Source organism: Equus przewalskii, chromosome 8 (genome assembly GCF_037783145.1).
Source record: "Equus przewalskii isolate Varuska chromosome 8, EquPr2, whole genome shotgun sequence".
Classification (NCBI taxonomy): Eukaryota; Metazoa; Chordata; class Mammalia; order Perissodactyla; family Equidae; genus Equus; species Equus przewalskii.
Window position 1 is genome coordinate 54,163,467 of NC_091838.1, and position 144,179 is coordinate 54,307,645.

Consider the following 144,179-nt stretch of genomic DNA (forward strand, 5'->3'; position numbering starts at 1 on the left):
GGAGGAAACACCCTGTGTTCATCAACACTTGAATGAATTATGGTATATTCAGACAATGGAATACTAGACAGCAGTGAAAGAGAATGAACTACAGCTGAATACACGAACATGAATAAATCAACATGGATCAATCCGTGTGAGAAAAGCCACAGAATACTAATTATGACTTCAACTAAATGTATGTCAAAAACACGCAAAACTAAACACAAAACTAAACATTTTTAAGGATACATATATATATAGGATAAAACCATACATTAAAGCAAAGAAATTACTAACACAAAAAAAATCATGGTACTGGTTACCTCTCAGGGGCAAAGAGAAAAATGTAATTAGTGAGGGGTCCACAAGCTCTTCAAAGTTACTGGGACCATTCTATTTCTTAAGCTAAGTAGCAGGCAGGAGATATTGGATAAATGGGTATTGGTTTTTTCTTTAAACTATATATATACATATATAGTGTATTTCATATGTATAAAAGCATAAATACATATGCTTGTGAATGCATAAACTTTTTAAAAAGATACACAACTATTTTATTTATTTAAGGTAAGCTTCATGAACTCTTGTTCTTCGATGTGTTCCCAGTGTCTGTATAATCTTCCACATAGGAAGGAGGGTCTCACTATTTATTTAATAAAAACATAGAGCACAAAAAGAAAATTAATCAGTACATAATTTGTTCTCAACATCTTACTGGGACAGTTTAGCTGTTATCAAAACTTCAGGCTGCTGGACATGCTACTGCAGATATGCCCCAAACGGGCTTACTCCCTCAGGGTAAGTTGCTCATCCTACTTCGTATTTTCTTTTCTCTGCCATTTTCCTATGCGGAACTGACTGTATAATAAGTCACGGTGAGTTCTGGTGTATGGGCTTTATCTTGTTTGGAATTTAATGAGAGGAAAAAACCCAAAAACTTAAGGTTAGATCCAGAACCAAGTAATTAGTTCTCATGCAAACTTCAAAAATGCTTTTCAATAATGAATAGATGTTGATAATGCGTAAAAATGGCCATTAGTTATAGATAGCTTTTTCCTGATACTAATAATCCACAGTGGCATCATCTTTCAAGTTCAAAGGGCAGCAATACGTAAAAAGCAAAAAGTGGTAGGAAAAGTAAACATTAATTATTCATATAATGGATGACCTTGAAGGAGCAGAACATAAATAGAAAAAATCAGAGATGTTCATCAAAGTTCCGTATGTTCCAATAAGTTTTTTTGTGGGGCCACTAGTATCCAACGATTATATTGGTTAAGAAAGAAAAATAGAATACTTTTTGCTCTCATTTGAACATAATGGTGCCAAGAAACTTGGAATAGTTTTGTGAATCAAGATTCTCATTTACAACCTACTAAACATATATCCCTTTGTAAATTTAGTCTGGAAGGAGTCATAGGCAATAACAATGTAAGGAGAGGCAGTGTGATATAACTGAAAAAGCTTGTTTTAATGTTTACTGGGTATGACCTTGAGTAACCATCAAAGTATGTTTCCTCATCAATAACATACATATTAGCACCAAAATCTCAGTGTTTTCAGGCTTAAGTGAGGCACTCAAATGTTATGATTCCTTTCCTTCTCCCTAGGGTTGTTTAGATAGAGACATGACAATGCCTGAAACCTAGCAAATGCTTAATACTAGCTTCCTACCTTTCCTCCTTGGTGTTTTTACTGATCAGCTAAGGCACATTTGTTCGACTTGCTTTACCTGCAGGCTATGTAACCACTTAGAAATCTTTGCTATTAATGTGGCCTGGTTAAGCTCCAGTCTTAAGATAAAAAGTGAATACTAATGATGCCTCTGAGAACTTTTTGCCCTTGGGTCACTGCTGAAAGAGGTACACATACGCATCTTAATCTTTTGTAGTTTTATATAGCTTTACATAAGTATAGCTCTATTTCTTATGACTCTGTACTTTTGATTCATGGAATTAGCTCCTACACATGAGGTAGGAAGGGTCTGTTTCTATCTACTTACCAATATGCTACTTTTTGGTACTTTCTCTATGAAACTTGATCATTTTGTACCACAAACGATCCTCTAAACTTGGGACTTTCACAACACTATTTATAGATGAATCAAAAATTAGCCCTCGGCTTACCCTGACCAGTAATGCTCCCTATTAGCTTAAGCACCTTTGGGCTACAGTTTAGAGAACCAACACTGCAAACCAGGGGTCTGAAATCACAGCACATGGACCAAATCTGGCCCATATTCTCTAAACTTAACTCATTGTTGAGGGTGGCCTGATCAGAGGTCATATAAAAGAATAGGCATGTATCTTTTATGTTTGTGCTATTCCTCAAGAGTCGTAACAGAAATTTCTGTTATGTGACTGGGTTTTAGTTCAACAACCAAAGTAAAAAATCAAACCACTTCTGTGTAAAGGAGACTCAACCAGGGCTTTATACACTTCTTAAGTATCTTGGGTATCCAGTAAACTGTGTTATGTGTAGAGATATATATATATATAATATTCAAGGAGGCATTTATAAAATTTAATTTAAACTCCTATTTAGTCTCTATAGCTGCCCAGTGAGTGACTAAGGAGCCACTTATAGAAATTAAGGAATGTCTAGGAGCCCCAAACTGGAAACAACCGAAATATTCTTCAATAGGTAATTGGTTAAACAATGTGGTACATCAATACCATGGAATATGACTTAGTAATAAAATGGAACAAACTACTGATCTATATGACAACTTGGATAGTTCTTAAGAGCATTATGCTGAGTAGGAAAAGCTAATCTTGAAAAGTCACATAATGTAGAATTCCATTGCTATAACATTCTCATAATGACACAATTAGAGAGATGGAGAACAGATTAGTGGTTGCCAGGAGTTAGAGCTTATGAGAGTAGTGTGTGATTTCAAAGGGGTAGCATGAGGGAGATCTTCATGATGACGATAGTTCTGTATCTTGATTGCAGTGATGGTTACACAAATCTATACATGCGATAAAACAGCACAGAGCTATTCACACAAATTGTACCAATGTCAATATTCTGGTTTTGGTATTGTATTACAGTAACATACGACGAAAAAATTGGGGGAAACTACAATTAGGCTACATGGGACTTCTCTGTACTATTTTTGCAATTTCTTGTAAATCTATTATAATTCCAAAATAAAAAGTTAAAAAAACACACATTTGTATACACAAGGAAATTTACAAGATAAAATGAAACACAGCCAATTTTATTCAAATTATCCAAAATTTATACTCAATATGTTAATTGTTTCTAAAATGTATGTCACCCTTTACATAATGGTTTTATTATTTCATCTTTTTTTATAACTTTTTCATCTTTTCTTTACAGTTCTTCAGTAGAAGCCGGAGTCCTGAGTTGCCCAGTTAGGAGCCTAAAACATACAAAGAGAAATTGAGAGGGTGAAAAGAAAGTACTTTCTGAAAAGCCAACCTAGTAAAAGGTGATACTAGCATTTCCTTTTAGCACTACTCCTGCCAAACTATTCACTAGGATTTTAACAACCTCTGAAATTACTATACGTCAGATGTCCCACTCAGAACAAAATAAATACATCAAAATACCATCTGATACAGTTTTTGACCAATTATCAAGTATAAAAATGAAAATATCACCAATATTATGACAAATCAATACAAATTGATTATATAAAAGTTATTTTTTAGGCTCAGTTATTCTAAACTCAGTTGGAATAGGCATGGACAATAATTTCCTAATTCTTCCTTCTCTTTTAAAACTGAAGAACTATTCTAAGGACACAAACCTGTTGCTGAAACTTTAATCAAATGAGCTCCCTGAATGTTCCACAACAGCTACCGAAAAACTTCATACCCTACAGTTACACATAATCTTAATGGCTACAGAGCATTAAAGGTGGTTTGAGATTCCAAAATTACAAGGCCATTCAAGTTCCTCTAATATCTGCTATGTGGGATCTCTTCCAAAAAGGGGAATATATTTTTTGACATAAACACAAATATTAGATGAAATAAAATTTTATAAGTTCAACACTGGTATAAAATTAACATTTTTACAGAAATATTTCTTTAGATTTAAAAGGGACACAAATTTCAAGCACTTGAAAGAGGTCCACACGTTTAAGTTATCATCTGCCAGTATCAAAATGATGTGTTGAAAACCCTGAAGAAATGAGTCAATGAAGTCATACATAAAGAGTAAAAAAGAAAAGAAAAATAGTTACAATCAACTAGCAACACAATTCTTTTCAGTTTCTTTAACTAATGTATATAATACAACTAAGAAACATTCTTTTCAGTTTAGTAATTTCTTAAACAAAATGTTCTTACCCCTAACAAAATCAGATACAACCCAATCCTTATTACTATGTTCTCAAATGAAGTCCATGTAACAATTCTGTTTCATTATTGCTAAATCCCAGAAAGAGTACAAAATGTGTGGTTCTTACCTCAGACCTACTGTTCTGGTTAAGTTTCTTCTCAATATTCATGGCCAACATCTGGCTTCTAAATGAAAGGCTTTTGGTCTTTTCAATCACTTGCTGATAGGGTGATACTGCATTGTTACCCATAACCACATGACCCTAAAATGAGACAGAATGAAATTGATCCTGTAATGTTAATGATCAGGTTTCCCAGGTAAATCATGAGCATGACATCACAACACTACATGACTTGCACATATTTTTATGCACTGAAGAGAGATGATAATGTTCATCCAGCAACAAAAAAATAGGAGGTTGCTGTTGCCTTCAAAGAACTGTACATTAAAACAAAACAAAACATTCTTAATAGAATAAAATGACCTCATGAAAAATTTCCAAAATAGTATAAAATAAATAGCAACTGATATCTAGTATGTAGCATAGCTAACACAATACTCACTAATTTAGAATCAATCTTGGCATCCAGTCTTGCATTTCTAATCAAATTTACAATCCACCTTTCAGCTTCTTCTGGAGTCATGTTCAGTTTGTCTGCCAACATGCTAACGAAAAAAGAAAAATGATATCAACTGAGTATAAAAACGGTTTTATGTACATAGTCTTTGACTCACACTCTGCATAGAGACTTATAGGTATTTATGGGTCACTTTCTCTTAAATACTATGACTCTTAATAACTGCATTGTTCACGTTTGTGCTATTATCTTGTATTGTGCATGACCTATCCCATTTCATCAACCAGATTATAAGATCCTTGAGAGAAGGGCACCAAATTCTGCATTTACAGAAATCCTTCCAGTTTCTAGAAAAGCATCTTAACACTTAGCAGATGCTCCACTAGTAATGATCTAAGAAAGAAAAATGTTTTATGATATATGATTATACAGATTAAACTTACTACAAGGAGCATCAGTAATAAACATAATATAATGAAAAACAAAACTAAAACTCAGGTCTGCTGTCTATGTTTGTGTTATAAACTGAGGGCACTCCCTGAAAGTGTTCACTGTATAACCTAAATGGCCACTGGATTTAAAAGAGACAGACAGACAGACACACACACACACAAACACAGAGAACACAAAAGAGAAAGAAAGAGAAAGCAGGGAGGGAGGAAGGGAGATGACAGACACCAAGACCCTGACCTAAAGTTTTTGACATCAATCTGCATTTTACTTTTCCAATTTATGATCAGGTTGAAAAAGAGGTCATTGCAGGGCTTAATTTATCAGGACTAACACAAGCACCAGCCTTGGCAGTAGGTAAATCAGTCAGTCAGCTGATGGAGGAGTATCTACATAATGCATGTATAGTATTTAAGAAAATATATATACATACACATAAATGGTTGTTTAAACACAAACATTAACTGTCTGCCTTTCACCTGCCTTCACTGAATATAGTACTGCCTTCTAATGTTATCACTGGTTTGAGGAAAGAACTAGAATACCAATAACAAAATAATTCCTTAGAATATTATGCACTAAAATTCCTGGTCTGATAGGATTTCCAATTTTAAAATATAAATATTCAAGGCACTGGCAATCAAATAATTACATAATTCCAGAGCTACCTTTATGGGAATAATATAATCTGTCCTACCACTATCTTACACGTTTATTGCCAAAGAATTTTTTATTTTGAGTAACATTCTGTTAACTAAGTTAGGATATCTTTAAAACAAAATTATTACAAACTAAACTACAAAGTAAATCTATGAAGATATAATCATTTAAAATTTGTTCTTAAAATACGCTTTTAGTTAACAACATCATGACGGTGAGCATGAACCAACCCAACCACAAAACTCCCTGGTTTATGTGTCAAAATCTTGTTCTCTGTGCTTTTACAATCACTTTTGCTATAAGCATACATTCTCAGCAAACATAAAGAACAAATAATCCATGACTATTACTTCAATCTCATGGACAGATTTCATTTTATCCTCTTTATCACTGTTCTCTAAATTTCATTTTATTTAAGCTACTAAAAATAGGGAAGTATGTCATTTTACTTAAATAAGCAGACATTTATTGACTAGGAAAAATTTCTGAAGCTGGTGTTTCTTGTGGCTTCCCACTAAACTTTTTTCTTGCTGTCATTTGACTTATTTTGGAGATGTGTAAATTTCATTCTCATCTACACTGCTAAAGTAATAAGCAAATGTCTGATACTTTTACCTGAAGCTGCTATTCTAAAGGTAAAGAAGAGACTTTCCAAAGTTTACTCATTATTTTATCCACTCCTATAGCAATTTATCTTTTGTATGCCTCCTGCATCCCCCAAAATCCAACTGTTTAGTGAGGTCAAGCCCATTTTACTCTGAAAAGCATCAACGAAACCATTTGTACTAAATATCTTAAACTCCAATCTTCAAGATCTCTGTATTGGGCTGGCCCGGTGGCGCAGCGGTTAAGTGCGCTCGTTCCGCTTCAGCAGCTTGGCGTTCGCCAGTTCGGATCCCAAGTGCGGACACGGCATCGCTTGGGAAGTCATGCTGTGGAGGCATCCCACATATAAAGTAGAGGAAGATGGGCATGGAGGTTAGCTCAGGGCCAGTCTTCCTCAGCAAAAAGAGGAGGATTGGCAGCAGTTAGCTCAGAGCTAATCTTCCTCAAAAAAAAAAAAAAAAAGATCTCTATATTCTGCTTTAAAAAGCAGAAACATTATTCCCAGTAAGCTACTATGTGCAGTAGGTATTATAAAGATTTTTTTTTAATTATAATATAAAACCTATTTATGAAGGTTCTCTAAGTAACGAAAGTTACAATGAAACATGCAGTCTTGAAGCTTAGGTTATCAGATTCTTCTTCTTCCTGCTCATACCCAATTGAGAAGTCCTATTAATAATCTCTTTAACCATTGCCTCTTATCTAAGTTCCTTACTAATCTAGTCTCATCTTGAAAGTCTCTCCTGAACCAGCCATACTAAACCTCTCTATTCCTTAAATATGTCACGTCTTTAACCACTTCAGGGCCTTTGGACTTGCCATGCCTTCTACTTAAAAGGCTCATCCAGGGGCTGGCCCCGTGGCCGAGTGGTTAAGTTCGCGCGCTCCGCTGCAGGCGGCCCAGTGTTTCGTTGGTTCGAATCCTGGGCGCGGACATGGCACTGCTCATCAAACCACGCTGAGGCAGCGTCCCACATACCACAACTAGAAGGACCCACAACAAAGAATATACAACTATGTACCGGAGGGGCTTTGGGGAGAAAAAGGAAAAAAATAAAATCTTTAAAAAAAAAAAAAAAAAGGCTCATCCAACTTTTTCTTCACTTAGCTATCCATTACATGGGTCTCAGCTAAAACAGCACCCTCATAAGCCTTTCAGGACACCCTCTCCAACTGTGACATATCTGTTTGATGTTTGCTTCATAGCCCCCTACTTTTTTTCATAGCATTCATAACAGCTGTAGTTGTTTTGTTGAATATCTGCTTTCCAGACAGACTGTATATGTAACCCAAGAGCACAAACCATAGATTTCTTATTCACTGCCATATATCCAGCAATTATCACAATGCCCAGTACAGAGGAGGCAATTAGTAAAGGTACATTCCTCCCCTAGTCACTACCCCCAGTAGGGCTCCATGACTATTTCCTAGTAGTCTAATTAATCTACCTCTCAAGTCTCTCCTTAGTCTATTTTACGTAGTTACCAGGTTAGTCCTAAAACCCAACTAACAAGTTTATTCACAAATTCCTTTCAAACCTTTAATAGAGTCCTTCTACCAAAACAATAAAATTCAAACTTCTAAGTTTCCCACTCATGGTTCTCTACAATTTAGCTACAATCTAATTTTCCAACCTCCCATTAATCTCCCTCATGAATACCATGTGCCAGCCAAACCAAACCTCTTCCTTCCTTGCCATTCATTCAACAAAACATGAACTGTGTTGCATGCTGGTGACAAAAATACAGTCTGTTCCCCAACTTTATAAAGTTTAAGCCGAGGGACTGGGGACTAGGGGAAAATCATCTAATCCCCAAAATATATAAATTATTATTAAGTGTAATGATGAAAAAATGGAAGGAGCTATGTGAGATGCAAAGAATTTACCAGTTCTAGTCTAGAGGTTTGGGAACAGTTTATCTAAGGAAATATTTAAGGTCAGATTTTAGGATAAAAGAAAGTTAGTTCTATTCTGTATAAAACTCTATCTAGAGTTCTCCAACCCTCCTTTTTCTTTATATCCACATTCTAAATCTCAAGTTCCAACATGGCTGGGGCAATCTGGCAACATGTATGAAGAACCATAAATGCCTGCATGCTGTGACCCATAATCTCACTTTGGGGATTTACTGTTTTGCGTTGTGCCTGTTGATCCTTTACTTTATTAAATCAAGTCAAAGAAAAACTTAGAATAAGGTCCAAGAAGTATTAGTAAATTATTGATGGCATCTCAAGTTATCTAGGGTACCAATCACTAGGAGAGTGAATTAAAGAATGTGGCAATAGTCCAGTTTCTTTTAAGTAACAAGAAAATAGACAGTAAAAGAAATGAAAAGATTAATAGAAATTCTCACAGTCTATAATTCTCTTACATTCTAGTGATTTTATGCAAAACACCAAAGATTTCAAAATGAAAATAGAGTATTCTATTAAATCTTAAAAAACAAAAAGGTGCCTCAAGCTATCCTACACCATCTTGTGTTATTTAGATAAATTTAGTTTATCAAAAAACAAAAAGACAACATTAAAATGCAAAATGTCTGAGAAAAAATAATTCAATCTAGGTTTTAAAAACAAAAATAATTTCCAGATTATTTAGATTACAGTAAAAATTCCAACCTCGTCTGTAGGCAGCTTAAAGTACATATTTAAATATTTTGTATAAATATGCTATACACATCTTTAAATTGACTAGCTCTCCTGTTCAAGTGACATAACAACATAATATTGAATATGCTAAATAAGAAATACATATGGAACCAAAAAGGGCCTCAAATACCCAAAGTAATCTTGAGAAAGAAGAACAAAGCAGGAGGCATCATGCTTCCTGATTTCAAATTATACTACAAAGCTAAAGTCATCAAAACAGTATGGTACTGGCATAAAAACAGACAAATAGATCAACGGAACAGAATAAAGCGCCCAGAAATAAACCCACTCATATATGGTCAATTAATTTACAACAAAGGAGCCAAAAATATACAAGGGAAAAATGACACTCTCTTCAATAAACTGTGTTGGGAAAACTAGACAGGCACATGCAAGAGAATGAAACTGAATCCCTATCTTACACCATACACAAAAATTAACTCAAAATGGATTAAAGATTTGCATGTACTACCTGAAACCATAAAGAAGAAAACACAGGCGGTAAGCTCCTTGATAGCAGTTCTTGACCAATGAACTTTTTGGATCTGATACCAAAAGCAAAGGCAGCAAAAGCTAAAATAAGTAAGTGGGACTACATCAAACTAAAAAGCTTCTGCACAGCAAAGGAAACCCTCAACAAAAAGAAAAGCCCACCAAGAAAATGAGAGAAAGTATTGAAAACCATATAGTTAAGGGGTTAAATACTCAAATATACAGTCATGCTCCACATAATGTTTTAGTCAACAAGGGACCGAATATAAAACAGTGGTCCCATAAGATTAGTACAATATAGTTTAGGTACGTAGTAGGCTATACCTAGGTTTGTGTAAGTATACTCTACAATGTTCACACAACAATAAAATTGCCTAATGACACATTTCTCAGAATGCATTCCCATCATTAAGCAATACGTGACTGTAGACATTTTTCCAAAGATATACAAATGACCAACAGGTACTTGAAAAGATGTTCAACATCAGGGAACTGCAAATCAAAACTACAATGAGATAGCCCCTCTCAACTGTTAGAACTGCTGTTACCAAAAAAGACAAGAAATAACAAATGTTGGCAAGGATATGGAGAAAAGGGAACACTTCTGCAACTGTTGTTGGAAATGCAAACTGGTGCAGCCATTATGGAAAACAGTATGGAGGTTCCTCAAACAATTAAAAATAGAATGCCCATGACTCACCAATTTCACTTCTGGGTATTTATCTGAAGGAAATGAAAACACTAACTTGAAAAGAAATATGCACACCTATGTTCATTTCAGCATTATTTACAATAGCTAAGACATGGAAGCAACCTAAGTGTCCATGAATGGATGAATGGATAAGGAAAATGCAGTATAAATATACACAGTGGAGTATTATTCAGTCACAAAAAAGAAAGAAATCTTGCTTTTCGTGACAATATGGATGAACTTTGACGGCATTATGCTAAGTGAAATAAACCAGACAGACAAAGGCAAATACCATACGATTTCACTTATATGTGCAACCCAAAACAACCCCAAAACCAAAAACAAAGCTCACAGATACAGAGAACAGATGGGTGGTTGTCAGAGGCAGATGGGGGTGGATGAAATGGGTAAAGGGGTTCAGAAGTTACAAACTTCCAGTTATAAAATAAATAAATCAAAGGAAGTAATGTATAGCATGGTGACTACAGTTAATTAACACTCTATGTATATTTGAAAGTTGCCAAGAGCGTAAATCTTAAAAGTTCTCATCACAAGAAAAAGAAGTCTCTAACTATGTGTGATAATGGATGTTAAGTAGATTTATTGTGGTGACCATTTCACAATATATACAAATAATGAATCATTTTTTTATACTCCTGAAACTAATATAATGTTGTCAATTACATCTCAAATAAAAAAGAAAATGAATAAAACAGAACTATCATTAATATCCTTAGAAAAATTAAAAACTATTGTGATACTGCATCCAAAAATAAGAATACAATGCTATAAAGAAAAAATATTCTGAGAAAAAGGAGCGAGAGAAGGTTCTTGGAAATTAAAGACATGACATCAAAGATTTATTTTACTTAATCTACAGAGCATAAAAGATGATGTTGAGAAAATCTCCCAGTGTAGAGTACAAGGAGATGGAAAATAGGAGATAACACCTTGAGGGTAATATGCTAAACAAAATAGGTCAGAGGGAGAAAGTCAAATACCATATGATTTTTACTCATAATCAGAAGATAAAAACAACAACAAAGACACACATAGATATAGGGATTAGACTGGTGGTTACCAGAGGCAAAGAGGGTAGGGGGATAGGGAGAAAGGAGTAAAAGGGCACATGTGTATGGTGACATGGTACTTAGTCTTTGGGTGGTGAACATGATGTAGTCTACACAGAAATTGAAATATAATGATGTACACCCGAAATTTATACAATGTTATAAATCTATGTTACCTCAATTTAAAAAAAAAGAAAATATGAGAGAAAAGATAAGAAAATTAGAAGTATAGGTCCAGGAAATCTAATACCCAAACAAAGAAGTTCCAAAAGAAATAAACAGTAAACATAAAAGACAGTAAATCATTAAAGAGACAATTCAAGAAAATTTTCCAGAACTGGAAAATAAGAGTTTCCAAATTAAAAGGGTCCAGTATGAAGAATTAAAATAAACCTATACTAAGGCATATCATTGTAAAATTACAGAGCAATGGGGACAAAGAAAAAAAAATCCTCCAAATTTCTAGAGAGGAAAACAAAAGACCCATATAAAAGTGATAAAAATGGCTTCTGACTTCTCCAAAGGAAGCTAGAAAGCAACAGAACAATATTTTCAAAATTCTGGAGTAAAGTAGTTTTCCACCTAGAGTACCATGCCTACCAATACCATTATTCAAGTATGAGTAAAAGACATTTTTAGACATGAAAAAAATTTACCTCCAAAGCACTCTTTCTTATGAAGTTACTGAAGGATATACTTTACCAAAATGATAGTAAACCAAGAAAAATGAAGACAAAGTCTAGGAAATTAGAGCTCTATCACAGGAGAAAGGCTAAAGGAATCCCCAGGACAAATGACAAAGGGAGACATAATATGCACCAGGCACAGAGAGCAACCAGTCCTGATTTTTTTCAGGAAGATAAAACTGATAATAAAAAATCTTGAGAAGAGACTTATAAACTGGCAAAGAGTCTGAAGTGGAATTAACGATAAAGACATTAAGAAAAACAACTAAGCAAATGGGGGAAAAGTAGCAAATATTAACTCCAAGGAAAACAAAAACTGAATACTTACACACATTACAAATCAACTTTATTTCAAACAATTTGGTGCTGGTTCAGGAATCAACAAACAATTTTAACAGATTAAAGAGTTCAGAAAAAGTCCCCTATAAAACTCAGAATTTTAAATGTGATATAGGTGGCATTTCAAATCGGTGGGGCAAAGGAGTTTTTCAATAAATCATGTTGGCTAGCCATTCAGGGAAAAAAAGGTAGATGTCTTCCTTACTCTCTACTCCCAAGTAAATTGTAGATGGGTTTAAATAGAAGAAATAAAGAAGGAGAAGAAATAAACCACAAAGGTTCTAGAGGAAAACATAGGTAAATAGCACATAAACCTACCGTGAGAAAGAACTTTCAAATGAAATACAAAATCCAGTACCATAAAGCAAAAGATTAATAACTTCACAGAAAAAATGTAAATCATTCCTTCAGGGTGAAAAAAGAGAAATAAGTAGAATCCTAAGTGGTATTTCAAAAGACATAGTAAAAATGAGTATTTCACCCTCAGTTCAATTTCATTAATTAAATGTGTTCTTGCCTCTAGCATAAAACCAGATACTTTTCTGTTTCTGGGCAGTAATTAAGACCAGTGGTCCCACTTAATAAGATACATAAATTTAAATCTAGAGAACCAATTAGGGTTTCACCAACTCTAGGGTGATTTTCTATCAGGTTTTCAATCACTAATCTTTCAGATAGTCTCCCTTTTCTGAACCTTCCCAGAGCCCCCACCCTGACATATCTTAACAAATAAGGATATGGAGTCCAGCATTTCACATGCTTATTAACTATTTCTTTAAGTAACCCAGCTTTCCAAATTTTATTTGATAAGCACAATTTATCTCAAATACTATTGACTTAAGCATTAAACTATGGGAACCTCTGGCCTGCTTTTCACTAAAGACTGTGGCCAACTATTTAGCATATCCAAAGTACTCCAGTCTTTTATAAGGGTTATGCTATGCTACGACAACTAATTAAAGAATAAGTATTAAGTGTGAACTGTTTAACTGTAGGATTAGGAGGAAACAGGAGAAAGAAAACAGGAGGAAATTGAGAAATGCTAAATGTTGTGTGTGACAGAAAATTCTCAGTGGATCTTGCAACATCTCGTTAGTCAAAAATAAGAGTATACTACGCCATAGTTAACACAAAAATGAAATGATGATGGCTTTTGAAACTATTTTATTTCCATCTAGAAACACACCTTTCTACTTCTAATGTCAGGGAGCATAATTATCAATATAAATTGTTATGTGGTAATAACAACTTTCAGAAAAATATTAAGATCTAAAATGTTACTTAATAAAATAAGCAAAATAGAATGACTTCATAACTTAAAGAAACGCAAAAATAGTCGGCAAATACCTTCTTTCGTGAAAAGCCAAAATGAACCCCCATAGGAAAATTATATTAATGTATGCTCCAACATGTTTATCACACAAATTCAAAATATTACTTCCATACTTTGTTTTTATCTGCAATTGAAAACTGGTCCAAGAATTATTCTAGAACAGCTTTTAAATTTCAGACACACACCATATCTGATAAACTATTCAGCTACACTAAATTAAATCCCACCACAGTAATCTTTTTTGACAGATGTTGCATACTTTATGGTAAACAGATTTGTAACTTATCCTACAAATCTATAGGGTTGTATATAGACTGATAAAAACATTCTTAATATGCATTTTTATAAAGATATGACTACCACATGTGCTTACAGCCATTTAGTCAAGAAACCTATCAACAGAGAATGTTCCAAATCACAAATGGAAAGAGTCATTTAATAAACAACCATGGCTTTTATAATACTATTCTATTCAGCATTTGAAATGTGCCCCTTTGGAGAAAGAAAGGAAGCCAAAGACAAATCCTTCCTCTTCTCCCCCCCAAACAGATCAAATATCAAAAGACTGGATTAATTAGAGCCAGAGATAGGCCAGCACAAATTAGTAAATAGAATAATCTGTCATAAGTAGTATACAGTGGAAGAGTCCACTTTGGAGGTTAAAGATATTCCACTTAGAGAGTTATCAAGGTTCACTGAACCTTCAATATAAATTACTTCTCTGATTTTCCAATATTCAAATTAGGTCCATGTCATTCTATTTACTCTGTATTTTCTTCAAAACATCTATAATATTTGCAATTTTGTCTTTATTTAATATCTGTTTCTTCCTCTGGATTCTAAGCTATAAGGGTGTGCTCCCTACTTTCTACCCAGTGCCTGACCATAACTCATTCACATTTGTAATATTCTTTTCTTTAACAACTGTACTAGTCATACTGCTATTAACTAATTATATCATAATCATGACACAGTGCATTTATCCTCTTTAGAAAGTTGAACCCTATTTTTTGTTTAAAGTTTTTGCACATTCTTGAAATGACAAACCTACAAAACTGGAGAATAGACCATTGGCTGTCAGGGGTTAAGAAGAGGTGGGAGGGGCGGGCCCCGAGGCCGAGTGGTTAAGTTCCCTGCTCCGCTTCCGGGGCCCAGGGTTTCACCACTTCAGATCCTGGGCGCAGACATGGCACCACTCATTAGGCCACCTTGAGGTGGCGTCCCACATACACAATTAGAAGGACCCACAACTAAAAGAAAAATCTACAACTACGTACTTGGGGGATTTGGGGACAAAAGAAAAAGAAGAGGTGGGAGCAAAGTGGGTATGGCTACGAAAGAGCAACTGGAGTGATCTTCATGGTGACAGAAATGTTCTGTATCTGAATGTATCAATGTCAATATGCTGGTTGTGATATTTTATTAGGGTATGCAAGATGTTACCATTGGGGGAAACTAGGTAGAGGACACAAGGGATCTCATCATTAATTTTTACAACTGCATGTAAATATATAATCACCTCAAAATAAAAAGTTTAATTTAAAAGAAGAGGTTTCAACATCAGAATTACTTAGAGGAGCTTTAAAAAAATACAGACGCCAATATCTCCCCTCAGAGAATATTTTAGGTTTTTAGCGGTTGGGCTCAGTTATCCACTATTTTTATTTCTTTTTAAAGTTTCCCACTTGATTCTAATGCAGTTAAGACTATAAATCACTAACTTAGAGCAATGATTCTCTAAGGCTGACTGCAAAACAATCACCTGGGAAGCTTTCAACCCATATTCTCAAGCTCTGATCTGGGAGATTCTGATTCAGAAGGTCTAGAGTGAGGTCAGAAAATCTATTCTTTTTAAGTTGTTGCTTTTTTTAAAGTTCTCCACACGATTCTGATGTACAGCTAGGTTTAAAAACTCTGGACTAGAGAACAATGATTTTTTTCTACGTATTGTTTACAGGTAAACATTAGCTCTATTGGTCATTATCATGGATTCCAAGTCCTTGGAGTCCGAATTATGAGGTTTGCCTTATTTATAAAAACCCAACTTAAATGCTTAACATTATTTTCAGCCATATTCCTAACCCATTAAAGCGCTTTTAAAAATACGAAGAACTTGGACTGAGTCCTACTGGATGCACCGACCACCACCACCCTTGAACCTTACAACCTAAGATCTCACTGTTGTTCTAAGAAGAATATTTTTTTCATGAAGCTACACTTTCTACTCTGCCCTTATCTTCTTAATTCATTATATTCTAAAGCTATTAAACCACTGATTTTTCACTTCATTCTCTAGCAGGCTGTAATTACACGCCTAAAAAACTGGTGACCTGATGCAGTGGTTGTCAATCCTGGATGTGCTTTGGAATAACCAACCTTAAGGCACAGCATAGTAGACCTATTACACATCACAGCAGAGCATACTCTGAAAATCTGATCCAGAAAGTTTGGGGTGGCTTCAAGGAATCTGTATTTGTAAAATAAAACAAAACGAAACTCTACAGAGATTCTGAGACATAGAGCTAATCACTGACTTACGGTTTTCCACCTTTATCCTCTGGTTCAAGTGAAACATTAATGACAAATTAATCTAAATCTGGTATTTCTAAAAATATCAACTGTTCACAATGAAAAAGAAAGAATTTATAGTGAGGTACAATACAATGAATGTCAAAGGCCTATTAGCCCAGACTCTGTCATTATATAAGACCTAAGCAGCTTAATATTAGTCTCTGAGCCTTAAGTTTCTCAGCTACAAACAAGAAGGTAAAAACCACTCCGAAACAAAGGAGTTGTACTGAATCAGTGTTTTGTAACACTGTGCTGCCAAAAGTCTTACAGTTTCATTGAGGTGCCTTAGCAGTCAGGAGGGAAGTTGAACAGACATATAGACTAAACAGGGTGAAGGGGGTCTGATTTGATCTGCTTATATATACACATAAATACCCAGACTCATATATATAATACCACATTTGAAAACAAGTCCTCCACACAAACGACTTACAAACCCTGGTTCTAGAACTTAAAACTTGAGCCACAAAGTGCTCAAAAGCCACATATGGCTATTGGCTACCACACTGAACAATGCAGATATAAAACATTTTTATCACTGCAGGAAGTTCTACTGAAAAGTTCTAGAGTCGATGATTCAATAACTGTGTGCTGCTGGATTAGAAGCTCCCCAAGGTTTCCCTCAGCTCTAAATTTATTCCCTAATATTTGAAGAAAATGCATTAATTTATGAATCTGAAATCATCTAAGTTAGAAAAACATTCCACAGGTGGCCAAAAACATTTAAACAACCTAAGTAAAAAGTAAATACTATCATTGGAAAAGAAAAAAGATTTCTAGACTTTAGAAAGCCACTAGAACGTAAATCTGAAAACGCTTTAAGACTTTGTCTAAAACTATCAAAAATGACAGGAATCAAAGAACTACAGCAATCAAAGAAAAAAATCAAAAACTACATTCGTGTAAGTTTTAAAAAAATTCTTGGATAATGACAATATCAAATAAAAGTTCACAGAAGCAGTCCCACCATATTACCTTCTTTGAGCTGCACATGTCTCTTGAGTAGACAGGACAAATACTTGATTTTACTGTTAAGGACAGTAAATTGAATCCCAAGAAGCAAAATAATGAATACAAGGTCCCAGAGTTAATAAAGAGGAAGACCTAAACCTAGCACAAAGCTTCTCGCTCATGGACCTCATAAACAAACACCAAAGCGAAAAAGCATGCTCACGGACAAAAACACAAATTCACTAATACAAAGGAAAGAAATTGATTCTTTTAACAGATATTTATTCAGCATGGATACTGTAAACTTAGTACACTACGTGCTAAAGATATAAAAAGTAGAGCCTGCTTTCAAAGGGCTCCCAACAGGGATAGTTAAGTAAGTTCTGGACAAAAAAATCCAAGTGACCAGATTCTAAGGAGAAATGGTGGAAAGTCTGCAAGGGAAACCAAAATATTAGCATCCCTCATTCACAAGTCCAAATTATAAATCTTGGTGGGGAGGAGGAAAAGGCAATATAAAAATTCAGTTATCTACTGTCCACCAGAGTCCCACATAGATATACCTATCTCTTTATTTTACAATCAACAACTTCTAAGGAATTTGCATATATTCTTTAAGAGAATCAGATTTTTAAAATTACATTTCTGCTAGCTATAGTAAAGTACTAATAAAACTGAAGTCAAGGCTTCAATTCTCATAGGAAAAGCCCCATGATCACACTATACTTGTAACTCTGAAGAACCACTTCAATGACAACCCACTAAAATTAGGCAAGCAAGTATGGATGCCTAAGCAAAAACAAATGGCACAAAAGAAAAACTTTGGTCTACACACAATTCCTAAGAGGCAAACATTAAAGTAGTTAAGTTTTTAAACATTTATGGAGCATTTACTGTTTGACTTCATCTGTGGCCATAGGGCACTGGTTATTTTTCAAATTCTAATATGTAAAATAAGTTTCTAATAGGTTATATAAGTTTCACAATTTTCCCCCCAATAATTTTCTCAAACATCAGAGAAAATTTCAACTGAAATTCATCATAATTTTTCCATGTTTCAACATTTTAGGATGTCACAGGGGTTTTCTATATGAGATGTCAAATATATAATTAAATAAAACAAATTTAATTAACTGAAATGATTACCAAATGTGGTCTTTTAACAGTATTTCCGATTTACTAAGGGCTAACTCCTTATTTGAACTCCTGTTAAAAATCATTCTAACACTGGTTACTTCTCTTCTCTCCCTACATAATAGTATACTAGTATTCTTTAAAAAGATAGCTGACAATCACAATACTGCCTTTAAGTCACCATTTTCAAAAATCATGCTGTACCATACACATGGAAGCTAAAGAAGCTATTTCTGAGTATGCAGCATCCTAGAACTCACAAAAGTTAGGATTTTTAATAAATCATTATCAGATTGTTTCCTTTTCCTTCTAAAAGAGAGGGAAATGAAATAAAATTTCAATTAACTGGAATCCTATTAAGTGTTAACTTTAAATGGAAAATACAAATCAAATCAGGTTCTTACTTAATGCTAATACACTGGTGGATGCGACAGAAAGTCTCAAATATGAAGAGACGGGCGTTTTCAATGAAATCCTCAAGACAAGCCACCAAGAAGAAGTCATTCACAAGCACCTATGTGTATAAAATATAAAAAAAATAATTAATGGCACTGACAGGCAATTTTTAAAAGTTTGACTCAAACCCTTTCTGTATGCTTTACTCACTATTCCATTCACTACAATTCTCTCATCTAACATCATGAGTTCTACGCCACAGCACTTTCTAGAACACTACATTCTTAACACTCTTAACAATTTAAACAAGTAAACAAACGCTTAAGAAAAAGACCAAAGAACTTCAATGTTTCCTTGTTCTGTTGACAACGTGAGCAACCTTGTAGCTTTGTCCTCTCCATTATCCTACATAAAAGCTAGGTAGATACCATATCTTTTCCAGCTATTTAAAATAGTTATGAATGGACTACAGATATGCATATTTCTGTGATAGTAAGTAGACTCGGAAATCTACAAAGGAAAAAACATCAAGGGGTGGACCCTATTCCACAGAGAATATCATAATTAAAAGAGAATATTTTAACTTCAAAAATAGCAACTAAGTACACCTCTGCCTCAGGAGGGTCTAGATACTTGATATAACAAATATATACTCATATTTAATGTCACATACGACTACATGAAGACAAATTATCATATTGGATTCTGATTTTATATTTTGTCCAACGCTGGAAAATCACTTCTGAAGATATATTTACATTTTTTTTTTTCCTTAGAGAAATAAGATCTTAGTCCTTCAAGAAACTCTGCCCATTTTTGTGCCAACATTTGGGATCAAAAATGAAGCTGACAGCTAATAATCTGTGGATTTGATAAACGCACTTAGCAGGTAAGTTCTTGGTTTAATTTCTTAAAACTTGCAAACTAACTTACTAAAAAAACAAACATAAATCTAACTCTTTCCGTTGCTCTGAAGGTACTTTAGTTTCTACCAACCAACAGAAGACACTGTAGTTATAAAATTCACTCTTAGCTTGACTGATTTATAGCAAATGTTAAATATAATCATATGAAAAATTCTAAACATAGCCCCACTTGAGAATTGAAATTGAGAATCACAGTTATGAAGTGCAATTCCATACAACCTTGTCCATTTATATGAAATATTTCACAATACTTACTCATTCAGGATAAGACATGCAATTATGGGTGTATATGTGAATTTATAATGTCCCAATGTTTCAACAAACTGTCCTAACAAAAGGGATATACACATGGCAATAATATTAAAAATGTCTTCACCCCAGCACATTTCTAAATAATCTGCTATTTTAAGATTAATAAACATTTCTGATATAATTATTTTAATAAAACACTGAAAAGTTAACTCTCACAATATGCAAAAATTTTAAATATTATTAATTTATAAGTAAAAATTCATACTTACTGATTCACATTCCCTCAGCTTTTTCTGAGCCCCATCAAAGTCAAAGTTAACGTATAAGCATTCAACAAACTCTGTAATTGGGTCTTTATATGTGTAAGACTCCTGTAAAATTAAGTCAAAGGTCAAGTTGGATCTGATTCAACATTCTTTAGTAGACTGCCCCAAGAATATCCCAGTCTTCCTATTTTCTCCTCCCTTACCATTAATTTCTAACAAATTACCTCATATCATCTTCTCAAAGTAATTACTTGTATCCTGATTCCAGGCCACACCTTAAGCTTATAATGCCTTCCAGACCAAGTTCTCTAAATTCTTACCCTAGAACCATTCCAAAAACTCAAATTCCTCTAATGCCAGAAGTCTCCATTAGTCAATAAACAGTGATGAACCTCCCCAAGTATAAGGGTATTCATACTCTACTGAAGGAAATTGTCTTTTTGTATTTAATTTACAGTATTCTTAGAGCAAATAAATATCTGTTATTTTTCTAAACCATAGATATTACTGAGAAACTCACTAAAAATCAGCCAGTAGGACTGCAGCTTTTACGTAACTCAGGGGCTATTAATATTATTCTATGTAAAGGTTACTACTCAGGAATTAGGTAGATAGTGACCTCCCAACAAACAGTTTCAAGCTCCAGATCTCCTTCACTATTTTGCAGTAAGAGCAACACAAATATGCAATGGATATTAAATATCCACCTAGCAGAAAGCAGTGTTCATTCATACCACATATAACATTAAGGATATCTTCGATTTAAAAGATAGTACAATGCCCAATCTGTGGCTCTTGAGTTCTTCTTTCTTCATGTATACTTTGCTATTTTTAAAACACTTTTACCTTAAGAGCTAAGAGTCCTACTTTAGAAAAAAATGTTAGACCTAAAGTTTAGGCATGTTTTAAAAATCAATAAAAATTTTCGTTTTTACCTGTTGAATGACTTTGACCAGATCTTTGAGTACCTGCCGGCGTTTTCGAACATCTTTGTTTGTTATGACTGCTGTAGTCAAATAGCGGAGAATATGTGGACACATTGTCTGAATTGCGTTAAGATACCTAAAGTAAAAATATAAAAGTTATTTAATATTATTAACTTACCTAGTTTTTCTAGATCTATAATCACATGATTTAAAGAAAACACTTAAAACAGCCCATTAGATTGCACACTTTCAGTAAGATTGCAAACTCTTAAGAATGAATATTATAAGGGCCATCTCCTCAAAGGAAAAAAAGAAACAGTAGTCTAAATCACAGGAACACCAGCTGGTATTCCCCAATTTGGAGTGAGACGAGAGACACACTTAAGAGGTAAATAATCCTATTATCCTTGCTGAGTAAAAGGATTTTGGAAGGTCCTTATACATGCTGTCAGTCTGTTCCAAAAGACTGCTAAGCTATGACTTTTAGTCATTCACCTATTATGGCAAATGTGTGAAAACCTTCTATGGGCAAATCGCTCACCATAATTAGAAAATCAGGCATTCACACAAATTGAATTCAGGGATGAAAGACTGGAAACTATAGAGAGAAGGAAACATTATTACAATATTACTGGGCTTCAGTTAAATTGGTAGCACTGGAACAAGACAAGGGTGCCCACTATCACAACTCTTATTCAACACAGTACTGGAGGTTTTGGTCAGAGCAATTAGGCAAGAGAAAAGAATAAAAGTAATCCAAATAGGAAATGAAGAGCTGAAACTCTCGCTGTTTGCAGACAACATGATCTTTCACATAGAAAACCTTAAAGAATCCATTGGAAAACTATTAGAAATAATCAACAACTACAGTAAAGTAGCAGGGTACAAAATCAACTTATAAAAATCAGTTGCATTTCTATACTCTAATAATGAACCTACAGAAAGAGAACTCAAGAATACAATCCTATTTACAATCACAACAAAAAGAATAAAATATCTAGGAATAAATTTAACCAAGGAGGTGATAGACTTATACAATTAAAACTCTAAGACGTTACTGAAAGAAATAGATGATGACATAAAGAAATGGAAAGAGATTCCATGCACATGGATTGGAAGAATAAACAGTTAAAATGTCCATACTACCCAAAGCAATCTACAGATTCAATGCAATCCCAATCAGAATCCCAATGACATTCTTCAAGGAAACAGAACAAAGAATCCTAAAATTCATTGGAGGCAACCAAAGACCCCAAATAGCTAAAGCAATCCTGAGGAAAAAAAAAAAAGCTGGAGGCATCATAATCCCTGACTTCAAAATGTACACGTCATAGTAATCAAAACAGCATGGTACTGGTACAAAAACAGGCACACAGATCAACGGAACAGAACAGAAAGCCCAGAAATAAATCCACACATCTACAGACAGCTAATTTTCAACAAAGGTGCCAAGAACATACAGTGGAGAAAAGACAGTCTCTTCAATAAATGGTGTGGGAAAATCTGGACAACCACTTGCAAAAGAATGAAAGTAGACCATTATCTCACGTCCTACACAAAAATAAACTCAAAATGGATCAAAGACCTGAGGATAAGACCTGAAATCATAAAACTGCTGGAAGGTAGTACACTCTTTGACATCAAACTTAAAAGGATCTTTTTGAATACCATGTCTTCTCAGACAAGGGAAATAAAAGAAAAAATAAACAAGTGGGACTTCATGAGACTAAAGAGCTTCTGCAAGGGAAAGGAAACAGGATCAAAACAAAAAGACAACCCACCAACTCGAACAAAATATTTGCAAAACATATATCTGACAAGGGGTTAATCTCCATAATATAAAGAACTCACACAACTGAACAACCAAAAAAACAAACTGCACAATCAAAAAATGGAAAGAGGATATGAGTAGACATTTTTCCAAAGATATACAGATGGCTAAATAAGCACATGAAAAGATGTTCAACATAACTAATCATCAGGGAAATGGAAATCAAAACTACACTAAGATACCACCTATACCTGTTAAAATGGCTACAATCACTAAGACTAAAAATAACAAATGTTGGAGAGGGTGTGGAGAAAAGGTAGCCCTCATACACTGCTGGTGGGAATGCAAACTGGTGCAGCCACAATGGAAAACAGAATGGAGATTCCTCAAAACACTAAAAATAGAATCACCATATGACCCAGCTGTTCCACTACTGGGTATCTATCCAAACATCTTGAAATCAATAATCCAAAGCGACTAATATACCCCTATGTTCACTGCAGCACCATTCACAATAGCCAAGGCATGGAAGCAACCCAAGTGCCCATGGACCAATGACTGGATAAAGAAGATGTGGGGTGGTATATAGATATACACACACACACACACACGCACTGGAATACTACTCAGACATAAAAATACAAAATCATACCATTTGCAACAACATGGATGGGACTGGAGGGTATTAAGTTAAACGAAATAAGCCTGACTGAGAAACACAAACACCATGTGATTTCACTCATATGTGGAGGATAAACAAATACACGGACAAAGAGAACAGTTCAATGGTTACCAGGGGAAGGCGGCCGGGGGTGGGCACAGGGGGTGAAGGGGAGCACTTATATGGTGATGGACAAGAAATAATGTACAAGTGAAATTCACAATGACGTAAACTATTATGAATTCAATCAAAAAAAGGGAAAAAATTGGTAGCACTGGGAATTAGAAAAGGACTAGATGTCAAATAAATGTTAACAGGTCCTTGGCTAATATTTAGCAAATTCTGCTACTCTGATGATCAGCAGCTGGCCACCCTGTCACTCAGTGCTTAACATGTATTTCTTCTCAATTTCCTTAAAGAGCTCCCTAATTTTTATCCAATGAGCACCTCTGAGTACCAGTCACTACGCCAATCTTGGAAAGATTTGTCAAAAACGTCCACTTCTCTCAACTGAATATGAAAACCCCAAAGTAGCCATGCAGCTCCTTCTTCCACCATACCACCATTGACTACTTCCTGCTTTCCCTACTTCTTAAAGCTCACTCCACATAGATTATTCTCCGAAAGACATCCATCTGAAAGTCTAAATTCTAGCCATCCTTCAAGGTCCAGCTCTAACATCAAGTTCTCCCAGACTGTGATACTAATAAATCTTTCTATTTTATCATATTGTAGATTCCCCATAAAATGTTGTTTGAACACTTTAAGGGACCTAGAATCTGATAATAACCTAATAATAATATCTAGTCCCACTTAGCCCCTCTTAAATCCCCTCTAAGCAAAGCAAGGTATAAAAAAAAAGATCAACACTCAGTCCAGAATAAAACAATTTCTAGGAAAAGATAATTACACTAATCAGCTAAAAGTTTCATCATCTTAAAAATGAAGCCTGAGCTTCAGGCAGAAATTTTTAAATTGCAGTATTTGTTCAGAACAATTGTTTGCCTCAATACTCTCTTGCCAAAGATCTCACGTACAAGCACAGATGAGTGTGATCATTTTTCTTACCATCGGTTTTGAAGTAGGTAATTTTAGTAGGCATTCATGGAACTCATTCATAAATTTATCCATATAAGATAAAAACTGTAAGTTTATTGTATATGATGTTAAAATTTATTTTTACTTATCTAACTTTCTATCACTGCGCCACATATACCTTTATTGTTTTAACTGGAGGATGATTTCCCTGAGAAATCATCTTTCTCCTTCTGTGCATATACACCAGGGATTAGGAAAATTTTTGTAAAGGGCCAGATAACAATTACTTTAGGTTTTGCCAACCAAGATGCAAAACTGAGAATATTATGCAGGTACTTATATAAAAAGGAAAAAAAATTCCAAAATATTTTATTGACAAAACTCAAAATAGAGTAGTTTAGTACAATTTTTTGTTAATAGAGGTTTAAAGAATTCCTTTATTAGTGATAATTTTGCCTAACTGGGCTCAAAGTTAGAGATCCCTATCATTAAAATTTATTGCAAATGTTTGTTAATGCTGATCTATAATGAGATTTTACATGTTTAATTTTTGAAAATGTTTTCTCATGCACATAGGTATTACCAAATACTGATATCAATTGACAAGCATATAACTTTAATTTAGCACATTTATCACTTGGAAGGCATTTATAGAATTCTGCTAAATTCTTCTTTTGATAGCGCCTTTTAGCATATCATTACATTGCAGATGAATCACTTCAAATTCAACTGCGCATCTGAATAAATTTTGAAATAGGGAAATCTCCTTTGTACTTACAATGAGGTATAAACTTTCTGGAATAGCAATTTGAGCTCAAAAAGTTTATCTGCTGCAAATTTGTTTGGAAATGAAGGTCTCATTTCTTATTTTAACATGTGAAAGAACAAAAAATGTATAAAACAGCAAACATCACTTGTGATTCATATTATGTTAGTTGTCATTAAAATGATTACTGCAGTTTAAGTATTGCTTGTAAGTACTGTTTTGTTTTATAATACCAAAAGTTAATTTCCAGAGCCACTCAGGGCTTAATAATAGCAGTTGAGGGCAATTTTTCTCATTAAGAAAAATTTCAATCTCGCCCCAAGTTCAAAAAAGTCACAATAAAACTTTGCAACTGATAGGCCATCCAACTACTGTGTAGCAGGGAATGAGATATTCTATTTCTGACAAAAATTCAGGTACTGACAACAGTTAAGTCCAAAAGAGCAAATGCAGTTCGCTGTTGACAGTGCTCAACAGTTCAAAAACATCCCACAGAGCCAAGTATTTCCCACAAAGTACCTGGGGATGAATAATGCAATGAGTAACACCTCATAGTTTCACAAGCTTTGTAAATTTCTCCAACTAAGCCTTTTTCTCCTTCACACATATTTACCAGCAAAAGTTTTAGCACATCTTACTAGATTCCACTTCAGGTTGTAATAAATTAGTGTTTTCTCAATTTTGAAAATATTTTCACCTGTAGTTGTTCCAAACAGATGGAGGCATATTCTTCAGTCATTTCAAGTCCAGCACTGATTCCTCAAATCAATAACAACTAAGCCATATGGGTAACATCTATGGACCCATCAAGAGCCAAGGAAAAACATTAAAAATCATGCGCCCTGTTTATTAACTGACTATGCTGATGTTGCTCCCAGTATCTTCAACTCTGAGTGACTGTTCTCACCAAAAGGCTAACAGTTTTAAACAAGTTGATTTTTTCTGAACATATTTCTTTGGCTCTGCAATTCAACAGACCTTTAATCACTATTGCTAAATGTTTTTCCTTATTTGGCTAACAAAAGAGCCACTCAGAAACTTACTTTGGTTGAAGCCTCATTTTCATTAATTTTTGTAAGGAAATTCTGCTGTAATGAGACACCTTGTTTCACATTTCCTAATTTTTCTGACAGTTGCCTTGCTGTCAGTTGAGAATATTGTAATGAGTGCTTACAGCCTGGTAATGTGGATGTACACGCATTCTTCTAGTATACCTATAGCCCCAGTTCAAAGCTTTGCTTTCTAATTCGATACAAAATAATCCCCTCATTCCATTGTGCCTTAAAAGCAAATCTGAAGTCCACTTTTCTCTTCTTGCTTTGAAATGATGAGTATGCACTGGTAATAAAAGAAGTAAATGTTGTGGTATGGTGATACACACAGCACTGAAACACTGTCCAGGTATAAGTGCAGCATCACTGGGATTCACAGTGCACTAAGTAGCAGTGTGAGGCAACTAGAGTGAAACAATGCATGGTCTCTGTCAGTCACAACAATTCAACTCTGCCATTACAGTTCAAAAGCAGCCAAAGATAATATACAGACCAATGAGTGTGGCTGTGTTCCAATAAAAATTCACAGACACTGAAACTGTAATTTCATATAATTTTCACATCACAATACATTCTTTTTTTTTTCAGTTTAAAATGTAAAAGCCAGTCTATATTGCAGATCTCAAGGAAAGAAGCATGGGCCAGATTTAACCCATGGTCTATAGTTTGCCGACCCCTGATATACAGCATTATCATAACTCCTAACTTCTAAGCACAGCAGGGACTCCCTACCTTCTAGGGCAGATGCAATCCTTCTTATGTACGTATGTATCTATATAGATCTATATATAAAGGAGGGGAGTGGAGATTAAGGGTGATTCTTGTTAAGTTATCTTACTTCACATTCTTGAAGATCAGTAATTATATATTTAGTTCAAAAACAAGCAAAACTACAGATGTGGTTAACAGCCTACACATAACTGTTAAGCTCGTTTGTTTTCTTTCTTTTTTTTTTGAGGAAGATTAGCCCTGAGCTAACTACTGCCACTCCTCCTCTTTTTGCTCAGGAAGACTGGCCCTGAGCTAACATCCATGCCCATCTTCCTCTACTTTATATGTGGGACGCCTACCACAGCATGGCTTTTGCCAAGCGGTGCCATGTCTGCACCAGGGATCCGAACTGGTGAACCCCAGGCCATCGAGACGCAGAACGTGCGAACTTAACTGCTGCGCCACCAGGCCAGCTCTTTTTTTCTTTTTGAGGAAGATTAGCCCTGAACTAACATCTGCTGCCAATCCTCCTCTTTTTGCTGAGGAAAACTGGCCCTGAGCAAACATCCGTGCCCATCTTCCTCTACTTTACATGTGGGACACCTACCACAGCATGGTTTGCCAAGCAGTGCCATGTCTGCACCCGTGCTCTGAACCGGTGAACCCTGGGCCGCCGAATCGGAACGTGTGCACTTAACTGCCGCACCACAAGGCCAGCCCCCTATCTCTCTTTCTTATCATCTCCTTTCTTCTTTGTCAATTAAAACTTAAGGGTCAGATCGATTTTCATCTCCACTAGACTCTTCTAACTTCTCCAGGTCTCATTTGTTACACCTACAGCGTGTTTAACATTCACAATACATCTGTACTTAGTTAAATGTGCTCTTAAGCTACCTCTTGTGTTATTTGTTTAGAGTATAAACTACTTAAGAACAGCAGCTTTATCTTCTCTATTTTGGAAATCTATTTATTAATTATTTTTTATTTTAAATAAGAGCCTCAGTATCTATTGTGTTCTGAAATGTAACTCCCTAACAGGTAAGTAAAGATGCTTTAGTTTATTTGTTCCTCAAGCACAACCCTGCTCCAATTGCACAATTTTACGGAAGTTTTTTCCAGTGTTTTCTAATTGCAAATCAGAACATTCAGTAATCAAAGGATAAGACAAGATATGCCCCCCAAATAAAAAATACCTAAGAACCTATTATGTACAGGATGCTAAAAAAATACAAAGAATATGGGGCAGGCTGGAAGGCATAGTGGTTACGTTCGCATGCTCTGCTTCAGCAGCCCAGGATTCATGGGTTTGAATCCCAGGTGCAGACCTACACATCACTCCTCAAGCCATGCTATGGTAGCACACCACATATAAAATATAGAAAGAATAGAAATTTTGCCCTCAAATACACTTAGAATCTAGTTGGGGAGATAATGCAATCATATGTTTTTTATTTATTTTAAAGGCATTAGTCAAATACCAAATATAAGGTAGACACGGTATACAGGACTTCATGAAGGAAGTAAACCTAAGCTGGAGCTTAAAAAATAGGCAGGCTTTGGATAGGTACAAAAAAAGAAGACAAGGGCATTTCCAGAAAGACAGGCTAAGAAATAAAAAAGAAGGCAAGAGACTTAGTAGAACTTCAGAGGATGGAATTTTAGATGGGGATCTTAGCGGTCATCTTCAGCTACGGCAGGTAAAATACTTGCATGAAAGAAAGTTTTCTTATCAGGAACAATTAGGAAATACAGGAAAAATAAAGGCAGAAAGGTCAATCAGGACAAATTCTGGACACCATCTAGTTGACTGTTATTAGTAAAACTTAAAAATTTCTTAGGAAATTTGTTATTTTTATTTAGAAAACACATTAAACTCTCTTGCTAACTGAACTTTGATTCTTTCTTTTTACAACTGGAGAGTAACTAGGGCATTGTATTACAAATGCTTTCTTTTCCCTAATAGCATCTACATTTGGTGGCAAAGCTTCATCTCGAATAGCCTATGGACACTGCTCTATCTTACACTTGATACTTTATCTTCTATATTATGCTACATTTAAAAGTTCAACATTTTTTAAATGTGTAAATCATCTCCAATTTAGATTCAGAATAAATTATTGCAGAAATGGTAACATATTATGACATTAAGAAAGTTTAACCTGCACTGGCATCTAAACTTTCACTTCAAGGACAAAAGTATAAATTATCTCCAATGTACCTTTATATTTTAAAAAAAGCCTGAAACCACAATCTATATAAACTATCAATTTAACATACACTCAATGAACATTATATTGTATTACTGTGCTATTAGAAATTAAAAACAGGAAGAATATACTTTCTCCATTAATTTCCAGTATCAGAGACAATGGAAAAACATACTGATTGCAGACATACAAATACAAATTACACACTACTTACTAGTTGCTATTCTACTTAAAGAATACGAAATCCAGGAAAATGGCTGAAACAATCATCTGTCAAACCAACTGGGTGTATTCTCATATGAAAAAGTTAGAATTAAGCAAAAATCAAAATAAGCCATGAAGACATTACTAATTAGGAAGAAAATTATGATGGTAACCTGACCCTATAGCAGTAAAGGCAGAGAGCACAGTATTTTGGTGAAAACTGAAAGTTGTAATACCACTGAGCAGCTTTCTTATCCACATTTTGCTAACAGGCTGTTTCTGTTAAAAAATGGTTCCAAAGGCGTGAAGTTCTTATTGGGCAGATGAAAATACTCAAAAACTGATCTGTGGTGATGGTTGCACCCCTTGGTAAAGTTACTAAAAATCACTGAATTTTAAACAAACAAACAAATGAAATCTTCTGTTACCTTAGCACATGAATAAAGGTAGTGGCACCATACTATACTATCAGTCACTGTTATTTGTCACCACCACACTCTTGCAGTTTGAAAAAAGAAAAATGCTGGTTTCAACCAGGTCCCTGATTAGGTAGTAGAAATTAATTTTTTTAAATTTCAGCCCTTGTGGACTAATCTTTTTAGTATTCTATATGACTAACTAGGAAGAGTGTACAAAGCTCTTCTGCTGTACACTTCAGTGTCATGTTTGCCTAAAAAAGAGCACTTACATGATTGATTTGCAAGCTGAATTAGCTGCTTTTCTCACAGAACGCCATATATAAAGAATGACACAAATCAAGGCTTTCAGACTTGGGTGTTTGGCAGACATTTTCTAGAAAATGAAGTAAGCCTATCCTCCAATGTCACTATTGTCACTATTCTCCCTAAATTTTTGTTTTTAAAAATTATTTTTCATAAAAATAGATGTCAACTATAATCAATCTACTATTTGCCAATTAATAAATTTTTAATTTTCCAGTTTGAATTTCTAATACAGAAAATATCAATGGATTTTGCCAACAAAAACAAAACTTCACTCCACAATTCTCAATAGTGGAAAAGGGTTCTAAGAACAGAAAGTTTAAGAACCATTCACTCGTAACAATAATATTCCCAAAGATAATTCTGATGTCAATATTTTTCTTCTGAACTTCCAATGGCTCCTCAGTGTGTATATCTAATTTGGATCTTGCAGGGGGTGAGAGGCTCTTATTCGAAGTTCCATTAGGGTCCTATTTGCCTCACAAAGTTAGAATGAAGAATATCTCCCCATGTACACATACTTTTTAAAAAGCTCCAAAATAACCAATAAATCCATCAAAACTCAGACTCCTTTTAGTGGAATCATTAAAAAACAAAACAAAATAAAACAAAAATATCTCACAATACCTTCCTCAGTTAGCTGATCTAATAAGTAACAAGGTTTTATTTGTGTCACCTGGGGCATTTCAGGTTTTGGGAATATCATGTGAGCATATACAGTACTTCCTTACGATTTTTAATTTCTATTATATCACTCATCATATAAAGCCATTTGCATTTCTAATTCTTTTTCCATTTTGAAATTAAATTATCAACTTTAAGATTAGTAATTTCAATGATTTCTAATACACGGCTGATTTTATTTTCATTTCCTTTGTTGTGTTTTTCTTTTAAAGCAAGGTTTTAAAAGTTGAATAAGTACTTGAAGCTATGAATTAATTTTTGAGTGATGCTTTGGCAGATATTTCATCATTATTAACATTTAATCTCTTCTTTGTTATTTATGACTTTTAATAATTTCTACTTTTAATGTATTCTGTCCAAAAACTACAATCTATAAAATTTCTATTCTTTTAAATTAACTGGGAGATTTTTAAATGGTATAAGGTATTGTCTTTTATGTATATGAACCATGGAAATACAAATGAAGGCCTTAAACCTATTAGTAGAATATAGCTTGATAATTTAATAAGTCTTAATTTAATTGTTAATTATATTTCTATGACCATGTACCTTTATCTTACTTTAAAATATAAAAGCCTACTTTGTTGCACTGTTTTCCCTATAAGTTTCATTTTTTATCTTAACAAAACTTTCTGTATTTCAACTGAACTACTCCTCTATTTCTAATATCTGTAATAAACAGTTCAACTATGAATTAAATATATTCTGTTTTAATTTCATATCAGCCATAAGGTTGTCAGAAACTAATCCAAACTGTTTCCCTCTTATTTGTATTACAGAATTTTCACAGTGGGTTTGAATATTTTTATTGTTCTTGTTTGCATGTTTCCCTTCCTTATGTGAAAACATTGAAAAAGTCAGTTGAATCTAATGTTCTTCTCTGGATACATACATAACTACAAAATCACAGGAGCGTGGGTCTACTAGCAAGCAGTAGCATGGAAAGCCAACTGCTAGTGATTCTCATGGCTGAGTTCAGGAAGAGCTGTCCTTATGCTGAACCCATCCACTAAGTGTCAAGATTAGAGTCAGCTATTATAGGCTTCAATGTTTGGGTCAAATCTGCTCATTCAGGGTTGGCTCATTCTCTCATCTGATTTTGGGGATATCAATCAACTCTTAATCGACTCTTATTATCCAAGACGGAGGCAAAATATGACGTTATTGTTATTTTTAATCTCTTTTCATTTGAATGCATGTTTGATTAATCCTCCATAATTATTGAGAAATATATCCTTAATTCTTGAGCTTGAAATTCTCACAAAACATCTTTCTTTATAAGATGCATGGATATTTTAACATTAAAGACAGATATGTAGCTATTTTACTCACTCACTGACATTCTCAAATTTCTTGCAATGATTTTCCAATCATTTTTCTGGATACTCCAGATTCACCCAATATTGATAGGTCTGCATGAGATTGTAACTGTCAGTACCACAAATAAAAAAGCCTCTTCTAAAATATAATGGTTGCACAAAGTGTACACGAAAAAGGTACTTCTCAAGAATCAAGAGTAGAAAGGGAAATAAGATTGTCCTCAGAGGATTAAATAAACAATGCACCAGAGCAGAAAGAGATGAATCAGTTTAGTGAAAGAAAGCTACCAGATCAGGAAGACTTGAGAAGAACCTGATAAAAGATATTAACATATTTAAATCACTATGGGGCAAAAAGCAAGACAGATGGACAGTGAGAGGTACTGATCTGAAATGGAATCATGAAAAGTAAAAAGCAAATCTTGGAAATGCCCATCCAAATGTTTAGGGCGACATAAGTGCCAAAAAATGTTCATAATCTGGTCCTAGCAGCAAGAATACTCCAATTATGAAAACGGCTATGTTAGGCCAGCTTAACCTGATGGAGCCATTAAACATTCCAGTCATGAATTAATTTCCTATTCTGATTTAAAGTACTCATAAGGAAACCTTCTGTTTATTATATGGTTTCCTATGTATCAAACCTACAGGGTCAGAACAATCTGGCCCAATGTTTTCATGTACTTAGTCCTCTTAGCACTGACACTTCTCATTTTATCAGTCCTTTCTGAGGTTGGTTCAGCTTTGCTCTTCACAATCCCAGCTCTAATATACCGCCAAATAAAGCTGTAAGCTTATTATGCCAAAGGCAGAAAAGAGTAATACCACCTTTGTAGGATCTTATTTTAGCGGACAGTGGCTTTTTTGTAACATTTTTTACTTAATTCAACATATGGACTATGATTTATATAACTTTCCAGATTACAAACAACCCATCATAGCATCCAGCAAATAGTAAAGTGTATATATAATTTTAAAAACTGTACATACACAATTTTAATAGTTAATTTCCCAGAAACAGAATTTCTTTAAGGAGGAAAAACAGCTCAGACAGAATGAGGCTGTTATGTACACATTAGTGAATAATGTGACTCTGGAAGGCATACTCCAATGCCATAAAATATCTCCAATAAAAAAAAGAATAACTATAATGCTATGTAAATTATGAAATTTTCTCTCTCATTATTTACATTTAAATATAAGGCTGGAATGCAGGCAAAGATCATACATTGTCTTCTATCTCACTCAATGCCATGAAGTTTTCGGTTTTTCTATTTTCAAGGAAAGAAAAACATAATTTCCTGACACAAAAATTCCTCTGCCCAAGTTCAGTTTTAATGAACTGAACCAGCATGTTATGCAAATACTGACTAAACACATTAATACTGAACTTAAGCTGCGACGTTAATACAAAAAATAAACGAGGCATATTTCTGTTAAAAGTGCTTTTATATACCAGAGTCAGGGAAACATTCAGCATTTAATGCAGAGAACATGATATACACCATTTAAAAATGACTCCCCATTTCTACATGAAAAAAATTACTGGCACTTCTTGGTTGGCTAAAAATCTTCCATCTGTATTACCAATAACTTAATTTCTCTTACATTCAAAGTCCTGTTGGTTATGTTAACAACTTAACTGTAGAGGTCAAATATTTTAGAGTCTTAAAAATCTTACTAAAATGAGCATTTAAAGAACATGTTTATTAACCTGACTCAATCCAGATAGTTTTATCTCAGCAATTCATGCAAAAATATCGCTATAGAGTATTATCTTATTTCCAAGACTGAAAATTACAAAACAATTTAAAAACAGGTTGTTCAATCTTCACTGATGTTTTATATTAGAAGGGCATTACACCATCTATTCATAAGCTATACTTTTATAAATTAAAATACACATTTTAGAAAAAATGTTAATTTGACAGACAAGAATAAGCAGAAATCAAGTGAAATGTAACAGAATTGTATCTTCATTTGAGTTAACAAATAACAAAAACATGGCTCAAAGTGTTTATGTGAAATTTAGCCAACAATACAGTCAATACAAACAATAACATGAAGCAACTGCTCAACTATGTTATTGCAATCTTAGGCAGTAATATAAGCATATGTACTGGTCATAGGAGCTAATATTACCACTGTAATCTACAAGGCTTAGATAACAATCCTAGAATAAAATTTCAATTTTAAAGATCCATATTTGAAGGCCGCTACAGTTAAACTGGTGATTAAGGACAGAAACTAAAATACTAAAGAATCTGAAAAACTACATTACTTGATAAAACCAGAGATATTTAACCTGAAGGAAGGAGAGAGCAGGAAAAATTATCTACAAAAATCTGAAGTGTTTTCATAAAGCAGTCTTGTTTCCTGTTGTTCTAAACAAACAAATAAAAAATAATGTGAAGAGTCAGAAGCATTGATCTCAATTGGAGGAATACATTTTTAAAAATGATTTCTAACTAACAATAGAACTATCTAGTTCGTAAAGCAGTAAATTTCTTATCACCAAAAGCTGGATGATCAAGCAATGATGACATAAAAGGAATTCTCCTGGGATGTATATATTCTTTCCAAATAATACGGCCTAGAGCCTTAATTCTAAAGCTTTAATGTATACAAGAATTACCTGGGATCCTGTTAAAATGCAGTCTGATTTACTTACTCTAGGATAAGGCCTGAGAGTCTACATGATACCTACGCTAGTGGACCAGGGACCATGCTTAAATAGCGCTATGAAGGGCTTAAGAGTACACTTTTATCAAATAATTTACTTAAGAATTACATATAAGCTTTTTCAATTAACAAGCAAATATACCACACGTAGAGGGGAAAAAAATGTGTTACAACAAACTGAAATGTTAGAGAGAAGCACATTTTTAAGTTTAAGAAAATCTATATAATTTCATATAATTAAAGCCAAAATTATACAGTGAAATAACTTACTGTGGCTGGTAAAGGAAGAGATCAATAATGTTATCACGCCCTTTGGGGTGGTTGAAGAAAACAAATAGAGACCAGTGAATGAGCCATGTTCGCTGCTGAAGAGACTGGAGCGGAGAACTCACAGACTGAAGGATTAAAAAATGTATACACAGGAAATATTAATATACAAAACAGAGGCAAGAGAATAATTTTTGTTAAAATTATTTTTTAAATTCAGAAATTTTTAAAAAATTCTTTTAATGAAAAGAATTTTTGTTAAAAACAAGAACCTTCTAAGGCACAGGCTAGAGTCTTTATGTTCGAGGTCCAATCTCCTATACCCTCTACTCTCTGCACGACCTTTGACTAAAATTTCCCTGTTCTCAGAGACAGATTCAATAACGTCCACTAAGCCATTTTTACAGAAGCTGTAAATTATACTCATTTCAGAAAATATTTTAAAAGCAAGGGCTGAACTAAACACTCCACAATAAGTGGTTTTATTGAACATTAAATATAAATGAAAACTGTCATCTTCTGCCCAGGTCTTTCAATAATACGTTGCACTAATAGAACTGTGTCATTTTTCACTGGTACAGGTAAAAAAGGCACAGTAGCTGTTCACAGAAACAAAAACTGAGTTCTCTTCTCTAACAGCCTAAAGAAGTTGACAGGTTCCTTCAAAGAGATTCAGTAAAACCAGTCAACCCACTAACCCTCTATGACTTTTATATCAGGTCTACAAAATCTAACATGAACATTTTAGTTTAGCTTTTTTTTTCTTCCTTCTCTTTCTAAAAAGTGCACAGTGTTTTCCTTAACAGAAAGCATGAGGGATACACAGAAATTTCAGAGAATCATCTTGAAAAAGTGGAACTCACATTATTATCTATGGTCTCTTTTAACCGTGTAAGGTCTTCCATGGCAGCATCCCAATTCTGCATTAAGATTTCAGAGGCCAGTTTTCCCCAGAGTGAACTCAAAGCATTTCTATCCGTTGCTGGAACCTGTTTAAGCCATAGTAATCAATTATATTCTGAATACTCCAGATGAAAAAAAGATAGTATTTTATACTCTCCATATCCATCTAAACTACTGAAAGACCTGAAGCTCTCCTCCCAAAACTCCAGTTATCTAAGTCCTTATTGGCTCATACTGGTTAAACCGATTCAAATAGCTTTCATTCAACTTAATTTATTAAAAATATTCAGATCTTTGATATTCACTCTAGATCCGAAAAGAAAACTAGGAAATAGCACAAGTGTTTTAGGGTAATCCATTTCAGATAATTTATACACAACTAATCAAATTTTAGGCACCTAAAACTTTGAAAATTAAGTTAGATTCAGAGGCAATTTGTTGCTAAAATCACTGCAGTGAAGATGTGGGAAATCAAGACTTATGGATCTCATCTATGATTTACAGAAATTATTGCCAGAACAAAAGAATTTTCCAAATTATGACACAAATGGAAGGGGTTATAGAGAGAAAAGGAAAAAAGCAGGTCTACTGGTTAATAACAATTAATAATTATCAAAGGAGTATGTACTGAGTAATAAAAGTTCATTTTCTCATATAATCCTAATAAAAACCCCATAAGGTAAATAATTTTTTTATCTCCATTTTAAAGAGGGGGAACTGATGCATGGAGAATGTAATTTGCCCAAAATTACACTTCTAATCATGAAAGCTCTAAATTTTCTGCCACCCTCTTAACCTACCAAAAAAGGAGAACTAAGGGCCACTCTACCTCTTCTAGCCACTGGTAGAAGAGGGTCACAAATCTAAAACACCTAAAACACTAAACTAGACTAATAACAAAAATGAGTAAAGGAGGATTCTCAAAACAAGGTAATGGAAGTAAACAGAATGACTCCAAACTGATCAGATGCATTCAAGCAACAGAAGTGAGGGTACTGGAGGGAGAATACATTGCTGCACCCCAAGCTGAAATTCTGAGTTTAATTTTTCACTGAAGCACTAACATAGCAGTATAACTGTAAAGTATTATTAGTATATATTATGAGTAAGATAGAATTGTATGGGCAGGATTGGAAATACAACCACCAATAATTCTGGCTCTACCACTTACTACAAATAGCTGAACCATTTGTGCTGTAGCTTCCTTATCTACAAAATGGGGATAGTAATAGAACCCACTTCAGCTGTATGATTTAAATGACATAATACATATAAAAAGACTACATCATCATCTGATACACACTAAGAACTCAGGAAATGTGAATCAACATCAAAATGATAATGATAATGATGATATCAAAATAATGAGAAATGATGATATCAGAGGGCTATAGGTATCTAAACAACGGGGACTACAACCATTCCTAATTCAGACTCTGCCTATACTGAGATTCTTCTTTTCATGGCAGTAATTAACTCAAATGTACTGAATAATATTTAGCAAACTCTAAGAACAGGCAAAGAGCAGAGACTTAATTTGTAAATTAAACTTTTAAACATATCCATGAAACCACTGGTTCTCCCTATTTTTAAAATATTGTTGTTCCATGCCATCAAGTCGGCAAAAAAAAAAACTTACACACGAAATTTATGACAACTTTATTTGTAATAGACAAAAACTGGAAGTAATCCAAATGTTCATCAATAGATGAATAAACAGACTTTAGTATATATTCATAGAATAGAATACTACTCAGCAATAAAAAGAATCAAACTTCTCATACACACAGTAACACAAATGAATCCCAAAAACTTGCTGGTCAAAATAAGCCAGGCACATATATCATTCCATTTATACAAAATTCTAGAACAGACAAAACTGATCTACAGGAATATAAAGCAGATCAATGGAGGAACCAGGGGTAACATATAACTGAAAAGGGGAACAAGGGGTCTTTCTGTGTCTTGATTTGGTGGTAGTTGTATGGTATATGCATTTATCAAAACTCATTGAAATTAAAAAACTTATTTATAAAAATCCATAAAATTACAGTTCAAATTATAAAGGATAAAATGTTTGATCCTTACAAAGAAACCTGAGTATTAATACTTCAACGAATCTAAGATGCCATCAATTTTAAAATACATTTATGTTCCCAAAACCACAACCAATTCAAGATACATTCCAATTTCAGACGTCAAAAAGTGATGAACTATGTACCTGAGAATCAACATGAAATAGACATCTTTTACACTGACATCATCAAACAAAGTACATCAGATCCAAAACTTTGATCAAGATCGTAAAGCTACCAAAAGTCATCATTACTCAAGCTTTTTCGAGTCAAGGAGAAGCATCTTTAAATCAAATGGCATGTACTTACAGTAGATAAACTTTAAATTCTGAGTGGAAAAATAAGCCTCACACCAAAAAAATATGATCACCAACAATCCTAGCATCTTAAAATCACTTTTACTTCAAATAGCTGCCAGATGAGGGGAGGGGTTATAGTTTGAAGCCAGAACAAATGCCACAATGAGGGCAGATTTTAACAAAATAATTAAAATACATGTTAATAACTTCAAAATAAAATGTTAAAAAATTCCTACCAAATTTGCTCCACCATTTCATTTCAAATTAATGCATTTCTTAGAGCACAAATCAAACAAGTTTCATAACCAAATAAGGTGCATCTAAACACTCCTTGATGTATTCTAAAAGCCACCAAGTCTTTTTAAAATAAAAGTAGATTCTAGGGTCACACAGCTTTAATTTATACAACACTGACCTACAATAGGTCACTTGGAGAGTCAAATTCTAATCTCAGATCATAGTTACAATGGTTCTTTCATAGCTTATGTTTCCCCAAACATAGATTTAAAGGAATAACCAACTACCAGAAAAGAAATTTAGAAGTGAAAAAGAGTTATTGCAAAAAAATAAAATTAAATAACTAGTAAGTAAAACATTGACATTATTCATCTTAAATCCAAGACAGGATTTTTATCTTTGCTACTAATAAGATTTCAAACAAATACAGAGATTTTATAGTAGAGTCTATCTAAATCAAAAGAAAAAGAGAAGTGAAATAATCTGTTCTTTTAAACTTAGCTTGGTTAGCTTCTATCAATATGCCAACAGGAAGTAACCAACTCCCACCTACCTCAAATGTTTTGTGGCACAAGATGGGACAAAAATATAAAAATAAATTGCACATAATTTGCAAGACTACCGCATCACTATATTTTGACTGCTCTTAATTTTATGTGCAGATCATGGTATTCAATCACTTAACCAAATGCCTTTTCAGTTCCAGCACAAGATTTGTGAGGCAATGCAAAAGCTGAAAACTAACCAGGAAGTTTTTTTAAGATAGGGAACTAATTGGATCTTCATATTTTAAAAAAGTAAACACAAAAACTCCACAAACCTTTAAGTGTATATCATTTGTAGAAATTTTCAGACTAATTATAAAACTATACTATATAAACATAATGATACTATTAAAACTAGAATATGTTATATGTTCGGATAAAAGCTTTTTGTAGCAATATAGCAAGTTTTTTAATCCCCAAAAGGTTCATGCGTACTGCTCTGGCTCAAGTCCATGTCACTACAGTTGGCTCTTCATACCAACCTGCTTTCAAGGGTGGATATGTTAGAAGAGTTTCAATATCTGGATTTCCAGCAGTTACCTTAAGTTTCCATGTCTTAGCAAAATGGCACATTCACTCACTGACCAGCAACAATAAATTTACTGTGCTAGAACTCTAACATGACACTAAATCTTCATTCTCAAAATTCACTCCCAGCATTAACAAATGATATGAATAACCAACCCTTTTCATGTACCTGTAATCATATCAGGCTTCTGATTTTACAATCCTGGTTTAAGCTGTTTACATTTCCAAAGTAATCAACTTTTGTTCTCCTAAATCCTTCATAATATTCAAAGTAAAACTGATGGAATTTTCTGATAAGCCACTACAAGTTTAGCATCACTGATTACCTTCAATGCACTTGCAAGCTAACCACAGCTAATCTGTAAGTTTAAGAATTCATTTACAAATGGGAGCAAGGGAAAAATAAATTTTTTTCAAATCAAACTTGGAAATAAACTAAAAATATTTATTTCTTTTAAGGAAGGATGGTAGTTTTAAAATAGGAAGTTGTCTAAGTACTTTTCTAAAGTAGGAATTACCTAAATTAGTAACACCAAACTCCTCCTCTACCCCAAAAAAGGAAAATTTAATTTCCTAGAAAACAACTAAAGAAAGCAGCCACTAGTCTTTTCTTTGTGGCATGCGGGGCTAAAAGAAAAAAGGCACCAGAAAACAGAGACAGAAGAAATGGACTCTTCAAAGGTTGAAGGACAAAAAGTCCCTGTCTCAAGAGGTTATTTTCCAACTTCTAGGATTAATTAGAGAAATCAGAGACTTAGGTAACTAGCTTACCAACCCAAAGTGAGTAACAAATAATTTCTCAAATGAGAGGCTAGTAAAACAAGGGCATTTTGATAATTCTAGAAGGCATTTATTAATACAATTAACTAAACAGAAGGCAGAGTGAGAAAGAAATCTGTCAATTTGAAGCCCTAATTTTTCCTTTGGCTTCACACAACTCTTTCTTCCCTAACAAAAGCACTGAAATCTAGGATCTTGTCAGACAAATGAAGATAACAAAGGGGATACTTTGTAATTAGCAATTTCCTCTAATAGCACCATTTAAACTTATCTACCCTCTACATAAAGAAAAAAACCTGAGCTTTGTATTCTAATAACTAAGGGCAGAAATAAATGGAAAAAGCTACTATTAAGGCATGGAATCTTTTCAAATATCATTGGAATTCCACAGTTGTTTAGAACAAGTTCAAAGAATATATATACAGCACAAAATACTGAATTAAAATTAGGAATAATGGATTTATTCAATAAATACTTATTATTAAGTACCCACAATATGCCACTCACTGTGCTGTACAGAAATATTATAACAAATTCATTACATAACAGCAGTGTAGTAATGCTGAAATCACACAATTATACATAAAACAACAAATTAGTGGTTCCTACTTTTGGATTTCAAGGACAAGTTAAATCTCCCTCCAAATTTTGATGCCGTGATACAAGGTTTCCTGTTTCTATTTCTTTTTTTGGGGGGAAAGTTGCTTTATTTTTTTCTCCTTTTGCCAACAAATGCTGAAAACTCAACGGAAAGATCCAAATCTAAACATACGTTATAAGGAACCAAGGGAATCCCACAAGAGAAAAACTTTACTTACCAACACTCTAAAGAAGTAAAGATATTCTGCTGCTCCAGAGTAATTCCCACATTCATACTGGAATTTTGCATACCTGTAGAGTGTATCTAAATATTCCTGCCGAAACTAAAAACAAGTGAACAAAAGTTTAAGTTCTATTTTTAAATTTAGACTTTTAAAACTCAAACCATTTACTCCTTTAAATGTCCCCAGAAGTCAATTCTTTCAAAGTCTCCCAAAAGTTGCCACCAAAAAAAATACCATGATCAGAAAACCATGACCCTTAAAATATACATTAGGAATTACTGGATTTAACATTCAGTCCTGGCCTCAAAGGGTTATGCATTCTAATGAAACCGACTTTGCTGCAATACAAGCTGGAATTGCAGCTGAAGGACTGATGAGTGAGTCCCTCAGCTGGCGACTGAGCTTAGACAACTATAAAGCATATGCATCCAGTAAGGTTGTGTGATTCTGTACAAATAATGCATAGGATAAACTTGAGTTCTCCGTGAAAACTGGCCCCCAAATTACATTAACTTTTAGAATTAATGAAGCAAGCAATGAAGAGACACAGTGGTCAGCATGTCCCTTGTTACAGTAATTGTCAAATGAGGATAAAACTCAAATGCAAGTTACAGAATTCATTATATACAATGCCTCAGACTTTGAGTTAACACAAGGAAAGAGAGGTTGGGAGATGACAAGCAAAGCCTATAATAACATTTCTTTATTTGGGGATTTATGAAGCCCTTAATAGTATCAAGGGCTACTGTATTCCACAAGGCAGCCAAAGTATTACTTAGTTCTATTGCTGAAGGCTTTTCTAATTCAAATTTAGTTCCGTCTTTACTTACTTGTTAATCCATCAAAAATATAAAATGTTAACTATTATATGATTATTCTGGGGAAAAAAAACAAAACTTTTGAGAATTTCTGTTATCTAAAGGTAAACTTAAGCATATTACTTCCCTATTAGCACCAATTTTTAAAAACTAAAGTTTCAAAAACATGCTAGGTATTATATTTAAGAAGTTAATCTGGAAATTATATCCTTGTCAAGCCACGAACCTATGTAAACAGCATTAATCTTTATTTAGCCTTATTACAACATGACAATTAAAACACTTTTTAAAATATCACTTACACCATGCTTGTCTGCCAGGTAGTCAAATAGCATCCGACCATCCCTTATAATAAAAAACAAAAATTACTTTATTTTTACAATACAATTGTATTATTATTGTATAGTATTATTGCATATTATTGTATTCTATAGTATCATTATACTATCTTATTACCCACACAAAGCTATTTCAATATCTTAATACTTAAACACTAGAAATAAAATAAGACTTCCAGAATAAAATAAATAGAACATTACATGTTTTGAACATAAGGAACAGGAACTCAAGGAGAATTGCAAACTTTACAATTTCACTTTCAGATTTCTTTAGCCCTGACTGAAAATCATGTGTTCTGTTTCACCATATCATCTATGGCAAGGTCCTTAGAAGTTTTTTAGGTAATAAGACCAGAACATTCTGACTATTTTTATAGTGAGGTCAGTAGTCTACTTAGGTGGTAACCTACTGAGAATGGTGTTTGCAGACTTGAGGTAACATTTTTAATAGAGATTGAAACAAATGTACTATACAAATAAGCAGGAATAAATCCTATATATAAATTTTGTCCCCCTCTACAATATTAATATATTTCACAAGGACAGTGATTAGACAAATTTACAAGATTAATAAACCATGCCAACATAAGATATCTAGCTACACACACTATATAATTACTATCCATACCAGTGTCAAATAACCCAATTTAACTTATCTTAAATTAACTTTGCATAAGTTGAGAAGTTGCCAGGCTGGTAAAAGACAAACTGATGACAAAGACAAGGAACAAGTGATAGATGGGCAGAGCTGCCCATCTTTTGGGCATTTTGAAAAATGAATACATTTTCTTATGCTTATTGCAAGAAGCAATGTAGTGGCATATCTTTCGAGAGCATAATTTTACTTGAAGATTTAATGGGGAGGGGATAATTTTATCACTAAAATTAACATGGGGATAATACTGAATATGAAACATGCATGAAATCTTAACATCAAGAGACTTCAAAACAAAACTTAATGCTTGCTGTGGATCACAGTGAATAACTTTGTGTTACACTCCTTACACCGTCCTCTGGCTCTCTGGATATTTCTGGGAAAGTATGAGAAGTACAATACTATATGCTCAATGAAATTTTAAAATGGAAATTGGTGGGGAGAGGTTACTACTTTGAAAATAAGTAGTTTAATTGATTACAAGTTTTTAACACACAATTCCATCCTTTATCTCCAATTTAGGCCTATTAAGCCACAAGGAGTCCTCTCTTTCTAATATCTGGTGAACAAATCTACATACATCTTATTCATACCCTAATCTCATTATCCCTAGTGTTTAAGAGACTAGACTAAATTTAGAATTTAAATCCTAAATTTTCTGTTGTACCCTAACACCTGGATTATTTCAGCTGTCCCTTTGTGTGCATGTAACTTGAAAGTCTGAAATTACTCATTATATTCTAAGTGTATACAAATTAGTTTAGTAAAATATACATATATATATATACACACACAGACAGCTATATATAAGATATATATACACACCATAACTTTGAAAGATATAGGTATCTCAGCGTATGTGTGTCTATATACATCCATGTATACATATGCAGTATAGTATGATACATTATAGTATGGTATAATAATAATGTAGTATATGCTGCTTTTCTAAAAAATATCTAGTAACACTTCCCTAAATCACAAATGAAAACTTACAGCTAATTTCTTAAAAATTTGGTTTAATCACATACATAAAAACTAAAGGTACAACATGGCAAAATCTTCAGGAATTCCTCTAGTAAATATATTCGTAGCTAAGATTTACCAAAATGACAATATTCAATTTTAGAGGAAGACTCTAATTTTAAACATTTCTAATAACCCAAAGGGCTTCAATTAGTGATATATATTAAGTCAGAGTGAGGCAACATGCTTTCTTTGGAAACCAAACAATATGTCTATTTCTAGCTAAGGGGAAGTTAGTAATAAAATAACCTTATCGGCTCTACACCACCCTCCTTGGGCTGGGCACTGAGTTTGGAAGGATATAAGAGAATGTAGCAAAGGGATAAAGTGAGCTCAAGTTTCCCTTACAGCAAGGAACCCACGTGATCCAGGTATTGCCCAGGTAAGGTACAGGGTTTCTCAACCTCAGTACTTCTGACATTTTGGGTTAGATAATTCTTTGTTGGGGGTAGGGTCCTGTCTGATGCATTGTAGGATGTTTAGCAGTATTCCTGGCCTCTCCTCTCGAGATACCAGTAGCACCTCTCCAGCTGTGACAACCAAAAATGTCTCCAGACATGGCCAAATGTCCCCTGGGAAGGGGAAAAGGATGAAGTGCTGCTTCATAATTACATTTGGGTAACTGGTAAAGAAGTTGGAAAAAAAATTTAGTATTCACTTTGATCATTAAGGAATTCCTGGTTCCCACACAATAAGGATAAGTGAAAATAAACACAGAAATTCATCATTTAAACCACAAACTTCTATAATGGGATACTAGATAAACTTTGAATTAACATTTGTACTAATCCAGAAAAGAGAATTTTTAGAATTCAAATTAAAGAGAAGTTACCTGGTTGACTGCATTTGCCTTGTAGTTTCTGGATCTTCAAACATCTTCACAATTGGTTCCGTTTCTGCCTGAAGTTGTTTCAGTTGTGCGACAACTGTAGTTCTTTTTTCTCTCAAAGCTAATTAAAAATGCAAAGGAGTATTATAATAATAAACCATACTGCTCACTGTGAAGATATGTCCAGAAAATTTTCAATTTATTTAAACTGTGCAAATATTTATTTACCCCCAATTTCTCACATGCCAGAAACCACCAATTTGGTAACTCCCCCAGATCCAATTTTTTCTTCCTAGCACTGCAAAGGCACGGAAAGGAAGAGGGAATCCACTTCTTGCTCTTACGGGAAACGGAAATATATGGTGGCAGGGGGGGACCTGCAGGCTGTCGAGGAAACAATTATCTAACTCTACATTTCAGAGACTTCATTCCCAGTGTTTTCACTTTGTTCTCATTGAATTTTCTCAGGTGAATATTATCCCAGAGTTTCTGAACAGAGGCTCAGAGGGGTTTACATATTATTATTAGAAATTTTCAATGAGGTTCAACAGAATTTAAATCCAGTCAATAATCTTTTTCACTATAAATCTAGTTTTCTAATTTCTCAAACCCAATTCTATAGAGAAAACTTGCATGTAACATACCCTGCTAGCATGCTTTAAAGTTTCACTAAGAAATAGTTTACTTTTTCATCACAAACTAAAATTTAAAGAGCTACTGTTATTACAGGGAACTGTAATATAAATAAAAAAGGTGATTATGTTTAATGTAATAAATTCTGCATTATACATTAGGTATATACTAGAACAGTGTTTCTCAAACATAAAAGGTGATCTGTGATTAAATTCTGAAAAATGTCAATTTAAACAAAGTAAATTGTATTTCTCTACTCAACGAGTTCTTAGAATCTTTAGAAACACTGTGCATAGAAGAAATGATATACCAGAATTTTCCAAACTTATGGAACCACTTTTTTTTTTTTTTAAGGAACATATATGATCATAGACAACAAGGATTTGGAAAACACTATACCACAGCAGCTCTCCAATTTGAGTGGTGGGCCTCAGCCAAGTCTCTGATTAAGCAGATCTGTGGTATGGTTCAAGAATTTGCAGTTCTAGCAAGCTCTCCCAGGTGAACTGATGACGTCAATCTTGGGTTCCATAATTTTGAGAACCATGGCTATACCCAGATGATTCAAGATCAAAAAGAAATCTCTACGGCACACAAGATGCTAACCAGAAAAGCAAGCAAACCAAACACTGCAACATTCTCAGATAATTCTAAAGAAACAATCTGATTCATAGGCACAACTTTGATTATACATACTATGAATTGAAGGTACTTGATGACCAAGTTTTAAAGTAGTTGCACACCTTTTGCAGAGAGACTTTAGAAAACCTGTAACTTTCATATTACCTTTCATCCAAAGAACTTTTTACAGTCAAGTGTCACTTAACGACCAGGATATGCTCTGAGAAATGCGTCGCTGGGCAATTTCGTCATTGTGTGAACATCAGAGAGTGCACTTACACAAACCTAGATGGTATAGCCTTCTACCTAGGCTATATAGTACTAATCTTAAAAGACCACACTCATATACTCAGTCTGTCATTGACCGATATGTTGTTATGTGGTGCATGACTGTAATCATTCAAATAATTATTAAAACTTTTGACTAAAGCTCTTTTATAAATGACAAAATTTTAATACACAGAAACTCAGTTCACAAGACAAGCTTTACTTCTAAGGACAAAACTTACCATGAGGAATATCATCAGAATAAAGGTTTTTGTATACATCCATAGCAAAGTCTACCATGTTGGTATCACTAAGAAGATCCAATTTCCCTTGTAATAATTCTTTTTCATTATATATCTGCAAGAGAAAATTACTTTCTAATAAATATATTGAAGCGCTCCCAAATAAACTGATTAACACTAAGATTAGTTTACCTGGAAATATACTTTCTGAAATATTTTTTAGTATAATATTATATGCTATTAATTCACTCTCTTCTAAGAAGGCAAGCAATCAACATACAGAGACATAAGAATATTTTGTTTACCTAATAATTTAAAAATGAAAGCAATTACACACTGCAAAGCCATTCTTATCTACTTCTGATTTACATCATCTTATTTTTCATGTGTCCCTACAAGCCATCTTTTATCCTTTGTAGAACAAGGTTGTGCATAAACAACCAACCACACCAACTCCATTGGTAAGCACCTACAGCTGTCTCCTCTCCAGATCCAGGCAATCAGGAATCAACTCTTAATTTTTTTTACCTTCTTAGTATCTCTTACATCCACATGATACCTACTCATCTCTCCTTTACCCCCACATGGCCCAGCCACACCCCTGAAACAAAATTAGCACCTATTCTGTAAGTTAACTATATCATATCAGGTTTTTGTTTTGCAAGGAATTCAAGAAATCTAACAACCCATAGTACAGAGGCCAAATAGATACACAAGCAAACTCTCATAAACATGAAGTTAAGTGTATTGAGCCATATGTAAGGATTCTACATAATAATATTCAGGGAAAGACAGTAATCAAAATTTTAAAAATTTCATCAGTCATCAAGATAAAACTTCAGCAAAAGAAAGATTTTTGTGCTTAATTTTGTCAAGGAAAGAAAAATGCAGCAGATTCCACATTTCACTTCCCATGAACAGAAAAGATGAAGGTGTAGTCAAATGGTATATCCATGAGATCAAAACTGAACCTTCCACACTACATAAAGACCTCCTACAAAATAGTAAGAAAAGAGAGACAACTCAATTGAAAGTGGCCAAATGATTTTAACAGGCACTTCACAAGAGCAGTATAACCAAACGGCCAATAAACACACAGAGTGGTTCTTAACTTCATTAATCACAAGAAAATGCAAATTAAAACCACACTAAAAACTAAAAAAATTGACAATACCAGTGTTGGTGTAAATGTAGAGTAACTGAACATTTACTCTGCTGGCAGAAGTACAACCACTTTGGGAAACTATTTTTATTCCTAAAGCTAAAGATACTTTTTGACCCAGCAATTCTGTTCCTAGGTACCCAAGAGAAATGGGTACATATATTCAAAGGACATTTCCAAGAATGTTCACAGCAGCACTATCTGTAATAGCCAAGTCTATCAATATTAGAATGGATAAATAAACTGTAGGACACTTATATAATGGATTAACATTCAGCATTGAAAATCAATGAACTACTGCTATCCTAACAGGATATCCTAACAGTATGGATGACTCTCACAACATTGAATGTAAGAAGTCATACAAAGCAGTACATGATGGCGAATGCTTAATTTCATTTATATAAAGCCAAAAACTAACCTATCACCTAGCACTTACCTTTTAGAAGGAGTGAATGACTAAGAGGGCTTTGAAGTACGGTTTTTTAGGATGTTTGTAATGTTTTATTTATTGATCTTGATGGTGGTCACACAGTGTATTCACTTTGAAAAAAATATTTATATTTATGCACTTTTCTGCATGAATGTTATACTTGATAAAAAGTTTACTTAAATTAAATTAAAAAATTAAAGTTTCCTTTCACTTTCCCTACAGAAACCCTAATCCTAGCATGCCACTTCTCCTCAACAACCTATTAATAGCTTTTAATTTGTAATGTGTCTCCCAAGTGTAGATACCAAGCACTGCTCCTCTCCCATCAGATCTTACTGGTCTCTTCTTTGATCTACATCTGCTTATTATCACCCTCTCAAAATTATGCCTCATAGGCACACATTCTACAAAGGGCGGATAGTAACTACTTTAGGCTTTGTGAGCCAAAGCCCAAAAATCAAGGATGCTATATATAAGTACTATAAAAAAGAAACAAATTTTCCCAATTTATTTTCTTTTCAAAATAAAAAAGAGAAAGACTACAATGGAGTAAAATTTTTTGTAATATAGATCAACTAATGAAAAGAATGGAATTATTTTGGGGCAGGAAATATTTCACTTAATTGAGGTACAAAATTAGTGTTCTACAAGTTAAAACGTTTGCAAATGTTCATCTATTAAAAATTATTTTTAGCATTCAAACCATACAAAACAGGCAGAGAGGGCTTATTTGGTTCACAGGCTATATCGTTTGCCAACCGCTGGTCTATCAACCTCTTGCAAACAGCTCCTACTTTTTAACAGATTAAAAATCTTTTGACATCTCTTCCTGCTATCATCTTCACAAATCCAACATCTATACTGATGATTCTTTAAAAACTCAAGCCTTAACATTCCTTTATCAGGCAAATTATAACAACTTTCATTCAGTACTTCTCTAAGACTTCCTACTTAAATTCATCACCTCTTCCACCATTACCATTAAAGTACTTCCTCATCCTCATCATATCCTCTGCTCTAATTTTTCTATCATCCTTTTTGGTTGTCATTTTTCTATATTAGTTTGGATATCCTTTTTAGCTATTTCAAAGAATTTCTCTTTAGCAGTTTCATTGACTCCACCCATTTTCTTCAACCAAATACAATTCAATATCACTCTCTAGCCCTGGAAAAAAGTCATCTGTTTTCTATGTTCTGATTTAGGACCACTATAAAATGTCTCAAAACTAGGGATGGTTATTCAATCACATATGTGCTTTTCTCTGCTGATCAGCAATCCTTCTTATTAATCTCTAAATGACATTTATCTACAAGCCTACCTCCAAACATTTCTACACTACTCCAACAACCTTCCACTGCTCTTCTCACCCTGAGAATGAACATCATTCTCTGAGAACACAGCAGAGAACAGTTTTTGCTCTTATAGAGCTTATATTCTCCAACATACTACAAATGTAACAAATTGTTACTCATGTATGATCATCACTGACTACCCTAACCATCCAGCCTTCAAAACTCAAAGTCTCTCCTCCTCAAAATTCTTTTTGCCCACTGAATAGTCTCTCTTAAATTCTGATAGCTCTCTGCCAGTACTTCTCTGACATTTACTACTTGCCTTATAATAATAAACTTTTATCTCCTGTAAAGAATAGGTAAATTTTTTACGGGTGAGATGTCTGGGTTTTATCTTGGATTTCTCACAATTCCATAGTAGCCCTACACTTACTATACTTACTAACTGCCAATACTCTAGTATCTGTCTTCCTCTTGGTGAATTACAGCCATCTTACCACTTTCTCTCCAGGGAGGAAGGTACTGGGCAAAGTTATTTTCCACTGATTCTCAGCTGCCATTCATAGTTTTAGTCCTGCCCTATGAAAAACTAATTTACACTTACATATTCCTCCCTTTCATCTGCCTGCCTTGAAAAATGAAAGTGTAAATAACAAAATACAAAAATAAGAAGTCTGGCCACTTTAGAAGCATTTCTACAAGTAGCTGGTAAAGAATTTCTAGATATGATCTTTTTCTATTCCTTGATCTTTAGTGAATAATCCTCACTTATCCAGAAAAAGAGAAGGCAGACTGGACTGTTTTATTCAAGCTCTAAAATATAGGTGTAAGTACATCCTATGTAAACAAAAATCGAGGCAAAAACATATCCTTTCAAGATAAAGCTTTATATGGCAAGACATTCTCGAACATTTATTGAAAATGAACTTTGCTGTTTCCTAACAACTTTAGAGCTATGTTTCGAAAAGTTTCATATGAATTTGAGGATTATACCTGTCTAATGAACCATAACTACTAGGAAGACGTAAAAAGTTATCAGAACAATTTAATGTTTGTTTACAGAGCATTTTTTTTTTATTGCTGTTGGGGAACACAAAATCTATTCCTCCAATCTAGAGCTCTCTAAGTAGACTTATGCTGTAATCTGCTTCCAGAAATAGAATTCATTCATTTTCCTGGCCAATTTTTAATCCCTTTATCATAGTAATATTACTTTATTATAATTATTTAAATGCATTAATTTCCCAATAAACTCAAGGTACAACTAAGCCCAATATTTCAAGAATTTTAGAACTGAGACATTTTAAAACGAGGTACCAGAACCACATACTTAGTCAAGATACTTGAGTAGCTAAACGAACGTTAATGACCAATTCAAATCACTCGAAGTCTGTATGTTTATACACTGGAAAACTTTTAGGTTAAAAACTGTCGAGTTGTTCTTTTGGAGGTCCCTGTCCCCATCCGACAAAATATGCTACGCTTCTACGAAGTGGCTACTATTCGAAAGACCAGGAAAACCCAACGGAAAGAACTCACAACTTTATGGAAATCAAGTGTTAGATATTTCATTTAAGTGAAAGAAAATTATCCAAACGACCAGGCAAGCAAAAACACAAAGCCAAGGACACGCTTCGCACAGTTCCCGAAAGAAAACCCAAAATTTCTAACACTTGAATTTGCTTTTGAAAGCCAGCCTAAAGTAAAGCTCAAGCGTTCCTACAGCGAAACCAGCGAATCATCAACTTCCGACAGGAGACGACGCGGAAGTCTCTCGGGTCCCGGCACCTCAAGAAGTGAAGCAGAGACCTTTTTCTCCCGAGTTTCATACTGTCACTTCACCCTCTTCCCGGCCGAACTTCGCAGTGCTAATCAACTGGGACGACGAAAAGCTACGAGCAGATCCTTACTGGCCGACCTGGGACCCAATTCGCGGCTGCCTCACACGTGTGTCAGGCCTACCGCGACCGCCACCGCCTTTCGGCCTTGCCCCGCATCTCGCGCGCTCCCACGCCTTCCTCGCGCTCAAAGCCCTCCTCACCTCCTTTACGGAGAGAAACTCAAGCAACGGAAAGACTAGATGCCGATCCAAAAAGTGCGCGATGCGAGTAGTCAAGTCGTACTCCGCCATCTTGCCAAGGAAAAGGGGAGTTTGTTCTCACTAAAACTTTATTGGTAGAGACAACAAACGGACAGGGCCCGTATTGCGCATGTGCAGTGGTTAAACTAGCCCTGGGAAAGGGACAGTGTTCAGCCTGGAGCGCGCAGAGAACAATAGCGCATGCGCGAGGGTTCTCCCTTCTTCTGGGCAACTCCAGGGCGGGGCGACACGGCGGAGCGCGGTTTCTTATGTTTACAGGATTGTCGGTGTCCTGCGGTCCGTTCTGTGAATAAATATTGAAAACTCAAGAATTTATTGCTAAGGCAAGAATGTTGATTGCACTGTAATGCGGCAGAGGACAAGATAATGAGGCTCCTGCTCTCCAGGGAAGTTACTTAAATGGAGGAATATGAGCTTTTATTTGGCATGTAGTAATCGTTTTGTAAGCGTTTGTTAAATTAAGGTGGGATGGGTTTCTAGACAGAAAAAGAAGTGAAATAATTTCAGATTATAGTAAGAGCCATAACTTGGTGGGGGTGGTCGGGTTGAGCTTTTTCAATTAGGGTGTTGAGAGAAAACTCGGGGTAACAATTTAGCTAAGAGTTGTACTAAGAGGAGGTGACCAATTGGAGCCTGGGTAAAAACTCAGGTTATTTTGCCTGGTGGAAGGCACAGCAAAGACAAAGCCCATGAAACAGAAAAAGACTTGGTGTGTTTCAAAAACTGGGTATCCTGTGTGACTGGAGAGTGAGGTTAAAGACCTTGAGAAGGGCCAGGTCATGATTAAGGTAAGGAGTGTGGATTTTATTATAAGTCCTCTGAAGTCTCCTTGGTAGTTCCTTCTCATCTTTCAAGCATTTTCATGAGTACCTTGGGATTTAGGACCTTTTCTCTGTCTAGGCCAATGCCCTAAGTGATATCATTCAACCTAACGGCTTTAAATGTGATCTATGCATTGACAACTCCCAAATTATAGTCCCAACACAGACTATTAGTTAAGCACAGACTCACATATATCCAATTGCTTACCCAACATCTCAACATTAACATGTCCACAACCAAACTCCCCCATGTGGCTCATCAAAACCTGCTCCTTTTGCACTCTTCTCCTCCTTAGTGAATGTCAACTCCATCTGTCCAGTTGCTCAGACTCAAGACCTTGGAGTCATCCTTGACTTTTCTCTCTCTCTCTTACACTTTACATTGAATCCACCAACAAATCCTTTGGTTCTAACCTTTAAAGCATATCCAGATCCAATCACTTCACACCATCTCCAAAGTTAATCCCTAGTCCAAACCACCATCTCTTGCTTTGATTTTTGGAGTAGGCTCTTCACCAATCACCTTGCTTCCCCCTCTTTTCCTCCTATGGTTTATTCTCCATACAGCAGCCTTTTAAAAGTCAAATTATGCTCAAAACCCTCCAAGCCTTATCTCACTCAGAGTAAAAGATGTAAGTCTTATGATGGCCTAAAAAGTCCTAGATCATCTGGACCGATTACATCTCTGACCTCATCTTCTCCATTTTCTCCTCTTGCTCACTCTACCCCAGCCCTAAGTAATCACTAATCTACTTTCGGTCTATACATTTCCCTATTCAGGACTTTCATATGAATGGAATCACATAATCTGTGGCCTTTTTTCACTTTGCATAATGTTTTTAAGGTTCATCCAAGTTGTAGCATATATCAGTACTTCACTCCTTTTTATGGCCAAATAATATTTCATTGTATGGATATATCACATATTGTTTACCCATTCATCTGCTGATGGACATTTGGGTGGTTTCTACCTTTTGGGTACTATGAATAATGCTGCTATAAACTTTTATGTACACATTTTTATGTGGACATGTTTTCATTTCTCTTGGGTATATACCCAGAGGTGAAATTACTGGTTTTTATGGTAACTCTATGTTTAATCATCTGAGGAACTGCCAAACTGTGCTATAATTTTGCAAGATGTTACCACTGGAGGAAACTGGGTAAAGGGTATATGGGATCTCGCTGTATTGTTTCTTAGATCTGCATGCGAATCTACTATCTCAGAATAAAAGTTTATTTTAAAAAAATGATTCCTAGATTTTGGGCTTAAGAAACTGGAGGGGTGGCACAGTGGCACAGCGGTTAAGTGTGCACATTCTGCTTTGGCGGCCCAGGGTTCACTGGTTTGGATCCCGGGTGCAGACCAATGCACCACTTGGCAAGCCATGCTGTGGTAGGCGTCCCACATATAAAGTAGAGGAAGATGGGCATGGATGTTAGCTCAGGGCCGGTCTTCCTCAGCACAAAGAGGAGGATTGGCAGCAGTTAGCTCAGGGCTAATCTCCAAAAAAAAAAAAAAAAAAGGAACTGGATACCTGCTGATGACTATGGGAGAAGAATGGCAAAGAAATATGTATGGGTGCTAAAATCAGGAATTCTGGTTCAGACAGAATAAGATATTAGACATCCAAGTGGTGATGTTCGTATACAAATGGAGATCTATTCTGGATCAGTTGATATAGTTGTTAATCACTTACCATGCACGGAACCTTGTACTAGATGTTTTCAAGAATTTGCGAGTATGATATGATCTCTGCCATCCTGCCATTTAGAGTATTGTTAGGAAAGAAAAGCTGAATTCCCATGAAGCAGAGAATACATGATAGTATAGGGTGCTACACTGGGGGGATAGTAGCCTCTGTAGCCTCCAAGAGTTAAGAAATGATAGCTGTAATTTTAAGTTTCCTGGAAGCTCAGACACTACAGTTGTAATAGAATTTAGACAGGAAAAGCGGAAGTTAAAGAGAGAAATAGCAAGAACTAAGGCTTCCAACAGAAGTGAGCTGCGGCAGAGGAAGGAAGGAAGCAGATGGCAGTATGGAAACTTGCCATAAATGAACAGAGAGTATCTTTGAGAAGCAGAAACAAATAAGATGCAATTCAATTTGAAAAACATTTTAAACTTTTATCATATGCAATGTACTAGGCTAGGTGTTAATGGGAATATATAATCGTAATAGCTACTCTCTGTCCACAGAAGCTTTCAATCTGATAGAGGACAATTATTCACTCATTCATGCAATGTAAATTGAACACTTACAATGTGCTAAGTACTGTTCTAGGTCCTGGGCGTACAGCTGTAAAGAAAAGAAACCACCTTCTCTAAAGAAGCTTATATTCAAATGGAAGGAGACAGATAAAAGCATATATATATATATATATATATATATATATATATATATATATATATATATTTTGTGTGTGTGTGTGTGGAAGATTAGCCCTGAGCTAACTACTGCCAATCCTCCTCTTTTTGCTGAGGAAGACTGGCCCTGAGCTAACATCTGTGCCCATCATCCTCCACTTTATATGTTGGACACCTACCACAGCATGGCTTGCCAAGCGGTGCCATGTCCACACCCGGGATCCCAACCGGCGAACCCCAGGCAGCCAAAGCAGAACATGCGCACTTAACTGCTTCGCCACCAGGCCAGCCCCAAAAGCATATTAACAAATATATACTCCGTCAGGTGGTGATAAATGCTATGAAGAACAATATGCAAGGTAAAAATTAGAGAATGATCGAGAAAGGTTGCTAATTTTATCAAGTGGTCAGGGAAGACCTCTCAGATAGGAAGAATTTGACAAAAGCCCTGAAGGAAGTGAGGGAGCCTTGAGGCTCCCTAGAGGAGGAAAGTTCCAGGTGAAGGAATATTAAGTACAAGCAAAATTTTGCTTGGTATCCTTGAGGAATAGTAAGAAGACTAGAAATTCAAAAGCTGATTCAGCAAGAGGAAGGGTGGTAGAAGATGAGTTCAGAGAGGGAGTGGGGAGCCAGATGACAATGTTTTGTAGGCCACAGGAAGGACTTTGAGTTGTATTCTGAAATTAGGTAGGAAGCTATTGGAGAGTTTTGAGCAGAGAAATCACATAATCAGAGTTATGCTTTAAAAAGACCACTTTGAAGGTTTGGGGGAAGTTGGGCGGACAAGCATATACACAGAGAGACCAGTTAAGAGACTATTGACATAATTCAAGCAAGAGATGATAGTGGCTTAGATGAGAGTGGTAGCATTGAAACAGCTGTGGACAGTAGTGAAATTCTGAATATATTTTGGATGCAAAGCTATCAAAACTTGCTAATGGATTGGATGAGAAAGAGAAGGGTGAAGGATGACTCTAAGGTCTGGAAGAACTAAAAGGCCATTTACTGAGATGAGCAAGGGTGCGATGGATGCATGTTTTAGAGAGGAGAGAAGTCAAGAGTTTAGTTTTGGACATATTATGTTTGGGATGCCTATTAGACATACGAGAGACCGATCTCCTAGGCGGAGATACTGAGATACTGATTAGGCAGTGGTACATATGAATCTGAAATTCAGGAGAAAGATAAGAGCTGAAGATAGAAAACTAGATCTTGTCAACCTATTGATGAAATTTGAAATAATGGGACTGGATGAGATAAGTGTGTGTTTGGAAAAGAGATGAGGTGAGCTAAATCGTAGACACTTCAACTTGTAGAGGTTGAGACAATTCAGACCAAGTGAAGCAGCTGGAGAAAGACTGGCAGTAAGTGGAGGAGAGAAGAGGAACACAAGAAAGTGATGTCCCAGGCGCCAGAGGAGGAGAGTGGTCCGAGCAGCAAGGAGCAATGAACTATGTCAAATGGTGCTGGTAGTTCAAGATGATGACTGAATATTACCCTTTGGCTTTCAAAAATATACAGGTTATTGATGAGCTTGATAAGAGCAGGTTCAGTGAGTGGTGGATAGACGTCTGTTTGGTGTGAGCTCAAAGATGGTAGGAAAGGAAGTGAAACAACATATATAAAGATATCTTTTGAGGAATTTTACTAGAAAGGGAAGCAGTGAAATGGAGTGATCGATGTGAGGTCTAGGGAAGGTGTTTTAAAAGATGTGTGTATGCTGATGGACATGATACAATACACTTATGTAAATAACTGTAATGGAAGGCTAGAGTATTATGAGAAGGTGTAGGATATATGAGAAGAGCATGGAGTCCTAATCTGACTGGTCCCAAACAGAAATTGATTTTCACTGTGAGTAGAGAAAATAGAGAAAGCACGGTGGATTGGTTGTCTTTTGTATTGAGACTGCTCACTTTTACAACAGATATGGAAGAGAGCACTGTAGGTGGTTCAGGAACAACTCAAACACTGTAGAGACACAAAAACGGGAAAATGTAAGAAATATTTGAGAAAGACAACTTGGGAAGTTAGCCCAAGGTTGAAGACTATAAGGGGAGGATATGCCAGAAAAGGAAGACCAGGGCCAAATAGTAGAAAGCTCATGTGAGGAATTTGAAATTTATCTGAGGTCATGAGGATCCTTAAAGTATTTTTGAGTATGAGAGGGAATAATCCTATCTGTGTTTCAGGAAGGTAATTCTGACGGTTGTGTGGACAGTGGATTAGCTAGGTGAAATGCAGCCAGGCTGTGGAAGCTCTTCAAAACCAGACTGGGAAACTTGGATTTGATCAGATAGGCAACGGGAGCCACTCATTAAGTTCTTAAATAAAAAAAGGCATGAAGACAGTGGTGTTTTGTCTTTTAAAATTAAACTGGAAGTGATTTACAAGATGGATTAAAGTGGTGACAGATTGGAAACTCTGCTGATTTGCCTGGCTTTTCCCCTGGAATTTTCCTTGCTGGTTTGTGAAAATATCCTATTTCTTTTTATAAAAGAGATTTAGCCCCAAATATGGAAAATCTGACTTTCTTGCTTTAGTCTCTTCCTAGTATTTTAGTTAAAAAGAGATACTACAGAGGAAGGACAGGCAAGGCCTCACCTGGTAGTATCTAGGTGGTATCAGGTGAAGCCTTTGATTTTCATACCTTCATCAAATATTCATTGAATGCTTTCTATTTGCTGATCACCATGTTGGGCTCTGGGGAAATAAAGAAAGGAAACCAGTCCCAGCCTGCAAGGAGATTATGGTGTAGTGGGGGTGGCAAGCATACAAAATGTAAAATAATCCTAGCACAATGTGAGAGTGTCTGTGCACAGAGTGCTCCTGGGAGTCCAGGGGAGAAAGTGACTGGCTGCCAGAGAAAGTTGGAGCTGCACGGAGAAGGTAACATTTGGCTTCCTCTACCTGAGAAGGTGTTCAGCTGGCTAAGGAAAGGAGAGAGAATGTTTCAGGTAGAGGGAAGAGCAGGCACACAGGCTTGACTGTGAAAAAAAGCTTAATGTGGTTGGAGACTTTGTGCCTAGAGGGCAGCATGTGTGATGTCGAGTAGTAGGACGTGAGTCTGTATTGAGTGGTGAGGGCCGAATTGTCAAGGGTGCTGTGGACTATGCTGAGGAGTTTCAATTCTATCCTGCAGGCTGATTTTCCTGTTGACTCTTTTAACAACTCCCTTCGCCATACCCTCCCCTATCTTTCTAGTTCAGGCTCTGATCATTGCTGATACGGATTAGCAATTAGTCTTCCACAGGGTCTCCTTGTCACTGGTCCTGCACCCATCTAATCTGCCCTTCATGCTGCTGTCTAGGTGATCAGAATGTACATCTAATCCTGTTATGGGCTGAATTGTGCCCCCTACCAAATTTATATGTTAAAGTCCTAATCCCCAGTACCCCAGAATGTAACTGTATTTGGAGGTAGGGTTTTTAAAGAGGTGATTAGGTTAAAATGAGGTCATTAGGTGAGCCCTAATCCAATATAACTTGGGTCCTAATAAGAAAAGGAGATTTAGGACATAGACATGTACAGAGGAAAGACCACATGAAGATGCAGGGAGAAGATGGCCACACAAGCCAAGGAGAGAGGCCCTAGAAGAAACAACCCTGCCAACACCTTGAACTTGGACTTCTAGCCTTCAGAATTGTGAGAAAATAATTTTATGTTGTTTAAGTCACCCAATCTCTGGTACTCTGTTTTGGTAGTCCTAGAAAACTAATACAGTTAGCACTTCCTTTTTCATATAGTATAAAGTCAAAACTTCTTAGCACATAATGTAAAGGTCTTTAGAACCTTCTCTCTCCAGAACCCTACACCCCTTCCACACTAAGTTTTGCTCAAACAAGCCACCCAGTTTATTGTTTTTTTTTTTTACTTGCTGTCCAGCAGCTCCTTCCATCGAAAATGCCCTTCTGCCCCCTCGCACCCTGTTGACTACCTCTTCACTTTTTAAGACTCAGATGAAGCATCGTCTTCACTAGTGTGTTTCCCATTAGCAGAGCATGTCTGAAGTAATCACTCCCTCCTTCTGCCTCTCTCTACTGGCAGCAAATTTTATCTCAGAGCCTATTAACATTGTACCTCACTTTTTTTTTTTCACGTTTGTTTCCACCTACTAGACTGTAAACATCTTGAGTATAAGTATAATTATCTTGATATCTATGAATAACTGTCTTTCTAGTCTCAATTCCTGTCTTAGTACCTGACATAGAAGTACGTGATAAATGCTCTATAAATGAATAAATATGCATAGAGCCTTGATATTCAGACGTGCATGTTCTTGAAAGAAGTTCATCCACAGTTTGGAATAGTCTAATGAATGCCTATCACTACTGCTGTAGTGGACATATTTTTAGAATGCTCATGCCTCCTGACTCATGCCTCTCTTAGATATTTCTAAATAACACTAAATAACATTATTTTTAATCCAGTTACCTTTTTTATACATGGCATGCTCATGCCTATTGAATTGTAATATGTCTGCCTTCTTTAGTTATGTTTCCGGTTCATTTATTCAGCACACATTTATTCAGTCCCCATTCTGTGCCAGACACAGTGCTAGATTCTGAGGGTAAGAAAATGACTAAAATGCTGTTCCTACATAAAGGAACTCACAATTAGGGAGAAGAGACCGATTCATAAACCAACAATTATACTGCTGTGTGGTAAGTGCAATGATAGAGATGTGCGTGAGATATTAATGGAGTGGTTTGATTAGATTGAAAGTACAGACATATCTTATATCTAGGTGTTTTCCTTTTTTTTTCCCCAAAATAATTATTGCTTCTTGGAGTGTGTATCTTCAGAAGATGACTTTTTCCTGACCTTATTCCTTTGCTCTGGAGGGACCTTATGGAACTCCTCATGTACTGATTCCGTCTAATGCCTGTGTGAGAATTTCCAGAAGCCTCAGTCCTGCTGTCATCCTCATTAAAGAATCACGCAGAGGGAAGGCGCTTTCGGAGGACTTAAATCCCCTTCTTTCTTCACTTACCACCTCATATAAAGCTAGGATTGACAGCTAATTCTACTCTATTCTGAGACCTTATAATATGTGAAGTGAAGAATATTGGGCAAAGGGAACCACCACTGCTTTTTCTCATCTGTCCCCAGTGTTAGGACCTGGAATGTGGCTACCCCATTCTTTGGGTGAAAGTAGAAATTCCCAGTTGGGACTATTTCAGGGGAATCTGAAAGAATTGTGATGAATCTGAAAGAGTTGACAAGCTAATATAAACTGCTAGCCGCTTCAGGACATAATTAAAATACCTGTGTATCTGTTCAAATACTTCTAATTCTGTGTGTCTTTTATAGAATATTCCACATCTGTGTTATCGTTCTTTAAAAAGTCCTGCAGTTTGGGGGCCGGCCTGGTAGCGCAGTGGTTGAGTGCGCACGTTCTGCTTCTCGGCTGCCCAGGGCTCACGGGCCTGCATCCTGAGTGCGGACGTGGCACTGCTTGGCAAAAAGCCATGCTGTGATAGGCGTCCCATGTATAAAGTAGAGGAGGATGGGCACAGATGTTAGCTCAGGGCCAGTCTTCCTCAGCAAAAGGAGGAGGATTGGCAGTAGTTAGCTCAGGGCTAATCTTCCTCAAAAATTAATTAATTAATTAATTAAAATTAAAAGTCCTGCAGTCCAAATAAACACTTGCTGCCTGATTACCAAACCAACATGGTTGATTAATATACTTACCAATAGAAATAGAGTGATACTGAAAGTGCAGTACAAGCTCTAATAATGACAATTATCATGTGAACACATTCTCTTGTATGATAACAACCAGCTTCAATTATCTGGCCAAAAATATTATTTAGCATTTATTTGAAAAATCTGATGTGAAAAATATGGGCCCTTTAAGAAAGTAATTTTTAAATAAATTTTCCATGTTACTTTAAGTTATATATCTCAAGCCAGTACTAGGATCTACTGGCCATGAGGGAATTAAGCGAGTATTGCACGCAAGACAAGTTACTTCTCATCTAGCCAAACAACAAAAGTAAATATTGAGATGATGTAGGGAGCCAAGCAGAATTTTCAGCCTGGAACCCAAACAGGAAACCAGGGTTTTCCAGGGTCTCTAGAGGCCCAATGCAGAAGAGTTAACTAGGAAGAAGAGTAAGTCTGTTCATGCTTGTGGTATACCCTTTGTCATATTGTATTTATCTATCTGTTTACACATCTGTCCCTTCCACTAAACCATGAGTTCTACCAGGTCAGGAATGAGGTGTATTTGCGTCTACACCAATGTACTTTTTGGAGGAAATAAAGAAAAGGGAAAGAAGGCCTGGAGGTAGCCCTAAAGAGGAATAACAGCTGGAATTCATGGGGAGGCACTTGGATATTTTAATATTATCAGACTAACCAGATAATATGAGACCATGGATATGGTTAGAGAAGTCTTCCCTGACTTTCCTATTTAGAATTAGCTTCCCCTGTTTTTTTCTTACCTTTTTTATTTCCCTCCCAGTGCTCATCACAATCTATAATGACCTTGTTTATTTGTTTACTGGTCTACATCCTTCTCACCTTAAGATAATTCCGTGAAGGTAGGAACCTGATCTGTGGTCTTGTTCATTACTGCCCAATAACTGTTTGTTGCTTACTATTTGCTGAATGACTCTCTGAATGAATTAATATGTGTGATTTAGGCCAAATGAATATGTTTGTGTCCTGAAATTTTCTTACATTATAGAAGTTTACTTACAAACCAGGATACAGTGTGCAGAAGGGGAAGTAGAACTACTGAAAAAGGAAAGAACATAAAAAGTGCCTTGAATCCTGGTATTTGATCTCTGAAAGGGAAATCTCCTCTTTTTATTCTCCTAAATGATAATGGAAAATTAACTCAATGCCAGTACTGGAAGGGAGTGGGTTATTGGTATTCTTATCTTTGAAGGCTTCTCTGAGTCCTGGAGATAGGAGATGAGGGAGTGCTCACAGCAGTTAAGCACCATTTATTTAACAAAAGTATTCTGTACATGCCATCTAACAAGAAGTGAGTGGGGCTACAAATATACAAGGAAGCCTAAGAGGAAGTTTGGGAGGAAGCAGCAGATACCGAGCCGAGGTCCCAGTCTGTAGCTGCTGGAAAAGATCTGTGTACTAGCTTCACTGTTTTTCTCTTTTCTTCATTTCTTTTTGATTTTTAAAATAATTTCTTTTTTTTTAAGAAGAAGAAGAAGATTAGCTGTGAGCTAACATCTGCCTCCAATCCTCCTCTTTTTGCTGAGGAAGATTGGTCCTGAGCTAACATCTATGTCTATCTTCCTCTATTTTTTTATATGTGGGATGCCTGCCACAGCATGGCTTGATGAGCGGTGCAGATGTCTGTGCCTGGGATCTGAACCTGCCAACCAGGGCCACCGAAGGGGATCAGGAGCTTAACTGCTGGGCCACCAGGCAGGCTCTTTTATCTTATTTTTTTAATAATAATTTTGTATGTGATTTGCCCTCGGTACTCTCCTGGTGCTCATTTCTATGGGAAATTAGGGTTTTTTTCTGATACAGGGAGGCGAGTGGAGAAAAGCTTTTCTGACTTCAGCATGCTCCCCCTTCTGTTGTTTATGTGTAGTGATCAAAACTTTGGTGGTTTGCTCTCTGGGATTCTCAGGCCCCGTTTCCTTCCCTCTGGACCTTTTCTTCCCTTCTTCCCAGTTGTCCCAGTGCTGCTGAGATTTATTCTACTCGCAGCAGCTTCTCTTCCTCAGTGTGGGGCCATGTCCCAGTCAGAGCACGGGGGAGTCACAGGTTTTAGAGTCACAGGGTGCTCTGCTGCTCCGGGCCCTGGGCTGGAGCATCGTCCCTGCGGGAGCAGACACAGCATTCGCTCCTGCGTAGGCTGCTGCGCGCCGGCGGCTGCTGAGCCCGGGCGGCCGCGCGCTCCCGGCGCCGAGCCCGCGCCTGCGCCTGCGGGCCTCTGAGCGCACCTGCCCGGGCTACCGCCGGGCCTTGGCTTCGCAGTGGCCGCCGGCTGCCTGCCTTCTTCCTCCCGCACAGATCCTGAGAATCTGTGACTGTTGGGGTCTGGCCACACCCGCTTGTATTTTGGGGTCCCCTATCTTTGTTGTAAATGTTGCCCAGGCCTCTTGGTTTCGCCATGGAGTTGCTCTGTTTTTGTTGTTTGTTTTTGCTTTTTGTTTGTAGGAATTCAAAGATTTAAAACTTGGGCTTCTGCCCTCTCGCCCGAATCTCACTCAGCTGCGTTTAAAGCTGGGACAAACCTGGGACCAAGCAGATATGACCTTCCACCCAGGCTTTTTGAATTAAAGAGCCGTCCTAAATATTTATCAAATGTATTGACCCTCTTTATCACCTCTCACTACTCCCTTTACATGCAGCAGCTTCTTTCTTTCTAAACAGTTCTGCTGTGTTCAGCTTTGCCTTCACCCTCCATGCTTGGCCTAAGTAATCTCCCTAACGTGCAGATATGACCATATCACTTCCCTATTCCTACAGAATAAATCCTGAACTCCGTGCCAGGGCATACAAGACCCTCCATAACAGGGACCTTTCTCTCTCTTTTGTCTGACTTCCTGTTGCATCACCTTCAAACCCTGTGCATGAAGAATACTGAGCTCCTTGTGATCACACGCATATATGGCATTGTTTCAAGCTTCAGTGCTTTTGTGCATCTTATGGCTTCTGCTTCAAATGTCTTTCCCACCTTTCTTCTGCTGGCTAATTCTTTTGTTTTGTTTTTTTTTTCATTTATTTATTTATTTTTTGAGGAAGATTAGCCTTGAGCTAACATCTGCTGCCAGTCCTCCTCTTTTCTGAGGAAGACTGGCCCTGAGCTAACATCAGTGCCCATTTTCCTCTACTTTATATGTGAGATGCTTGCCACAGCATGGCTTGCTGGGCGGTGCCATGTCCGCACCCCAGATCCAAACCTGCAAACCCTGGGCTGTCGAAGCAGAATGTGTGCGCTTAACTGCTGCACCACTGGGCTGGCCCTGCTGGCTAAATCTTATTCGACGTTCCAGGCTTAACTGCCCTCCCCTGGGATTCCACAGCATCTTGTAGTTCTTGATGTACATGATCTGATGAAGTGTCTCCTCCACTTAAAAGTAAACTAGGGACCATATCTTACTCACCTTTGTGCCCCCGCATCAAGTACAGTGCCCTGCATATAGATAATATTAACATTTTCACTGCTTCCTGCTTCTCTGTCTTTTCTGAGTCATTTTACCTGCTCTTGGTACATCAACTATGCCCTATTTCATCTCCCGCCATGGTACATTAAAAGTAAAATATATCAAATTTCTCTCAGTGGCTCAGGCACTTCTTCTGAGCTCCAGATCACTTATTCACCTGCTTGGGTAACATCTGCACTTGTTTAATCCAAAATCAAGATCCGGCTCTCCACTAGTGTCCTCTTTCTTGGTCAATGGTACCTTGTTGATCATACCAGAAAAGAGGAGTTGTGCTAATGCATTCTGTTTTCTAAACCCCCCAATCATCAAGTCTTCTTGATTCCACCTTCCAAGCATCTCTCAGATCCTTCCTTTTCTCTTATCCACTGTTGCTACCACCACTTGAAGCCATGTCATCTCTCACCTGAAGCCATTAAAAGTAGATTTCTAATCATATCCCTGTATCCACTCTTGACTTTGTCTAATCTATTTTACATATGATGGACAAAATTACTCTTTGAAAATGAAAACCTGATCATATTGTCCTCTGCTTAAAAGCAAATCATGGCCTTTCATTGATCTTAGCATGAAGTCTGAAAATCTTTAAAGTGGCCTCTAAGTTCCTGTTCTTCCTTTCACCCACTGGCTTCCTTTAAATTCCTCAAATTCAGCCAGCTCCTTCCTATCACCCGGTTATGCTAGTTCCTATGCCTGGATGCTCCACGCCATCCTCCTTACCCCCTTACCAGCCCAAACTCATACTTTAGATTTCGTGTGGTAAATATTTCTCTGCTCTTCTTTATATTACATATGTATGTATCCCTAAACAACATAGTTTTGTTTCTGAACTTTGCATAAATGAAATCATGTTGTATGCATCCTTTTGTGACTTGTATTTTATATTCAACCTTGCATTTGAAGGATTCATCCATGTTGCTTGAATGTACACTTTGTTCATTTTCATTGCTCTATAATATTCCACTGCTTCTTAAAATCTACTCTAGAGCTGATGAACTTTAGGGTTACTTCCAATCTGGGGCTGTAATGAACTATGAATGATGCTACTATGAACCTTCGTATACATATATCCTGGTCTACCTGTGCATCTATTTCTTCAGGGTATATACCTTTGAACTTTGGCAGGTAACACCAAACTGGTTTCTAAAGTGAGCATTCAAGATTACACTGATACACTCCATCAAGAGAATATGAGAGTTATTGTTGCTACACATCCTTGCTGACACTTTTTAATTCATGCCAATCTGATGGAGGTATATTTTGCATATACTTTCATAATAAATTGATGCTTATAAAATAATAATATGACAATATGTGGTTAGTTGTTTCCATAGATGGCCACAACAATACCTCCAACCCCACATACCCTTCTGCAATGTGATTTTGTAACTCCTCCATTAAAAAGTGGAGTCTATTTCTTTTCCCCCTAAATCTAGGCTGATGCCATGATTTGCTTTGGCTTCTAGGTCTAGGTGTTAAGAAGACCTGCAGCTTCCACTTTCATTCTCATGAGATCCAGCTGCCATATAAATAAACTCAGACTACACTACTGAATGATGAGAGACTGTGTAGGAAGAGCGAGGCCAAGCCTCTATTTCAACTAGTCCAGCTAAGCTGCCAGACACATGAGTGAAGCCTTCTTAGACGTTCCAGCCTCAGTCAAGCTTTCAGCTGAATGCAGCTGCATGAGTGAACCCAGAAAATACTATATACAGAAATAAAAAATGGTTATTTTAAGCCACTAAGTTGTGGAGATTTTGTTATGTTGCAGTAGATAAATGAATCACAGTATATATCAAAGGCCTTTACCTTCCATATCAATTTCCTTCTTTTAACCATCTATCTTAAATATTTAAAAGTGAAGTTTTTAAATGTGTATAAAAATGTTCATTGTAGTGCTATTTACATCTTTTTAAAGTGGAAACAACTTCTATGTTTAAAGTTTGGAATACAGAGTAATAAAATAAATTATGATGCTTTCATAAGATAAAACATTCTACAGCCAAAACTATGTTGAAAGGATTTTTAATGACAGAAAATGCTGAAGAAAAATATCAAGTGGTAATGGCAGAGTTGTATATATATATATACCTTTTTTTCATGTTAAAAAATTGTACATAAGGGGTCAGCCCAGTGGCGTAGTGGTTAAGTTTTCATGCTCCACTTCAGTGGCCCAGGGTTGGCAGGTTCAGAGCCCTGGTGCAGACCTACACACTACTCACCAAGCCAAGCTGTGGTGGCATCCCACATACCACATAGAAGAAGACTGGCATAGGTGTTAGCTCAGCAACAATCTTGCTCAAGCAAAAAAGGAAGACTGGCAACAGATGTTAGCTCAGGGCCAATCTTCCTCACCAAAAAAACAAACAAACAAACAAACAAACAAATGTACATAGAAAACACTGGAAAAAATAAATCAATATATTAACAATGGTTTGGTGATTTTGATTTAAATTTTCCCATTCTTTGAAAGTTTTCTAGGAAAGGATACATTACTTACATAATGAAAGAAAAGATGCTAATGTCATTTTGGGGGCTAGTAGAAAACCTTCAGTCAAATTTTACATGCCCTGGAAGAGAAAACACCCCTGCTTTTTAAGTTGTAGTCTGTGGTACTCTGCTTCCCCTGGTGGCAATCAGTTCAAATTTCAGGAACAAACCTAAAGGCTTGGTAGCCCAGATCTTTGAAATTTAGACAACAGAGTTTCTAACTCTTTATTTTTCTAAATTAAAAAGAAACCTACTATTTTACTGTTAGAATTATTTTATAGAAAAAAGGACATTTCGAAGTCCTAAATGTAGGACGAACATAATCTCAAAATAAAGGACAGTCCTTTTAAGACATTTAACTTTACGTTAAAACTCACTATGGACTCAAATTTTCATTTTGCCATGGACTGGTGGAAACTTTGGGAGACTGGCTCAAAAAAGAAAAAACAACACTAAAATTTAAAATTACACAAAGACAGCAAATGTCATATATATTCTTCCTCGGTAGAAAACCACCTAGAGTTCCCAATAAAATTATCTTTAAAGTTGAGAGTAGTGGACTTCTAGAGTTCTAAGTTAGACTTCCTTCGAGGGCAGAGTTTCTCTAACTGCAGGTGCTTATTTAATATTCAGTCTCAGGGGCCCTATTAATATTGAATCCTTGGGACTGTGGCCTAGGAATGTACACTTTTAACAACATCCTCAGGGAAGAGTTACATACTTAAAATTGAAGGAAAGGTAATTTTTTTTTTTTTTGAGCAAGATAGGCCTTGAGCTAACATCTGCTGCCAGTCCTCCTCTTTGCTGAAGAAGACTGGCCCTGAGCTAACATCTCTGCCCATCTTCCTCTACTTTATATGTGGGACGCCTACCACAGCAACCCAGGATCCAAACCCGCGAATTCCGGGCCACCAAAGCGGAATGTGGGAACTTAACCACTGCGCCACCAGGCCAGCCCCTGGGAATGTCATCTTTTAAGGGTTCTCTATCTTGATCTGCTTGGTGGATCATGGCTGTAACATACGTAAAAATTCATCAAGATGTATACTTAATTTGTATGTTTTATGTAAGTTACACCACAATAAAAAGTAAAAAGAAACAAAAAATACTAGGAATTACACATTACTTCAGCAAAATAAATAAACCTATTGTTTAGTAAATTTTAATTAATACTCATAATTTTTATATTTCTTGTTCTGAAGCAAGTTATTTTGCATTTTTGTTAGGAAATTTAGGCATTGGCCATTTTAGAAACAACCTTTTACACAGTTTTGGTTAAAATAGTCTTGATTTTTTTAATGGAAATACAATTCTAGTTTATAGCCAAATTTATTTGTTTGAAAAACAAGCCATCACTTTGTATTCTTGATAGATAAAATTCATTATTTTAGATTTAAAAATTTTTGTATTTCTTTAGAAAGTTGATGTTTCAAATAAATGGTACTTTTAAAATCCCATAGTCTTTGTTTTGTGGATATGAAGAGATGAAAACTTCTGTAGGAAGGAAGAAAAAGAAAGGAAAGAAAGAAGGTGGACAAAACAAGTGTCCTAAGGACAAAATATTCCCGCCCATCCTCTCAGAATAAATCCCTTCAAATAGCTTAAGACATTTTACTCGTTATGATCTTTAGTTATATCTCTAACTATTTATTCTCTGATTTCTATGTAGAACAGCCTTCTTAACTGCATAATAGCTTATTGTTTAACACTTTACATTTGAACATATTTTGTAGCTGTTTCTACTGGTGTGTATTTACAAGCTTTATTATTATTTAAAATATTTGACTTACGGGGCTGGCCCCGTGGCCGAGTAGTTAAGTTCACACGCTCCACTTCAGTGGCCCAGGGTTTCGCCAGTTCGGATCCTGGCCACGGACATGGCACTCCTCATTGGTCCATGTTGAGGCGGCGTCCCACATGCCACAACTAGAAGGACCGACACTAAAATATACAACTGTGTACTGGGGAGATTTGGGGAGAAAAATGTTGAAAAAAAATAGAAGATTGGCAACAGTTGTTAGCTCAGGTGCCAATCTTTAAAAAAATAAATAAATAAAATATTTGACTTTGTCTTCGTTGGAAAGAGGAGCAGGGACTCACTGCAAGGGGCAGAGTACCTTTAAGAATTTGTGGCCTCTCATTTTGATGCCTTATTTATCACACACCTTCACAATTTTACTAGTGTCAGAAGGAGGCCTGTTTTCCCTTGGAATGCTGCATTCTTCGGGGATGAAGTGTTCAGAGTGTTTAACACTGTAGTACTGGAGTGTCTCTTGAGTGTTTAGCATCTGGATACAGCCGTCATCACTGTAATGAGAGAGAGAGCAGGCCAGAACGGACTCAGTCCAGGGGAAAAGCAGGATCAACAGCAAATCTACCATGGCTTTTCCCAATGTTGCAAAATTAATGGGTCAATAAGGCATCACTATGAAATACTTCTGCAGTCTTGCATTTAATTTGTGTTATTGTCGCCCAAGCTACATACAGTTAGGAAATTACTCTAATAACCAATGATATTACTATAAAAATTTAGGGTATTATAAGCCATAATTTTCAAACAACAGTTACAGGTTGTTATTGTTAACTCTGTTTTTCTCATACACATGTAATAGTACCTTTCTCTTTTTTCAATAATAAAGAGTGCTAAAAATATTAAAACGAATTCTGAAGTATGATAACACACATTTGCTCAGAAATGATTTCCCTAGTGTTACCAAGAGAGACAGACTTCTAAACTAGATGAACCAGCTGACTTATTCTTATTCATAAAATAGTCTTTATTGCTTTTGTTATAAAAATCATACATATATGTAAAATATTTAAAAATTCAGATAAGCTGAGAAGAAAATAATTAAAATCTCTGGTAGAACAACCACTTGGAAATAATCTGTTAATATTTGTACGTAGAGATACAGCAAGAGTGACGCTTGGTCAATCTCAACGCAGGTCACTGCATTTATTTAGCACAAACCTTGCTTTATGAATATTAGCTCAACTAATTCAAAGAACGATTCCATAAGGTGGTACTATTAGAAACTCTATTTTACAGAAGAGAGAGCTGAGGAATAGAGTTATTAAATGACTTGCCCAAGGTCACACCTCTAGTAGGTGGCAGAGCTGGGATTTGAGGCCAGACAGTCTGACTTTGGAATCTGTATTCTTAGTCACTTGCTAAAATTACACTTACCAATATATTTTTTAAACAGGTTTATTGAGGCATAATTGATATACAATAAACTGTACATATTTAAAATATACAATTTAATAAGTTTTTTTAACCATCTTAACTATTTTTAAGTGTACAGTTCAGTAGTGTTCAGTATGTTAACATTCTTGTCCCATGAATCTCCAGAACTTTTCTGTCTAGCAAAATTGAAACTCTATATCCATTAGAAAACATTTCCCCCATTTACCGCTCTCCTCAGCCTTTGGCAACCACCATTCTACTTTCTTTTTCTATGAATTTGACTACTTTAGCTACCTCCTATAAATGCAATCATAAGGTATTTGTCTTTTTGTGGCTGGCTTATTTCACTTAGCATAATGTCTTCAAGGTTCATCATGCTGTAGCATATGACAGGATTTTCCTCCTTTTTAAAGCCAAATAATATTCCAGTGTATATATGTACCACATTTTGTTTATCCATTCATCTGTCAATGACATATGGCTGGCTTTCACCTCTTGGCTATTGTGAATAATGCTGCTACAAGCATGGCTATGCAAATACCTCTTTGAGATCCTGCTTTCAATTATTTGGATATATATCCAAAAGTGGGTCTGCTGGATCATATGGTAATTCTATTTTTAATTTTTTGTGGAACTACCATACTGTTTTTCATGGCAGCTGCACCATTTTACATTCCCACCAACAGTCCACAAAGATTCCAATTTCTCTACATCCTTGCCAACACATTACTTTCTGTTTTGTGTTTTCAATAGTAAACATTCTAGTGGGTGTGAGATTTGCATTGTGGTTTTGATTTGCATTTCTCTAATGATTAGTAATGTCGAACATCTTTTCATAAGCTTGTTGGTCATTTGTATATCCTCTTTGGAGAAATAGCCAGTCAAGTCCTTTGTCCATTTTTTAATTGGGTTGGTTTTTTGTTGTTGAGTTGCAGGAGTTCTTTATATATTCTGGATATTATTACCCAATATTTTTTTAAATAAACATGGAATAATATTTATACTTTGCAGGCTGTTTTGCAAAGTGCCTTTTTATGCATTTTGAATATATTCTTTAATATTACTTTGCTATAAGATCTATATTCTGTCATATGGTTACAGTATAATTTTTAATGATCCCTCTATTGTAGCCATCTTATGCTATTTTCTTTTTTTGCTATTAGAAATAAGACTGCACTGATCATATGTATTGATTTTATGATAGTTTCTGTATTATTTTCCTGAGTCCACTGTAACAAATTATCACAAATTTGGTGTGTATAAACAACAGAAATTTATTCTCTCACAGTTCTAGAGGCTAAAAATCAGAACTCTGGCAGGGCCACACTGATCCTAAGATTCTAAGGGAGATAATGTTCCTTCCATTTTCTAGCTTCTGAAGGCTGTTGGCATCTCTTGACTTGTGGCTGCATCATTCCCAACTCTTTATCTGTCTGTGTAATCTCCCTCTGCCTTAATCTTATTAGGACACTTGCTGCTCGATTTAGGGCCCACCCAGATAATACAGAATCATTTTATCATCTCAAGATCCTTAACTAAATTACATCTGCAAAGACCCTTTTTCCGTATAAAATAACAGTCACAAATTCTGGGGATTAGGATGTGAACATATCTTTTGGCAGGCCACCATTAAGATAAGTTTCTAAAATTAGAATTGTTGGTTCAGGGCATGTACAATTTAAATGTTTTTAGATGAATATTTCCAAATTGTGCTCGAGAATGACTTTTTTTTTTATCATTCTTCTCTTTTATTTACTTATTTTTTATTTATTCTTTTGAAGAAGACTGGCCCTGAGCTAACATCCATGCCCATCTTCCTCCACTTTATATGTGGGACGCCTGCCACAGCATGGCTTGACAAGCAGCGCACAGGTTTGTACCCAGGATCCCAACTGGTGAACCCCAGGTCACCAAAGTGGAACATGTGAACTTAACTGCTGCGCCACCAGGCCAGCCCCAAGAATGACTTTGAATTGCATTTTTAATGTTCTTAAATGTGTGTGCTGTGTGTGTGCTTGCATACACACCATGCAAAAACATATGTGTACTGCATAAAAATAAAAAAAGAAAAGAGAAGAGAAGAGACAATTGGAGATTGGGGAGAAAATAGATAAGGGGGGGGGATTCTCAGAATTGTCTTCCTTGATAATTTAAGTTCTATCCATAGTTGTTTCAATAAAACATACCCTATTGGCCTATTGGTCTGGGCCTAGAAATGTAGCAAACTTGTGTGGTTTTGATTTATTTATTTGATTATCTCTGTTTTGTTTCTGTCTAGAAATGTTTTATTTTCAAATCTTTGCATTTTTGTGTAAAATAATTAATCTTCGATTGTGACATATTGTTTTCCATTAAAAAGAAACATTTTTTCCTATTTTCTCCAAGTGTTACATAATCTTTACAATGTGGAGTATAAATTTTTGAACTTTTAAAATCATTTGATGAACTAAAAAAAAGCTTCATATGTATGCACGTATGTGTGTTTTCTGTTGAGAGGTGGAATACCATCAGGATTGGGTATTTCTTTTCTTAAATAAACTAGTTGAAAAGTTCACCCAAAAGGAACTGTGTCTCAGGATAAAAGTCATTTTCAAGAGCATTTGGGTAATAAATCATGTGGAATTGTATTTTCAATACTTTGTCATGAATAGCCATGAATCGCCAGCTTCTTGATAGACGGTGACTTTTTGTAACCAACTTGCAGAACTTACACATCCAGTTGAGTGAGTCCTTCAAAGCCGGAGGCAATGTGCTTATTCCAGGGACGTGACTGTTGTTCAAAGTTCAGGTTTTAAACTTCTCTCTTAAAACTACCTGCTTTTAACTTGTGACTTAAGATTCTCAAAAATTAATCAGTTTTGTTTATTTGATAAACTCATCTCATATTTCATCCAGAATTTCTGTTTATTTTCCAGTTTGACCAACCATTGGACGTGGCTCTGAATAACTTTTGTCTGGTTCCAAGAAATCAAACCCATTTTCATGGAAAAATAATTTGCCACCAGAGAGATATTCAATATGTTGCTACATTTTCCAAAAATGATTTAAGCAACAGCATTATCATTAGAATAAGTGTATGGCCTCCTGAGGAGCTTACTTTGAGAGCAAGAGCTCAGAAGTGTTATTTGTGGTATGTTTTCATAAATATCCTGACACATTGCCACAAAAGTAACACAATATATTATGGAATACAAGGTTTTATGAGGAAGAAGGCACTCAAAATTTTCCAGGCAAATCTCCTAATTTTACAAATAAGGAAAGGTAAGATTCAAGCAGCTTAAGTTGCGGAAGGCTAGCTACATCTTTAGTTGGTGATGGAGTTTAGGAAGATCCAAGTTTTTAAATTTGATTTCAAGGTTTTTTTTTTAAGCTATAACATGCGGTAGTTGAAGTTGTGAATTGGCAAGTGGCTAGCAAAGTTCAACCTGCATTTGTTTCCATTAGCTAGAGATTTTTAAATACCTTTAGGTGGGGCAATAATTCCCTACTTCAGATTAGCAACAGGTTTTATCATGACTGAAACATATAGCCTTTGGATAGATTGCCAGATTTAACAAATAAAACTTTGAATTTCAGATAGATAATGCTTAATTTTGTACTATAAGTAAGTACCAAACATTGCGTGGGACTCATATACTCATACTAAAACTATTCATTTATTTGGAATTTAAATTCAACTGGGCATCCTGTATTTTATCTGGCAAACCTAGCTTTGGAGCATATTAGGCATACAAAGCACCATTTTGAATCTGGCCTACCAGCCAGGTATGGCAGAAATATTTACTATTCACTAAATAGCCTTATGTTCCTCCACAATTTGCATCTTGCTTATAGTTAGGCAGAGCCACAAGACTAATTCTGGGCAATGTCCTGTGGTTAAAACTGATGTGTGTCAGTTGATTGATGCACTTAAAAGCCAATGTGCAGCCAACCTCCAGGTCACTCTTTCCCTGTTGCAATGAACTTGAAAGGATGGCATAGATGCAAACACAGCGGCCTTGGACCCCTGAGGAAAAGTTGGAATGAAGGTACCCAGGAGAACCATAGGGCCCACAGCATACTTTGTGTATGTAAGAAATAAACCTTTATCTGTTAATCCATTGAATCTTCAGGGTTGGTTTGTTACTGCAGCTTAGCATAGCCCATCCTGATTAACACACTGTGTGTCATTAGATAAATTAAGTAAATTCTGTAAGGTTAAGTTTGCTGTTGTTTTTTAATCTTTATGGAGTTGCCATCAACTTTGCAGATTTGTTTGGAGGACTGAATGAGAACTATAGGTGAAAAGCTTCAGCCTTCTGTCTGCGGCATGGTAGGCTGCAACAGATGAGAATGATATTTAATGATAGCATACCCATTATGAATATTGTTTTAATTCTTATAATAATCTTATGAAATTGTTGAGGCTTGGAGTGGTTAAGCAATTTGCCCAAGGTCATTTCACAAAGCTCTTATTAAATATAGAGCTAAGTCTCTATTCTAGGACATTCTGACTCCAAAATATGTATTTTCCAATCTATGTCACATAAACATTTGCCTTTGACATACAGAAGCCTGTCTCTATGCCATTCATTCATGTCAAAAACACTTATTGATGCCCTATATTAGCATTAGAATACAAATATGAAAGATCAGACCAATCTTGCCCTTAAGGAAGTCTCAGTCTTGCTCAGGCAAGTAAATATATAATTACAAATTAATACACTAAGTAATGTGATAGAGGGAAGCACAAGCTTCTGAAGGAACACACGTTGGGAATGGGACTGGGGTTAGAGAAGGCTTAAAGGAGGTGGTGAAACCTGAACTGAATTTTGGAGGGTGAATGTGAGTTGGTCTAACAAAAAAAGGCTGGGTATTCTAGGCAGAGGGAACATGTACTAAGCATGCACAAATCCACTTGGTGTGTTCAGGAATTGTAACTAGTTATATGCCTGGGTTGCAATCATGTAGTGAGTTCAGGGGTTGGGTATAGTCAGTGGGAGCTATAAACACAGCAGAGGCTGCTCAGTGGGAGTGGGACAACTGAGATACGGCCTGTCCAGGGGGACAAAGGACATGTAGGTACCACCAGAGATGCAGACAGAGAGGTCAAAATACCCTGACTCACTTCCTCTTCCTGCCATCCAATCTCCTAACACTCCCTCCCATTGGTAAACCTAACTGGAAGTCAATTGGAAAGGGAGACAAGGAAATGTAGTCTTAGGAGCCAGCTTTCTGCTATATAGAACAGAATAGGGGAAGGGTGAGAAATGGATCCTAGAACAAGTAATGCAAGAATATCAATTCCACCCTTGCACTGTGAAGAGAGTGCTTGCATTCTTCAATCAAAAATATTAAAATATACTATTATCTCCAATTGTGTTTCCTCAGAAGCAGTCCTTGAGAAGGAGATCAGCATATAGAAAGTTTACTGACGAGTGCTTTCAGGATCAACACTTGTTGAAGAAAGGAGAATGAAGTGAGATTGGGCAAAGGAAGAAGTTGAGCTGCACTGCAGTCCCAACAAAGCCTCAGCTGACCCCATGTGTACCCGTGCAGCCAGGACGGCCCTTTAGAGCTGTCTTGAGTTGGGGTGCTGGGATTGGACTTTTATACGCTCGTGCTGATTGGTCATTGGATACTAGCTAGCCTGAAAAGGGGGCATGACCTTGGGCAAGGCAGTTTTCTTCAGCTGAAGAAATCCCTATAGAATATTGACAGCTGAGGGTCATCTTCCAGCAGCATTCCCTGAAGCTTGGGAAATAAATCACAGTTTCTATCATAATCTACCCCTTATGCCCCTCAATCTTTGCATAGTTTCCACAAGCAGCTCCCTATGAGCCTTTCTTCCTAAAGGAAATTTGGAAAAGGAAGGTTAGTGGGACAAGCTAGAGTTCCTACTCCTGCACTCATCACAGGGCCACAGCTAACACTGGCTGTCTCCCTCCTCTACTATGCATTCTAAATCCCCTCACCCTCAGCTATCATCTCTGCTAGTCCATATGGTTTACCTGGTGGTGTGTCCCAGCCCCTTTTCTCTGAGATATCTGAGCACCCTGCCCTTCTCTGGGCAGATTTACTATACTTGTCAATATACCATCAGATTTGGGCAAGGGAGTAGCAGGGGTCACCCAAGTGAATCACCTATTCCACATATTCCAACCAGCCCTACCTCTTGATGATCAGGGTCAATTTCCCCTGCAAAAATGGTGAATCCTTATCTTGTTGACTGGTCCCTGTACACAGGAAGCCAGAAGTGCCCAGGCATCAGCTGTAGTTCATAGCTCAATTGGACTCTTGCTATGTACCCCAGCAGAAATGTTCTCCCTTTGGGAATCAGGATCTCTATCCACAGAGGCCAGAGTTCTATGCAAGCAGTAACAAAGAAACCTTAAAATTGAGACACTTAAAAATTTAGAGGCCAGGAAGAGTATGAAAAGCTAGAAAAAAGGAAGTGGCCAATTACATAGGAGGGAAAACAAGTGTGTAATGCCACTGAAGCTGAAAGAAGAAAGTTTTTCAAGAAATAGGTTTGATCAATTACTGTCCAATGCTACCCTGGAAAAGGTACAGTAAGATGAAGACTGAGGATAGACCATTGGATTCAGCAAAAATTAGTGACCTTGAAGAGTGTATTTTCAGTGAGGTGGAGGAATGAAAGCCTGATTAGAGGGGGTTAAAAAAGATAGAGAAGAAAGTGAAGATGATGAATACACACACTTTTAAGATATTTTTCTATAAATGAGAAGAGGAAGAAAAGAAGGTAGCTTGAGGGAAAAGGCACAAAAGATTTTTTTAAGGAGGCAAACATTATCATATGTTGATAGAAATGACCCAATAGAGCAGGAATGATTGGGGAGGTCTAATTATTCCTCATCATAGGTACCTAACAAGAAGTGCTCGGTAAATGCTAGCTACTCTGATTATTATTATTTATTATTATTTTTTTTTTGGTGAGGAAGTTTCACCCTCAGCTAACATCTGTGTCAGTCTTCCTCTGTTTTGTATGTGGGATGCCTCCACAGCATGGCTGATGAGTGAAGCAGGTCTGCACCTGGGATCCGATCCTGTGAACCGGGGCTGCCAAAGTGGAGTGCATGGAACTTAAACCACTCGGCCACAGAGCTAGTTCCCTTTATACTACTTTTAAAATCAGACCTTGATAATTATAAAATCATCTGCCTACTTTCTTGAATTTTTTATTTCCAGGAAGTTTCTAGGTAATGTCATTATATACACAAAATTTCAGATGTACATGAATGTTGCTGTGAAAGATAATAAACAAGAAGTTTGCTGGTTTTTTTGACCATGTGAAAATAAAATTACATACTTTTTTTGGAGGGAAGCCTAGTCTACGCATCTGAATATAAACCTATTTCTACAAAATAGTCTAGAATTATGAAATTACATACTTTTTTGGGAGGGTAGTCTATCTATGCATCTGAATATAAACCTATTTCCACAAAATAATTTAGAATTATGAAATTATGTACTTTTTTGGAGGGTAGTCTATGCATCTGAATATAAACTTATTTCCACAAAATAATTTAGAATTATGAGAAAGTTTATTATTTGAGTAAATTTTTGTCAGTAATCAATACAGAATGCCATGTGGATGTGTAGGGACACAAAAACAAAGAAATAAAAACAACAGACAGAACAATGTATAAGGTCAATGGCATTGCTGCAAAGCATTAAACACAATCTGAGTATTCAGATAAAAACTCTCTCTTTCTAAAACTATGGTGACTAGGTAACTAATCATGGTGCCTGGGATAAGACCTAATGCTTTCATGAAACTAGGACAGAGACATAGGGAGGGCATGATGGATAGTTTTTGTTATTTTGAACAAAAAGAGAAAAAAGTGAACCTCTTTACTTGTGAAATTGCTCAACTTGTGTGTGAAGAAAAGCCATGACTATAACCAATCAATGCCTTTGTCCAAGTAAAAGATTGCAGAGAATTATTGTCAGATGCTGGATTTTTCCTTCCAGAGAAATGACAACCCTATACCTTGAAAATTTCAAGAGCAGTCTTCCAAAACCCCTATAAAATATTAAACTAATATACTTACAATTTTAGTACAAATCAGGAAATGCAGAAATTACAGTACTCATAGTTATATTAACTAAGTTCACAGGGCACACATGTAGGATTTTTTATTCCAAAGCAGCCCAGTTTGAGGAGTTAATATTTCTTTGGGGACTGAATACTTGTATTTTCCATCTTCTCTGAATTAAGATTAGAGAACTAAAATAAGTGTTTGCATACTGCATTTAAAGTATAATTTCTTAGCACTGCCAAAATGTTTGGCCGACCTCTGATTTTGTAGCAATATTTAAGGGAAGGTATTAAATGGCAAATCATATTGAGGCAAATTCATACACTATGTCATGTACTAGGGCTTTTATACTTTTTATATGTATAATGCAGTAATTTTATTTTGTGACTAGTTTCTATAACATTTTTCCATCAATTAAAATGAGAAAAATATTTAATTTCTAAGGGCACATCTCCAGATTTTCACTTTTTTGTGCTAAAACAGTGAATAGAAGAGAAGCATGTAGACAATTGAATGTTTTATTTACTTACTTTTCTCATTAAAATTTTTCTCATGCTGTGTTTATTTTAAAAAATGCCCAAATATTTTCAATTGGTTTAAATATTCTAGAAAATATGCATATTGATTTGGGAGCTGATAAAATAGTTATGAAAGTCATGATGGCATGTTTACTTGCCAATGTGAAAATGGGAAAAACAAAATATCCCGGAGTCCTACATTTTTCAAGAGAAAAGAAACACATTCCTTTTAAAAATATGGCATATCAACCAACATGATTTTATCATATGGGAATAGTCTGAGGAGCTGTTTGGAACACACCTCAGAATTGTCTGCTCAATGGAGGGAAGGGGGAGAATTTCTCTACCAATTCTCATCCCATGTTGTGTTAACTCACTTATACTTCCAGGCTTATGTGTGAGTCAAAATAGCTGAGCAGCTTCCACAGGAACTACAGCAAAAATTCCCTGATGCACAAAGCAAGAAATTGCAGTAGGGGCAAGGTGCTGTCACGTTAGTTATACTTGTGCACAGGTTTTTGTCATAGCAGGACCTCAGCTAGAAGTACATTAAGAGAATGTGAGGTGGGGGACAAGAGGTGTCTAAACACCCTCTCATGATGAATTTTGGAAGAATAACATGGTGTAACATTCAATAAACGTAGTTACTTGTAAATGGGTGGTTAAGGTTGTATAGGAATACCCAAGGTTTATCAAGTAAAAATACCTAAGTCTAATCAATCATATTGTGTTTGAGTAAAGAAAAGATAGGCTATAGCTAAAGAATATATCCTATGTTTTCAAATCTGCATGGGACCTATTGAGAGGAAGGCAAAAAATACTATAGAAGCTTTGTGTGCTCTCAATATAGTTACAAAGCATTGTCTCCTACAAATTGGTCAAATATCTAGTCTGTTTACCAGCATGGTCTTTAGTGAAGAGAAGCATCAGACAATTATGGCTTAAAGACATTAACTAGGAATATCATCTACTGAACTCTATCTACTCTGCTTCCATGTTCACCAAACAGCCTTCTGATTCTACTGAGGTTTCCTCATAAATTAGTCTACAAGGATAAAATGGACTCATTTTCAACATGAGTAATTGTGTTTTCTTCATAGTCATATTTATCATAGTAAATTTAAAAATTGAACCATGGTTTACATATCAGTCCTTTGTGAATGTGGGTAGTGTGAGATGAGGAAGACTGAGCATGGTTGGAATACTGTTTAAAATATATCAAGTATAGATGGGACAAGGAAACTGAGATGGTATGACAAAAAGAGGATTACATTAAGTTCTAGTGAGAAAAGCAGTTGAGAGAAAGTTTCTAGTGGAATAATAAATGGCTTGGAAGGACTAGAAGATGCAGAGTGTGCTGACTTCTTCCTGGCTCTGTGGTCAAAGTGAAGGAGGTTTGGGAGACAATACAGTTTTCAATTAACGGAAGATAGAGTTTTTGAGAAAAGGTTCAAGACTACAGCTTGGCTATTTTGACAATAAAAGGGTTACTACAAGATATTGTAGACCAAATTATCCTAAATTTTCAATTGGCATGTGGGGCAATGGTGCCTTCTACCTCAGCAAAATTGCTTCTCCAAGTTGGTGGTTTGATTTGATCCATTGTCAGAAGTCTTTGGGAATGGGAAATAAAGGTGATTGTAAAGCATTTGGTAAACATAAATTAATATAAATCTCAACATTAGCAACTTTCCAGCAAATGTCTCTGAAATAGGTCATATATTTTGTGTAAAATTTAATAGAGTGATTTCTTGATACATTAAAATGTTTTTCTCTTATTAGTGATGCTTTCATAGTTGGCTTGATTCACTTGATATCAATGATCTACACTGTAATAAAATTTAAGCAGAGAAACTTAATACAATCTGAATTAGGAACCACAGCTTCATTGGGACTTAATGTATCATATTGCAGCATAACATTCTAATATACATAATTTTCTAAATCGTGCATTGACTTCAGGGAGTACTTAAATATTCAGCTCAATTCTCTCTTAAGTGTCCAGAACACGGTTAACAATATAATGTCCTGCATGGAGAAGGTAGAAAAGCTTCTCTCCACACCCAGATTTGCCAGTGGAGCCAGAAAAGCAACAGCTATATGAAAAAGCTCCCTGGCAGAGTTATTTCCAGCACATTTTGATGAGACACAAAAGGAAAAAGAATCAATATTTCCTGAATGCCTTCTATGTGCCAACCCCTTTACTACTATTTTAACACACTTTAATCATCAATACAAATCTGCAAGTGTAGGTATTTATTATTCCCATTTCACTTTTAAGGAAACTAAACTCAGAGATCCTGCTGAGGTTAACATAGCTGTGGTAGAACTGAGAATGGAATACAGTCCTGTTTTCTTTCTGTTCATACACTTGACCCAGGATTTATGTACAAATCTATGAATGTGAGAATGTTCTGCATAAATGGGTATCTGCCATCATGGGTGTTTTAGCATAATTCTTTCTTCAGAAAATTCTTCCAGTGTTGTCAAAGTACGCATGCATTTAAGAAAGGACAAAATCTCTGCTGCCTTCTTAAAGGCAAGAAGAGGGTTATCAGACCAGTCTTTGCTTTCTTAGTGACAGTAGATATGGTTTTAGGAACCAAGCTGTAACATGTTCACCGACTGTAAACTCCTGAATGGCAGAGGCCATGACTTAGACTTCCAATTTCCAATTTACACCTGGCAAAGAATCCTGCCCAGAGTCAAGCCATGGTAACAGTAGGTTATGTTTTAGTTGCTGAATTTTTGCTTCCTCCAAACACTGAAGACTGAAGTCCTGAATTATTTCAATTATTTATGAAATAAACCAGTCCTCATATTAATACAGTCCTTTATTTGATATAAGTAAACTAAGAAAACATTTGGCAAACGTTCACTTTTACAGTGAATTGGGTTTGGCTTGTTGACTGAATGGTGAAGGATCTGGATATGAAAATTTTCAGTTGGCAGTAAGGAGGAGAAAGAATTCTCCATTTGCTTCTTGACATTGTGAGTTTAATGATTGCTTTGTGCTGTTATCCTGACAGACTTACAAATCAAAATAAGCAAGAAATAACAACCTACAGTTTTCAGTGGAAGACAATATTGGGTAAAAAGACAAGTATATTTTCATTCTCAGAAAGGTCAAATCTGTCAGTAGGAGGAAGAGGAACTCTTATTTTGAGGCTAAACTATAAATATTAACTTCAAATATAATTTCATATAACTTCATATAGGTTGCTTCACAGGCAAACAGATTAGAATTCACTTTAACTTCATGAAAGAGTTAAATATATGAGCAAACTAAGGTAACTACGTCAGACGAAGAACTAAGAAGTCACCTTACAAAGGGGTGTAGTACGCAGCCTTGGCAACAGCCCCGACTGGTCCCTGCCTCTTGGTATGCTCATGCTTGTGTAACCCCCTCCCACTGAGTGTGGGCTAGACTTAGGGACTCACTTTTAATGAACAGAATAGGTGGGACTAATGATGTTATGTAATATAAGGCAATGTGGTCTCTCAGTCTCTCAGGTCATTTACTCTGGGAGAAGCCAGGGGCCTTGTAATGAGCAACCCTATAGTGAGGCCCATGTGGCAAGGAACTGAGGCCTCTTGCTAACAGCCATGTGAGTGAGCTTGGAAGTGGATCCTCTAGGCCCATTCAAGCCTTTGGGTGACTATAGCCCCAGCTGACAGTTTGACTGCAGCCTTATGAGAGACTGAACCAGAACCATCTAGCTAAGTTGTTCCCAGATTCCTGATCCTAAGAACTGTGTAAGATAATAAATGTTCAGTTTTAATCCACTAAATTTTGGGGTAATTTGTTGTGCAACAATAGATAACTAATACAAGGGGGCAAGAGTATCAGATGGCAGTCCAGCCTGGAAAGAATAGGGCCAGGAATTCATTTCAGGAAGAGGACTAGACAGGAATATTTCACATTTAAGTAGGTCAGTTAAGGCAAAGAGAAGCAAGTATATGCCAAAGTTCGCGCTAGTCAGCATGTCAAGGCTGGAGGATCAGAGAGCCAGCAAAATTGACACTCTGTGGAAAAGTTGGTACCTAAGAGTTTAACCCCAAATGTCAGAGAAGATGTAGGTGAATTTGACCTTAATGGAGGCAGCTACAGAGAAGCGAGAATTACCTCACAGACTGGGACACTGAAAGACATTTGATGTGGAAGTTGTCCTAGTTATCAGAGTTCAGTCAATTAAACAGCCATGGTTGCTCCCCTCTAGGAATTTATATTTTCAAATGGGCAAATTGACATAGACAAGCATATGAAAGGGTGTAACTCTAAATTCTAAATGCGTGTTCCGTTTCCTCCTCCTCATTCTCTCTGCCTCCATCATAGCTCAGGCTCTAAGCACCTCATGCCTAGCATTTAATTGCTACCAGGTTGTTTCTTGTTCATTAGACTTGTCTCTTCAGCTAGACTGTAGGCTGCTTAAGGAAAAGATCATGTCTCGTTCAATAATCCTCCTTTAACCACAAGTTCTTCTTATTTGAAATGTGAGTATATGTGATTTATTTCTGTATACCTTCTCTGAAACCACAAGAATTTTGGATCACTATACATGAATCATTTCAAGTTGCTACCATCTTGATTCTAGTGAGATTGAAAGCACTCTGGGTTATTTGTTTCTACCCTCTTCTGCCTCTCTATACTATTAGTTACATTGTTTCCAATTTTTGCAAAGGTATATTATCATTTTCTTTATATTATGGGCATTATGATGTGGTGTAAGAAATATGCTACGTGTTGGGAGGACATACTGCTTTAGATAGACATGGACCCTGCCTTCTTGTCATTTGTTACCCATGTAGCCTGTACAATATTAGGAAAAAAGCAATTGAAAAGTAATGCGCTTAAACTGCAGCAGCTCCTGGGAATGTTTGAAGGCAATACCTATGATGTGTCATAATATTCCCCAATGGAGGATCTTTTTTTGATCTGACACTAATCAGCAAGTGATATTTATCAAAGGAGGCTTCATAAGATCTTCCTGTGCAGAACTCTTTTCAGGACAGAAAGATGCGCTCACATAAAATGATACAGACAAAGAGCACAAATGTTGGAGAGACAGAAAAATGAAGTATCTATCTTAAAAGAAGGCAGCTAATGATTGTCAGAGCATAGTGAAAGGAAGTAAAACCTTAGAAAAATAACTTCTTTCTCCCCCCCCCCCGCCCCTCCTTTTTTAAAGATTGGCACCTGAGCTAACATCTGTTGCCAATCTTTTCCCACCTCCACCCCTAGTACATAGTTGTATATTGTAGTTGTGAGTGCCTCTGGTTGTGCTGTGTGGGACGCTGCCTCAGCATGGCCTGATGAGCAGTGCCATGTCCATACCCAGGATCAGAACCGATGAAACCTCATGCTGCCAAAACAGAGCAGGTGAACTTAATCACTCAGCCATGGGGCCGGCCCCAGAAAATAACTTCTTAAACCTTGGTCTATAGAAATCTTCATTTGAGCAAGTGAATATAAAGTGAATTTTTTTTTTTAACATTTCTGTTCTTTAATGTGAAATTCCCAACTTTTTTTTTTTTTTGAAGATTAGCCCTGAGCTAATTCCTGCCAATCTTCCTCTTTGCTGAGGAAGACTGGCCCTGAGCTAACATCCGTGCCCATCCTCCTCTACTTTATATGTGGGACACCTACCACAGCATGGCTTGATGAGCAGTGCCATGTCCACACCTGGGATCCGAACCGGCAAACCCGGGCCGCCGAGAAGGGAAACGTGCGAACTTAACCGCTGCGCCACCGGGCCGGCCCCTAAAGTGCATTTTTAAAAGACTTTAACACATATATTAAATGATTCACTACAATGCTATAAAATTACTAACTCCTCCTAATCTGTTAGGTCTCCATTCAAAGTTGTTTCTTCCAGGAATCCCTCCCAGGTAGTCCAATAGTCCCTTGTTGTATAGCTAGCATAATTTAAAGTAATTTAATCTGTTATTGTTCATTTCCATCCAATAAATTGTGGGCTTTTAATGAGAGCACGGCCCTGTCTTTCTTGATTAATTTTGTACCACCAGTCACTAACTCAGGGCCTCACACATGGAAAGTGCACCCAAAATATTTTTGTAATGAATAAAGGAATAAATGCATGGAGGTAAAAAGGCTTAAAAAAAAAAAAAAAAAAGACCAGTTATCATATACTTGCTTTCTTCAAAAAGAGACAAATCTTTGGGGAGAAATGAAATCAACATGTAGGGCCATTCAAACATGTCTGTTGATAAATAATTTTGCTAGGAGCACAACAATTATTTTTCATTCATTTTCTCATTTATTTACCTTCCTCCTCCATACTCAATGATGTGAGATTTTTACTTCTCCTATTTGGCCTCTGAAGGCATCTTGAGGGCCTTTTCTTAGGCTTGGCCCTGAGAGAGACCTGACATTCCTGGAACTTGCTCACTTTCCTATCCTCTGCTTTGAAGGATCTGATATTGAACAGCCCCAGCTTGTTCATTCATAACAGGCTAAAATATTTGAACTAATTCTCCTGGCAATAGCAGCCATTAAAGGTATATGAGCAAAAAAGCAACACGGCAAAGCAGGGTTCAGGAAGATTCTTCTGTTGATAGCTATTGGAATTGGTTTTTCTCTGGAGAGTCTGATTTTGAATATCTAAAGCATTTAAGGAGAAGAAGGCCATGCAATGCTAAAAGATGAGGAGCAATGCAGTGTCTTGTACTTAGTTCCAAATGAATGTCACTGGTATGAGTTCAGGGAAGGAGGAGATGATGTGGGATGTCAGGGTCAGGGGCCCTCAGTGGTGAAGGGGAAGTAAGTTGGCTTTGAAGGATAGAAAGGATTTAGATAAGTGACTTGTTTATAGGAAAACATAGAGAATAGCTTGGTTGTAGCAGTGGTTCTCAACCTCAACTTTGGATTCAATTGAGGAGATCGATAAAATGAGGATTCATGTGATCTCTTAATGCCCTCCAGCCAGAGACCATGAGGAACACACCTGTAGTTGAAGGAGGTTGGGTTTATTGATTCATTGCAAAGAGGGAGACCACAAACCATGGAGAACCATGGGGCATCTCAGTAAGAGGGTGTTAGAAAGGAGTTATAATATTTGGATTTGTACTGCTGATTTTGAGGAGGGCCCAAGAAAGCAGAGCTTTGCTCTGGACTAGATGTTGTCAAGCAGCAGAGGTAATTCTAGAACTTGGTATCTTAATTCTTACCTGGAAGATGGAAAGAACCAAGCAATGCTATAACTGTAATTAGTAAAGAAGCAGCAATCAATCATACTATCTAGGACGGGGGATATTTGGCCATTTTTGTGGTTTGGACAATGTTCTTGTTTTTGTCTGTGCTCAAACTTGATTACAGATTGGTCATCACAGTCACCGCGTGGCCTTGTCTGATGTTGCTGTTCTGTGAAATTGCTTGTGTTCAAGAGGAGAACACCAAGGCCTCACTGTGAATGCCAGGCCAGCTCCCAGATGTCAGGGACTGCTTTTCAATTTTTCAGATGAAGCACAAGAAATTGATTCACTGGCAGACAAAAAAAATCTGTGTTTCTAATAAGATGGCCATGTGATTCTGATTGAGGGAACCTGAGGATCAAGCTTTCAGAAACAGTTCTGTTGTAGGAAATAAGGCTGAACAAGAGAAGCAGGTTGAACAAATCCTTGAAAAACAGGCTAATAGGTTTGAACATCATTCTGCCAGCAATAGCAGCCATTGAGGGCATATGAGCAAAGAAGCAACACTGCAAAACAGAGTTCAGGAAGATTCTTCTGTTGGTAATGAACAGTATGGTTAGATAGAGCATAAGGGATAGGGGCTCAGGCTGGGGATGAACAGTGAGAGTAGAAGCAGACAGACCACCAGCTAGAAACTTCTGCAAGGGTCTTTTCCTGACAAGAATATAAATTGGATTAAAATACTGGCAGTAGGAATGGAAAGAAAGTAATTGATGTGAAAGACTTAAATAAGAATCTGAAATCCATTCACTGTGAGGCTAGAGGGCAGGGACTTATCTTTTTTTTTTTTTTTTGAGGAAGATTAGCCCTGAGCTAACTGCTGCCGATCCTCCTCTTTTTGCTGAGCAAGACTGGCCCTGAGCTAACATCCATGCCCATCTTCCTCTACTTTATATGTGGGATGCCTCCCACAGCATGGCTTGCCAAGTGGTGCCATGTCTGCACCCGGGATCCGAACCAGCAAACCCCAGGCTGCTGAAGAGGAACATGTGCACTTAACCACTGTGCCACCAGGCCAGCCCCAGGGATTTAGCTTGATATTCTTAGCTCTCAGGCCTGTTCTTGGGGGCACAGTGTGCACTCAGGAACTATTTAAAGATTGAATGAATTAACCAACTAATACGATTATGTAACTGACAGGATGTGGGGGAAGAGCAAGAAGGAAAATTCAAGGTAATTTTGGGACAGTTTAGAAGGGAAAATTATTTCAGAAAAAGGAACATTCAGTTTGATCATATTGAGGCTCTGTGATGGTGGAACATCCAAGAGGAGACATCTAGCCAGAAGTTAGCAATGTAGGTTTGGAATTTGACTCAAGAGAGAGGTCAAGATAGGAGTTGCAAGGTGAATAAATGGGAGGATTGAAGTCATTGGAGTACATGGAATTTCTAAGGATGGGTAGATGAAAGAATGGAAGACAGAGTTAGCCTCCTCTTGATTTGGCATGGCAATTCTTGTTTTCTACCCGAGAAGGTGAGTTGAAATGAAGATGCATATAGAGAGAAAATTAAAATACAAATCTTATATGGGAATGTATGAGTGACAACATGCAGTAAGTATGACGAAGCTTTAGTTTGCCGTTTAGCATATTTCAGCTTTCCCAAAACATGACCTCTTAAGTAGAATTGACCATCTTTGGTGACCATGCCCTTTCATATCACAGGACAAAAACTGAGAATTTAAATTTATACAGTTGCTACCAAAATAGTGGCATTTTCAGAACACTCTCTAGAAACTAAGTAAATAGAAAATGAGGGGAAATCCTTTTGATTTGACCAGATAACACTATATCCAACCACTAATGGAGCTGTTAAATAAAGGTAAATATATTTTAGATTTATCTTGCCTAGCCCATTCTGAGTTTTGTAAAAACGTGTTTCCAGACAGCTCACTTAAAACATATGCCATTCTCATTAAAATCTAACCAAAAGTTGGCAGTGTTCTGTACAAATGCTCACCAGTCCCTTAACTATTACCTGTATATTTTGTAAAATAAATATCTCAACAGTATACATTATGAGAATCAAATTATTAAGAATCGGAAAAAAATACCAGGCTTCATTGAGAAAATTTGAGATTTACAAAAAAAATATTTAAAATAAAAGGCAGAACACAACACAGTGTTTTAGAGTTGTGTTTCCACAAAGACTCTTATGATACACTCGATGTTGGAAATACAGAAGCCTGAGCATCATTTCCATATTTAATTCTTACATGGTCTTCTTCTTGCTTATCATACTGTCCATGTAAACATTCTAAAATTGATTGTTTTCTTTCTTCCTTAGACAAATCTTTATTCCCCAGCCTTCTTCTCAGGTTGGTCCTCCAGTTTACTGCAACAATTTGTGTAATCTATGGGGACGAGCACTGGTCTGCATTTTAAAATATCCTGGTTTTAATTCAAGCTTTATTCCTAATCATAACAGTGAAAGAAACAAATATTAATTGAGCATCAACCATGCACTAAGCCAAGATATATATAATCTTTCGTAAGTCGTAAAGGAGACCCAATAAGGTAAATATCACTAGTCCCACTTTATACATAAGGAAAACTGAGGCTCAGAGAACTGAAATAACCTATCCAAGGTCATTGAGTAACAACTAGGCTATAAACATTTAAACTTTGAAGTCCCTAGTGTTTTCATTGTATCAAATCCTATGACTAGATACTGTTTATGTTTCTCGCTTGTTATTTGATACTGTAGTTAGACAAAAGCTACAAGTTAACAACTTTTTTCAGGATATCAGGGGATATTTTTGTAAGGATAATTTCAAAGTTCACAGCATGAGTTAGATGTGATGTATAGAGATCTGGAAGTGTGTATTCTCAGTGATTACACTTTAATTAATATTGGACTAAATTAATTAGCTATATTGTGACATCATTCAGTTTTATACTTGAAGCTAAACGTGAGAAAAAAAAGACTGAATTGCAACATATGATTGGTATCTATACTTTATTTTTATGCATTAGTCTACATTATTTTCCCTAGAGACTGTATTTTCCAATACTGTTTAAGGATTTTGGATTCCCTAGTATTGCATTTTTCCAGCCCAAGTCTTTGACAGTCTCAGTCAAAATTCAGTTGATGTTGTGGGCTGACTTTTTTTCTCTTTTTATTGAAACAGTCTATTTCTCTGGAATATTTTAAGGCTGTTCTTACCATTTCCTGCTGGGCGGGACTTTTTTTTGGCAAGGCTGTTTGCTTAAACTATGAAGCCATTTTCAAGTAGACGTGTTTTATCATCCTTTTTTTCCCCTTTAAAGGCACCTCCCTATAATTTAAGGTTGTTAGTAACTTCACCAAAGTGACATTTCTAATATTTACTTATTTATTTTTCTCATTGGAAACACAGAATGAAGGACATGGTTTTTCAGCAGTAGTTCTAATTCCAACCTATTGAAAGGCTACCAGTTGTTGATAATGTAGCCTTTCAATGAAATTTTGTGTCATAAAAGGGAGTCATTTTAAACATAAATATACATAAAGCCAATAATTTTAAAAATACATGAGAAAAATAGCTAATATTAAATAAAATGAATAATGCCTTAAAATATAGCTCATCCATTTGAGGGTTGAAAAGCCAAAACACATTTCCTGAAGTTGCTTTTGCAGAGCAAAAGGCATTGGGATTAAATCACTTAAATGAGTATTTAGGGCATGTGTGTTACTTTCTTCCTCCTCATCATTATTTTCAAGGAACTTTATTCACAACAAGAATGTAGCATGTGTACCCATTTATGCTTAAAGCAAGTGACATTCTCTTTGAGAACTTATGAATGAAACAGAACAAAAAGGACAGGGACTATATTAAGCTAACGGATATGTCAGGTCATTGAAAGTGGAGAAAAGAATGGACTTTTCCCTTTCACAGATGCAAACTTGAATGCCATTTTCTAAAGTTATTTCAATATTTGCTGCTTCATTGGAGAGGAGTTTCCCATTTTGAAATTCCCCTGGAAGAGTATCCTAACTTATTCCTAGTAAGTTACCATCAGCTGCATCCTACCATGATGCTAATAAAAGCCAATTAAACCTTCTTACATACCTCCTGATCTAGCCAGGTGTCCACCTAATGTGTTCTAATGTTCTAGATCCACTGTGTCAAAGACCGTAGGAGGATCGGGCACCCTGGAAAAACAACTCACAGTGCATGTTATCCTGATGTGAGAGAGCACCGTCCTCTCATACCATGTAACATGCAATCATCCCTTATTTCCAGAAATTGTAGGAAAAGTACTAAACTGGTAGTCATTGCACTAAGGTTCCGGTTCTAGTTCTAACTCCATTTAGAACATATGAGGCAATCCTTGGAAGTCAGCCTCCCTTGGTTTCAATTTCACAACCAGTAAAATGAAGGATTTTTAGGGTATATTGTCTCTAAGATGTCCTCCAGATTTAAAACTTTAACGAGGCCCACAAAATCTGTATTTAATGCTAGAATCCAATTGGAATAACCATACATTTACTAAGTAAAACACTGAGCACTAGTAAGGGGTCTGCACTTATCTGCTGAGTGAAGTTTTGAAACTTCCTAAACCACGTGACCCTTTCTAGAAGTCAAAGCTTCATATAGTGCTCTTATCTATCAGCATAGAAGCTGTGAGAATGAGTAAAATTCCTACTTACAAAACTTCTTAGAATTTTTTGGAAATCACCTTCAGTAAACATGCAATATAAAGCTACCTATCAGAATGGCTAAATAGGTATTCTAAACAAACATGCTAAGAGAACTACTACTTTGAAAGAAGAAAAAATCAAGTGAAAAACCATTTTTGATGGATGTTAACTAGACTTATTGTGGTGATCATTGCACAAAATATACAAATATCAAATCATAAAATTGTACACTTGAAATTAATATAATGTTATATGTCAGTTATAGCTCCGTTTTTAAAAAAGTGACAAACCATTTAATTTTCTTTTAGAGAAGCTCCAAATGTTTCTCTCATCTATTTTTAAAATTAAGAATAGGGAATATTGCCTTATAGACAATAAATTTAACAACTAGGAAGGAGAGGCAGAGATTAGAGAGGAAATAAAAACTGAAAATGGGGGGCTGGCCCTGTGGTACAGTGGTTAAGTTCAGCATGCTCTGCTTTGGCAGCTTGGGTTTGCAGGTTTGGATCCTGGGCATGGGCCTACACCACTCATGAAAGCCATTCTGTGGCAGCATCCCATTTACGAAGTAGAGGAAGATGGTCTCAGACGTTAGCTCAGGGCCACTCTCCCGCAAACAAAAAGAGGAAGATTGGCAATAAAAAAAAAAAGGAGGAAAAGAAAAATAAAGATAAAAATATTCACAGTATAGAGAAATAGGCAGAAAAGTCAAGAACAGAGAGACAAAGAAAAACATCAGAGAGACTCATAGAAGTTAAGTGGAAAGTCAAAGAAAGACACTCAACAAACAGAACATTAGTCATTCTAAGAGAAAGGTTTTCTTGGAGAAATAGCTTAATCAATGTCTTTTAATGAAAGAGATTTTGTAAACATATTAGTTTTAAGCAATGACAGACATGTGGGGAATGGTAACCTCTTGGTACAGACCTCTAGGCCAACTGAAGAGGAATTGAAGATTGAATGACAGATTCCTCAATGTTATTTAAATTAATTAAAATTAACTTCTTCAATGGGTATTCCCTAAACTATTGTAAAATGATAGGAACTAACTAGAAGTTGATGCCTCGTCTAGAAAGAGGATGAGAAAAATTTAAGATAATAAAAATATATTAAAAACTTAAGATAATTTAAGATAAGAAATTAAAAAAATTTAAGATAATTTTTTATTATCTTTAAGTTCTTTGTTAAAGAAAAAAGTATTTTGTTCTCCGTGGGAAAAATAAATCATTTACAATTTTTCATGGAAGTGACTTATTTCAAGCCTTTTAAATAATGTATAACTGTTAACATCTATCTTTTTTCATATTATTACTATTAATTCAAAGTAGGATATTTCTGATATTAAGGAATTAATTTCTCATGTTTTAGGTGTTATAGATGACAGCATAATTGTTTTATTTTAAAAAATATCCTTATCAATTGGAGATATAGTAGATATATATGAGTGAAATAACATGATTTTATTTAATATAATCTGTCAAAATAAGAATATGGGATTTATAGATAAAATGAGTGTCACAATATTGATAATAACTGAATCTGGGAGATGGGTACATAAAGGTTCATTGCATTTTCTATTTTTGCATATATTTGCAATTTTCTACACCAAAAATGTAAAGCATTTTTCCTTTAACTGAGTCAACTACGTATAAAACATTTCACTGTGTTCAAAACAAGTAGCCAAATGAATACACAGTCTCTGCCATTTCAAGATGTCTGTCATGAAAGACTCTGAAGGAATTTTTGTTACAGAAATTTCTTCAGTTCTTACTTTTTTTGCAGTGACTTCTACAACTTTATTTTTTATCATCATCTAAGTTTTACTTTCAGAACAGCTGAACTGTGTTTTTATAAATTTCCACTTCAGAAACACAGGAAGTCTTAAGAAATGGATGAGAACCAGGTACTTAGTGTACAGTTTTCCATTGTGTTTTATTTAACCTAAGTCCCAAATTCTAAAAGCAGAAGTGGAAGTATCTTTATGCCTTGGGTAAAGATGTCTCAATTGTTCCATGAGAAACCTGGAGAAAGAGTTGCATTTGGAAGCCTTGCTTTGGCTATCACCTGAGACTGGTGTCCTAGAAGTGCAGTGTACTCAGTGTCCTGGAGGAGAAGAATGCTTGCCTCTTACTCACACACTGCTTTATTTGCAAGTTAACGTCTCAGAGGAGCCCGCCTGTCTACCCAGCTGCAGAATGTGTATGCGATGATTGCATCTGTTTCCATGGAAACTGAAATATAACCGATAAACTACACACCCCAAACAGATTAAAATGGACTTAGAAAAACTATGCAGGATTATTACAAAATGTGTGATAAAACATCTTTTTACTGTACCTCCCTCTTTAAAATGATAGCTTATGAAGTAGAATTTTCATAGAAATCATTCTCCCTAACAGAGTGTGGTGGTAGCAAGATTATTTTGCTGAACAAATTTGTAAAGTGGTATAAAATAACTGCACATGACAGCAGATGGATGAATGGTTTAAATACATATATGCTAAGCAGATATGTGTAAATGTAATGATAGAGTTATGAAAAACTATAAGAATCCCAGAAGTTCAGGCCCAAATGTGTTTGAATATGATAAAAAATACAGTTGATTTGTTTTAACATGATTTACTATTTCAAAGATGGTATCTACTGTCTTGTTCTTGTACTTATATCAACCTAAACTTAATAATAGCTACCACTTACTCTGCATTTACTCATAATAAAAATCATAGATATGGAGAAATAATCTTCAATACTCTTGTAGAATATTAGTCGCTTGAAATGCAGTTATGCTTATTTTTCCTGAAATGTGAATATCATACCTAAGGAGCTTAAATTGGTCTTTAGGGGAGACTGAAAAATTATGGAATGATAATTATTTAGGAGGCATAGATTTAGCAAAACATTATTTTGGGGGGTCAAGGGTCAGGAGTAATGTCACTTGATAGCAAAAATAAATTTCTTAAAAAATAATCAATGATAGGGTATACTAAAGGAAAAGAGAAAAAATTGGGATTGCAGTTGAAAACTTTTGGATTTGCATTGTGTAATGAATTTGTTTCGCGTTAGGGATTTTAAAAAACAATCTTCCAAGTTACACAGAGCAAGAGAACAACTTATGGAGGCCATGTCCCATGGAAATTTTGAACCATTTATTTTGCCATCTTTTAAGTCAAAGAAGGACTGGCAGGTCTGTTTTCTCATTTGTTGCTCTGAAGATTTATAGGAAGAGGAAGGTTCCTTTGGAGACAGCTGCAACAAAGTTCCAGTGTTCTAAATTCTGTCTTTGGAAATGACTCACAGCTTCTAAAGTAGGACCTTCTAATGGCCCATGTGCAGATGTATGGAATGTTCAATGGCCTAGGAATAGTGATAGCTGGATCTTAGTCTAGTCTCTGTTCTGCCATTACCTGGCTGTGGATCTCAGACATTTCTGGCCCACAGTTTTCTCGTCTGTCAGATCTCAGTAGGGAGTGCCAAATAATCTGTAATATTCCTTTCAACTCTAATTAGAATCAAACCTTATGGCAGAATGTTTCTGGCTGACTCAACCCCTATCCACAATTCCTTTCTCCCTAATCATCTTCCAGTATTGGTCCAGGGTTGACCATGTGTCTAGTTCTAACCAATTAGCTGTTACTGGCTGAGATTCCAGGAAAGCTTTTTAAAAGGATAGATTGTGCTGGAATGTTCCTTTAGGCCTTTTGAATCTATCCCTTTTTTGCCTGTAAAAATTGCAAAGCCCGGAGGTGCAGCAGTCATCTTGTGACCATGAGGTGAAAAACTAAACAATAAGGACAGCAGCAGAGAGGTGGAAAGAATGTGTGTCCCTGATAGCTTCCTTGAGAAGCTGTGCCAACCTTGGACTGCCTGCATCTGGATTTGTTGCTATACGAGAAAAATAAACCCATTATTTAAGCCATTGTGGTACGGGTTTACCATTATTTGCAGTAGATTTTATGCCTAAATGATACAGCTTAAAACAACAATGCTTAAAACTAAACAGCTTAAACTAAATGCTTAAACAGCTTAAAACTAAAATGCTCCAATTGAAGAAGTTTCCTTGTGAGGGATACAAAGATAAGTACTATGATTGCTCCTCCCAAGGAGCTTCTAAGTAACTAGAAGGCAAAAGACAAGCACTAAATTAGCCACGATACCAGACAGGTAGAGGAAGAGTACCAATGACATTTTAAGCAAAATGAAGTTATATTTGATTTCAGGGAACAATATGGGGAAATCAGGAATAGAGCCTTAAAAATATATATTTTAGTATTCTTGGAAGTTTATGCTGTCTCCTGATAATTGCATTATTGTTCATCGAATTATTAATATAGAACAAATAATTGGACACTAAGCTATGATCACTTGCTTAATCACACTGATCTAGAGATTATACTCATCTCACTAAGACATATACTGTTTTAGCTTGACTTTCAAGCTAAAATTTTAGCAAAACATTGCTTTTACAAAATATCCTTTAAAACAATTCCCTATTTTTGGAGTGAATATGACTATAGTAACCTGTTTCCTGCTTCATCAGCTACCGGCTTGTGCAACTACTTTCAGTGCCCTAATAATTTGCTGTTTGAAAAAATTTGTACTAAACTCAATGCTTGTCCTTCCTCTTTTTATACACTTTTCTCCACTGCTTCTGATGCTGTCCTGACCCTACCCTACTGTCCAAATCTTTTCCCAGACTGTGTTATCTGATAAATGATTCAAGATAGATGAGTTAACAAATAAAAATGGCTTAATTATGCTACCAGCTCTCCCTCAGCGTTTGTATTTTTATAACATCTAACCCAGGGTTGATAAATCGTAATCAAATTTCAGGGAAGCTTTAAAAAAATACCAAATGCACGTGCCCTCCTATCCAAGCCAGTTTGAATTTAATTGACCTGAAGTGGGATGAAGGCATTGGTAAGCTTAAGACCGTCTCAGGTGTTTCTAATGTATAGCCAAGATTAAGAATTAGTGGTCTAACCTACATTCAACATTTATCAGCCAGGTGCCTGACATTGCAAGTTACTCTAAAAAGCTACCCTCAGCCTTGTGAGATTAAATGACTGAAGCACAACTCATTTTGCCCTTGAGTGAAAAAATGAGTTTATTGAAAGAATATTGGATTTTCTCAAGAAAACCATAGGCAATGGTGTCTCTAAGGGGGCTAAACCCAGTATCAGGAAAGCCGACAGCCAGGCATTGGCCTGCTCTCTCAGTCTTTCTTCTAAACCACTGCTACTGTGCAGTTTTTTTGGTTTGTTCTTCTCCCCCCCAGATTTGGTTCATTCTGCTCTTCCTGCTGCCTAGCTCTCTCAGCTTCCCCAGCTGTGAAGGCATATATTATGCCTACCCAATATCACCACATAGATTTGTTCCCTGCACACCTGAAGCTGCATCTACCTAAAGGGCTGCCCTTTTCTTATATGAATGAAAAGGTCCCTTTGGAGGGACACAGCCCCACAAGTACATCATTACTGGTGGCCCCAGGCTGCCTTACAGTTCTCTAGTTCCCAGCTCCTCCATTTAGAAGACAGAGCCAGACTAAGAGGCTTTTTTGTTACAGGTTCATAGTCTCCGGAGAGAGAATCTAGTAGGCCTAGCATGGTCAAATGCCCATCCCTGATCTACTCACCTGTGTGCCAAGAAGCAGGCTAATATGGCAGCAGCACAGCTATGGAGGACTCACCCCTGTGTGGGGAAGGGGGTGCTTACTTAAAAGGGTATGTATGGGGAAGGAGGCACTTATTTATGAGGTGGGCAGTTAACTAGAAATATCTACTTGGTCCCTCAAAGAGCTAACTTTCGAATATGGGAGATAAGTCTAAAATTCAAAGGTCTCTTCTAAGCCTTCTGTCAGTGGAATAAACATATAGGAAAAAACAAGAGGTCATTCCTTTTCTTTTTTTTTTTCCACGGAAGATTAGCCCTGAGCTAACATCTGTCAATCCTCTTTTTTCTGAGGAAGACTGGCCCTGAGCTAACACCCATGCCCATCTTCCTCTACTTTATATGTGGGACGCCTACCACAGCATGGTGTGCCAAGCGGTGCCATGTCCACACCTGGGATCTGAACCAGCAAACCCTGGGCCGCTGAAGCGGAACGTGTGCACTTAACCGCTGCACCCACAGGCCGGCCCACAAGAGGTCATTTCTGACTGGTGTGTTCTAGGAAAGTATCACGGAAGGGGTAGAATTTTTATAGACAGTGTAGGGAAAGAGACCAAGGAGACATTTGGAGGGATTATAATGAATGAAGGCACAGAAGTGAGAATGGCAACTATTTTAGATTGATTAGACCATAGGATTTAATGTGTAGTGGAAGATAAAGTTCAGACCAGATTGGGGAGATTTTTGAAAGTCAGCCTTAGAAGAAAGGCTTCCTTTCAGAAAATGTAAGGTTTTTGAGCAAGGGAAATATATAATCAGACTAGTAATTTAGGAAGATTGAGTTCTTCCAAGGTGTCTAGTAATAATTAAAGAGGAGAAGATCTGAAAGTAGATGAGTAGATCAAATAAGAAGCAAGACAGGGTCTAATCTCTGTGGATGGCAGTAAGAATAAAAAATAAAGGCAGAGCATTCTTGAGAATCTTGGGGCTTTCAGGCAGCGTGCCAGGGGCAAGGAGAGAGATATTTGGATTAGGAAGTATATTCCCAGTGCTCTGGCCATGTACAAGTATGGTAAAGCCAGTCCTAACAAGTTACTTTTTAAAGCACCCTATTGTATTTATTTCACTTTATTCATTCTATCATTCACTTAAGAAACATTTATTGAGCACCTAATTTGATCAGACATTATAGGAGGAGGTGGTTCAGATAAGACGAATAAGACTGGTCTCCTCTAGTGAGGATAGAGATGTGAAAACAATGAATGAGAAGACACCGTAAAAAGTGCCACATTACCTCATAGGGCTGCTGGGAAGATTAAATGAGATCACGTCTGTAAAATGCTTAGTTAGGCACAGTGCCTGGTACCTAGTAATCGCTCAATAAATAGTAACAGTTATTCCATATAAAATCCCAGGAGAGCAAAAAGGAGTGATGAACTGCATAAGGATATTGAGGACAGCTCCAGAGAGGGAGTGCGATCATCAACCAGGCAAAGACCAAGATGGGTCTTCTAAGTGGAAGGACCAATATGAGAAAAACTGTAGTGTTTTCTGAGAAGATGGAGAAGTGTGACCTATATAGAGAGTGGGATGTATATTTAGGAGTGGCAGGTAGGTTAGGCCTAGATTTTGGACAGCAGTGAATGGCCAGTAAAGTTTAGACTTTATAATGTAGTCAATAGGAAGCAATGACTGGATTTCAGAGTGAGGGTGAGCTGATTGCTTATAAGAAAGATCACTCTGGGGACAGTTTGGAAGGTGGACTAGTGGTGGGAGGTGAGAAACAGGTCAGAGCAAAGAAGTCACTAGTCTACTTAAATTGTTCAGGCAAGTCATGGGAGGTTAGAGCATGAATCAGATGGTTCTGGTGAGGTGAAGTGGCAGAAAAAAATGAGGATATATTGGGAAAATTCAGTTCTTTCCTTTCTATGTAGGGGAAACCCCAATTCTTTCCTACTGTGTGTTTCTTCCCTGTGTGTTTTCTTTACCACTCACACAGAACACTTCTGACACTTCTGGTCACCAAACGTGTGGAGGTTTTTCCCCACACCAAGAAATTCTCTCTCACTAGCTGGGTGTCCTATAATTTAACTCAACTCTAACACTTTCTACCTGAAGATAGTGTCAGATCCCACAGGTTCTGAGCTCAGTCCCATAAGACTGTTCCCACACCACTTCAGACGCCAATCGCAAGTAATAGGTCCCCAAGTTACCCACAACTTCTGTCCACTTTGGCTACAAATTGGAGGTTCCCATGACCCCCTCCTTAGATTCGATTAATTTGCTCGAGTGGCTCACAGAACTCAGTGAAATAGTTACTCACGTCTACCAGTTTATTAAAGGACATGATAAAGGATAAAGATAAACAGCCAGCTGAAGATATTTATATATAGGGCAAGGTCTAGGAGAGCCCTGATCGTAGGAACTTCTGTCCCCACGGAGTTGGGGTGTGTCACCCTCCCAGTGGGGATGTGTTCATCAACCTGGAAGCTCTCCAAACTCTGTACTATTGGGGTTTTATGGGGGCTCACATAGGCATATAACTCCATTTCCAGCCCCTTTCCCCTCTCTGGAGGATGGAGGGTAGGGCTGAAAATTCTAAGCTTCTAATCATGACTTGAACTTTCTGGCGACCAACTCCCATCCAGGAGCCAATTAGGAGCCCACCCAGAGTCACCTCAATAGAACAAAAGATGCTCCCAGTGCTCTTATCACTTAGGAATTTACAAAGGTGTTAAGAGCCCTGTGTCAGGAACAGGGTCAAAGACAAATATGAGAATGAGAGATGTTCCTAGTGCTCGTATCACATAAGAAATTACAAGGGTTTTAGGAGCTCTGTGCCACAAACTGGGGGCAGAAACCAATATATATTACTATTATCTCACAAATGATGAGATACAACTTTATTTTGATAAAGCATTTTATGAAACATTTCTAATAATCTATACACTTCTAAAACTCCAAAAGTTTATGAGATTATGTTTGAAAACTTTTTATCTAATTCAAAATGAATTGCATTTTTACCAGCTTACTATTACAACATTACTCTCTTCCAAAGCAGAAAAGACCATACTTTAGGGAATAAACAAAACAAAAAATACTTTCACAAATATAACATCCATTATAACATCCCAAGTTGGATTACTTGTGAATATATTGTGCAAAAATAATCTCATGCAAATATTTTAATGTTATATTTCAGTTTTGTATATCCTTGACAATCTTGCTTATACATTTCAAGATTGTGAAACAGATACAAGCAAAATGTTAAGTATTCTGATCTGCTGATGAAGAACGTCCTTTTCTTACTGCATTACATAAGAACCAGTCAGATGACCTAGACATAAGTTATGCATGGAGGTACCAGAAGCTATCCAGGTTGACAAGTTTCTAAATCTCACCTTCCTGGCCCCTGGAAAAGGTTACTGGGTAATTTCCAGAACTATCTGAGGTCTTATTACCACAATTATTGCGTACAGTTAATGCCCATTCATCGAAAATCTGCTTAACTAGAAATTTCAAGTAATGAGAAGTTGTTTTTATAGTCCTTGTATGTGATAACTCATCTTCATAATAAAAACCACCAATAACTGTAAAATCTTGTATTTGATTTAAAAACAAACCAGAAAAATTATACTTCACTTGTTACTAATTTAGTGTCTTTTTAAATTAAACATTTTATATTGAAATAATTGTAGATTCACTGCCCATGTAAGAAATAATACCAAAAAATCCCTTGTACCCTTTCCCAGTTCCCCCAAGTGGTAACATGTTGCAAAACTGCAGTATAATATAACAGCCGGGATATCGACGTTGATAGAGGGGAAGTCTATTTCTGGGTTTCTCTGTCCTTTTCCATTGACCTATCCACTTTTTCTTCCATCAATACCACATTGTTTTAATTACTATAGCTATATACTGGGCCTTAATTTTGGGAAGAGTGATTCCTCACACTTTATGCTTATTTTTCAAGATAGTTTTAGGCATTCTAGGGCTTCATTTTAGTGTCTTTCATTATACTTTATTTCTCTGAAAAATTAGAAATCCAGGTATGGTATATATGGCAACTCTTATTAACCAAAATATTAAGCTAATTATTAAAATCTCATTCATCAAAATCCTGAATAAGCACGGATTTACTCTACTTTTAGTCCTTAAAGTTACCATAAAATAGATTACAAAAGCAAGTTATGGAATCTTCCCTGTAGGCATTTCAAAACCATCCATTCCCATCTATCTGGATATGTCATGAATATTTCAGGTCTAATAATTCTAAGATATTCCTTCTTTAAAATAATTTTAAGTGCTAGAAGTTTTACTATGTTAAATCAACGGTATGTTCTGTGAAATGCTCTGTTTTATTGACCTTTAGTCATATTTACCTACCTATAACCTTTATAAAGCAATAAATAACTGCAAGCACAGAACATGAACAAATCCCAAAACCAGCTTGTTGAAATGCAACTTTGTCTTTAAAGACGCTGTGTGCCATTTACCTTTGGAGAAGAAAAACGAAAAAGACAAACAAAAGCTTCAGCAAATTGATGCTCAGATATTAAATGTACTGAAGTGTGGTGAATATATTTTTAGTCATGAGAATGTGTATTCTTACCAGTGATGCTCTCTTGTAATTGCCTGTTTTAACAAATGGGTCAGGATACATGAGATAAATCTGCAAACTAGTGAATACACTTGCCAATTACTGAATTTTAAAATAATCAGCATTGTAAAATTTTACACAACCTTCTCTAATCCATGATAGTCCTAACTTCTTTTTGAGGTAGGAGGAGTTTTTATTTTCTCCTACACAATTAATTAAAATATTTGTGACGTCTTTGAGGAATAAAAAGGGCTTTTAACAAGGTAATCTTTTATTACTGAAAAATGAAAAGTCTAACCCTATCAGACATCATGGCAGCATATCATCAAAAGAAACAAATGTAAAATAAAAATATCACCACCATATATATGCTTTTCTATATAGCTAACAATGTCTTTAAACAAGAAGAGAAGAGCTTTTTAAAAATTTTGATTTTCAACAGCTTTATTGAGATACAATCAACATAAAACAAACTGCATGTATTTAAAGCGTGTAAGTTTTGACACATGCATACCCTGTGAAACCATCACCACAAGCAAGATAACAAATGTATCTATCACCCTCAAACATTTTCTTGTGCCTTTTTTATAATCTTTCCCACCTCCCGTACCCCAGCCCAGGCAACCACTGCTCTGCTTTCTGTCACTATGTAATAGTTTGCGTTTTCTAGAATTTTATATAAATGGAATCATACTGCATATATTCTTTTTTTGTTTGGCTTCTTTTAGTGAGCATAATTATTCTGAGATTCATCCATGTTGTTGCATGTATAATAGATCATTACTTTTATTCCTGAAGTACAGATATACCACAACTTGTTAATCCATTCACCTGTTTAAGGGCATTTGGGTTGTTTCCAGTTTTTGGCTATTACAAATAAAACTGCTGGGAATATTTGTATGCAAATCTTTGTATGGACATACATTTTCATTTCTCTCAGGTAATTACCTAGGAGTGGGATGGCTGGATCATATTATACTAGGTGCATGTTTAACTTTTTAAGAAGCTGTTCAACTTTTTTCCAGAGTGACTGAACAACTTAAATTTCCACCAGCAGTGAATGAGAATTTCAGCTGTTCCACATCCTCGCCAATACTTGGTATGGTTACTATTTTAATTTTAGCCATTCTGTTGATGTGTAGGGTTATCTCGTTGTTGTTTTAATTTGCATTTACCTAATGACTAGCAATATTGAGCATCTTTTCATATGCTCATTGTTATCCATATACCTCTTTGGTGAAGTGTCTGCTCAAACCTTTTGCTCACTTTTTTAAAAAATTGGGTTGTTTTCCCATTATTGAGTTTTGAGAGTTTATTAAATATTCTGGATACAAGTCCTACATAGGATATGTGATTTACAAATATTTTCTCCTAGTCTGTGGATTGTTTTTTTATTTTCATAACAGTATCCTTTGAAGAACAGAACCTTTAAATTTTGGTGAAGTTCAATTTATTGTTTTTTCTCTTATGGATTGTGCCTTTGGTATTGTATTTAAGAAATAATCGTCTAAACTCTAAAGATCTCAAAGGCTTTCCTCTATTGTGCTTTTTAGAAGTTCTGTAGTTTTAGATTTTTACATTAAATCTATGATACATTTGAGTTAATCTTTGTATATGGTGAGAGGTATGGACTGAAGATCTTTTTTTTTCTCATATGGATATTCAAAATGTTCCAGTACTATTTATTGAAAAGATTAATTTTCCTCCATTGAATTACCTTTACACCTTTGTCAAAAATGAACTATCTATACATGTTTGGGTCTATGGGCTCTCTATTCTGTTCCACTGATTTATTTGTCTATGTTTATTGTAATACTGCTCTGTAGTTTTATACGTTTTGGAAATCAGATAGTATTTGTCCTCTAACTTTGTTCTTCTTCAGTTTGGTCCCCAGACAACTCAGGTGTTATGGCAGAGAGTAGCTGTTTTTTAAAAAAATGTCTTTCAGTTATTCTAGTCTGTCCTGAGAAGATAGAGTAAAAAATTCAGTTCAAGATGGTTCTGTGAGGGATATGCTCACAGTTAATATGGTGATGCTCTATTCCTCCTCTTGTATCTTGGACTTTGTTTAACATAGACATGTTTCAATTATTGTGGCTGAAATCCACATTAGTCCAGTTCTTGACAAGTACTAACTATTTTAGTAGAGCTAAGTGAAAAATAAGTGCTGAGTGTAACTTCCAGAAGATATCTTTGTCTTTAGAAATTACATCCTTGCATTTAGAAGGAAGCTGGAGTGAGTTTTCATGCAAATTTCTATCAAAAATTCAGCAGGACTAACATGGAATGATATGTTTATTGATGAGGAACATATCTAATTATCCAATTTCCTGTAATAATCCTCAGTAGTCTTTACCATCCTTTCAGTCTGACCATTTGCTTGAGAGCCTTGTGAGATATGATCAAACAGTTGTTTCTATGATTTATTGGATAGTTACTATCACAACTCTGGAGGATTTTTTTGTTTTGTTTTTTCTTTTCCTCTTTGCAAAACTGAGATTGTCAGTATGCTATACCTCACTTGGGTTGGAAAATTTATGGATAGAAAATTGCTTGGTGCTAGACAGCATTATAACTGAGGGCTTGGGCTTTGGACTCAGGCAAACTGGGTTTAAATATTGATTCTGCTTTGTGCTAGTTATCTGGAGTTGTATTATCAACTCGAAACCACAGTTTATCATCTAGACATTTGGGATAATATGGTATCTGCCTCTGAGGATTATTACAAATATTAAATTAGATAATGTTTCTAAAAACACTTAGGTCATATGCATCTAATGCAGGTATTATTATGCTCCAGGTCAGTGGTTCCCTAACTTATCTGCATATTAGCATCATGTAGAGATCTTTAAAAAATTTCACAGTTCAGGCCACATCCCTGACTAATTAAATCACAGTCTCTTGGGATAGGACACAGGAACTAGTAGGTCTTTTTGAAACTCTCCACAAGAATCCAATGTGCAGACAACTTTGAAACCACTGCACTAGATGGTTTATATAATTTTATAGCACACTGAGTTGTGCTTTCATTCGTTTTTATAGATGAGAAAACTGAGGTTCACATTGAATATGTTGACAAAGGTCATCCAGTAAATCCAGCTTAAACGATTCAAACCCGGGTTTATTTAGTTTCAAAATCTCTTCTTTTAACTACTTCACTATATTTACTCAAGCAAAGTTCTTAGAGAATCCTAAATTTAACTTAAAAAAATGTACGCACAAAGCAGAAGTTGTATTGCAAATATCTGACTCAGAGTTATGAATAAAGCAATAAGGGAATTGAGAATATTATCCTGCCATTTGTGAAGGAGTCTACCATAACCTATTGATATAATCTTACAAAATCAATAAGGATTCTTGATCAAGGTTTCACCATCATATATCCATCACATGGAATTAACTTTGCTAGATAATACACTGGAGCTTGATATGTACTTAATTTTTTTCCAGTCTTTGCAGTAGTCAAAGTCCAAGCCACTAGTAAGAGCTTCTACACAATGTTTTCCTGAGAATAATTCCCAGATGTGTTGCACGTACAATGGCCAAGATAACCTGATGACTAGTTTCTGGAACAGTACTCTGCTTGCTATAAAATGCATTCCTATGGGCATGTAATTTTTTCTCTGCACACCTAATTTAGGACATAGATGAACCAACATCACAACTCTAGTGGGAACACTATAACAGGTTTTGGTATCTAAGTGGCAGATGGCTCTGGACATCACCATTGGCTATTGCTGTTCCAGGCTTGTAAACAAGTTATAAGAACCAAGCAAAAATGACACTTCTGCTTACATGATGACATAATTATGGGTGTAGGCTTAATCTTAGGGAAGAATCCCAAAAGAGCTTATGTCAATACAAATTGTAAAGACACTGCCATAGGGGTATTTTTTAGGACTTCTTTACTCCTGGAGTAATTGCAAAGAACTCAACGACATTTGACAGTAATTCTACTATAGTGAGAACTTTCTGCTCCACTAGTAGGCAACTATTCTTCAGTCCTACCTGGCACTTGGAGGCTAAGGACTCTCCAGACTTCATCAACTGAAACAGCAGTGGTGTGTATTCAGTGTGATATAGTGATGCAAACCAAGTTAATAATACTTTGACATTCTGAAAAGTGTTTTCCCACCAGATGGGTCCAACACTACCAGACGTTATTTTCCAGTAGGTAATAAAGTACCTCAACAAAGTTGATTTTTTTTAATTTGAGATTTTCTGTTTTTCAAAGGGAAGACAGCTTTACTTTCCTTTTATAGTTATAAAAATATTGTGAGCCATTTAGACTGATGTAATGAAGAACAAAATCATCTGAAGTCTCACTATGCAGTGATAACGTCTACATATGTAGGTTTTCCTCTCTTCTTCCTTTCCTATTATCTATTTCTCTCTCTACTTGTCTAAAAACAATGCAGTAAATACACATATACGGAAAAAAATCAAATGTTAGAGAATGGAGGTAAAATCAAAAGGAAAATACGCTCCTCCATTCTTTTTCATCCCTAAATCAGTTTTTCAGAGGTTAAATGTTTATGTTTTACTGCTAATTTTTGATTTATCAACTTCAGATATTATCTGTTGATTCTCACCTATAAAGGGTACAGATTTAGTTCACTCATGTTACTTGCTACTTGTTTTTCCTTCCTACCAGTTTTGATAATCATGTTATTACTTTGATTTCTCTTGGTTACTTACTGACTTTAAATATTACACTGAAATTCCTATTGCCTCCTCCATTAACTGTCAAATCTCTCTCTTCACTTTTCGTATTAGTAAGATAATATTAACATCACTATTCAAAGTTCCAACTCTCCTGCCCATTTTTTAGGCCTAAACTTCTGTATTTTGGTAGTGTCAAGATTTATAGTATTTATATTTTGTTCTGCAAGAGTTCAAAATCTTGGTTAAAACCATATTTCCATTATAAGCAAGCTGTGTAATATAATTCCACTAGGCCTCAGTAATGAGTAGGTGACTTACCTTTTTCATTTTCTTAAAGGTGTCTTTTGATGAATAGAAGTTTCTAATCTTAATAAAGTTCAATAGATCATTTTTTCTTTTCTGGTTATTGCTTCTTACACACCAGGAAATCTTTGCCTACTGCATTATTGCAAAGATATTCTTTCTGCTTCCTTTTAGGGATTTTACAGTTGTGGCTTTTCAGTCCACCTCAGGTGGATTTTTATATATTGTGATGTACAGATCAGAACGTATAGATAGCCAGTCATTCTAGCACCATTTGTTGAAAATATTTTCTTTCTCCCATTGAATTTCTGGCATCTCTGTCAATTGGCTGAATATATATGGGGGTCTACTTTTAGATTCTCTACTCTGTTCAGTCCATCTGTCTTTTCTTATGCCAATAACACACCGTCTTAATTACTGAAGCTTTATAACGTCTTAAAATCAGGTAGTCTAAGTCCTCCAACTTGTTTTCTATTTCAAGATTATTTTGGCTATTCTAGGTCCTTTGTATAAATTTATTCTTAGGTATTTAATGTTTTTTGACACTATTATAAAAGGTATCTGGTTTTTAATGTTATTTTCCAGTTGTTTGTTGAAACCACATAGAAATACTGACTTTATATCCTACAACCTTGCTGAATTCACTTATTGGAGCTAATAGATTTTTGGAGAATTGTAGAATTATGTTGTGTGTGAATAAAGGCAGTTTCATTTCTGCTTTTCTAATCTTTATTCCCCATTACCCACTTCTTTATATGTTATATCCATCTTTTCTTGCACATTTTTAAACAAATTTATCACAGTTATTTTAAAGTCTCTCTCTGCCAACTCTAACACCTAGATCCTTTGTTGGGCTCTTTCTATTGACTGTAAGTCACATTTTTCCATTTCTAGTAATTTTTTATCGTTGTGCTTTGGGTAACACATTGCAGAGTCTCTGGATCTTCCTCCGAAAAGTGTTGAGTTTTCTTCTAGTGGGCAATTAAGTTACAGATAGTTCATTTTCAATGTGGGGAAGCTGGGTTGGTTTTTACTTTGTTAGGGCAAGCCTATGCTTTAGTTTTGATGTTGTAGTCTTTATTCCTAACTTATGGAAAGCCCCAGGTGTTTACTGAGCCCTTCTGATTTAGTTGGATTTCAACTCCAAAGTGTGACTTACCTATGGCAGGCAGCAGCTCAAATCTTGGCTTAGCTCTTGGAGCCTTCTCCAGCTGTTATCTTCTGCTAGGCTCCTAGGATTATCAATGGCACATTCACAGAGGAGGCAGTCAATCAACAATCTGAGGGGAGTTTATATGCAGATTTTGGGGCTTCTCGCTCAGTAGCTCCTTCCTTTTTGGGATTTCCCCCTAGATTTTTACCTGCTCAGCAGTCCCAAACTCAGTTCTTTACATTCTTAGGCCAAAAAGACAGTGGCTTTCTTCTAGAGTTCTCTCATGTTGCACATGTTGCAAAGACTGAAGAGTGGGGAGAGCTATTTTTATAGATACTCTATTTAAGGTTAAATAGATGTAGAGGAAATCTGATGGGAATATATTCCCAATCTGTACAAAGTCTTACCAAATTTTTCCCATTTTCTTCAACAAATCTCTTCTCTTTCAACTCTGATTGAATAATTTGTAAGTCTTTTGTTTCTCCTTTCTGTTATTTTCATCATAAGTAGATCATGCTTTTTAAAAAATTTCATTTATTTCAAAATTAACAAAACTTGAATTTCTTTTACAACTGATGTCATGGAAGTAGAATGGAATTGAGAATCAGCAGACTAATATTTTATCACTGCTTTTCCACCAATCAGCTATGTCATACTAAGATTAGAGAACCACTAAACCATTCTATTCTTCAATTTCTGATTTGAACAAAAGTTAAAAATGGACTGAGTAATTCAAAGATAATTCTAATTATATCCTATACACGTACATACATACCTACACATATGGAGACAAATTATTTCAGGTTCTGAGTTTCAAAAAAGTCTCTAATTTAAAAAAATTTTATTTGTAAAGACTTTTTTATATCTTAATTAATATACATGTCACCAAATATAAGTAGCAGGTATGATAAGAAAATTGCCAGGATATAAGAACATTTATTGTATTTTCCTCCTGGATCTTTTTAGGCTGGAGCAGGCAAAACAATCAGCCTTTATGATAAAGGTTTTTGATAATTTTTAAAATGATTTTATATATATGATATCCTTAATTCACAACAAAAAGTAGACAGTATTTTATTTTTAATGGGAACTATTTAATCATTAAAGTTTTGAAAAATATGCCATAAAAGCTAAGTACTGTCTTTATTAGTTAGCTCTATTATAAACATCTATAAACCTCTTTTTACAAATTGCTTGACTTTAAAGAAAAATCATAAAAAATCACAAAATTTGTAAACCTAAAGAGTTTTGATGCTTAATAATAACTGTCCTTTCTAAGTATGACCAAACAAAATCATGGCACTCATGTGTTATGTTTGACATTTCACTGAATTCAATTCAGTTCAATCTAAATATCAAAGAAATATGTGGGAGTGTAACCTAAAAATTAATATTGAACAATGCTTCTAGAAACTTTGTAGATTATTAAATATTATCTCACTGTGTGTCTGTCTTTTTTATTTGTTTCATCAGAAACTATTGATAGGAATAATACACTTTTAGACAGTCCATGTCCCTAGGGCTATTGCCCTCTCTTCCCACACACAGATGCAGAGAATTTCAATGAGTCTATATTTCATTCTTTGTCTCTTTCTAGAGCACCGTTTACATAATTTGTCAAAATAGCCACCTCTTTGTAAAAGCCAGCTACCTTCCTATTACTCTTCATGGGAGAAGAGGATAACATCAAAATTATTACAATGAGCAATCTTTTTTGTTTTTGAGGATGATTAGCCCTGAGCTAACTTCTGCTGCCAATCCTTTTTTTTTTTTTTTGCTGAGGAAGAATGGCCCTGAGCTAATATCTGTGCCCATCCTCCTCTACTTTATATGTGGGACGCTTGCCACAGCATGGTTTGACAAGCAGTGCATAGGTCTGCACCAGGATCCGAACCAGCAAAGCACAGGCTGCCAAAGCATAATGTGCAAACCCTCTGTGCTGCTAGGCCAGACCCCCTACAATGAGCGATCTTAAGTTAGCTGGCTAGCTGTTTCTTTTTCCATTCTTAATTTCTTTATATTTTAGATTTTTATTCAAAACATGCATGCACATGGAGAGTTAACTTGAAGGTTAAATATTCTATAAAGCAACACTTCCCCTCTCCCTTACTGCTCCTCTCTTTCTAATTCCCAGAAGCAAACATTTTATTTCTTTTCACTATTTAAAATTTACCTGAACATTTTCAGATAACATGGTTTTATTGCTACATTTGATTTTTCAATTTTAAATATTATCTCATGTCATCTCCCTCCAGGTGAGAATCTAGCATTCGTTTTTATTTGGAAACCATTCACCCTATTGCCTCCATCTCTATCCCCTACTTATCCCCTGTACTCTCTTCCTTCCAAAATGGTTATATCAGGTTTAGTTAGGTCAACTCTCACTGTTTGCATTCTTATAACTAGGTAAACATTTCCTGCTGAGCCACATAGTATAATGAGATTAATTTTACTTTTCTTTTATTAGAGTTTATTGTCTTTTTTGTTTGATTAGTGATTTTGTATATATAATGCTTTGGTTAGTATATTTATAATCAAATATATATGTATAATAAAATATACAATTCAATTTCAGCCACTTTTAGTTCTTTATATACTTTTAAATACATCCAGACATATTAGGTATTCTACCAGTTTCATCTTTCTTGAGGAAGTCTCTCCTGGAGTTGTTTGACTTTTACCAATATCCTGTATTTCTTCTATAGCCTGTATCTTTACTTTACTATGTCCTGTATCTTTTCTTTCCTATATCCTGTATCTTTTCTTTCCTATATCCTGTATCTTTTCTTTCTTGGTTAGTGAAATGTGTCCTCTAACAGTTTGCTGAGGAGTTCACAGAAGCTCAATTTTTGTGACTTTAGATGTCTGAAATATTTTTATTTCTCCTCACAGTTGATTAGCAGTTTGTCAGGGTATAGAATTCTGGATTAGGAATATCAGTATTTTAAAGTCATTGCTTCAGTGTTTTCTAGATTCCAGGGCTGCTGTTGAGAAGTCCAAAGCCATTTCGATACCTGACTCTTTTATGTATCTTATGTGGAATTTTCTCTTTGCTCCCAGTATTCAGAAAATGCATGAAAGTAGATGTTAATTTGGATATGTCTTTTTTTTTTTTAATGTGCCAAGGTATATGCATTCAGCAGGCCCACTCCATCTGCAAACTCATGTCCTTCAGTCTGGGAAAATTTTTTGATTGCTCTTTGTTGATTTCCTCTACTGTATTTTCCATTTTCTCTCTGGAAATCCTCCTGTTTGAGTATTGGACTTCCTAGATTGGTTCTCTATTTGCTTATCTTTCCTCTCCTATTTTCTGTTTGTCTTTTTATTCTCTGAATAGTTTCTGCAGTTTTATTCTCCAGGCTTTCTATTGCATTTTTGATTCCTGCTATCTTTTTAAATTCCAAAAGCTCTTTAAGAAAAATTCTGAGTGCTTTCCCCTCCCTTTTTTTTAATAACATACTGACCTTGCCTCATGGTTATAATATTCATCTCTTAAAATGACTTTAGTGAAATTTTCTTCTCTCTGAATAGTCTCCATTTCTTCTATGTTGCTTTTTTGTTTATTTGTCTGGTAATCCTTGCTTGCTCTTTTTTTTAAGAGAGGGGCCTTGAAAACCAGATCAAGTTTGAGTGTGTGGATGGTGCTTGTCAATTGTGGGCCTCAATACTGGTAGTCTGCCCTGTCATTGAATTTCTGATGTTCGGTATCTTTAGTCTTTCCTCTGGGGCTGGTCACATTGTCTAAAGAAAACTTCCAATCTCTTGTCTGCGGGGTAGAGACCTGGCTGTCAGTGTTGAGAAAACTGAATGAGGGAAGAAGGCAGGACATCTCAATATTCAGTATGTAAACATTGATTTAATCTCCACATTTTTAGTGTGATATTAGGGAGACCAATGTCTGTGGTATCCCCTACTCCAGAGACCTTCAGAGAAATACCTTCAGTCCTCTACTGGAGATGAAGAAGACTACCGTTTGCTGTTTATGGTAGAGAAGGAGATGTGGGATCTAACTGTTTTGTATAGACTTTTGAGCAATTTTCTGTATTTAGACTCATCTTCACTGCACTTTTTCATTTGCCATACCCAGAGACTTACTTTTTGTTTTACGTTTTACTGTGGCCCTAATTGTAGTATTTTGGCTATCAAAACAGAGTATTTGGATAAAAATATTTCTAGCATCTCTTTACTGAGCATCTGCTTTGTACCAGGTACATTATAGACATCTATAATTTTCAAAACCACCCTGAAACTATAAGTTATTATCATCCCCATTGCAGGAAGTTGAAAAATTTATCTAGATTCACGTAGTAAGCAAGTCAATGGCTTTGGGATTCAAAACCAAATCTGGATCATTGATCCTAAAGTTAATGCTTTTTCTTACATACTGCACTACTTTGTTGGTCTTAAAAGAGGAGTCAACTGCTTAAGTCAGAAACACTAAGACCTGTGGGCACAACTGAAATGTATTACATGAATGCCTCTGCTCTCCACCTCATCTCATGTTCATAAGGTGTTTTAAAACTTACAATTCTTACAGTGGGCCTTGTATTTTGGGTGTATCTGGAGAAGGCTTTGGAGTGGAGAGTGAGAGACCAAGCACTATTTGAATGATGACTTGAAAAGATTGATGATGCAGCAACTAGTAGAAAATAGAAATGACCTGTGAAGGGGAAAAGCTTGCAGTTATATTTATAATCTCCATATTTTGGTAATGGCAAAAACCCAAATGATGATTAAAATATAGGCTTTTTTTGGTATTATGAGTTTGTCTTGGTTGAGTTTTTTCTTAAGGCTAGGCAATTAAATGAGCCTTCCCTGGAAATAGGAATCAAGATTAGATGATCTGAGAGGTAATGTCTAACTTCATAACTCATAAATGTTAATTAGGACAGTTTTCCCACTCACAAACCTAGACTTTCTCTTCTACTATCATAAGGTATTTGTTGCTATCATTTGTGCCCCCACTTCCACTCTGTGTCCTGGACCAAGGCACATCTTTTAAATTTTAACCCAATATTTACCAATCACCTACTATGTGCCAAGCACTGTTAGGCATCAATGGCACAAAAACGAACATGACAGACCAAGGCCTGCCCTACAGAACTTAAAGTTTAGTGGGAAGTCTTATCTCTAATAAGCAATTAAAGTAAACTGATAAATAAACAATAAGGGGACAGATCATACCATCCTTTACAAACTTTTCCATGTTATGTATATTAAGGAATATGTTTTATTTAAAATATATATTTATATTCCTTTCCATTTTATATTCGATATTTACCTAAATTATCTCCTCAATCTCCCAGATTTTACTGTCCTTAATGTAGCCTCTTTCAAGAGGGCATGCATTTGCTTTTCTCCTTCTCTAACTCCAGCCTCTTCCCTTGTTATCTGCCCCTTTCACCCAACATTCCTGGCCCTTAATAGTTTTTCTCTTCCATCTTTACCCATTTAGCCCTCTTTTGGCATCTCTTGTCTTTTTTTACTCATGTTAGAGAAAGAGAAAGACTAATGTTGCTACCTTTATCCTAAAAATGTTCCTTACTCCTCAGATGTATTATTCTCACTCTACAGCAGCATCATTCCTAGACTGCCTTCACTGCGCGTGCACAGATTTCTTCCACTGTTGATAATTTTTCAATTGACACAGTCAACACATGGAGCTGCTCTTCTCCTTTCTATCAGATTTTCGCTTTCAGACAGCCAATTAATATTTATTATCCATAGTTTTCATGTCCCTCACAACATACTTCTTTAGCCTCTGTCATACATTTTCCTTCAAACCATTCCATCAAAAATCTTTCAAAGGTGACGATTTTACCTCTTACTAGTCCTCTATTACTATTTATCTTTTCCAGTTTTTTTCTTTTTGGCTTTGGCCTTTTTAAGATTTCTGCAACACATGGCCATCTTGTCCTTCTGAAACCCACTTAATGGTTGGCTTCTGTGATCTTCTCTGACACTAAACTTCCATGATCATCTTCCATTTGTTAGACAGTCCCTTCTCCAGATTCTTCTCAATCCTAGTTCAGTTTTTAACCCATTGACTTTCACTTTCAATTTTATTTTTCTTTGTTCTTTTCTTGCTGAGGAAGATTAATCCTGAGCTAATATCCATTGCAAATCCTCTTCTTTTTTTGCTTGAGGGATATTAGTCCTGAGCTCACATCTATGCCAATCTGCCTCCATTTTTTTTGTATGAGGGACATCGCCAGCAATGGCATGGCTGGTGAGTGGAGTAGGACCACACCCAGGATCTGAACCCATGAACTCAGGCCACCAAAGCAGAACACATGGAACTTTAACCACTCGGCCATGGGGTCAGCATTTTCTTTCAATTTGGATTGACTCTGTGATCTGGCTTTAGTTATTAAGTCTATTCTTGATGAGTCATCCTGTGTTTTCTAAGTGTTTCATGATATAACTTATGTCAAGGGTTGACCATAGTTTGGAATATTTTGCATAAGCAAACTTATATAGGCTTCTGTGCAGACGGATCACTCTGAGTGTTCAATATTCTAACATGCAGTATGAATATTCAAGAAAGAGCAAAAATTTTCCAAATTTATTTGGTCTCAGACTCTTTTTTTTTTGGTGAGGAAGATAGTCACTGAGCTAACATCTGTGCCAGTCTTCCTCTATTTTGTGTGTGGGATGCCGCCACAGAATGGCTTGATGAGCAGTGTGTAGATCTGCATCCAGGATCCGAATGTGCGAACACTAGGCTGCCGAAGCAGAATATGCGAACTTAACCACTACACCACTGGGCCGGCCCTTCAGACTCTTTTAATGAGGCATCTCATGTCAACAGTGTTTGAGAAACACCTTTTGGGGAATACTGCTTAATATTGTGACTGCTAATGTCTCACCTTAATTCAGTTTTCTGCCAGAAACTGAGTATGGGATATTTCTACTTGGATGTTCTACTAACTTGGTAGGTCATCACCATCTCTCAACTGAACATCTCAGTTTCTTCTCTACAGCAGTGTCACCACAATTTTCTCAGTCATCCGAACTCAAAACCTCAGCATCATCTTTAGATGATACTTCTTCATTTCCTTTGCATGTCCAGTCATCTCTTAATTATTCATCAGATAGTTCTTGAATTTGTATGTATTGTCATCTCCTTAGTCCAAGTTCTCATAACTTCATATCTGGAAATCATCCCAACTGGCCCTGCTGTGTCAAGGTTTTCCTCATACCAATTGACAAATAAAAATGGCAAGTAATAGGATATATTGGAGTATATGAGGAAGCCATTTTGTGTAAACCTAATTCGGCCTGACCTTGTCTTTCCAAAAGGACCTGACCGTGGCTGTTGAGCATGCATTGTATATCTGCTTTAGATATTCCCTATGGCAAGAACAAAGGCCCTTGAGATAAAGGTGCAACTTCCCTCCCCCTCCCAACGTTGGCATCTCCTTAAGGATTAAGCATCTTTCCTTAGGCTAGAAACTGATTGCTGCGCTCACCTGTGACAATAGACTTGCCTCCTGCTATGCCCTCTGAGATAGCAGACCCACTACCTGCTGTGTCCATCAAGCGCTGTGCTGACAGGGCAATCTTGTGACTATTGTGGGAGGGACATTTCAATCATATGTGAAACGTCCTGTTTGGGGGTATATAACCACTCTGTACACCTCCCTTCTTCGGTGCCCTTTCTTCCTTTGGGAAGAAAGGCCCCAGGCCATGGTCCTCAGATTACAGCTCAGAATAAACTCACCCAAATTTTCCTTTATAGATTGGTTATGGATTATTTTCGTCGACACAATCCATACTCAAACAACTTCTTTTATTAAAATACTGATTTAATCATATCACTGCCCTGCTTGGAATCTCCAGCCAACTTCCTGTTACCTTTGAAGAAAGTCTGAGCTATTAACTGAGACATTTAAGGTTAGTGTCTCTATTTACCTTCCCCCATCTACTTTCTTGCTACTCCTCTTATTTTACTATTTACTCCAGCTAAATAGACCTTGCTGTTCTAAAAATGCGGAGGTATTTTCAACTCTGAACCACTCATTGACCATCTGCCTTGCATTACTTCAGGCACTATTTTTTAATTTCATGAATCATGAAATCAATTTTTTTTTGGCATTTAAATGAAATACTTCTTTATTTTCATTCATTTGCTTAAAGATTACATCTATATTATAGTTCTTTATTTTCTTCTCATGAGGAAATAATGACCTCTGTAAGATATTCTTATATTTTTAAATCAGTTATTCATCGCTATGTAACACATTACCTCAAACTTAATTGCTTAAAACAAAAATTGTTTATTTGCTCATGATTCTGTGAGTCAGGAATTCAGGCAGTGACTGGCAAAGTAGTTTCTCTTCTTTGTCAGGGGTCATGGTGTCAGTGGGGGTGTTGGGATGACTAGAGGTCTAAAATGGTCTCACTTACAAGGCTGGCAGTTACTGCTGGTTCCTGGCTGGGGACTCTGCTGAGACTGTTGTCAGGGACCTTGGTTTTTCTCCACACAGATCTCTCCATGGGCTGCTTGGGCTGCCTCACATCAGAGTGGCTGAATTCCCAGCTGGTCCATTATAAGAAGCAAAAATAGAAGATGTATAACTTCTAAGGCCCAGCCTCAGAAGTCAAAGCATTACATCTACCACTGGTCATAAGAGGTACTAAGGCTAGCCCAAATTCAATGGTAGAGGAAATAGACTCCACCTCCTCAAAGAAGAGTAGGAAGGCCACACTGAAAAATCATGTGAAATGGGTGATATTGTTGTGGTTTTCTTTGGGAAAACAACCTATTCACACTGTTTAATGTTCTTTCCAGTTTTTCAAAAAAAAATTTCATTATGAAAAATTTCAAACATATATAATACTAGAGAGAACAGTGTAATGTACCTCACGTACGTGTTTTCTTAGAGTCTATATTTGTCTAATCACATCCATTCATCAGGGGGCCAATTGTGTTAAGTATATTTCCTCTTCTGTATTCTTGATGCCCTGGTATTCGGGTGCCTTGCAGACCTGGGAGAGATTGCCCCTCCCAGAACCAAGTAATTCCTAAAGATAGTAAACAACTTACTTGGGAGTGCGCTTCTCATATACAAGCCAACCACTTATCTAACTCAAACAACATGCCAATATTTCCCCTGCCCTAAATCATCCCAGGCCAGGTACTCAGCAACTAGAGACCATGCCTAGAATCCAAAGTCTACCAGAATTATTCAAACTGACCAGTCCTAAACTGTTTACTCTGCCCTGCCTTGCCTTTCTTGCAGAAACCCCAATAAAGACTCTGGCATAGCCTTTGCCCTTGCTCCTGTCTTCTGCCTCCTGAACACCCTGATGCTTCCCCTGTAGCCCTTTTTGGCATGGTGTGCCCCCTCCTCTTAGAAAATGTAAGTAATGAAAATCTTCTGTCAATGGCATTAGCCTCTCTGTGTTAGCACTCAGTCACCTTCATAAATTAAAATCTGGTGAGTACAAATGAGACAGTGTGCGTCACCCAAATTTAACAATTCAGCAGTTATCAACTCGTGGTCAGTATTGTTTTGTCAATATATCCACACTCTTTGCTCTCCCCACCTCTAAAATATTAGAAGCAAATTCCAGATACCATATAGTTTCATCTGTGAATATTTCAATGTGCGTGTGTGTTTTTATGTATAAGTGTATATTTGCATACAGATTTTCCTTCAAATATAACCACAATATCATCCCAGAAAATGATTTTTAATATCATAAATATCCAGAAAATGTTGAAATATTTCCAATTGTGTCATGAAGGTATTTCTTTTAGTAGTTTATTGTTTGAATTAGGATCCAAATGAGGTCTATACATTGTAACTGGTTGATATGTCTTTTTATTTTCTTTTTATACATAGGTTTCTTTTACATCTCTTTTTTTACTTGCAATTTTTCTTCCTCCCTCTCTCCCCCTTCCCTCTCATTTCCTCTCTCTCTCCCTCCCTCTCTTTCCTATGGTTATTGAAGAAAGACACCAGCTGGTTTTTCCTGTAGAATCCCTACACCCCTCCCATTCTGCCTATGTGCCCGTCGTGCCACAGAACTTGTTCCTCCATCCCCTTTATTTTCTACAAATTGGCAGGTAGATCTAGAGGCTTTGACAGATTTGGGCTTGAGTTTTTAGCAAGAGTTCTTCATAGGTGATGTTCTAGACTTCTCCCAGGAAATACATAATGTCTGTTTGTCTTACTTTCAGTGATATTAGCAGCCATTGATGATTATTGCTTAGATTCATTAATTGACTTGAGGTTGTAAAATAGTGATGTTAAAATTCCATCATTTCTATTAGCTGGTCTACTTCCCTAAAGGAAACCTTCTCAACATCAATTATTTGCTTTCCCTGATATACAGTCCATTTTCAAAATAATGATGATCAATGAGTTCCTTTGCTCCATATCCTTAACATTTGTTGTTTTTTCCTTTATTTTTAATATAAGGAAATCTTATTTCCCACTCCCATAGATAAATGACAGCATACCATAAACACTCCTTTTTAAACTTAAGCATGTATCATAGAGATCATGCTATAGTAATGTTTACAGATATTACTCATTCCTTTTGAAAGCTGCAAAATATTCATTTTGTTGATATAGCATGGTTTTATTTCACCCATCACCTATTAATGGACATTTGGGTTGTTTCCAGTCTTTGCTGTTACGAATATTACTTCAATGAATTCCTTGTGAACCTATCTTTTTGTATTTTTTCCAATGTATCTTTGTGATAGATATCTAGAAGTGGGATTGCTAAGTCAAAGGGTAAGTACCTGTGTAATTTTGCCATATGTATTCACAAATTCCCCTCTATAGGAGTTACAACATCTTGTATTTCCATAACAATGCATTAGGGTGCCTGTTTCCTTACAGCCTCATCAACAGAGTATGTTGCCAAACTTTTAGATTCTCCCCAATCTGATGAGAAAGAAATAATAATTCAGTGAAGTTTTAAATTTCACTTATATTGTTATGAATGGAGTTGAAAACTTTTCTTATGTTTAAGAACCATTTGCATTTCTTTTTCTTATGGATTCTGTTCATATTTCTTGTCCATTTTTCTATAGGGTTATCTTTTTTTTTAGTTTTAGAAGCTTTTTATATATTAGAGATATTAACTCTTTGTCTGTGGTATATACTTTTCCCCAGTCATTTGTCTATTTAGCTGTTTCTTATTATCACATACTTTAAATTTTTATCTAATCAAATTTATCATTTGTATTGCTTCTGAAGTCATAGTTTCCCTATTTTCAGGTTATACAAGAATTCAATTGTGTTTCCTTCTAATACTTGTATAATCATAAGAGTACCCAGTTTAGAGGGCTGTAACAGCAATTTTTTTAATTAGATAGAAATGAACAGGATAGAAAAAAATAGTATTCATTGCACGTAATAAAATATAGAAAGAACTTGAAAGTTGTCACTCCCATCCTCACAATAAGAAGAAATCTGAACAAACTGAAAGTCATCAACTCACAGATCTGTCAGAGAACTGATATCAAAGGAGAAATTGTTGCCTCCAAAACTAGAGAGAGAGACTAAAAAAATAATACAGAGAATCAGTTTACCAGGAGCAGATGCCAGCAACAGCAGCCAGAATCAGCAGGAATACTTTAAACTATAATTGATGAATTGTTGAGTGACTCGATGTAGACTAGCTTGAGAGTTAAAAATTCCAAGTGGGCCCAGTTTAAGGAGAATCTCAAACTTTAGTGAGTGTTACCTTCAGGAGCCCTATCATGTTCTCACTGTGAAGATGGAGACAAATCCTCTAGTGATTCCAGCAGGAGAAGAGGGAAAGTAACCATTTTGAAATATACCCAGGGCTTTCTGTTCTTCTTAAAAAAGTCTACTCTCAAGGGAAACTATTTTACTAGGGCCTAACTGACTGAGTTTTGCTAAAGCCTAACTGACCTGGCTAAAGAGAAATACCCAACTCAGGCTCACTAAAAGACTGGGTTTAGGACTGTATCATAAGACTATAGAATACTTTTCCTGCCCCCACACCTTACCACCACATCAATAGGGTTCCCTGTATAATATCAGAGAATTACAAATAAAAGAACTATAAGCCTCAGATCCTATTTAAGGAGTTTCTATGGAAACCCAAAGACTACCCGGGAGACAAAGCAAGGACACTAAAAGGAAAGTTATAGCCTCTGACATCACAGCTACAGTAAATGGTAAACACGGTCTACTCTTAGCCAGAGAAACATAAAGTATGTATTATTTTGTAACAATTTGTATATTTAATCAATATACAAATTCAATATAGACATAGTTATGACTGTGTGTATTGGATTATGATTTAAAATGTGTTTATTACTGTGGACCACAATCGAAAAACTTAAAATCGATTGGCATAGGGAATCTCTTAACTGTGTTCTCTACAGAACCAAATAATGCTAGCACCAATCCATTCATTACCTAATCAAGTACAATAAAGAGTTTCTCTCATTCCATGCAGCAACAGCCTATTAAAGATATAGACAATGTATGTTCATGAATGCTGCTTTGTTATTTTCATTAATTCTATTGGGATCTCCAGACTGGTACTTCTCAATCAGAACTTACTTAAACTCTTCAAGTCAGGGTAAGTCCTTATGTCTTAGCAATGCTTCATAGAAGCTAAAAGTCCCGTGATCCTGACAGACATGCTTACTCTCATCTTACTCTGCTAGCCATAGTCTCCACTTGCAACGTTATTGTCTGTGAGGCATGCAGAACTTTTTAAGTATAAATATACCACATAACATATTTCTTTTAGCACTAAGCCTCTCAGTAATTTAGTCTCCTTACGATACTACTGTAGTCTCTTTACTGCTTCCTACGTCTACACCTTTGTTCTTGCTCTTAGAACTCACCCCAAGAAATCTCACCCATCTGTCATACTCTTCTTGCATTGACTCTTCTATGAAATGATAAAGATCCCCATCTAGCCCTTCTTTTATTTATCCCACTCTCTAAGCATCCAAAGAATTTATTTTCTAAACCATTCCTTGTAACACAAAAATCATTTACCACCATGAGTTTATTACTTAATTATTTCACAAGTAGGAATCTTGACACACATGTTAAATTACAAGCTCCCAGAGTAGATAGTCTTTCTTTTATATTCTATCTCAGTCAATCAAAAGACTGGCAAGAAGTACGTGCTCAGTAAATACTTATTCAGTGAATGGATTCGTGAATGACTGAATATATTAATTCACCTTTAAAAAGGATAGTTGTGGATATACATATGTTAATCTCTTTTCTTTCATATTATTTTTATGAATGTGATGCAACATTGAAAAGTTCACAAAATTAGCAATCTATGAGATGGGACCAGTTCTTGTAACCATGCCTTTCTAGAATTTAAAAATAACACTGATGATGCTAACTCTCACAATTGCAAAAACATTTAGAATGATGAATAATAGGGTTAGTCAGTCCTGTAGTCAGATGATAGACCTTCCTAAGTAAGGCTATTTAGACACTTCCTTCTGCATGTGGAGATTCTAATTAACTCTTGAACTCATAATTCCCTGGGGTTTTGAGACAACATTCACCAATGCAGTTCTTCTCTCAGTGACACATGGATGCTATTCAAAACATATTTCTAAGTAAAGCTCCTTTGTCTTTTTTTTTCCATCTAAAAAGTAATCTTTACTATAGGATGAGGAAAATTAAAAAAAATAAACAACATACAATTGAGTTACATTCCAGGTACAAATTCTTATTACTCAAGTTGGCATACATATACAATATTAAACTATCAATGTCTCAAGCATTCAACTTTGGTATTCCCTTTTATAAATCTGCAGGGCTCTTCTTTAAATATCAACATCTTTGGAAACACTGACCCATCTTCTAATATATATTGGAATTTCTTTTAGATTTTTGGGTCTGTAGATAATTCTCAATTAGTTTATTTTTTAAAGAAGTGTCAGATGTCATCAAAATGCCCTCTATCCCATTGAATCTAGAGTCACTTCTTTTGATTTTAGGTTAAAACTACTGCCCAAGTAGCCAAACAACCAAGCAACTCAACTAGTATCTCTACAAGTTCCACCTACAAATAATTTTGATGAAGAGTTCATTTAGCTATGTACATTCAGACCCTTACATGGTTGTCATATATAAACCAAGCATTTTTATAGACAATATAATTCTACCTTTCTTATTTTTAGCAGCAAATACACTCAAAACTTGTGTTGGCCAGCTTTTGCTTTAGTAATAAACAACCCCAACATCTCTGTGGGTTATAACAACAAACATGTATTACTTGCTCAAATTCATAAGGGTGGTGGCTCTGCCGGGTTTAGCTGAGCTTGGCTGAGCTAGACCTTGGCTCTGGGACAAGCATCTTTTCATTCCACAGCCCAGGCTGAAGGAGTAAGGCAGTATCTTGGACATGCTATTCTCATTTTGGAGGGAAAAATCAAGTGTGGGTACCAAACAATGCAAAATATGCAAGTACATTTAAAACATCTACTGAGATATTCTATTGGTCAAAGAAAGTAATATGACCTAGGCCAAAATCAGTGGGCAGGAAAGTAGACTGTGCTCACTGAGAAGCACAGCAAGAGTATGGAGGGAATGAATATTTGTGAAATAATGCAATCTACCACAGCCTACCCTCTTGTTCACAAACATCCACTTCCTTCCTGTAAACAAAATGTAATCACTCCATCCTAAAGCTACTCCAAGGTCTCATCCAATCAAAATATGCAGCTTGAAATCCAGGATCTTGAGTGTACATCGTACCCAAATATAGCTCCTTTTAAACCAAGGTCCTATAAACTAAAAGATTTGTTATTTGTACCCCCCACACCCATTATAAAATAGTGGAGTCCACAATAAAAACTCTCATTTAGAAAGGGGAAGAAGGGGAGAACCTAGCAATCACTGGTCCACAGGGATTCTGAAATCCTATTGAGCAATTGTTGTAAAGTATACTAATTTGAGTATAGGGAACTTTGTTTAATCAATTTTCAGTTTCGTTTCCTGGAAGGAGCTTCATAGTCTATTGTTCTTCATGATTCTTGACTTCACCTTCTGGAAAGTCCTTTCTTTTCCAATGTCTTCTTTGGGAGAAATTGCCCTCTTTGGCTGCTGCTGAACAGCTTCCTCAGCCTGCCCATAGAAAGGCAAGGGCTCGAGGATAATTTTATTGTTCGAACAATCACAACTTCTTTTACTTTAACCTGATGGCAATTTTGGCACTACAACTCTTTCAAAAACATTGTTGGTTTCTTTGATATCTTTGTTTCCTGTTAATGCCTCCTGCCAATAGCCAGATCTATAATTAGAAGACATTCCTCTAGGCTTAATTACAGATAATTTGTAATCCTTAGGCTTCCATTAGGCCAAATCTACAGTCTCTTTACCATTTTGTTCCAGTGAAATGATTTACTGGGGATCATTTTAAAGGAATCAGAGGTCGTAACAAATGGTGTGGTGACAACAGTCTTGATATGGTCTTTGCCCCCAAGCTTGAGTCTTCTATCATTATTATTATTATTATTACTATTAATTGGGTATACTTTTACTTAATAAGATGAAAATATAAACTCTTTGTATTACGAAGGATGACAAAAATATTTTTACAGGTACTTTGCAATATGAATTTTGCGTGACTGCTCTTGTCTTCTGATCTTTATAATGGGCTTCTAAAAGATGATAGATAATAAAAGTTACTCCTTTTCCCATTTATCCCATTTAAAATCTCTTTGAAATTATCCTCAAAATTGCCCACATTGTTACTATGGTACTTTCATATTCAGAATTTTCTCAGGTTGCTAAATTTATGATGTGCTTTGAATTCATTTAAAATAATTAAAATTATTCCAAGTAAGAAAATGCACACACACTAGAAAACAACTAGCTATGCCTTTGACTTGGTCTTTGCACTGAGGCTTTGTCTTTACTTGAAAATAATTCACTGGCTATAGATGAGAAACAGTTACATCTTTCAACTGTGCCTCTGGATTTCTGGTTTCTCCTTTTCCCTTTGTCAAAATTGACTTTAGTGGAACCATTTTAAAATGGAGTTGGAGCCGTCTTTCCAGAGAAACTGATTTGCTTTCTAGAAACTTGGACTAGGCCAAACCTTTGGACTGGGCCAAATTGGCAACTGTTTTACAAGCAATTGTTTGAGAAGTTAGCAGAATGGACATCCTAATCACAAAGACTGAGGATTGTGGACTTTCTGAAGATAGATTCAATAGCCAATCAATATTTAGCCAAGACTAGCTCTCTGCCTCCAACTCTGATTAAAATTCCTCATAATACAACCTCCCTTCTTTGCCTTTAAAAGCCTCTGACATTTCTCCCTAGCAGGACACTATTTGGGTTTCTATCTAAATCTGTGCTCCCTGAATTGCAATTCTTTCATCCCAAATAAACACTTTGTCTCTTAAACTGGTTTTTGTTTTTGCAGGTTGACATCTTCCATTCTCATGTGAAAAAAGACCAATTATTTTCTGAGCTCTTCTCTTTCTTTTAGTGTCTAATAAGCAATTTTGGACTACCAACATTCCATCATGAAAATTCTTTGCCAAAGTGACAAATTTATAGGTATGTTTTCTGCCTTTCAAGTTACCTCATGAGGCAGTTTTACCAAAATTTTCACCATTATTAATATATGTTTTCATTTTTCAAGCCTCCTTTAATATCAGGGCTCCTGTAAAAGGCATGATGCAAATACCACATAATTTATTGTTGTTGTGGTTACAATAGTGCCTTGATTCTAGGTATCAATTTCTTTCTCTTTTTTTTTTAAACACGCTCACAAACACGCACATTTATTTATTTATTTTTTGAGGAAGATCAGCCCTGAGCTAACATCTGCTACCAATCCTCCTCTTTTTGCTGAGGAAGACTAGCCCTGAGCTAACATCCGTGCCCATCTTCCTCTACTTTATGTGTGGGACGCCTGCCACAGCATGGCTTTCTAAGCAGTGCCAAGTCCGCACACGGGATCTGAACCGGTGAACCCCGGGCCCCCGAGAAGCAGAACGTGCGAACTTAACCACTGCACCACCCGGCCAGCCTCTAGGTATCAATTTCTTTATTAATCAACTTTTGTTGTAGTGACAAACAATTCCCAAACCTCAGCAACTTGCAACAACAAATGGTTGTCACTTATCTTACTAGGCTCTGCTGGGCTCTTTTGGGCCCAGCTTGGCTCACGTGTTCTCTCTCTTTGAGCCAAGTCTGAGGAGTAGCTATTATTTGAAAGATGCTTTTCTGACGGTGGAAGGCAGGAAGAAGAGGAGCAGTGTCAAACTGTGTAAGTGCATTCGAAGCTTCTGCCCAGATGTGCTGTATGTCATACCTGCTCACATCCCTTTGGTTAAAGCAAATCACATGGCCACCACTTTAATGAGGGAGGGGAGCAAATCCTGACCATAGGACAGGAGGAAAAGAGTAACTATAAACAAAGGATAAAATATACTACAACAAATATTTTCTGAAAAGCAACTGTGTTCCTTCCCGCTGCTAAAGACACTCTATAAACAAAACAGTGTCTCTGATCTCAGCAAATGCAGTCCAGTGAAGAGTTCAGCTGAGTAAAGAGGCAATTGAAATGTAATGTGAGGAGTGTACAGGAACCTATGCCACCTAACTCAGAATTAGAGCATTCTAGGGAAGTCTTCCTGGATAGTGAACAGGAGTTAGACATGTGAAAGGAGTTGAGGAGCAGTGGACAGGGAGAGAGTTCTCAGCAGCTCAGTATGAACGAGGCCTGAGGGCAAGAGAGAGCATGGGGAACCACAATATTTCAGCATGGCTGTGGGACAGAGACCAATCTTGTCAAATGCACAAACTGTGTTTGAAAATTTCATATTCAGAAGATAAATATTGGGTTTAAAACTGTGGAGTCACAAGTCCAATAAACAATCTCATAGTAGGATACTGCTGTATACTGAAAACTGAAAAAGAAAAAACAAAACAAAACCAGTGCCTTTCAGAGTTGGAGTAGCCAAGAGAGCACAGGCATTTACACGTATTCACAGTCAGGGTGAAAGGCAGAAGTAGTTTTATTACGCTGCTTGTATCCTGGCACTTTTCTTTCTGCAGCATACTTCGTGGGAGAGACACTGAGTGTTAGAATGCTGTTAATATGGTAATTATTTTATCATCAAGGGCAAACATTGGCAAGAAGAATATTGCCTGAGGGTATAGTTTATGTATCTGATGAGAATATACAGTTGCTTCCATCAATTAACTACATTAGCCATATTTTGGAAAAGACAGAAATTGAAATGCAATTTTAGTTTATCACTTTTTAAGGGCGTGGCTTTGAGTTTGGTCTAATCCTTGTGAAGGGATCTGAAAAACATCCCTATTCTGTCTCTTAGCACAGTGCACTGCCCTGTAGAAGAGTCCAGCAAGCTTACTACATGGATAGGCTCCATTGTCCTTTTGAAATGGACAGCTGGAGAATGTTAACATGCTGATGACAAGCATAAAAAAATAACACTTCTGGCTCTGTTTGTACTCAGTGTGCATATATTTTAACAGGAGGAATCTTTAAAGTGTCAGCCATAAACTGCTTTCAAAATAGGATCTTGTAAAATATGTCTTTGCAAGGTAGACCAGGACACAGAATTTTTAAATATTCCCCTTGTTTAAGACACTCTTCTCACTTCCCTTAGGCACACATATAGTGCTTTTGCCTCTCTCTGTAAGGACCAATCATAAGTTATAGTCAGTAAAAATAAAAACCTAGAAAGAATCGTCAGGAGAGATCAAATGTTGATACAATATTAATGCACTACACGTGATCTTTTTATCAACAAAAACCTTGGACACATGGTGATACATTTGGACCTCAACTCTACCATTGATGGTTACATTGTTGAATCTGCATCTCTGATCTTATCCTAAGCAAAATTATTGAAAACACAAAATACGTCTTTGGTGTCTTCCATATCTCATTGTTCTTACTATAAAATTACCTCTTTTTCTCCACCCTAGTTTCAATAGCTACCATTTATTCGTTGCTTAACCAGGCTCTGAACATGGTGCTAGTCAATGTATGTACATTACATAACAATAGTAGGTAAACATGTTTCTCTCATCTTACAAATGAGGAAACTAAGACACTCAAACATAAACTAATTTTCTGAAGCTCATAAAGCTAGTAAAGTGGTAGAGGCAAGACTCAAGCCAGATCTTTGTAAGAAAATTTATAGTTCTGCCCACTCCACAACACTGCCGTCTGCTGTGGATTTGTTTCTTACATGCTATAAGGCATGGCTAAGAGGGAAGCAAATTGTTTAAACTAATACTAAGGTGTGAATGACTATAAACCCATCCCCCATGCCCTCAACACTCTTTATCTTCTTTTCACTTTGAAAAATGAACTTGCTCATTCAAATGAATCTGTAATTCGCTTGATTTCATGCAAGCTGACAAAAGGAAATGAAACATTTTAGACAAATTGAGGAAGTATTTGGAAATAGGAAAGAGGAGCAAGAGTCATTCAAGTGCCATCTGAGTCATTCCATATAGTTGGTAGAGTAATCTCTTTTGGAGCAGGTCTAATGCCATAGACTCATACATCAAGTCAGTCTTGCTCACCTTCTCAGAATGTTTAGCATAATTTAAAGCATTAACTGAAAATAAAAGACTGAAGAAAATCAGTGAATATAATAATAGCAGACATTTGAATGCAGATTTTTATTTCCCTGTTTGAGCATACAGCATGATGGTAATAGAGGCTAGTAAAGTGATCGAATTTACTTGAATTTAAAGTCTCTGGTACCAATGCAAACTTTCCACTTCTCCTCATTTGTAATTTATTTACCAGGCAACTTCTACTTATCCTTTGATTTTTAGCTACATCTTATGTGAACTCTTTTCCCATATACTTCCCCTCCTCCATTAACTTACAGTTAATTTCTCTTTCTTTTGTGGTCCCAGAGGACTTATTATCTCTCTATATACAACAGCTCTTACACATGACATTATGGTTTTTTACATGTTTTATGCTTTTTCACTTTAAAAGGGTCACATTGACTTATAGATTTTTAATGAGAACATCTAACAGTGTCTGGCACTGATTAATTGCTGAATAAATAAACACAATTTCCATATCTGCATTTCATATTTGAAAAATGTCAGCCACATGGTCAATGTAATCTAAAATGTGTCTGCAAAAGTTAAATTTTTGTGTATATGAACCTGATTCTTCTAATTCATTTCTCTTTCTCTTTTTATTTGCTCACTCATTCCTGCTTTCTCTTGTACTTGTGCTGTCTTTTGCTTTTGTTTTTTGCTCCTTTCTCTCTTTCTAACACTACCTGCCTTTCATCAGTGTTTGTCTCTGCTTAGCTTCATTCTGTAAGTCTTCTCATTGTGGCATGCAGATGGCCAGTGGTACCAGGTTCAAATTTTCCAAGCTTAGCAACCTTAGCAGAAAGAGAACTTGCTTCTTCTAGCATTAAAAATGTCATCATCCTGCCTTGGTATATCTTATCTTAATTTTTGCTGGTAATATTCTAATATGGGGGTAAGTTAGGAGGATATAACTCAAATATCTGGAACCTGATCTGTTACCTTCTGTGGTGTATTAGCTAGGTTTTTATTGTGATAATGTTGTGTAACAAATAACCCCAAAAATCTCAGCTCCAGTCTCAGTAGATTCTCCCTCGTTGTTCCCAAATTGCTGCCAGCAGTTCTCAGGCTAAATGCTTCCTCATTAATATACTGTATATGTCCCGTTCTCTCAACCTTTGATTTAAAGTCTTAGGCTTCCTTCTAGTTGTATTAAATTAGGTCATGCTGCTATCTCTGAATCAGTCACAGACCAGCTACTGCTAATTAGTTTAGGCCACATGTGCTACTCATAGAGATACTTCTCTGAAGCACATGAGCTGCTGAGAGAGGTGATTGGCGATTACCTGAAACACAATCAAGGTGCTAGAACCCAAAGAAGGTGATAAAAGGCTGTGAGAATCAGCAAGTATCCAACACAGTATATCATGCTTACATTTTAGGTTTCTTATTTAAGTTCAAGTTTGTGGTTTAGTCTACTTAGATCTTAAGGAAGGATCAGGCAATAGCCCTTGTCTGAACTCTCTTTTAATAGATACCACCTCAAAGACTGAACTGAGAAATTTTGTGCAATAAAGAAGGAAAGATGAAGAAGAAATACTTTGTAAGGGGTGATATTTTTCTTTCACTACCTGATCTAGTGATAAAGAGCAGCTACTTAAGTTTAAACTTTTTCCTTCCCTGGAAAGAATATGACATTCCAAATTAGAAACATCTGCTGGTACATCAGTCATTGTTTCAGTTGTAGGGGAAAAAATAGTAAAATGTTGGTCATGATAGTGGAGGAAGAGTTACCCAGAAAAACTTTTTTTCTTAATTAAAAAAGTCAAAATACATACGTAAGAAATAGAGAAGGACAAATGCTAAATAGTACAGGAATGCTGAAAAAAATCCAGTACATCTGAAATTTCTGATGCAGAATAAATACTTAAGGATATAGGAAACAATTTTAGTAATGTTAAGGACAAGATTATTGCTACGTCTGGGTCATACCTATATAGTCTCGGACTCAGTGTTTACTCAATGGACAGCTATTTTATATCAGTGAAGGATTTCTTATATAGAATTCACTGTGCTTGTAAAGCTCCTACCTCAACCTTTTTAAGTATGTGTCTGTGAGGGTGGTTTTGCATTGCCCTGAAGGCTTAGGATGTTCTTCATAACTCTACTTGGAGCCATTCCTCTGGGGATGGCCCACAATTGTCTGCTTGTTTATATTCTAGAGATGAAATGAAATAACATATGAGATGTGATTGAAATAGTCCTGGGTACATGGAAAGTGCTCAATAAACTGCAGAACCACTTTTCTCTCTTATTACTGCTGTTTTTTTGCTTCACGCCATTTGAATCATTTTTCTGTAACAGCAAATTCTGTGTGCAAGTTGCTGCTCTAAGGATTTGGTGGCAGGAAAGTCCACCCACACCTTTGTCTAATCTCAAAGGATGAATGAAGGAGGCGGCTGGTTTCTAACATCTTTGCTTTGACAGCCCTCAGAGCCACCAGAGCCTCACATGCAGTTGAGGCTGTTGGTAGCTTCTGGGGAAAGAGTGCTTGAACATCTTTAGAATGCCAGTGTTTTTTCAGGGAATAGTATCCATGTGTTTCAAAGTGAAAATTAAATCCAAACTTCCCTCATCATCAAAAACTTGCTGTTCCTCTTTGAAAACTTGGTGAATCTGGTGCTCATGAAAACATGGGTTAGTGAAGATTAGCGTGAAAGGCCAAGTAACACATGTCTTCTTCCTTCTCTTTGGCTCTTCATTTTCATGGTCCTAATAATTCCCCAATGGAAGAAAAGCAAGCAATGAAACAAACAAGATATAGAAATGATGCTAACAAACTAAAGTTATCCTACATTTAATGATAGAAGAAATGCTAGTTTAAAGCAATACTACTTGTATTGATCATTAAATATTGACCGTTAAATAATAATTTAGAGGTTTGCAATTACTAATTTTACACTATGATTTATTTGAGTAAAAGTTTCGTGATATGTTTTAACTGCATTACTTATGAAGAGCAGAGGCTATGCCACAAAATGATTACTACTCTTTATTTTGAGATATCTAAAGAGAATGTTTTGAAGATTATGCTCAAAATATAAAATGGAAACTAGAAAAAGTAGTAATAGATATTTTAATATGTATTTATATTTACATAAATGAAAATCAAAATGAGATCTTATTTATTTTTTTATGTTTCAGGTTAAATCAGTGTGCAATAGCAGAGGATGTGGAGATAAATAATCAAATATTTTGAAGGAGAGCCATCAGGATTTGTAGATGGATTGGTTGTGGTATGTGAAAGAAAAAGAGGAGCCAAGGATAACTCTGATGTTTTTAGTTTGAGCACCTGGAAGGATGAAAATACTATAGACTGAATGGGGAAAACCATGAATGGAACAGGCGTGAGGTAGGAGTGTGGAGAAGACGGGTTTGATTAGGGACATGATTAGTTTGAAGTTTGATTTTACTATCTTAAGTAATCTAATTATTTTCCTGCAAACTTATTTTGATTAAGTCTCTTGGTTTCCAGGTTATAATATTCCTCAAGTCAAACTAATACAAGGAAGAGATTTTGCTCTTAATTAATAATTTGGTTTTTCACAAGTTCCAATATTGCAACAAAATGTTTCTGAGATTATCTACTTTGAAAAATAAAAATGTAGGTATCAACATAATGTGTGATAACTACAAATTATTGTTACCATTATGTGTTGAGCACTGTGCTAACTGCTTTACAAATGTTATTTTATCTAATCCCCACAAACACTAGCAAATGGTGCTATTTCCTCCTAATTTCCAGGTGAGAAAAACTGAGGATTTAAAAGAGTCTGGGGACACACTGCTAGTACTCAGCACATCTGGTTTGATGTTAAAGGACATGCTTAAGGCATTAAAATATATTTTATGTATTTGGGGTTTTTTTTTGAAAAATGGTGGTATTCATTTTCATGCATATATTCATAAACGTTTCTATTTTTTCTTCATCTTTTACCTTTTATGTGCATATTTTCATTCAGATTCATATTAAATAGAAGCAAAGATTCAAATTAATCAATCATAAACATGTTTATCATGAATTATTATGACTGGTTCCAATTTAAGAATTGATATGGCATCAGGGCAATCATATTGAGTTGTCATCAGAATTGATAATCATAAAAGTAAATGCTTAAAATATTGTTGAGTAAGCTGAAAAATATGTCAATGATATATACTAGATAACTTCATTTTTGAAAATCAGTATTAGATCAGTAAAATGTTTTAAAAGGCAGGAAGTGTAGGTCATGTCAAAAGATGGGATTAATTGGGGCTGGCCCCGTGGCCAAGAGGTTAAGTTCGCACGCTCTGCTGCAGGCAGCCCAGTGTTTTGTCAGTTCAAATCCTGGGCGTAGACATGGCGCCACTCATCGAGCCACGCTGAGGCGGCACCCCACATGCCACAACTAGAAGGACCCACAACTAAGAATATACAACTATGTACCGGGGGGCTTTGGGGAGAAAAAGGAAAAAAATAAAATCTTTAAAAAAAAAAAAAAGATGGGTTTAATCAATTACAGACATTTTGTCAGTTTTGTTTAGGATTCATGAGTTATAACTTACTATGCGAAAATTATGATGTATAATTTTTAAGATAGTAAACTTAGTGAGCATGTACTGGGTCTAAATATTAAAATATTAATGTGGACACATTAGTTCAGCAGGAAACTTCTTGGTAATGAAGAACAATTGCCTGAATGATGGAAAGGAGATTCATCAGTTATCAGTTAGCCTTGAAGAAAATGGAATCAGATTTTCCAGGAAAAGATCAAGCTCCTCAGGCCTGTCCTGAACACAAAACAAGACCAGAAGAGGAATCCTGTGGTGCCAAGATCAAATCTGGATTAATCATTAGTGGCTGGTCCTTTGACAAGTGTGGTCTCTTGCTTGGGATGTCAGAGTCCTGTGTTGAGTTTTGACAACCGCCAGCAGGGCCAAAGACCATCATCCCTACATCATTGGGTCCTGCGGAAGATCCCATGATGTCCCACTGCTCTAGCGTCTTCTTCAGAGAAAATTACGTTAAAAGGAGCATCACTAGTGACACGGAAGGTGAAACAAAGTAATAAAAGGGCAGATTGGTGCTTACAGGGAAGGAAAAGCTCACTGCCTTGCCCTGGTGATAGTGTGGTTATAAACAATTCTGTAAATAGAATCTTTACTATAGAAAGTCTTCATATTTTTAAAATACAAGCTACAGTTGCTTTTTTTCCGTGTTTCCCCAGAGTGTCTCTAGTAGGCAGTATCCAATCAACAGAACTATGGAAATCTACCCCAAAGAGAGAATACAGAGGAGCTAGGATAATTACCAATATTTAAGGTGTCCAGGTGAGTCAGAGGAGCTGAGGGGGCTGACAGGCTTGACTTGTAGTTTCATCTTTGACTCTGTGCTTATGTGGTAGAATCAGTATGGCTGGTAGGCATGCTGGCTCTTTGAGTGTTTTCATCCTTGTTTTTCCCTCTTTCATGAATAAAGCTTTAATCAAAATCAACCATTGCATTCTGCCCTTGGTAGCTTGTTGCCTGCCCTTCCCATTCTGATTGGATAAGCCCAGCCAGAAAACCTCCAAGGTTAGCCAAGGAAGGATGCCTGCCCCTCTCCCTCTCATACACTACCAACAGGTCAGCATGGGGTAAAGTTATTCTGTTATACATTTTGAAAGGTTAGTTGTTGAAAAGTGAAAAAATTATTATGTTTTCGCTCATTCCTATGTATCCATAATCAGAGGATTAGAGAAGTCTGTAGATTAGATCATTCATTCTCTGGCTCCAATTAGTATTAATCAAGAAATCTCCTTTACCTCTTAGGTTCCTTTGCCTGACTCATGCAAGACCTGATATGATTATGCACATTTCATGATTTTTGCAAATGGGCTGAATCAATCTTGAAATCAGATTCTCCCCTCCTCCTCAAATTAGTAACATATGAAGTCAACCATATTCTTTCTTTTATGTAATCAATGGACCAGCTTCCTTCCATCTTCCATTTCTTGTTGATATTAGCAGCTCTTCTGGTCAGTTGTTACTTGACATTCTGATGGCATTCTGATGTCTTTCTTTGCCACCGGCTGTTTTCAAACTTGACTTTTTCTTTTTTTGAAAACTGAATGCCTTTGAAGAAGCACTTTTTCCTTAATGGTGAACTTATTCCAGAAACTTAGAATATATTGAGATTCTGGCAACAGTAGGCTTTTAAAAAATATAGTATACCTTATTTAAAACTAGATTTAAGGTAAAATAGTGAAGAAAATGAAGAATCAGATCATCTCTCTTTAAAAAAAAAATGCTTCGGAAATTATTAATAACCTAAATTGGTGCTAACTAGTAGGTTAATAAAGTCCTCTGTAAATTAACATTCTTTTCTTTTCCTGTCCCATTGGATGTTAATGTGATATACTTTCACTTTATTTATCAAAAAAACCCCAAAAAACCATTTAATGCATAGAATGCTGATTTCTCTTCGGATGTCTTAGACTCTGGTTTATTTCCCTATTTCCAGTCTTTATAATTTTCTACACAGATGGATGACTATATTTTTCTATTCTTAATTTAAAAACAGGTCATGAGAAAAAGTTACTCCATGCAACTAATCTTTAGATAGGTAGTGCCAGGAAAGCAACGTTCATAATATTGTCCTCACTAGCTTCCCTTTTGGAATTGTGGTGCCAGAGAAGATGAGTTACCACCAGCCTGGACTGAGATTTGAGCTTTGTAGAAAAGACTTATTGGCTTCAACTTTGCATAAAGCCGTAATCATCCCTAAAAAGACATTTTAACTATAAACTCTTATTTTCAGGTGCCTGACACTTTCCATAAATCTATGCTTCAAGTGGAAAAGTCATTTGAGTTTTGAGATCCTTTATTCCAGTATTTTTTGATCATTTAAAAGTCTATCATTTCTTAAACTTTCTGGACACACTAGGGAAGTATTTCTGGGACCTATCCCTAAGTTTCCAGGAGGCAGCAGGGGGGTGATGGTGAGAACCATAAATGTGCATTTTAAACAAATGCCTGAGAAGATTCTGCTCCAAGTAGAAGACTTTGGGAAACACTCTTCACAAAAGGAGTATGGAGTCCTGTGTATAAATTCTGGCTCCATCCTTTTTATTTAACTACCTTACATGGCCTCTCTGTCTCATTTGTTTCCTCATGTATATTCCTTATACATGCTTTAATTGGGCAACTATACTTTCTCTTCATAAATTGTAAAGTGTAAAGAAAATAAAGTAAGGATGTACCCTACAGGAAGTACATATAAGAAGCAGATGATACATCTTAGATCTATTCTTTTCTCTACAATTCATGACAACAAACACAAACACACAAACAAAATTACATGTGTATGGGTACACATGCACTCTTAGCAGTCAATCTGGGGTGGAGCTGCTCCAGGAATAGTGAACTGATCTGTTGATTAGAATGGGAAACTTAAAATGCACTTGTAGGAAGCAGCAATTAAGACAAGGCCACAGCCCCGCAAATAGTCAAGTTTAGGGGACATAAGTAAGAGCCAAGGTTTATAGCAAGACAGACAATCAAAGAGGCCCTGACTTAGCACACCGGTCTCAAGGAAGACTAAGAAGCTGAAAATGTTCCTCAAATACCAATGACAGGCCCTCGGATTTGAACAGACTTTAAAGAGCTTACCGCACTTAAGATAGCTTGCAATACCCAACTATTTATCATATTTATTAACTTGCCAAGAAACTGTGCACAAATTAATTAGTCCATTGTTTACTTTTATCTGTTCTACAAATCAGAGGAGTTCAAAAGTCAACCTAAAAGCACTTATGCATTTCAATTGATTCCAAATGTAAGGTCATTATAGCATTTGCTTTTTTATATAATAATTCACGGTGAGCATGCTTTATAATGTGGATCTGTGAGCTCTCACTGAGGTCACTTATTTAAAATGTTTAAGTTGGGAATTTTATTTGATTGTTGTATTCTGCTTCCTATTTGAAACCCAGAGAAAAACCTCCATTTAGTCAGTTTTGGAGAAAATAGTGTAAATCATGAAATCAGCCAAAAGAAGAAACCACCAAGCAGTAGTACATTTTTTCATGTAGCTGTTATTTCCAGAATTATCCATTTTGGTGTTAATCCAAGACATAGAGGTTAAACTGTTTATTTTAAAATGAGATATATATTCAAAGAAGCATTTTGCCTTTGTCACTGTTTTATAAATACACAAAGAATATTTTGTGAGGTGTTACAAGTAAAAATAAAAATCTGATAAATTTGCGCTCTTAACATCCAAATGTCATCTAACCTAACGGATTTATTACTGAGACAGATACAAATACATTTAATAATTAAAAATAGAAACTTTACATTGGCATAAATATGTAGGTCCTCAACAAATAAATTTGTTTAAATGTTTTAATACTGGGCTAACATTTATTCTGAGTGTTTAAAATGGATTATAGATTATTAGAAAAGAAATAATCGAATGCTGGAGAAGAAAAGCTCATGGAAAATTTTAAATGTTTGTTGATTATAGAAACATAAAACATGAGCTTTTCCCTTCAAACAATCAATAATCAATTAAACAACCAATATTTATGGATTGGACTACCTTAGATACACTGGGAAAGTATGAAAGAACTCTTGCACAGAGCCCCAGGGCTGCCACATTGCTCAGCTCCTGGAGGACATTCATAATGTGTATGGTGAGGATGGCACCCCCTAGTATTAAGCAGGGCTCAGCCAGCCTGTGGGGGTGGATGCAGCAGCCCTTCCTGGTCCCTGTCCTCGGCTAGCTTACAATCCTTCCAAGCAAGGGGAAGAAGCAGGCAGGGTTGGAAACAAGATTGAGATACATGAAACAATAATGGCAAGAAAGTATATATAACAATATGATGAGAAAGAAGGGAGAAAAAAATTAAGATGGCACATGCCAAGAGGCCGGCTGCTGGTATAGTGGTTAAGTTCCCTGTTCTGCTGTTTCGATCCCAGGTGCAGACCTACCCACTGCTTATCAAGCCCTGTTGCGGCAGGCATCTCACATATAAAATACAGGAAGATGGGCTGTTAGCTCAGGTCCAATCTTCCTCAGCAAAAAGAGGAGGATTGGTGGCGGATTTTAGCTCAGGGCTCATCTTCCCCAAGAAAAAAAAATAGATGACACATTCCAAAGACAGGGGAATGTAGTTTGTTTCTTTTTCCCTCATTCGGTGATAATGAGCAGATTCTAAAATAACTTGGGTAGGAGAGCATATAGTTGAGGACATGCTCTGTATAACAATGTTGCCTGTGGCCACTGAGAAACCTGGAGATTAGTAACTATAACTGAGGCTCTGGTAAAAATAAAATATGATCCAAGAAGAGACTATGACCTGCAGTCATTCGATGAGATTGGGTTTTAGCCATCAGGGAAATTTCAGTTTCAATGTCAAATTACTGACTTGATATCTTTATTTCTGAATTTTAAGGTTAAGAAACTGCCCAAGGTCAAGGAGCTAGTGCACTGCATAGTAAGAACTCAAATCCAGACAGTCTGGTTACAAAGCAGGGAAGGTATCTTTATACTCGATGCTGGCACAATGTTGGGCACTTAGCATCCAAATATTCATTGAATGAATAACTGAATAATGTCAGAAAAGAGGGAGACAGATGACGACTGGAGCTATAGAGGAAAACTTGCTAGGGAGAGGGTGGGAGTTGAGCTGGGCCTTGAAGAATGGGTGAGATTTGGGTGAATTTATAGGAAAGCAAAGAGCATTAAGCTTGGAGAACTTGAAGCAAGCAATGAGAATGGGTATGTGGTGTGTTTTGGGGATAGCGAGGAGACTGTTTTAATTATAAGAGAAGAAGCAAGTTAGTAGGCATGGAGACTGGGTAGACAGGTTGAAGTCAAACTGTAAAAGGCCTTAGAATCCAGGCAAGGGAGCAGAAAGCCACAAAAAGATTGTCTGTATGAGGGTGACATAATAAGAGCAATTTTTAAGTGAAAGCATTGTGCAAAAAAAAGCAACCATGTAGGCACGTTTTAAAGAATGCCTATTTTACTAATAAACTGATTTTAAGGAGAGTGGCTTTCATTTTATTATTTTTATTCAGTCAACTAATGTTTATTGAGTACCTGTTCTTTATTACGTATACACTGCAAAGGATGCAATAATTTGCAAAGATGGTTTAGTATAGTACATTTAGATGTATTAATGTTCAATTTTGAAGTAAGTTTTCTTTTCTTTCAAAATATTAAGCTCTCATTTCACTTAAATATAACGTATTTGAATGACTTCAATTATCTCTAATATGTCCTTTGTAAGATTTATTAATCTCCTAGCTGGTATTCAAAATAGTCACCATATTTAAGATGATTAGATCAGTCCAAAAATCAGTTTTTTAGGGAGCTGGCCCTGTGGCCGAGTGGTTAAGTTCGCGCGCTCCACTGCAGGCGGCCCAGTGTTTCGTTGGTTCGGGTCCTGGGCGCGGACATGGCACTGCTCATCAAACCACGCTGAGGCAGCGTCCCACATGCCACAACTAGAAGGACCCACAACGAAGAATATACAACTATGTACTGGGGGGCTTTGGGGAGAAAAAGGAAAAATAAAATCTTAAAAAAAAAAAAATCAGTTTTTTAGCTTATCGATTTCTTAATAGGTTGTAGCTTTTGCTCGCTATTGCCAAAGAAATATAAGTTTCTGTCCTTAGCTCTTTCTTGTCTGATATATGTCTCTACAACTTGGAGAAGGTAAGCTCATCAAATTTATAGATGACACAAAGCTGAAAAGAAAACAATCTATCTGAGATCACAATCTAGGAAGGTTGGAGCAAGGGTAAATCTAGCAAGAGGGAACCATCAGGGATAGATCCAGTTCCTAGGTCCTATGCAAATAACTGCACCAGCAAAAGACTAAGATGATGCTTAGCGGCAATATGTGGGTTGAATATCCCAAGATGTCCACCCTAGCAAGTTCACAGTCCATGAAGTCTAAATTGAAATTTAACAGAGAATACTATCATATCCAGTGTGTGCTACCCTGTAAGGGAGCAATCCCAGTCTACACTAATAAGTGGGTTTTAAGCAAACACATACATCACGTATTTTTTGAAAAAATCCACTCCTTCTCAACTCAGAAGCACTATTAATTAGAAACAAAGGAGCCCAATTGATTTCTCAGCTTTTCAAAATATCAAATCCATCACTTTTATTGGTCAAAAACATACCTATCACAATAGTAATGTTGCCTTATATAGAGGCCAAAAAAATTTATGAGCCCAGTGCCGTGCACCATCAGATTCCTTCTGCAAATGGTTCTATGAATTCCGATAGAGGAGTCCTATATACAGATGAAATATTCTAACAAGGCACAAATTCACCAGAATCATAGATAATCCTGTCTTAATACTTTTCAAGCTTATATATTGTCCCTCTCTCTCTGGCCAGACCTAAGAAAGATAAGAAAGAAAGAAGTACTGAATTTTATTTCCAAAAATTATCAATAAGTTACCAAAATAAAAGAATTTGTTTTCAGTCTACATTCTCTGTTTAGTTTCCAGAGGTTCTTAAATTGTTAGCCCCAATTTTTCTTCTAAGTTGTCATATGATTGCTAGGCACGATTTTAGTTCCAATTTGCTAGAATAGTCCTTGAAACATATTGTTAATTTTATCAAAGTCAAGTTACTCAAAAATTCTAGTGTGCAAACCTTCCAATATTACACAATCACACACACATACATACACATGCATACCACTCACATGGGTATAGAGGGGTTTTTGTGTTTTTCTGGATCTCTAGACATTAATAAAATTCACATACCCAAATGCTGCTAGTTCAACAAAATACATATCAAGAAACAAAACACATAGCAAGAAACATATCTAAAAAACTACTGAATTTAACCATCCTTTCATTCTTCAATTTGCCTGTTTCTTCCTCTAACAAATGTTGATTTCAGTATAATGGAGTAGTTAAGAGCTAAAGCTTTAGAGTCAGGCCTCCCGGGTGTGAGTCCTGGGGGTTCCAGTTACAGGTTGTGGGATCTTGGGCTTGTCATAGTTTCCTCATCACTAAATTGGGGATAGTAATAGTACCTGTCTTATAGGATTGTTGTATGGATTGAATTAATCAATACATGTAACATGCTGAGAGCAGCACCTGACACATGTAAATGCTATATTTGTCTTTTTGTTATTATTATAGTCTCTGTGCTTGATCACTTTAAGTCTTCTTCTAAGGACAGATACTAATTCTCTTGACAAACATATTCACCCTTACAGTTCTCCTAAAATGAGGTTTAGCTCTCAAATTATGGAGAATACACCCTACTGATGGCAATTCCTTGTTCCTAAGAATAACTTTAGTGAAATGGGAGGTGAATATTATTAAAATATTGATTTATTGAGAGAATTCTCCCCAGACAAACCACATTTTTCAGCCGAGTGGCATGACACAGATAAAATTTATGTCAGAGGCTGAACTAAAACAATTAACTTTCTGGGTAACAGCAGGAAAAAAAAAGCACACTAAAAAATTACAAGGAAAAGTATGGACTGGTGTTCTCATGCTTGTTTAATTCTGCTGACCCTGATAGCTTTGCCCAAAATAGGGTGGGAAGGGGAGGTGTGTGGTGACATGAGACATAGATGACAGGTGTTTCCTGCCTCTGACAAGATCTGCTTTTGGACTCTAAGAGAAGACAAGAATGCAGTTATCCTACCCTCTTTGGAGTTCTTGTTCGCTCTTGTTCCTTCTTTATTGTGTTTTTCTTCATTCTTCTTCTATCTGCCTTTTCCCTATTCTCAACACCATTTCATTAAAATGACCAGGGTGACAATCTATCATTTCATTTTTCTTTTTCTGAAGCTCTTCTCTCTTCTGTGACCCTTATTTCACTACTATCACTCTTTTACATAAATTTAATCTGTCTGATAAGCACCCACCCACACCTAGTTTCACACTAGCACCATTTTGAGGGGAAAAACCCCCCAGAAATTAGAAAGGGAAGGGTTCTGCAGTTCCCAAAGTGCTGGTGAGGGTGAGGGTTAGGGGTGGGGAGAGATTCAGGGGAGAGTGTCTGAATCTGGGCAGTGTAGATCCTTGAGAACTGCAATTCATTGGTAGTTAATTTCTCCCTGTGTCTCAGAGAATCTAAAAATTTCATTTAAAATACATAATTTGATTCCATAACTAGTGATCTCTATCCTACAACTTTAAAATGATACTTAATTATCTGGATGGGCATTCTGGTGGTTCTAGGGAGAATGAGCTGCTCGCAAGGTTAACATCTAAGTGTGAATGAAGGTTTTGTTGTCCCACTGTCTAGACTTTTCTAAGGACAGTACTACTTCCTGAAGTTAGAGCCCAATTCAGGTCTTTTCTACCAACCTTAGCAGGTTATTAACAAATTGAATTTTCTTATAGGGTTGGAGTCATTACTGCTGGATCTAATCAGGGTTTCTCCAATGGATCATTCCAGCATGACAAGAGAATCAAGTATTCCTCTGAGCAAAGTTACTTTTACTGTACTCCTAAAATCACCAATTTTCATGAAAAGAGGAGGACTGGAAGTAACTTGGGTAATTTTTAGCTCCTAGGCACTTAAAAATATGATGTGTTAACTGTGGTTTCAAGTGTTGTGGTGACATTTTATTTCCTGGTTTTAGGGAGGATCGTCTCTTTCAGTTATTTTTACAAGCTATGCAAAGTTTGATCAAGTTTGCTGCCTCCACTACACCAAAGCCTTTGAAAGATTAAGAGAGGAATTTTTAGGGGTCAGTCATTCTCCAGTGTAAACCTAAAAGCTACTAAAGGAATGAGAAAAACCATCATCGTGATGGCCGACGTACTAGTGTGGACAAGGGGATATGGCCGCTCCATCTGATTCACCTGTTCATCTGCCTAAGCTTTGATCCCTCCACAGAAACCTAGAAGTACTAATATTCCTTCCTCCTCATGGGGAACCTCTGAGGTAATATGGTAAAATGAAATATAAAATTAAAAGGGGGGATGAAATTGGTTTTAAGAGAATAGGATCGTGGAATAAATAAGATGAGATAAATAAGAAGTGAGGTGAACACTCAGAATGTATTTTAGAAGTTGTGCACATTTCCTGCAGGAGAGGTGCATCCTTTTCTGATTAGTTTGCTTTTTCTTTTAGATATCAGGTACACAGAATTGGTTCACTGAGCAATACATCTAATAGAGCTAACAGTTTTATGTTGACAACCAAGTGTGAAGGGAAATATTCTTTTATGTTAGGATGAATGACCTTTTATTTTGGGTTATTTGTTAGGATAGTATGGATAGTTTGGGAGCAAACACTTTCTTCTGTCACTTGATCTTCCCTAGCTTAAGTGGGTTCCAGTTAGACTATCATTCAGGAGTGTCTGAAAAGAAAAATACTTGCCTAAAGCCTGAGGAATCCTATTTGCAAAACACAACAAAATGAAAACTCCACGGAGTATGGCTTTTTCTACATTGACATGGCAGAGCATTTGCAAATCTCTGGGAACTTCACTAAACTATTTGAAAACAAAATAATTCATTTCATTATTTATTTTAAAAACACACTCAACGTAATATGGTAAAATGAAATTAAAATTAAATGGGGGATCAAATTGGTTTTAAGAAAATAGGATGATGGGATAAATAGGAATGAAGGAAAAAGTGAGGTTACCACTCAGAATGCAGGTTAGAAGTTATGCATATTTCCTGCAAGAGAGGTATTTACTTTGCTTTTTCTTTTAGACATCAGGTACACAGAACCGGATCACTGAGTCATGCATGATCCACTTCTTCTGTATTTAGTTATTTGTGTAGTTATTTTATTTTATTTTATTTTTTTGAGGAAGATTAGCCCTGAGCTAACATCTGTGCCCATCTTCCTCTACTTCATATGTGGGACGCCTACCACAGCATGGCTTGACAAGTGGTGCCATGTCTGCACCGGGGATCCGAACCAGCAAACCCCGGGCCACTGAAGCGGAATATGTGCACTTAACCGCTGCACCACCGGGCCAGCCCCTTGTGTAGTTATTTTTAATAACAGAAGCAGCAGACATGAACACACCACTCACAAGTGGTTGACAAAAACAAGAAGCATACATTCGACTCTAAGTTTCCTAACAGGCAAAGAAAAGAAACAAACGGAATCTATAACATGATTTGCAATATTCATAATGATAAAAGAAGCACTATTCCTCAGTCTGGAACCATGAAGAATTTTCTCCTGTTAGTCTCATATAGGGGCATTATAAAATGCAAAAAAAAAAGTATTCAACAACATCCCTAACAGCAAATTTCATAGAGTTTTACCCACTTTGGTTCTGTTTGTTGCATTGAATGAGGTTAGGTTATGTTAGCCCGTGCCTGAATGTAAACATACGTAAAGTACAAACTTTATGTAGCTCAACCTCAGTACAAAAATACCTGAACTCCCATCTAATAATCCAAGATAGGTTAAAAATCAGAAAGAATAGGTACCAGTCTCTTTCTCCTAGATCACCATTCCATGCATTATCCTCTCTACTAAAACTTCTAACACTGCTTCTTCCATACTCTCAGCTGATGATTTTTTCTTATTTCAATGAGAAGCTATCAATTCTGTGCTTTTTCACCACCATTTCTATCCCTTAACATGCATCCATGCCCATTTATTCTGCCTTCACTTTGGCCACAACTGATGAACTGCTCATATTCCCTTTACTTATCCACTAGTCCCATCCTTTCTCAACTACTCAGGGACATCACTCCAGATTTGTCTCTTCTCTCTATTGCATCATCATTTTTTACTTCTTTTTTGGATCAGTCCCATAAGAACATAAAAGTGCTGATACTTTTGCAATATTAAAAAAACCCTTCTTTTGACCCCAATCCACCCCCCAGCTCTGGCCCTGTTTCCCTAATCCCCTTTATAGCAAAATCATACAAAGAATAATTAATTCCTCTCCTTTGTCCTCTCTTAAAATGCTCTACGGCTTTCACGCACACCGTTCCACCAAAAATGCTGTTGAGAAATCAGTAACGAATTTCATGTTGTTAAATCTAATGATCAAATCTCAGCTCTCAATTTACTTGATCAATCAGAGGCAGGGGACACATTTTTTTGACTTCTGGTATGGCCACTGTCTTGGTTTTTCTACTCTGTTTCCATTTCCTTTGCTGGCTTCTCCTCATCTCCCCTAAATATGGGGCTCAGTCCATGGATCTTTTTTATTCTCTGACTACACTACTCTTTTGGTGACCTCTTCTAATCCCAGGGCATTAAATACCATCTATATAATAAAGACTTCAAAATTTGTACTCTAGTTCAGAACTATCAAATTAATTCTAGACTTATCTGTCTTTATTGGATATCGTAATAGTCTTCTCAAACATATCAAGCCCAAAGCTGACTCCTGATCTTTCTTCCAAACCTGCTCCTCCTGAATTCCTCCCCATCTTAGTAAACATTAACGGAATTCTTTCAGTAACTCTTGCCAAAACCTTGGAGTCTTTCACACCCCCTGCCTGCAATCCAACAACAAATCCATTGTCTTTACTTTCAAAATACTGCCACCTTCTAAGCCTATCTAGAGTCTGGATATATTTTTAGTTCTCACTCCTCCACAGCTATGACCCAGTTTAATTCTCCATCATATTTGAATAGCTTATTGCAACAGTCACTTAACTGGTCTAACTGGTTCCTTCCCTTTATCTCTTTATAGTCTATTCTCAACCTGGTGGCCAGAGGGATCTTGCTTAGTCAGATCCTTTCATCCTTCTACTTAGAAACCTCTAGTGGCTTCTGATCTCAGAGCAAAAGTCAAAGAACCTTCAACAGCTTAAAAGACCTGACACAATCTTGCAATAATTTAAGTCTGACAATATTGAATATTGGTAAAGTTGTGGAACACAGAGAGTTTTTATTTTATCTATTTTTAAATTTTTATTTAATTTAATCTTTTAATTTGCTGGTAAGATTGTAAGGGGTATAATCACGTTAGAGAACAATATGTCAATATCTACTGAAGTTGAAAATGCATACTCTGACAGGAATTCTGCTCCTATGTTCATACATAAAAAACCTCACTCATGTGTAGAAAGTGACTAGACAATAATTTTTATAGCAACATTCCTTATAACACCCAAAAATCTGAAACAATCTAAGTGTCTATTTACAAGAGATGGAAAAATAAATCTTGATATGTTTATACAATAGAACACTACTAAGTAATAAAAATCAAGAAACAAAAGCTACATGTATCAACGTGGAGGGTCACCCGGAAAACTTCATCAGTATTAATATTTTTTCCTAAACAGTGTAGTAGGTCACAGGTGTTTATTACATTAGTCCTTATAGCCTCTGTATGTCTGAAATATATCATAATTTTTTAAAGAGGTAAATGGGAAATTTGTAGGAGGTGGGAACAGGGTAGAGGGAGAGCTTGCTGGGGGAAGGAATGGATGGACATAGGGATGAACATATACAATCGTGTCTTGGGCCAAGAACCTTAATTTCCATTGTTTTCCTCCTCAGCCCCACTGCAGTTTTCTTGTTTCAGGTTTTCATCTTTTGAGTAGCTTCCTGTTTGTTCTTCCTCCCTAGAGTCTTGTTCCCCAGAATACATTTTTTATAGTTCTGAGTAGTTTGTATAAACCCAAATCTAATCATGTCGGTCCCTCTACTTGTAAATCTTAAAAGACTTTTCATTTCTTAAAGTGAATATAAGTAAATTTCTTAACATGATATAGAGGGCACTTTGTAATGTGGACCCAAGCATCCTTACCAATATCTGTTCCCAAATATCTCCGTTCCCAGTTCTGTATTCTTTCTCACATTCCTCACTATGATCATCCTTTTTTCATGCCTGGAAAATACCAACATGAGACACAGTTTATGCGACTTCTTTCTAGCTTCTCTAGAGATAGCAAGTTCTTCCTTTCCTTGTATTTCTATAGAA

The 144,179-nt window shown here is 36.2% G+C and overlaps 1 protein-coding gene and 1 long non-coding RNA gene across 2 annotated transcripts; one reads left to right on the plus strand and one right to left on the minus strand.

The window, feature by feature from the left end:
- Positions 1-3,175: 3,175 nt before the first annotated feature.
- Positions 3,176-52,180, minus strand: EIF3E (eukaryotic translation initiation factor 3 subunit E). Its single transcript, XM_008508196.2, has 13 exons — positions 51,906-52,180; positions 46,977-47,091; positions 45,217-45,334; positions 42,668-42,710; positions 41,542-41,646; positions 36,220-36,345; positions 35,360-35,484; positions 21,282-21,408; positions 20,350-20,451; positions 18,911-19,020; positions 4,860-4,962; positions 4,424-4,558; positions 3,176-3,370 (listed from the first exon to the last, which is right to left on the minus strand). Exons 1-13 carry the CDS (start codon positions 51,993-51,995, stop codon positions 3,332-3,334), a joined length of 1,338 nt encoding a protein of 445 aa, XP_008506418.1. The 5' UTR covers positions 51,996-52,180; the 3' UTR covers positions 3,176-3,331.
- LOC139085101 (uncharacterized) lies at positions 52,147-66,051 on the plus strand. The gene is made up of 2 exons (XR_011543145.1): positions 52,147-52,753; positions 65,773-66,051. It is a non-coding gene; the product is annotated as an uncharacterized lncRNA (long non-coding RNA).
- Positions 66,052-144,179: the final 78,128 nt, after the last annotated feature.

What these genes read in the sequence shown, in the direction of transcription:
- EIF3E (XM_008508196.2), bottom strand. Translation starts at nt 51,995, where the DNA reads ATGGCGGAGTACGACTTGACTACTCGCATCGCGCACTTTTTGGATCGG. An exon ending in CCAAGATTGATTCTAAATTA is followed by an intron (nt 4,559 to 4,859) that starts GTGAGTATTGTG and finishes GTCTCATTTTAG; the next exon opens with GGTCATGTGGTTATGGGTAA. An exon ending in ACCAGAACAGTAGGTCTGAG is followed by an intron (nt 3,371 to 4,423) that starts GTAAGAACCACA and finishes TGTATGTTTTAG; the next exon opens with GCTCCTAACTGGGCAACTCA.